Source organism: Chlorocebus sabaeus, chromosome 2 (assembly GCF_047675955.1).
Source record: "Chlorocebus sabaeus isolate Y175 chromosome 2, mChlSab1.0.hap1, whole genome shotgun sequence".
Classification (NCBI taxonomy): domain Eukaryota; kingdom Metazoa; phylum Chordata; class Mammalia; order Primates; family Cercopithecidae; genus Chlorocebus; species Chlorocebus sabaeus.
Window position 1 is genome coordinate 33,278,788 of NC_132905.1, and position 144,179 is coordinate 33,422,966.

A 144,179-nucleotide genomic window follows, 5' to 3' on the forward strand; every position below is an offset into this window, starting at 1 on the left:
TCAGGAGTGCGAGACCAGCCTGGCCAACATGGTGAAACCCTGTCTCTACTAAAAATACAAAATTAGCCGGGCGTGGTGGTGGGCGTCTGTAATCCCAGCTACTCAGGAGGTTGAGGCAGGAGAATCACTTGAATCTGGGAGGTGGAGGTTGCAGTGAGCTGAGATCACGCAACTGCACTCCAGCCTGGGCGGAAAAACTAAAATTTATTTGGAGAGGCAAAAGAACTAGAATAGCTAAAAACAGTTTTGAACAAGAAGCAAGTGGGAGGAATCACACTACCTGATTTTAAAACTTATGTAACTATAGGAATCAAAACTTTGGTACTGGCGGAAGGATAGATATATAGATTAGTGGCCCAGAATAGGAAAATCCACACAAGCACAGTCAACTGCTTTCTGACAAACATGCAAAGGCAATTCAATGAAGGATGGTCTTTTCTTTCAAGAAATTATGCTGGAGCGGCCAGGCCTGGTGGCTCACACCTGTAATCCTAGTACTTTGGGAGGCCAAGGTGGGTGGATCACTTGAGGTCAGGAGTTCGAGACCAGCCTGGCCAGCATAGTGAAATCCCATCTCTACTAAATACAAAAGTTAGCCGAGTGTGGTGGCATGCACCTGTAGTCCTAGCTACTCTGGAGACTGAGGCACAAGAATCGCTTGAACCTGGGAGGTGGAGGTAGTGAGCCAAGATTGTGCCACTGCACTCCAGCCTGGACGACAGAGCGAGACCCAGCCTCAAAAAAAAAAAAAAAAAAAAAAAGTATGCTGGAGCAATGAGACATCCAATGCCACAAGAGCAAACATTGGCCTAAATTTTACACCTTATACAAGAATTAACTCAAAATGAATCATAGATTAAAATATAAAACCCCAAATCTTAGCAGATAACAGGCTGGGTTTGGTGGCTCACACTTCTAATCCCCAGAACTTTGAGATGAAGACCACCCTGAGCAACACAGCAAGATCCCGTAACTACAAAAATTTTAAAAATTAGCCGAATGTGGTGGCATACACCTGTGGTCCCAGCTACTCTGGAGGCTGAGGCAGGAGGATTGCTTGAACCCAGGTGCTCAAGGCTGCAGTGAGCCATGATTGTGCCACTGCACTCCAGCCTGGGTAACAGAGCAAGACCCTGTCCTCAAAAACAAGAGAAGATAACACAAGAGAATATCTTCAGGACCCAGGGCTTGGTAAAGAATTCTCAGACATGACAGCAAAAGTACCATTCATAAAATTAAAAGATCAATAAACTGGACTTTGTAAAAATGTAAAACTTGCTCCATGAAAGACCTGTTAAAAGGACAAAAAGGGCCAGACATAGTGGCTCACGCCTGTAATCCCAGCACTTTGGGAGGCTGAGGTGGGCAGATTGTTTCAGTCCAGGAGTTCAAGACCAGTCTGGGCAACAGGGTGAAATTTCATCTCTACAAAAAAGTACAAAAATTAGCTAGGTGTGACGGCACACGCCTGTAGTCCCAGCTACGCTGGAGGCTGAGATGGGAAGATCATTTGAGCCCTGGAGGCTGAGGCTACAATGAGCTGAGATTGTGCCCATGCACTCCAGTCTGGGCAACAGAGCAACACCCTGTCTCTAAATAAATAAGATAAGTTTACAAAGTGGGATACAATATTTGCAAAACAAATGTCTGACAACTCTGAAAATTTGACATTAATAGCCAGGTGCAGTGATGCCCGTGGTTCCAACTACTGCTGAGGCTGAAGTGGGAGGATCACTTGAGCCCAGGATTTAAGACTGTAGTGAGCTGTGATTGTGTCACTGCACTCCAGCCTGGGTGGCAGAGCAAGACCTTGTCATAAAACAACAACAACAAAAAAAGAAAATTCAGTTTAAAAATGAGCAAAAGGTAGGAGGATACATCACATTGAAGATGATATAAGAATATTGTCTCAAAAAAAAAAAATATATCAATAAACACATAAGATATTCAACATCACTAGCCATTAAGGAAATGCAAATTAAAAGCATGATGTAGGCTGCATACGGTGGCTCACACCTGTAATCCCAGCACTTCGGGAGGCCGAGGTGGGTGGATCACTTGAGGTCAAGAGTTTGAGACTAGCCTGGTCAACATGGTGAAATCCCGTCTCTACTAAAATACAAAATTAGCTGGGTGTAGTGGCACACGCCTGTAATCCCAGTTACTCAGGATGCTAAGGCAGGAGAGTCTCTTGAACCTGGGAGGCAGAGTTTGTAATGAGCCAAGATCATGCCACTGCACTCCGTCCTGAGCAATAGAGTGAGACTCCAGCTCAGGAAAAAAAAAAAAAAAAAAGAAAAGAAAACAAAAAGACCCAATGGGTAAATTGTCTCCACATTTCTAGGAACCAACTTTATAAGTGATCTTCAGAAGCATGGTTTCTTGTGTCAACAAGTGTCTCTAGTTGAGACAGGAGTGAGAGTCTGTCTCCATTGACTTTCAGCAAGGTTGTTCTGAGGAAAGGGCCAAGATTGGAGGAATGAGCGTGATGATGTCCCAGGCTTGATGTTAGAAGGAAGTGGCCATGTGGATAGCGGAGGCAGAGGTGCCCAGACTCCCAGTATGTTTTTGTAATTGCCTGATGGGTTCGTCCTCCCCACTGCACAGACAAAATCAATTCACTGAGACCACGGCATTGCAGTGAAGAGTTTAATTGATGCAAGACCTACCACCACACAGGAGATGTGGTTATTACTCAAACTGATCTCCCTGAAGGCTTTGAGTTTAGGGGTTTTCAAGGATAATTTGGTGGGCAGGGAACTAGGGAATGGGCAAGGGACCAGGGAATGCTACTGATTGGTTGGGGATGCCATCACAGGGGCATGGAAAACGGTTTGCCTCTGGGTGAGGGTGCCAGAGGACTGGTTAGTCATTAGTCATGAGTCTGGGTGGAATTAGCCAATTGTCGGAAATGCAGAAGTCTCAAAAGACCAATCTTAGGTTCTACAATAGCGATGTTATATACAAGAGAAATTGGGGAAGTTGCAAATCTTGTGATCTCCGGAACAATGGTTGTTTATTCTTTACACCTACATCTTAGTAGAATTCAGGCTCTTCTCATTCTCCTAACCTTGCGGACTTTCATTAGTTTTACAAAGGTGATTTAGTTTTGGGAAGGGCTATGGTAGGCTAAGGTTAAACTATAAACTAAATGTTTCCCAAAGTTAGTTTGGCTTATGTCCCCAGAGATGACCAAGAACAGATTGGAGGTTAGAGGAAAGATGAAGTCAGCTATGTCAGATTTCTCTGACTGTCTAATTTTGCAAGGGCAGTTTCATGTGGAGGGCTCTGCCAGAGATACAGAATTTGTGCACCTTGCCTCAGCCTCTGTTCTCTTAGGAAATATCCCAGAGATGCACATGGCACATAAATTCTCAGCTGGTTTCTTCTGGGAATTGGTAGGTGGGTCCTGGAAGATTCTTCAATGTCCATGTGTTGGACAGTCCTCCCACCTCAGCCCCACAAGTATCTGGGACTACAGGCCATGTCACCACGCCTAGCTAGGACTACAGGTGTGTGCCACCCATCTTTCCCTCTGAAAGCATTTCATGGTTGTGACCGAAGTGTGTGGAGTCTGGACTAACAACTCCACTAGCACATTGGTAGAGTCTTAGTGAGATGACTTTGGCTCAAAGAGGAGTCCCCAAAATGTTTATATATTAAAAAAAGTATTTTTTTTTTAAGTTTGGGAAACATTAGGAAATAAGGAAACCAATGACTATTGATGCCAAAAATGCAGAAGCTATGACTCCTTTGCAATGACTCTCACAGTGAATCCTGTCCTGGACGAGGTCAAGTATGGGCAGAGAAGTGCTATAGCTTGTATTGTTGAGTTCCCAGTTTCCCTGTGGGGCACTATTTGGGGTACAGAAATTGCTCATGATTTTACATAATGCAGAGATACCTACTAGACAGAATTTCACCAAGTCATGGCTGGGCTCTGGAGGCTCAGTGGTGAGCACGTGGTTACCCCCTCATGAAGCTCAACGGCTGCAGCATGCAATACATTGGAATCCTGCCTCCACCTGTGTGAATCTATCGGTTTGAGCGTCAGTCTCTCAATCTCCCTCTCTCTCTCTGAGACAGGATCTCACTCTGTCACCCAGGCTGGACTGCAGTGGCATGATCACAGTTCACTGCAGCCTTGACGCCCGGGGCTCAAGCCATCCTCCTGCCTCAGCCTCCCAAGTAGCTGCAACTGTAGGTGCATGCCACCATGCCCAGCTAATTTTAGAAAAATTTTTGTAGTGATGGAGTTTTGCCATGTTACCCAGTCTGGTCTGGAACTCCTGGGCTCAAGTGATCCTCCTGCCTTAGCCTCCCAAAGTGCTGGGATTACTGGCATGAGCCACCATGCCTGGCCTAAGTCTCTTTTTCTGGAAAATGCAGTAATAGTCTCAAATTGGCAGTTATGGTGTGGGTTAGAGATTGGTATATAGCACCTAGCCTGATGCTAGATGGGTGGTTGGTCTTTAGAGGTCATCATTGTGTCACTTAGTGGTTGGAAGTGTATGATACTGATACTTAGGACACTCTCTTGAACCTCTGGTGATACCCTGCCATAGAGAACCCCAGGAGTAAGCATGAGGCCGTATTGCTGCTCAAACCCCAATCACTGTTTCTGCTGGTGCCAGGTCCATACCTGGGGCCGGCACACCCCAAGAGAAAGGGGAGGTCCTCTTCTCTACCTCTAAGAACAATTGTCTTGGGCCGGGCACGGTGGCTCACGCCTGTAATCCTAGCACTTTGGGAGGCTGAGGCGGGTGGATCACTTGAGGTCAGGAGTTCAAGACCAGCCTGGCCAACATGGCGAAACTCCATCTCCACTAAATATATAAAGAAAATTAGCCAGGCGTGGTGGCAGGCTACCCCAGCTACTCGGAAGGCTGAGGCAGGAGAATTGCTTGAACCTGAGAGGCGGAGGTTGCAGTGAGCCAAGATCTCATCACTGCACGGGGCAATAAGAGTGAAACTCCATCCACCCCCCCGCCCCCCGCACCACCACCCCGCCTCCGCCGGCCAAAAAAAAAAACAACAACAAAAAAAACCCAGGAACAATAGCCTTGAATTACAATAGCCTTGAATTACTCTCATCCTTACATTACCCAGACCAGTTTCTTCCTTGAGCCAAACTAACCTATTCGCTCAGCCTGATTCCCTCTATGCAGATGAAAATGTAGCTGGTGCCAAGAATGATCAGTGTTATAGTTTGATCAGACTCTTACAAACAAAAGCTCTCTCCCCTTCCACCCCTGTACCCCACTCAGGATTCTGACCACCTAGTTTCTGAGTGGCCTTCCCTGAACCACAGCCTGTCCTTGCCAAGTCAGTTATGTTCCTGCCCCAGAGCACTGAAGAGACTGCAGGACAGTTGGGGTTTGTCTTTTTTTTTTTTTTTTTTTTTTTTCAGCGACCAGGTCTCACTGTCACCCAGACTGGAGTGCAGTGGCATGATCACAGCTCACTGCAGCCTCGACCTCCTGGACTCTCGCAATCCTACCACCTCAAACCCACGAGTAGCTGGGTCTACAGGCACATGCCACCATGCCTGGCTAATTTTCATATTTTTTGTAGAGATGGGGTTTTGCCACATTGCCCAGGCTGGTCTCAAATTCCTAGACTCAAGCGATACACCTGCCTCAGCCTCCCAAAGTGCTAGAATTACAGGTGTGCGCCACTGTGCTCGGCCAATAAAACCAACTTTTTTTTTTTTTTTTTTTTTTTTTTTAATGGAGTCTTGTTCTTGCTCTTGCTCTTGTTGCCCAGGCTGGAGTGCAGTGGCGCGATCTCGGCTTACTGCAACCTCTGTCTCTAGGGTTCAAGCAGTTCTCCTGCCTCAGCCTCCCGAGTAGCTGGGATTGTAGATGCATGCCACCATGCCCGGCTAATTTTTGTCTTTTTTGGTAGAGACGGGGTTTCATCATGTTGGCCAGGCTGATCTCAAACTCCTGACCTCGTGATCCACCTGCCTCGGCCTCCCAAAGTGCTGGGATTACAGGTGTGAGTCACCGCACCTGGCCACAATATTTTTTTTGAGACAGAATCTTGCTATTTCACCCAGGCTGTAGTGCAGTGGCACAAACTCAGTTCACTGCAACCTCTGCCTCTCAGGTTCAAGGGATTCTCATGCAACATACTCGGTGAGCGTACTCGGTGGTGAATGTACTCCATAAACCTCGTTTTGCCTTTTCTTTTCAATTCTTCTTTTCGTATGATTTTTGTACTTCTCTCCAGGTCATTCTTTCATTCTAGGCAACATACTTGGAGGCTGAGGGAGGAGAATCGCTTGAACCTGGGAGGCGGAGGTTGCAGTGAGCCAAGATCGCGCCATCGCACTCCAGCCTGGGCAACAAGAGTGAAACTCTGTCTCAAAAAAAAAAAAAAAAAAAAGGAAAAGAAAAGGAAAGAAAATGGCATCCTGAGGGGTAGGTACAGGGGACAGCCCAGGGAATGAGGCTGCCATTTCCTGAAATAAAACCTCCTAGAAACTGACTATTCAATTCATGCAAAATCTGAACAAGAAATCAAAATGATAGAAAGTAACCTCTTTCCTGACCATCACCCAACGCCTGTCACACAGGGACTGAGAGACCCTCCTCCCCATTGTCCTGCTCCCTTCTAGGACACCCCACCAGCACAAAGTTTTCCATTGACAGGGCCCACGTGTGTCTTCCTGGAGTTGATCCTAGTGCTAGAATCAAGGATACAGGAATGTTCTCAGCTCCCTTAGCCATGACTCCACCTGCTGTCCTCCCAGTGTCCTATACTCCTCAGGTTCAGAGCCCCAGGCCTCAGCACCTCACCTTTCCTTGTTGAAGTCCCCAAGGCCTGACCATTCACCCGGGGACTCTGCTCTCTCTGTTCCTGCTCATCACATCTGGGCTGTCAACCTGTGGCTGTGTTACCCAATCTGAGCCTCAGGTTTTTTTCTTGTGCAAACTTAGGACAGGGAATAGAATAGGCTCATGATGGACAGGCGGAGGTGAGATGGTGTGAGAGAAATGCAGAAGCTAGAAGGAGGAAAAGACTCAACGAAGGGGTTCCTCTGAGACTGAGAGGTAGGCAAAGGCAGGTTGAGAGTCAGTTTCCGGAATCAAGTACCTGAGAGAAGGGCAGTGATAGCGCTACTGCACTCCAGCCTGGGCGGAAAAAAAAAAGAAAAGCTAAACATGCAACTACCATGTGACCTAGTACTAACTGTTCTCGGAATTAGCCAACAGAAATGAGAACTTAGTTCACACAAAAGCCTGTGCACAAGTGTTTATAGCCGATTTATGCAGAGTAGCCCCAAACTGGACACAACCCCAATGCCCTTCAGTGTGTGAATGTCCAGAGCAGCCTGGGGACTGGCACTGCCACACTCTTACTTGGAATGTGTGTACCTTTCCAGAGAATGAGTAAGGTATGTGTTGAGGGACTGGGGACGAGCAGTGCTGGCACACCAGCAGAACTGAGTTGGGTACATCTTGAGCTGAATCTCTAAGGCCTTCGGTTTCCCAGATCTGCTTCCCTTGGAAGCAGTTAGCAAACAGGGCCTCCCTCCACAGGACAGCCTCCTGGGCCTGCTAAGGGGCATGTGTTTCCTCCTTAGACACGGGTGTGCCTTGTCCTCCCTTCTCCTACACTGAGAGCAACCTGTAAATAATTTGATGGGTGAAATAACCCATTGTCTGGAACACCATTTTTGGTATGGATTTATGGGTGCCTATGTACCATGTGTATGTATGTAACATGTAACATGTAATCCTGCTCAAAAAGGTTAGAAGTCACCCAGTCAGCTAGCGACTCCAGAATAATCAGACACATGTTCCCCCAAGACACCACAAGATGGCAGCACACGCATACAGCATTTCAAGCTCCTGCCCACTGAGATGACAGCAATTAATCTGCTCTCTAGTAGCGCCCCTGCCACCCTGGAAAGCCCTACACTTAAAAGGTTATGATGCCTGTTTCTATGATAGTGTGTTGCAAACACACACAGCATTTCTGAGGTAGATGAAGAGATCCAAAGGGTAACAGGAAATTATGTAGTTCAGAATTCTTCACCTTTTTAAAAAAAACCTTATGTATGTATGTATGTAAGTATGTATGTATGTATGTATGTATTTAGTTATAATAGAGACAGGGTCTCACTATGTTGCCCAGGCTATTCTTGAACTGCTGGGCTCAAACGATCCTCCCGCTTCAGCCTCCCAAAGGTCCGGGATTACAGTCATGAGCCACTGAGCGTGGCCAGAATTCTTCACCTTTTGGTAAAGAGTGTATATGTTACACCTGAAGCCAGAAGTCAATGATACTCGATGAAAGGGTTTGTTCAGCGCAGATGACTGACTTGGGTTCATGGCTTGCATGTGTCATAATTGTTGCTATTTATTTCCTGAAAATTTAGACGACATTGGGCACAATATCAATGCCTTACATGCATGGTCACATTAAACTTTACTGTAGCCATCTGACATAGTGATTATTATCCTCATTTTACAGATGGGGAAAGAAAGGATTAGAACTTCAGGAATCTTGGCAATGGAACGCACAGTGAGTAGAGGCAGAGAGAGCCCGCTTTCCTGGTGGCCCACACTCCTCCGGCACACAAGGCTCCCTCTAGCCCGCGCATGTGTCTCAGCTTTTACTGCTGAAGTCTCGGTTATATGATTATGTATATGCTCAATCCTACATCAATTGAGAATAGCCCTTAGCTTGGAATTAGTGAGAACAGTAATTAGAAATTTATTATCAGAAAAAAGGTCATAAGATTATCGGCCGCAGTCTCTTTGCTGTGCATCTTTCTCATCTAGACAGAACAGCCACAGGGAATCCAGGTCCTCCCCACCACCGCAGGCTCAGCAGTTCACGCTTACCCACCCAGCCCGGGCTCAGCAGTTCACGCTTACCCACCCAGCCCGGGCTCAGCAGTTCACGCTTACCCACCCAACCCGGGCACAGCAGTTCACGCTTACCCACCCAGCCCGGGCTCAGCAGTTCACGCTTACCCACCCAGCCCGGGCACAGCAGTTCACGCTTACCCGCCCAGCCCGGGCTCAGCAGTTCACGCTTACCCGCCCAGCCCGGGCTCAGCAGTTCACGCTTACCCGCCCAGCCCGGGCTCAGCAGTTCACGCTTACCCGCCCAGCCCGGGCACAGCAGTTCACGCTTACCCGCCCAGCCCGGGCACAGCAGTTCACGCTTACCCGCCCAGCCCGGGCACAGCAGTTCACGCTTACCCGCCCAGCTCAGGCACAGCAGTTCACGCTTACCCTCCCAGCTCGGGCACAGCTGTTCACGCTTACCCAGCACCCCAGGCTCAGCAGTTCACGCTTACCCACCCAGCCCGGGCTCAGCAGTTCACGCTTACCCACCCAGCCCAGGCTCAGCAGTTCACGCTTACCCGCCCAGCCCGGGCTCAGCAGTTCACGCTTACCCGCCCAGCCCGGGCACAGCAGTTCACGCTTACCCGCCCAGCTCGGGCACAGCAGTTCACACTTACCCGCCCAGCTCGGGCTCAGCAGTTCACGCTTACCCTCCCAGCTCAGGCACAGCTGTTCACGCTTACCCAGCACCCCAGGCTCAGCAGTTCACGCTTACCCACCCAGCCCAGGCTCAGCAGTTCACGCTTACCCGCCCAGCTCGGGCACAGCAGTTCACGCTTACCCACCCAGCTCGGGCTCAGCAGTTCACGCTTACCCGCCCAGCTCGGGCACAGCAGTTCACACTTACCCACTACCCCAGGCTCAGCAGTTCACGCTTACCCACCCAGCTCAGTCTCGGCAGTTCACGCTTACCCACCCAGCTCAGTCTCGGCAGTTCACGCTTACCCGCCCAGCTCAGGCACAGCAGTTCACACTTACCCGCCCAGCTCAAGCACAGCAGTTCACGCTTACCCGCCCAGCTCGGGCTCAGCAGTTCACGTTTACCCGCCCAGCTCAGGCACAGCTGTTCACGCTTACCCAGCACCCCAGGCTCAGCAGTTCATGCTTACCCAGCACCCCAGGCTCAGCAGTTCACGCTTACCCACCCAGCTCAGGCTCAGCAGTTCATGCTTACCCGCACAGCTCAGGCTCAGCAGTTCAGGCTTACCCAGCACCCCAGGCTCAGCAGTTCACACTTACCCACCCAGCTCAGGCTCAGCAGTTCATGCTTACCCGCACAGCTCAGGCTCAGCAGTTCAGGCTTACCCAGCACCCCAGGCTCAGCAGTTCATGCTTACCCGCCCAGCTCAGGCTCAGCAGTTCACGCTTACCCACCACCCCAGGCTCAGCAGTTCATGCTTACCCACCCCGCTCAGGCTCAGTAGTTCATGCTTACCCACCGAGCTCAGGCACAACAGTTCACGCTTACCCATCACCCCAGGCTCAGCAGTTCACGCTTACCCACCCAGCTCAGGCACAGATGCAACACTCAGCTTAGCAACATTCAGCTTAGGATCGGGTAAACAGGCAGAGCTTTCTCTCTCTCTCTTTTTTTTTTTTTTTTTTTTTTTTTGAGACAGAGTCTCTCTCTTGTTGCCCAGGCTGGAGTGCAATGGTGCAATCTCGGCTCACCACAACCTCTACCTCCCGTGTTCAAGCAATTCTCCTGTCTCAGCCTCCCAAGTAGCTGTGATTACAGGTATGCACCACCACGCCTGGCTAATTTTGTATTTTTAGTAGAGATGGGGTTTCTCCATGGTCAGGCTGGTCTCAAACTCCAGACCTCAGGGGATCCGCCCTCCTTGGCCTCCCCAAGTGCTGGGATTACAAGCGTGAGCAACTGTGCCTGACCTTTTATTTTTTTTTCTTTTTCTTTTTGGTGGAAAAACCCAACTCCTATCAGAGCATATTTGGCATGTGATTTTTTTGTTGTTGTTGTTGTTGCCCAGGCAGAAATATAGTGGTGCAATCACGGATCACTGCAGTGTCAAACTTCTGGGCTCAAGCGATCCTTCCACCTCAGCCTCCTGGGTACCTAAGTCTATAGGCAAGCACCTATAGTTTTAAATTTTTTTTTTTTTTTTTGTAGAGACAGAGTCTCGCTTTGTTGCCCAAACTGGTCTTGAACTTCTGGCCTCAGGTGACCCTCTGGGCCTCCCAAAGCACTGGGTTTACAAGCATGAGCCACCACGCCAGGCCTAACATCTGTAATTTTTTAAATTGTTTTTAAATTAATGAGACCAGGTTTCACCATGTTGCCCAGACTATTCTCAAACTCCTGGGCTCAAATGATCCACCCACGTTGGCCTCCCAAAGTGCTAGGGTTACAGGTGTGAGCCACCGTGCTCAGCCAGCATCTCTAATTTTTGACAAGCAGACTTTTGGTACGTGATTTACCTAAGTTATGTAAAGTTATATTCAACATTATCTCTCTCTTACAAATCAAGAAAACAGGGTATCGTTAACTTTCCTAAGTGATGTATTTAGGGGAAAAATGAATTTAGCAAAGTGGAGGTCTTTTGTGTCCTTTTACGGATAGTAAAATAGCATCTAGGAGAATGGGAGGTTGAAGGGAACTGTCAAAGATTTGGGGCCAACTGAGACCAGTTAGTGGCCATGACCATGAGGGGACCTTAGGTGCTGCTTGCTCTCCCCAGCCAGGCTCAACTGTGTGGATGCAGACTCAGACTTGAAGGTGAGATGAAAATAATAAGAGAGAAGTGATGGAGCCAAGACAGGGCAAGGGCCTTGAGCACACACAAGGAAGAGATTCCAGCAGCTGACAGTCTCATTACAGCTGGCAGGGTAGTCAGTGAGAGCATGAGATGTGGTGGACCATGGGCAGAGAAGCTGGGAAGGATGCACTGGTGGTCTCAGCGCAGGGAGGGTGCCAGAGGGAGTGAACAGTGGAGTGGAACGTGATGCATGCCATTTCTGTTATGGAAAGGGTGTCGCTATTTGACAGGACAGCTCTGGGATATGACCGTGGGAATGAAAGACTGGGGAGATGACAGGATCACTGGCAGGAAACTGAGAGGTCAGTATTTTGGAAATGTTATTTACAAAGATACTGATATCACCAAGGACAGGAAAGTGTTAGAGAAAGTGGCAATGATTCAGAAAGTGAAATCTCTAAGGAAGAATGTTTGTACCCAGGCTTTGGTAGATGAAGGTAACCACAGGGTGGTGGGAGAAACCATTTTTCATGGGAAGGAGGGAGAATGTTCCAGGAAAGCATCAACAACCGGCAGAAAAGACACTCACCCCACCCACCCCTCCTCAAGCCCATGGATATTCAAAAAGCACAGGGAAGAAAACATTCCCATTTTGAGAGAGCCGTAGGGGAAAGTGTGGTTTCACGCAGAGCTACAAAGTCCCATGTGCCACCATGCCTGGCTAATTTTGTATTTTTAGTAGAGACGAGGTTTCTCCACGTTGGTCAGGCTGGTCTCCAATTCCCGACCTCAGGTGATGTGCCCACCTTGGCCTCCCAAAGTGCTAGGATTACAGGCGTGAGCCACTGCGCCCAGCCACGATTTCTTAAATATGACACCAAAAGTAAAAGTGGCCGAGCATGGTGGGTCACACCTGTAATCCCAGCAATTTGGGAGGCAAAAGCGGGAGGATCCCAGGAGTTTGGACCAGTCTGGGCAACATAAGGGGACCCTGTGTCTACAAAACAAAATAAAAAAATTAGGCGTGGTGACGTGTGCCTTCAGTCCCTGCTACTCCAGCTACTTTGGAGGCTGAGGAGGGAGGATCACTTAAGCTGAGGAGTTCTAGGCTACAGTAAGCCATGATTGCACCACTGCACTCCAGCCTATGTGACAGAATGAGGCCCTATCTCAAAAAAAAAAAAAAAAGAAAAAAAAGTACAAGTGACAAAAACAAAATTGGATTTCACCAAAATTTTAAAAATTTGACTTCAAAGAACACCACCCAGAAAGTAAAATGACAAGCCATAGGATGGGAGAAAAACCTGGCAACTTGTTTATCTCATAAGGGACTTGTATCTTACAACTCAACCAAAGAAAAATAACCCAAGTGAAAAATGAGTGAAAAATTTGCATGGACATTTCTCCAAAGATAATATACAAATTGCCAATAATCACATGACATGATGCTCAACACCATTAGTCATTAGGGAAAGGCAAATCAAACGCACAATGAGATGCCACCTTATACCCTTAAGTGATAAAATCTACAGATAAGAACAAGTGTTGGCAAGGATGGAGGAAAAAACCCTCATCACTGGTGGTGGGAATGTGAAATGGTGCAGCCACTTTAGAAAACAGGTTGGCGGCCAGGTGCGGTGTCTCGTGCCTGGAATCCCAGCAATTGGGAGGCCAAGATGGGCAGATTGCCTGAGGTCAGGAGTTCGAGAGCAGCCTGGGCAACATGATGAAACCCTGTCTCTACAAAAACAAAACAAATAAAAAACAAACAAAAAGTTCTGCAGGCATGGTGGCGTGTTCCTGTAGTCTCAGCTACTTAGGGAGCTGAGACTGGAGGGTCACTTGAGTCCAGGAGGTCGATGCTACAGTGAGTGGTGTTTGTGCCACTGCACTCCAGCCTCGTTGACAGAGTGAGACCCCGTCTCTGAAAAAAAAAAAAAAAAGGGAAAACAGGTTGGCAATTCCTCTCAAAAATTAAACAGAGTTATACTTTGACGGAGAAATTATACTCCTACATGTATAAGCAGAAATGAAAACATAAATCTACACAATCTTGTACAAAAATGCTCATAGCAGCTTTATTCATAATAAACAAAAGTGGAAACAGTTCAAAAGTCCATCAGCTGATGACTGGATAAATACCGTATATGCATACAAGGGAATATTTTTCAGTAAAAAACTAAGTTCTGGGCCAGGTGAGGCATCTCATGCCTGTAATACGGATACTTGCACCTATGCATAGGTATTGCACAGGCTGAAGGAGGAGGATAGTTTCACCTCAAGAGTTCAAGACCAGACTGGACAACATGGCAAGACCCCTTTCTCTACATATATATATAGAAAATGTTCTCATATTAGACGGTGCCGATGATCGCACAATTCTGTGAATATACTAAGAACCAGTGTATATTCTCTTTATTTTATTTCATTTTATTTTAGAGACAAGGTCTCACTCTGTCACCCAGGCTAGAGTAAAGTGGTCCACTTTCGGCTCACGGCAACTTCTATCTCCTAGGCTCAAGCGATTCTCCTGCCTCAGCCTCCCGCGTACCTGGGATTACAAGCACGCACCACTATGCCTGGATAGTTTTTGTATCTTTAATAGAGACGGAGTTTCGCCATGTTGGCCAGGCTGGTCTTGAACTCATGACCTCAGGTGACCCGCACCCCCCACCCCACCCCCTCGGCCTCCCAAAGTGCTGGGATTACAGGCGTGAGCCACCGCGCCGGGCCCAGTGCACATTTTAAATGGGCGAATTACATAGTGTGTTAATTATAACTTAGTGAAGCTGCTGGACAAAAAAAAGATTAAAAAGTGAGGTGGAGGCCGGGCGCGGTGGCTCACGCCTGTAATCCCAGCACTTTGGGAGGCCGAGACGGGCGGATCACAAGCTCAGGAGATCGAGACCATCCTGGCGAACACGGTGAAACCCCGTCTCTACTAAAAAAAAAATACAAAAAACTAGCCGGGCGAGGTGGCGGGCGCCTGTAGTCCCAGCTACTCGGGAGGCTGAGGCAGGAGAATGGCGTACACCCGGGAGGCGGAGCTTGTAGTGAGCCGAGTTCGTGCCACTGCACTCCAGCCGGGGCGACAGAGCAAAGACTCTGTCTCAAAAAAAAAAAAAAAAAAAAAAAAAAAAAAAGTGAGGCGGATTAAAGTGTCCATGGAGGAAGCCGCCTAGCCCCCGGCCCGGCCTCCTCCTCGGCTCTTCCTCTCTGGGGACCCCACAGGGCTGTGCATTTGACAGGCAGTTGGGAGACCCTGGTGGCCGGTTTTGGTCGGTCACGTGGACACGTGGCTCAGCCAATCAGAATCTCCCGGCAGTTGGTTCCTGGAGGAACTGACGACGAAGCCCTTGTCTCAGGGTCCCTGTCTTGGGGAGTCGGGACTATTGGGTCACCCTGGGTAGTCGGGAATTTAGACTGAGCTGTCTTGGTCACTCAGGGGGCAGTTGGCAGAGTATTGGTGGTCAGGGAGGTGACCCCGTGGTCAGCAGGGTCAGGCCACCCAGGGGCAAAGGGTGCTCCTGCACCGGGCCCTGGAGGACAGACCGGTGGGGACTCGGCGTTGGCGGGGGAGCCTCCGCAGATAGGGAGTCACCACCTGCCGGGTAAGAGGGGACTCGACACAGGGGCCAGAGCAGGACAAGCGCTCCCTCCCGGCTCAGGTCGGGTCTCAGGCTGGACCCCTTCCTGTCCCACAGGGCTGGCCTCCTTCAGAGCTGGCTGGGGATAGACCAGGATGGAAAGGGGAAGTAGGAAGAACTCAGAACACGGGGATTGGGGCCGATCCTGGGGTCTGAGCTGTAGGGTGAGGAGGGGATCGCCTGTCCCCTGGGGAATGAGGATGTCACCCAGCTGTGGCCGGTGCTGGGGGTCATGATCTGAACCTTGACAGGTTACCCCAGGGCTGCCTTCCTGTTCTCCTGGGCTGTCAGGGAGACTCCCTGCTGTTTTGTTTTTAAGTGACCAGAGACAGACATAGAAAACGTTATCACTTTGATCATTTGTTTCAAATGAAAGATAAACCGGCCGGGCGCGGTGGCTCAAGCCTGTAATCCCAGCGCTTTGGGAGGCCGAGGCGGGTGGATCACGAGGTCAGGAGATCGAGACCATCCTGGCGAACACGGTGAAACCCCGTCTCTACTAAAAAATACAAAAAACTAGCCGGGCGAGGTGGTGGGCGCCTGTAGTCCCAGCTACTGGGAGGCTGAGGCCGGAGAATGGCGTAAACCCGGGAGGCGGAGCTTGCAGTGAGCTGAGATCCGTCCACTGCACTCCAGCCTGGGTGACACAGGGAGACTCCGTCTCAAAAAAAAAAAAAAAAAAAAAAAAAGATAAACCGACACAATTAGGTTTCTGGTGAGAAGCGCTTCCCTCCAATTCCAGGAACTCCATTAAGGAGTTAAGAGAGGGGCCGGGCGCGGTGGCTCAAGCCTGTAATCCCAGCACTTTGGGAGGCCGAGACGGGTGGATCACGAGGTCAGGAGATCGAGACCATCCTGGCTACCACGGTGAAACCCCGTCTCTACTAAGAAATACAAAAAAACTAGCCCGGCGAGGTGGCGGGCGCCTGTAGCCCCAGCTACTCGGGAGGCTGAGGCCGGAGAATGGCGTGAACCCGGGAGGCGGAGCTTGCAGTGAGCTGAGATCCGGCCACAGCACTCCAGCCTGGGAGACAGAGCCAGACTCCGTCTCAAAAAAAAAAAAAAAAAAAAAAGGAGTTAAGAGAGCACAGAGTCCTATCAGCAGACAGACATGCTGGGCAGTGATGACCTGGGAGCCACCCTGGGACATGGAGATCTCCAGCTCTACCCTCTGTGCAGGGAGATCTCAGGGCAGAGTGGGAGAGTGTAGGGGCCAGTCACAAACAGGCTTGCTGCTAGGACCCCTAAGCCATGGGCAGGGTGGGTACACTGACCAGGAAACTTACAGGCCTATGAAAGAGTGTCAATTTCTTTCAAAGTCGGGAGAAAACAAAATTAAACTATATGAAATTAATATAGTTACCATTATACCAGTAACTCATAAAATCAAGCTTCAAACTTTTTTTTTTTTTTTTTTTTGAGACGGAGTCTCGCTCTGTCGCCCAGGCTGGAGTGCAGTGGCCGGATCTCAGCTCACTGCAAGCTCCGCCTCCCGGGTTCATGCCATTCTCCTGCCTCAGCCTCCCCTGTAGCTGGGATGACAGCCGCCACCACCACGCCTGGCTACTTTTTTGTATTTTAGTAGAAACGGGGTTTTACCATGTTGGTCAAGATGGTCTCGATCTCCTGACCTCGTAATCTGCCCACCTTGGCCTCCCCAAAGTGCTGGGATTACAGGCGTGAGCCACCGCACCCAGAAAACTTCAAACTTTTTAATGGAACAAGGACACACAGGCATTAATCCCCAGTGTCCATCAAGGTGGCAATGCAGCCCTAATGGCCTGGCATCCTTGAAAGGGACGTGCGTCTGGTAATGAGATATGCTCAGCAGCGTAGTCAGCTGTGTGGTGCGTTCTCAGCGGTGCCTCAGCAGCCCCGATGCAGACACCCAGAAGGAGCACAGCCGCTTTATCCAGAGGTGAAGTTTTGCAGCAAGACAGCATTCATAGAGACAGTTCTCAGCAAAGGTCAGTCCCCAAAAAGGGAACTGATTTTATTGTGGTCATTAGGATATTCACTCATAGAGAACAGGACCTGACAGACAAAGAATAAATACTAAGATTAGAAGTATTTGGCACATTTGGGATGAGAGGGAGGCACAATGGGAAAGTGTTGAGTTGAAATCCAACTTGGGTTAAATGTGCTGTTTTGCCCAGGATCATTCTTGGCCACAGGACAAAGTGATCCTGGGGAATTGGACCCCGCAAGGCAAAAAGAGAAGGCCATCTCCTGCACTTCCTCCAGGGCTGTACGTGATCAGAAGAATCACTTGGGCACTCAGTTAACCGCAGGTGTTTGCTGAGCAGATACACAACACACAAGGATACAAGCAGCCATTGCACACAGACACACCCACATCGGACACGACCTGCTCTCTTCCCCTCCCTGCACCAAGAGGCACATGTGGCAGGGGTCCTGGTGGAGCACTTCCAGGAGGAGTGTTCTGGGCCCCTCATGTGAAGGGAACTCCATGTCAAGGCACCCCCTTTCCTCAGCCACAGTGAGCTCTTGGGAGCTGGGCAATGGTGTGGGAGAGGTTGTGGGGGATAGCAAAGCAGGGGAACCAGCTTGGAATTGTCTGAGAGAAAGACCAGGCCACTAAGAGTGCGATGGAGCCATGAGACATCCGAGGAGGGAGGAGAGAAGACCCCCTGGTAAAACTGGGGCTCACGTAAACCTGCATCAAGCGCTGTGGCTCTGTTCAATCAGAAATGCTGCCCATTCCCAAGTGAGGCACGTGCATGCTCAACACCTGAAAATATCTGTTCTGATTTGGGCCTCAGGAGAAGAGTTAATGTCTCCTTCATCTTTCCCTCTAGCAATCAGCCATGACTGCCTTTGCATTGTCCGTGCTCTCAGCCTACCACCTCCTCCCCCTGCCATTGCAGTGGCTAACACTGGGGAAGAAGACCAAGACGCCGCAGCCTTCCTCCAATCCCTCTCAAATCAGCACGGACAAAGACACAGGTCTCAATCCACAACTGCTGCAGATGGACCCTGGCCACATGGGATGGTCAGACACACCCGCCCAGCTGTCTGCAGGCAAAGAGGCTCAGAAGAGGTTTGGGGGCCTGAAGGACATCTTGCTCCCATGTCCATATGGGCGGACTATTTCTGCTCCATGAGTCAATTTTGCCACATAAAAGACTTAATTTCAGCCATTCCAGGGTGCTACAGGATGCACAGCTTCCCATCAGCCCACCTGAACTCCAGCCATGCCATTTTGATACCAGGAATAAGGTCACTTGCTTTCCTGCCCCTTAGGGGGTCGGAGCCATGAAAGCAAAATGGCACTTCTGTTTACCTGTTAGGTTATTTTTTTGTAATCCTCATATGTTTGAAAAATGCAATTATATGAAAAAAGTTTAGTAATTACAGACATGACAGCAGAAAGACCTCGGAACCAAGCTTATTCTCATGGCCGATTCTGCTCCACCTGGGACTCTGGGCGCTGCCGGCATCCTGTGGTCAGAATCACAGAGGGACCATCAGGGACGGCCTTCCCAGAGGATGGACCTCACGTGACTGCTGCCTGAACGAGTGGCACTGGCCACTCTGCCTGGAGAGAGGAGTAAATACAGAGCTGGCCAGGAGACCTGCACACTCTGCTACCAGCCTTGTCCATGTTTAGCCTCTAATTTGAAAATGAGGAACACACAGACCAAAGTATCTTTGATGTTTAGTAGGGACCACAGAAATGCCCTGGGCCTTTCACTCTCTCCTTTTGCAAATTCCCAGGTATGGAAATGTCGTTTGGATAGAGGGAGCCTGCAGGAGGTGGACGCATGAGCAGCACGACAGGGCTGACTCCATCCTCTGAAAATGGGGACCCGTGCCCGGCGTGTGGCCTTACTGGTTCAGTCTTCTTCACAGTGGGAGGTTTTGAGTGCCCAGATGCCCAGTGCCTCCTAACCGGAACAGGACAGGACCGGGCTGAGCCCTGGAAGAATCCCATGCACACTTGGCTATTCAGGGAGTTTCCGCCCAGCCAAGGTCACCTCTGTGGCTACCCTGGTCTTGCTGCTCATATCTGCCAGGAAAGGCCTGGACTTGGAGAGAAACCTGGGATTTGGATTCAGTCCGTGCCAGCCTGACTGGTTTCGTATCCTTACCTCTATCTGTGGAAGCCTATGTTCCTGAGCAGCGAGTCAGAGGGGGCATCTGAGCGCAGAGCAGGGAGCCTCAGATGGGAAGAAGTCAGAGGAACCAGAATGTGTCAGAGAATGTGGAGTCGAGTGCCTGAGCTCAAAGGCAAGCTGGGCCACAGGCTGGCTGTGTGATCTTGGGCAAGTTCGACAAGCTTCTTTGTGCCTCTTTTCTCTCCTTAGTAAGATCCATGTCTTCACTAATGCACTGAGGGCTGCCATTACGTTCTATATGCAAAGATCCAAGGCAGGCCCTAGGCCTCTTGGTGAGTGCTACTCCTCCTTACAATTTGCTGCCAGGAGTAACATTGGGTGAGAGAACTTCTTAGAGCCTTGGCAGTCCTTGTCCTCCTGGACCCTCTGTTTTGAGGGTGGAATGAGATGAAGGGCAAGTGCTTTCCCAGCTGGTCAGGTGCTCTACCAACTGGGCATATTCTAATCCCCCAAGAGTGTACAGATCAGAGTTTGATATGGCCAATGGGTCCAATGCCCAAGTGAGAATCTCTTGACGAAGTTATTGGTGTGGGGTTTTGCTTTGGTTTTTAATTATAAAGAACAAAAGAAAGTATTACATTTACCCTAACGTTGTAGGCAAGTTATGGTCAAGTGAAGATGAAGACCCATCCTCAAACACAGGTTCCGTTCTTAACTCATCTCATTTAAAGGAGAGAAAAGCCTTGCAGGTGGAACATGGTGTGGGTAGACAGTAGACAGGGGTTCAGCCAATTTCAGTGTTTGGCCTCAAGAAGTGAATTTGGGTTTGAGGACCTCTCTCTGGAAGGATTTTATGACCAGATCTTCCTGGAGATGATATTATAAGCGTTTCTCACCAAATATTTATTTTCCTGGGGTGCAACTTCTGCTTCATTCTCTCTTTAACTCCAGCTGTCTTTTTGGACTCAGGTGCAGGTTGCTCACAGGGTCCTACAAAGTAACTGTCTTCCCAAATCTCACCCACCTCTGAGCTTCTGCTGTGTTCCTCTTTCTTTCTCGCTGTCATTTTTTTTTTTTTTTGAACTGGAATCTACTACTTTGGATGATGCATGCTGGTGTTTTCTAAAGTTTCCTGATTGATTATGTCTTTAACAAATAATCTGATAATATTTTAGCTTCTTCTTGAACTTTGTGGCATATTTTTAGGCTTCGGCTAAACCCATTTTTGAGTGCTATGACATTGTTCATGTATGACATGGTGCCAATAGAAACAAAATGTTGTCATATAGGCTCCCCGAAAACTTCAACCAAATCTGGTCCAGATCTTAGACTCTGACAGGTTCTGCTGTCATTGGATCTCAGTGAGACCTTTGCACGTACTCCTTACTTTGTGATCCTCCGTAAGTACTTCTTTCGGCTCTCCATCTCATTTCCTGCTATTCACTCGGGAATAAAGAAATGTCCTACACTTTAAAGAGTAAAAACAAAAATTGGAGCTCAGAGAGGGTGGACTTGTCAATATCACACAGAGCAGGGAGTGTGGTAAGCCCTTGAAATGGGGCTCAGTGACACCACTACCTCCCAGGGATTCCTAATGTCTGAGGGTTCCAGTGAGCTGAGATGAACCCAGGGCCTAAGAAGCACTGTCTGACCTCGTCACCTCCGAAGCCCCACCCAGTGCACATGGCGTGAGGGGTTTCCATGGTGATGGTAAAGAAACCTCACCTGCCATCTCTCCCATTACTGCCGTGTCCCTTTTCATCCTATTCTGTGCTAAATGTCCAGATGTGATCAATAGAATCAGGAGAAAATTGAGGCCTGAGGGGAAGGGCCAGACTCTGGGCATAAAGAGTGGATTGAAGTCAGACTAGGGGCTGTTCAGCAATGAGTCCAGGGCCTTCAAATGTTGGGCGCTTGGCAGCAATGCCAAGGGGAATGGGGGGGATTTGGGTCCAAGTTTATGTTTGAAGAATGTAAGCATGATTTGGAGGCTCCTGATGTTCATATGTCCCCATCAAGCATAGCTAGGAGTCACCAGAAGAGAGAATGGTGCTAGAAGTTCATGTGAGAACAGGGCAGACCCTGCATAAATGTGGGATCTCCCTGTTTGAATCAAGGCCCAAACACTGTGGCAGGGACACTCCCAAGGAACTCAAACGTATTTTATCAGGGCTTTAACATAAGGAATATTCTTAAGAAAATCGGCAACATATGAGAATCTAATTTAGGCTGTTATGAGATGCTATACACTTGGAAGAATAGGTTAACTGTCAAATTATTACCAAATTGTTGCAAAAAATTGCCAATGAAGCAATCATACAAAGGTCAGGTAACAGAGTGGGTGGCCATCACTCTGGGAGAAGGAGATAGCACCGGCAAATGAGACAGCAAATGGCAAAGAAGGGGGACAGTTGCTGTTTTCTGAAGTAAAGCTTCTTAAGTGTTATTTGACCATTTGTTACCTGTGAATGTATAACTTTGATTTTTAAAATAAGTAGAAAAGAGCCTCTTTCCTAACACCAGCCAATCTCTGAGCCCCACAGATGGTATTCTGCTTTCTTGCAGGAGGTTTTGGTCCCACCCGCCTGCCCCCTTCTAGGACAACCCCACCAGCAAGTAGGTCTTCTAGTTCCTTATGTGTGTTTACCTGCTGGTCCTGGCTTGGGCCCCAGGGAGCCCAGGAACCTCTGGGTTCTCTCAGCTGCACTTCCATCCATGGTGCCCAGCCTCAGTACCTAGGACTCTGTGTGCCTGACCTCCTCCATGTGGGGCTGCTCCTTCCAGGTGTCTACCTGGTATGGGCATCTCCTGGCAGCTCTCCTCTGATGACCGAGTGTGGTGGGGGTGCTAAGGCCAACTTGCTGTTGGCATGCCCGGAACTTATTTGCTGGCTGTTTCAAAGACTCCCTAAAGGCTCCATGGATTTTCCTTAGAATATAGTTCTGAGCAGTCCCACCCATCCTCTTCCCCTCTGTTTCCCACTAGGGCTGATACTTGCTTTAAGGTCTGATGGCTCACCCAGTCCTTCATAATTTTCACAATGTTATGTTCCTTCCTAAAACCCTTGCAGTTTAGTGTGCTCTTGGCATCTGCTGCTCAGAGGAGCTGAATAACAGAGACTCCAACCCTTCTTCTCTCAGTCCCTGCTGCCCCTGTGGTGAGGTTGACAGTTGCAGACCATAGAGCCAGCCTGGCCTTGCCTAGTGCATACATGACCTCTTAGTAAGGCTGGGCCCTGCTAAGGGCTATGTTTTGCACACATTCCTGCTAGTCACATCCAGCACATCTGGGCTACCACTCAGATGGCAACATTACATTGAGGACCACTGTGGCCATGGCAGCAGTGGACCAGGTGTCAGTCTCATCTTCAGTCATCATGGAGACCCCAGCTATGCAGCACTAGCAGGTGTTTTAGAATGGAGGATCAGATGCTTGAGCTTCTGAGCAGGCCTCTTCCCTCTACTGCCTTCTCTCAGGGTCTTGGCAGCAGCTGGCTCTGGAAGGCATCCTGGCTCTGGGTTCAAGAGCTTGCTGGGCTTCTACATGAAGGTGTGAAGTGTGAATGTCACCTCTTCTGATTTACACTTTTGTTTTCTGCTACAAACTTGGGATGTTTTCTGAGGGGCGCTGAATAGATGGGGTAGATGGGGAAGGAGGCAGGGGCTAGAAGGTGTTCTCCTGGGGCCACCCTCCAGCCTGGGGCATCTGATGGGTGAGGAGGGGAGAATCTTTGGGATCCTGTTTATGAGGGCACCGCAAATACCACTTTTTTTTTTTTTTCTTCAAAATTCTAGTGGAGAGGTTTTACCAGGTTGGGAGAGAGGCCTCAGAATTAAGTCCCTGTCTCCTGCCATAATTTACACTGGTGAAGCTCCCTATCTGAGCATAAACTTCCAGGTGGAGTAAAAACAGCATTCAACAATGGCACCATCATTGGTACCAATGGCATTGAAAGAAGGTGGCACTGACGCCCTAAGTGGGTGGCTGCCTTATGGTCTTCTGTTGCCTGGAGAGCTTTGCCTCCATCACTGGTGCCCACCTTGGGAATTCTCAGGAACTACTCTTCAAAGGTATGCTCAGATGCCCACTCTGCAAGGCCATTTTTTTCCCTTACTGTACCTCTGAAATCATTCTGAGACAGGAGAATAGAGAATTAGGGTAACCAACGGTTAAAGCATAAGCAAAAAAACAGCAGGTGCAGCCAGCACTAGACAGCATGGAAGTCACATCCTCCCTCCTGTTACAACAAGACAGAAGTTTCCACTTCAGCCTCTTGTTTCATCCGGAGTAAGTCCTTCATAGGGTGTAACCAGTTGGAGGCCTCTAAAGGGCACCTAGAGGTGTTACTAAATTATTTGATTAATAGCTTAATAAAAACCCTAAAGAACATTGTAATCAGCACCCTTGAGCCCTTTACTTGAGCCTGCTTCTACTCTGTGGAGTGTACTTTTGCTTCAGTAAATCTGTGCTTTCATTGCTTCATTCTTTCATCGCTTTGTTTGTGCACAATAAATCTGTGCTTTTGTTGCTTCTTTCATTGTTTTGTTCTTTTGTTGCTTTGAGTGTTTTATTCATTATTTGTTCAATGCCCCATGAGCCTGGACAACTCAGAGTCAAGACTTTTTACCTCGTAACAGTTTGTTATCCAAGCACTTGCAAATCCATCTGTCTTCTGTGTGTGGCTTTCTATGTGGCATAACTATAGACATTGAAGGTGAAACACAAGGGTAAGACTCTGTTCCTTAATGAGCTCACAGTTCACTGGATGAGACAGAAGGAAGCCACTGACTCTGAAAGGAAACAGAGTGTGGCAAAGATGGGGCAGAGGAGTGAGCACAGACAGGATCAAGAGAGAGGTGAGACAAACTATTGACATCAGTGCAACCTTTCTCGGGAGCAATGTGTGAGCTGAGCTTTGGAGAAGAAATGAGGAAGCTGAGTGTGCTGGCTCACTCCTGTAATTTCAGCACTTTGGGAGGCCAAGGCAGGTGGACAGCTTGAATACAGGAGTTTGACACTAGCCTGGGCAACAAGGTGAAACCCCATCTGTACTGAAAATACAAAAAATTAGCCAAGAGTGGTGGCACGTATGTGTGGTTACAGCTACTCAGGAGGCTGAGGTGGGAGAATCACCTGAGCCTGGGAGGTCAAGGCTGCAGTGAGCTGAGATCACACCAGCGCACTCCAGCCTGGGCAACTGGAGTGAGATCTTGTCTCAAAAAATACATACATACATACATACATACATACGAACGAGAGAAGAGCCTTCCACAGCAGTATGGAATGGCCAATGCCCCTCCTCCCTGCTGCTCCTCCTCCTGTAGCTGTTTCCTTCTCCCCTCCATGCTTGGAACAGCCACGGCAACTCTCCAAATCATGACACTCAAAATGCCACTTATAAAAAGAACATCAGGATTGGTGCCTCTGCTTCTTCTGACTTGACCTCCCTTCTCTTTCGGATGTAGTTCTTTCCACCCATCCAGCCTCCACACTCCCTTGAATTTTTCATCATCATATTCTGATGAAACATTTGCATCTCCGAATCCCATATCTGCTTGTGTATGATCCAAATACTTTTTGAGTCAACAAGGTGAACATATTCCTCATATTTTGTTATGGAATATTTAAAAAGTCTAAAACAGACACTGCTGCTGAGAAAGTAAATTCATGCACCTACAAAGAGAAAGGAAAGGACAGCCATCCAGCATTTGACTACTGAGTTTCCACCTGCACCCTTCGACATGAAAGGTGCATGTTACATGAAACAATGTGACAACTCTTATTCCTATCAAACAAAGTAGAACTTTCTTCCTTGTATGTAAAGAAGTTTGCACCCTCTACACCAAATAAGGAGATGCACAGTTCCAACAGTTATTGTATACATCACTGACCATATTAGTCACTCCTTAAAATCCATCACAGGTCCACCAAATATTCTGTTACCTGAAGACTACATTATAAGATTAAACTCCAACAACATATATATACAACAAATGAATGGAGAGAAAAAAGTGGTGAGCATGTAATATTAATGTATACATATTACAAAGAAAAATATGCAAAGCTACTACCATACTTGTTTCTGTAATTTATCATGAGGCCATGACACCTTTTTATATATATATATATATATATAATTTTTAAATATAAAAATTGATTTTAAAAATTTTATTCTTTTCACTATGCTTCTTTTTATTTTGTGGAATCAGGCCATGATGGTACATTGGTTTTCTTGTTTCACTACCCATTCCACATTTTCCCTGTCCTCACTGAAAACCTCAGTTTGTCTCAGGTCTTTGTCTAACATGAGTGACCTAAATCACCAAAGTCCAATCCTGAAGACAGGCTTTTCTGGGGAATATGCAGGGTTTGAGCAACCGAGGCCCACTGAGTGAGCCCTTTCCAGGCACCAAGGGAAATGCCTTCAGGATAAGGAGGAAGAAAAATCTAACCAAAGATCCAAACCATGGGACCATATGGACATGGCTATAATGCCAGGTGATTCCCAAAGAGGAGATACTGGTGAACTTCCCATGAGGGAAATTCTCTTTTGTTATCAGGCCATGAGAGGGCAAACACACTTAAAGCTCTGAGCAGTATCCGGAGAAGATGCCTGAGCAGCTTTGGTGCTGACTGTGAAGAAACTGGAGGATGACCAGAAAGATCTGAATCTCCATGCTGAGGTCTGTGCTGTGAGGACAGGGGCGTATCTAATGCATCTAACTCCACCTTCTACCCTGACTTCAAACTCTTCAAGAATAAACTGCATCAAGGCAGAGGCTGAGGAACTTCTGTCCATAATAAAACCCGAGGCCTTATGCCCTGCACAGTGTGTTAGGGACTTGATGGCAACGAAGGTTGCCAAGCATGTCAATTCTTCTGGACACAGGGGCACAAGTCATGGAGGTGCCAAGAAATGTCCATGCCCCTTTTGAAAAATTAACTGAATTTGGAAGTAACTCTGAACAATTGGCTGATATATCTTTGTGGGTGGGCCCTTTTGTGCCAATACACACTGGAGTGACTATAATTAATAATGCCGAACATATTGTGGGAATAGATGTAGAGTGTGTATGTAATACTATGTTTAACTGTAAAGGACATTCCCTGTAAGAAAATACGAAGTAGGACAATGGAGAGTCACAAGTACATAAGCGGGAGTAACAGCACATGTTGTTACATGCCGACATCCCTATCCTGGGGTGGGTCAGAAAGGAGAACACTAACAAAGTGGGTATTGCCCAGCAAACATCCATTACTAATGGAAGTGTTACATCCAGGAAAGAAGTAAACTGGACATTAATGGCATCTCACAGTTACATGAAATAGTACCTAGTCACCCTCTAATTGTGGCTGTCTCAGACACAGGATCTGTGCCAGCACCTTGGACTTCTTGGGAACTTCAGGGCACTGGAGTTCTTGAGGATACCTGGGCTTGGTTCACAGATGGGTCAGCTAAGTTCAAGGCCAGTGGGGGATATTGGGCTGCTGCTGCTGTGGGGCCCCAAAGGAAATTGCTCAAAACTGCATGGAAAAGGGAACTCTGCTCAGTGGGTGGAGTTGCAGGCCAACACTTGCCCTAGAAACACCCCCTTGCCCCCAGAATGCACCTTGTTACAGTTCACTGACTTGTGGGCAATCAACAGTGGAATTGGCAGTGTGGTGTGGTGCTGGTGATGAGATGACTGGACGATCAAGTTGTAGCTTCTATGAGGACAAACGTTGTGGTGCACATTGCACAAGATTTCAACCCCCGGTTTGTGACTCATGTGGATGCCAAGAAAACAGACCCTTCAATAATGGACATCACTGAAATCCACAAGTTGATCAGGAGACCTGTACTGCCCTGGTGCCAGGGGCCATTACAAGATGGAATGGGCTGCCCTTAAGGAGAAACGGATAAAGGTAACTAATAATGAAGGCTATGCACCAAGTGGAGCATACTCATCATGAAGGTACGCAGGCCTCCTGGGCTCATCACTGCCTTCTGGCAGGGCCTCAGTGGCAGCCAGCTCTGGAAGGCATCCTCACTCTGGGTTCAGGGGCTTGCTGAGCTTCTGCTTGAAAGTTTGAAGTTAGGATGTCACCTTTTCTGAGTTACATTTTCTCCTGCAGATTTTGGACATTTCCTGAGGCACACTGAATACATGGGGGTCGATGGAGGGGAGGAAGGAGTGGCTAGAAGGAAGGAAAGGGCTATCACTGGGTGGGCCCTCTGGGACAGGGCATTGGGCAGGGACAGCTCTAGGGGACTTCACAGGGAGGAATGAGGAGTGGGATGCACTCCGACTAAAAGACGGCAGGATGACTGAGGACTTAGTCCTTTGGGAATGGAGGTTTAGGTCACTCTAAAACACAACGACCTGAGACGAATTGAAGTTCTTGGTGAGGGCAGGGGAAATATAGAGTGGATAATGAAAGGAAGAAGTCATTGTATCCATGATGGCCTGAATCCACAAAGCAAGAGAAGTGTGGTGAAAAATTAATTAATTAAAAAATTTTAATGGTATTATGGCCTCATGACAAATTACAGAAACAGATATGGTAGTAGCTTTCTATATTTTTCTTTGTAATATGTACATGTTTATATTATATGCTCACCAATTTGATCTTTCCTCTCTGTTCATTTGTTGTATATTCATGTTGTTGGAGTTTAATTTTGTAAGTTAGTCTTCAGATAACAGAATATATGGTGGACCTATGATTGATTTTGTGGAGTCATTAATATGGTCAGTGATGTATAGAATAACTGTTGGAACTGTGCATCTCCTATTCTGTACAGAGGGTGCCAACTTCTTCAGATACAAGGAAGAAAGGTGTATTTTGTTCGATAAAATAAAAAGAAAGGTGTATTTTGTCACAGAGTTTCATGTAAGTCCTAGTAAATGTTGAAGGGTGCAGATGGAAACTCAGTAGTCAAATGGTGGGTGACTGTCCCTTTCCTTTCTCTTTGTAGGTGCATGAATTTACTTTCTTAGGGGCAGAGTCTGTTGCAGACACTTTTAAAAATTTCACAACTGGCCAGGCACGGTGGCTTATGCCTGTAATCCCAACACTTTGGGAGGCCGAGGCGGGTGGATCACGCGGTCAAGAATTTGAGACCAGCGTGGCCAACATTGTGAAACCCTGTATCTACTGAAAATACAATAATTAGCTGGGTGTAGTGACATGCGCCAGTAGTCCCAGCTACTCAGGAGGCTGAGGCAGGAGAATTGCTTGAACCCGGGAGGCGGAGGTTGCAGTGAGCCTAGACTGTGCTGTTGCACTCCAGCCTGGGTGACAGAGCAAGACTGCATCTCAAAAAAAAAAAAAAAAAAAAAAAAAAAAATCACAACCAATTGAGGAATATGTTCACCTTGTTGACTCACAGAGGATACAAATCATACACAAGCAGACAGGGATTTGGAAATGCAAATTTTTTCGTCTGCTGTCGAGGGACTGTGGAGGTTGGATGAGGGAAAATAACTGCATGAGACCCAAAGAGGGCAGGGAAGGGAGGCCAAGTCAGAAGAAGCAGAGGCACCTACTGGGATGTTCTTTTTAGATGTGGCATTTTGAGTGTCATGATTTGGAGAGTTGTTGTGACTGTGCTGAGCAAGGACAGAGGGAAGAACGGAACAGCGGGAAGAGGGGACATTGGTCTCCCCATACATCTTGGAAGGTTCTTCTCCCACACTCTTTAGAACCTCATTTCTTCTCCAAAGCTCAGCTCACACATTGCTCCCCAGAAAGGCTGCACTCATGACAATGGTCTTTCTCCCCCTTCTCTTGATCCCCTCTGTGCTCACCCCTCTGCCCCACCTTTGCCACATCCTGCTCCCTTTCAGAGTCAGTGGCTTCCTTCTGTCTCATCCAGTGAACTGTGAGCTCCCTAAGAAAAGGAACAGAGTCTTACCCTTGCTTTTCATCCTCAATGTCTATAGATATGCCACATAGGAAGCCACATACAGAAGACAGGTGGACTTGCAAATACTTGGATAACAAATTATTTCAGAGGTACAGCAAGGGAACAAAATGGCTTTGCAGAGGGGGCATCTGAGTGTACCTTTGAGATGTACACTGAGGAATTCCCCTGAGTACACTGAGGAATTCCCCAGGTGGTCACCAGTGATGGAGACAAAGCTCTTCAGGGAGCAGAAGACGATAGAGCAGCCACCCACCTAGAGTGTTAGTGCCACCTCCTCTCTGAGGGCTATTTGTGCTTGACCTGGGAGTTTGTGCTAGGCCAGTGAGCATCTCCAGGGTAAACTGTGTCAAGAAACAGGATCTTGCTCTTTAGGACTTTCTCCCAATCTAGTACAACCTCTCTGCTAGAATTTGCAAAGGATATGGTCTTTCTGGTGTCCTCATAGACTGGATTTAAGGGACATCTGGTGTCTAAGTTCCATCTTTAAAATGACCCTGTGATGACACTGTGCCTTTTCACTCTGTAGGGTACACTTCTCACCTGCACTGTGGTCTGGGAAACTCAAGTCACCATCCCCACCATGTTCTTCCTGACTTTGAAGCAGCCTGGTGACCCCAGGCAGGAACTGACTAGCAGGGGAATCTTGATGCAGGAGAATTTTTAAAGAAATTCAGGAGCAGAACTGAAAGAAGGAGAGAAGGTGGAGGTGGGAAAGCTGACAGCTGGAGACCGGGGAGGGCCCTCTGAGGCCTGGGAGAGAGTATGTGGATCGTGGGGAGACCTTTCCCAGTATTTTGGTAAAGGCTCCATCAGTGCCCTGTCCCTGTGTTGGGGTCCCCCTTTCACGAAGTATCCTCTACACCATTAGCCACCTCCACTCTGTCCACTAACTTGCAGTGGGAACAGTAGATGCAACTGGCCGGGCTGAAGGTCAGTGGGAACTCCAGGGCCCCAGAGAAGGCCGGCGCCACACTGAGCAGGATCCAGGAGAGTGGAGAAGGGAGGTCAAGGTCCTTGTTAGAGGAGGGTGTGAAGGGGTCAGGATGAAGGAGCAGCAGGACCTGAGGCCCTCCCTCTGCACACAGCCTTTTTCTGGTGGGCTCAGGCTCTGGCAACAGCCCCTTATTTACTCCCCTCCCCCTCTGTTCAGGCTCAGCCAATCCCCCCTTAGCTGATAGTGGAGGGGTCACAATGGGACCCTTGTGATGTCACTGCATCCCACTCCTCATTCCTCCCTGTGAAGTCCCCTAGAGCGGTCCCTGCCCGATGCCCTGTCCCAGAGGGCCCACCCAGTGATAGCCCTTTCCTTCCTTCTAGCCCCTCCTTCCTCCCCTCCATCAACCCCCATGTATTCAGTGTCCCGCAGGAAATGTCCAAAATCTGCAGCAGAAAAATGTAACTCAGAAAAGGTGGCATTCTAACTTCAAACTTTCAAGTAGATGCTCGGCAAGCTCCTGAACCCAGAGTGAGGATGCCTTCCAGAGCTGGCTGCCACTGAGGCCCTGCCAGAAGGCAGTGATGAGCCCAGGAGGCCTGCCCAGCAGCTGCAGGGAGGGGCGGAGGATTGGGGCTGCATCCATGAGCATCTGAGCCTCTATTCTAAAACACCTGCTAGCACTGGATGCTGGGGTTACCATGGTGACTGAAGACTCTGCCACCTGGTCCACCCCTGTCATGACCACAGTGACCCCCAATCTAATGTTGCCATCAAGGATGATAGCCCAGATGTGCTGGATGTGACTAGCAGGAACAAGGAGAAACGCAACCCTTAGTGGGGGGCTCCACTTTGCTAAGGGCTAGCTTATGGTTTGGACAAGGGAAGCTGGCTCTGTAGTCCCCACCTTGCAACAGGGGCAGCAGGGACTGGGAGAAGAGAGTGTGGAGTCTGTTACCGAGCTCCTCTGAGAAACAGACACCAAGACTAAATTGCAAGGGTTTTAGGAGGAAACAGACATACATGAAAAGAAAGAGAAAAAACTGGGTAAGCCGCTAGACCATGAAGCAAGTGTGACCCCCAGTGTGGGGGAGAGAGGGGAAGAGGATGGGTGGGACTGCTCAGGACTGTGTTCTAAGGAAAATCCGTGGAGCCTTTAGGGAGTCTTTGAAACAGCCAGCAAAGAAGGTTTGGCTGTGCCAGCAACAAGTCAGCCTTAGCATCCCCAGCACACTTGGTCATCAGAGGAGGGCTGCCATGGGAGCCCTGTACCAGGTAGACACCTGGGGGCAGCAGCCCTGCCTGGAGGAGGTCAGGCACAGAGTCCTAGGCACTGAGGGTGGATGGAAGTGCAGCTGAGAGAACCCAGAGGTCCCTGGGGCCAAAGCCAGGACCAGAAGGAGAGCACACACAGGAAGAGCTAGAAGACCTCCTTGCTGGTGGGTTTGTCCTAAAAGGGAGCAGGCAGGTGGGATGAGAAACTCCTGCAAGAAACCAGAACGCCATCTGTGGGGCTCAGGGACTGGGTGTTGTCAGGAAAGATGCCCTTTTCTATTTATTTTTTACAATCAAAGGTATGCATTCACATGGAGAAACAAATGGTCAAATAATCCCTAAGAGGTTTTACTTCAGGATACAGCTACTCTGTCCCCCTTTCCTCGTTGCCTGCCCACAAAACCATTTTCCTCTCTATGACCTGAGTCACAAAGACCTTTCCCTGTGCTGTCTCCCTCTGCCAGGGTGCTGGCCACCCGCTCCGTTACTTGACCCCTCACAGCTATGCATGATTGCTGAATTGGTAATCTGTTGCAACAATTTGGTGATAATGATTTCACACTTAACCCAGATTTCCACCTGCACAACATCTCATAGCCAATTAAATGAGATTTTCACTCATATGTTGCCGATTTTCTTAAGAACTGATACTTTATGTTAAAGCCCTAGTAAAATAAATGATTGAGTTCCCTGGGAGTACTCCTGCCACAGTGTTTGGGCCTTGATTCAAACACCTGCAGTGCCTGGGAGACCCCCCCCCCCCGCCCCACCGCCCAACACCACACGCATTTATGCAGGTGTCCGCCCTGTTCTCACATGAACTTCTACCACCAACCTTCCCTCCAGTGGCTCCTAGCTCTGCTTGCTGGGGACACAAGAACATAGCAGTCTCCAAGTCATGCTTATATTCTTCCAAACATAAACTCAAACCCCAATGTCCCCCATTCTTCTTGGCACTGCTGTTCAGTTCCCCAGGTTTGAAGGCTCTGAGTTCACAGCTCAAAGCCCGTCATCTGACTCTAACCCCTTTCCTCTCAGAACATTTCCCCTTGATTCTATTGATCACATCTGGACACTCAGCACAGAATGGGATGAGAGGGGACTCAGCAGTAATGTGGCACGGCAGTAATGGGAGAGATGGCAGGTGAGGTTTCATTACCATCACCATGGAAACCCCTCACGCCATGTGCACTGGGTGTGGTTTTGAAGGTGGGAGGGTCAGACAGCCCTTCTTGGGCCCTGAGTTCATCCCAGCTCACTGGGACTCTCAGATATTAGGGATCCCTGGGAGGCAGCGGTATCATTGAGCCCCCGTTTTAAGGGCTTACCACACTCCCAGCTCTGTGTCTTCTTGACAAGTCCACCCTCTCTAAGCTCTAATTTTTGTTTTTACTCTCTAAAGTGTGGGGCATTTCTTTATTTCACAGGAAACAGCAGGCAGTGAGATGGAGTGAGGACTAGAATAAGGCCAGGAATATTGCTGAGATGGTTCTCAAATCAATGGAGGGAGATATCTGTGGATGAATCACAAAGGGAGGGAATGGGTGCAAAGGCCTCACTGAGATCCAATGACAGCAGAAGCTGCCAGGGTCTGACATAAACCAATTTAGTTGAAGCGTTGGGAGAGGCTGTATGACCATTTCGTTTCTATTGGCACAATTCCATACATGTAAAATGTCATGAGACTCAAAAATGAGTTTAGCAGAAGCTCAAAAATGTGCTACAAAATTCAGGAAGAAGCTAAAATATTATCGGATTATTTTATAAAGGACACAACTAGTAAGGAACTTTTGAAAACACCAGCAGGCATCATCCAAAGAAGTAGATTCCAATAATAATAATAATAATAATAATAATAATAAAAAGACTGGGAGGAATACATCACAAAGGAGGGTGAGATTTGGGAAGACAATTACTCTAAGACCCGGTTAGCAACCTGCACCTGATTCCAGAAAGACAGCTGGAATCAAGGAGAGAATGAAGCAACTTTACTGGCTGGGTTGAAGCCAACCCTACCAGAACGGAGAAGGCTAATAAGGTTATCAAGATTCTCTTGAAGGAAATAATCCTCTGGTTTGGGTTGCCCCAAAGCCTCCAAAGTAATAATCGCTCGTCTTCCACCTCGCAAATAACTCAAAGCATTGCTAAGGCTCTCAGAATCAAATACTATTTACACTCAGCATGGAGGCCTTAATCCTCAGGGAAAGTAGAAAGGGCTAATCAAACTTCAAAATGGGCATTAGCTAAGCTATGTCAGGAAACATCAGAAACTTGGATCAACTTACTGCCCATAGCCCTCTTAAGAAACCATTATTCTCCAGGAACAAAAATTAATATGAGCCCATATAAAATGTTATATGTGAGGTCATTTTAACTAATGATCTAATTACTGATCCAGAAACGGCTGGGTTAATAAAATACCTAGTTAACCTAGGACGATTTCAGCAGGTTTTGCGAGAGTTTGGAACTCAAAGGCTCCCTGCACCAGGAACTAACCAGCAAACCAAGATCAGGCCAGGAGATAAGGTACTTGTTAAAACATGGAATGAGGAGTCACCCACTCAACAACTACAACCCTAATGGAAGGGACCGTTTTCACTGGTGTTGGCCATGCCTTCCATGGTCAAAGTAATAGCATTAGATAGTTGGATACCTCTTCCAGGTTTAAGCCTGCAATATCTGAAGTCCTGAACCTGCAACCAGAGGCTCCCACCAGCTACTATACCTGTGAACCCATAGAAGACCTGAACTACCTATTTAAAAGATAGAAGATGAGTAAATACCTAACGATTTTCCCTGGTGTAAAATGTTAACTGATTTTTGCTCCCTCACTTACAGATGCTTGTATAAGGGTTTCAGCCAATGTTGGAACAAAATCCAAAATCAGGGCAAAATACCCACCTGTCATGACTGGATCAAGCCAGCTCCACCTTTTACAACCAGGTACAAGGCTCGCCACAACCTATGGATACCCGCCTAACTACCTAGGGACAGACAGCCATAATCCTCAATAGGCAGGAACAATGCCCATGGCCAGCAGAAAGTAGCTACAGAAAGCTGATCTTCAGCCCTTCTGCCTCCCATAAAGATTTATGGGGATCATATCTGTCAGGGGGAAATGAGGCAGGAGAATAGGGAATTAGGGTAACCAGGGTTTCCGCTGGCACAGCCAGTGCCGCAGGGGTGGAAGAACAGCAGGTGCAGCCAGTTCAAACGAGCAGAAGAACAGCAGGTGCAGCATCTAGGCCACATCCTTGCTCCCATGACAACACGCCACTTCAGCCTCTGATTGGTCTCGGGCCAATCCTTTATGAGGTGTGGTCAGTTAGTTGGAGGCCTCTGAAGGGCAGCGAGGGGTGTTGCCGGGTTTTTTCTTTAATAAAAACTATAATTGAGGGGGCTCTTGAGCAGCCGCTTGCTCAAGCCTAATCCCACTCTGAATTTTCTTCAATAAATCTGTGCCCACTCTGGCATTTTGTTCAATCCCTTGCTCAATATGCCAAGAATAGCGGGGGGAGCATACAGGCCACATCCTGGCTGGGCAACTCACATTTAGGACACTCTCTCCAGCAACGGGGTGACATCATCCTCTTTCCTCAGCCTGTTAAAATGTTGGTATTATGGGCTTGAGCTGCCCTGCCTGGCCTGGAACTTCATTCTTTTTTGCTGAAAATTATTCCCTTGTATGCATCTATTACATTTAGCCATTCATCAGCTGGTGGACATTTGAACTGTTTCCACTTTTGTTTATTATGAATAAAGCTGCTATGAACACTTGTGTAAAGGTTTACATAGACGTATGTTTTCATTTCTGTGTACATATGTAAGAGTATAATTTTTCTTTTTTCTTTTTTGAGACAGAGTTTCACTCTTGTTGCCCAGGTTGGAGTGCAATGGCGTGATCTCAGCTCACCGCAACCTCCGCCTCCTGTGTTCAAGTGATTCTCCTGCTCAGCCTCCCAAGTAGCTGGGATTACAGGCGCACACCACTGCACCTGGCTAATTTTTTGTATTTTTAGTAGAGATGGGGTTTCACCATGTTGGCCAGGCTGGTCTCGAACTCCTGACCTTAGGTGATCCACCTGCCTCAGTCTCCCAAAGTGCTGGGATTACAGGCATGAGCCACCGCACACAGCCTCTAATTTTTGGGTCAAAGTGTAACTCTATGTTTAATTGTTTAGGGGAATTTCCAACCTGTTTTATGGTTTTGTTGTTGTTCTAAGACAAGGTCTTGCTCTGTCACCCAGGCTGGAGTGCAGTGGCACGAACACGACTCACTGCAGCCTTGACCTCCTGGGCTCAAGCAGTCCTTCAGTCTCAGCCCCTCAAGTAGCTAGGACTACAGGCGCATGCCACCGCACCCAGGTAATTTTTTATTTTTTGTTTGTAGAGATGGGGTGTCACTATATTGCCCAGGCTGGTCTCAAACTCCTGAGCTCAGGCAATCTGTCCACCTTGGCTTTCCAAAGTGCTGGGATTACAGGCGTGAGCCACCACACGTGGTCACCAATGTGTTTTCTAAAATGACTGTACCATTTCCCATTCCCAATAGCAGTGTATGAGGGTTTCATTTCTCCCCCACCCTCGCCAACACTTGTTCTTGTCTGTAGATTTTATCATAGCCATTCTAGGGGGTATAAAGTGGCATCTCATTCTGCTTTTGATTGCCTTTCCCTAGTGACTAATGGTGTTGAGCATCTAATTATGTGATTATTGGCAATTTGTGTATCATCTTGGAGAAATGTGCAAATCCTTTACTCATTTTTTCACCTGGGTTACTTGCCTTTTGTTGAGTTGTTAAGAGTTCCCTATGTATTCTGGTACAAGTCCCTTAACACATAAACAAGTTGCCAAGTTTTTCTCCCATCTTATGGGTTGTCTTTTTAGTTTCTTGGTGGTGGACTTTGAAGTCATAAGTTTTTAATTTGATGAACTCCAATTTTGTTTTTGTCACTTGTACTTTTTTTTTTGAGACAGGGTCTCACTCTGCCACCCAGGCTGGAGCATGGTGGTACAATCATGGCTTATTTCAGCCTCAAACTCCTCGGCTTAAGTGACCTTCCTGCCTTGGCCTCCTGAGTAGCTAGAGTAGAACTACAAGCACATGCCACCATACCCAAGTAATTTTTTTTATTTTGTTTTGTAGAGATGGGGTCTCTTTATGTTGCCCAGACTCATTTCAAATTCCTGGGATCAAGAGATCCTCCCGCTTTGGCCTCCCAAAGTGCTGGGATTACAGGTGTGAGCCACCATGCTTGGCCACTTTTACTTTTGGTGTCATATTTTAAAAATTATTTTTCTGATCCAAAGTTACAAACGTTTACCCTTATGTGCTTTTTTTCAAAATGTTTTATAGTTTAGTTGTTATATTTAGGTCTTTGATCCATTTTGAAATTAATTTTTATGTATGCTGTGAGTCCCAGATTCTCTGGAGACTAAGGTGGGAGGATCAGTTGAGCCCAGGAAGCCCAGGCTGGAGTGAGCCATGATGGGGCCACTGCACTCTAGTCTGGATGACAGAGTGAAACCTTGTCTAAAAAAAATAAATAAACCTCATGAGAGATTAGAGAAACAAGTATGACAGTGGCTTTCCATATTTTTTCTTTGTTACATGTACACATTTATATGCTCACCACTATGATCTTTTCTCTGGGTTCATTAATTATATATGCATATCATTGAAATTTAATTTTATAATTTAATCTTCAAGAAACAGAACATTTGGTGGACCTGCGAGGAATTTTAAGGAGTAGTAAGAACGGTCAGTGATGTATACAATAACTATTGGAACTGTGCTCTCCTATTCTGTGTAGAGGGTGCCAACTTCTTCAGACACAAGGAAGAAGGCTGTAGTTTGATAGAAATAGAAAGTTGTCACATAGTTTCATGTAAGTCCTAATAAGTGTTGAAGGGTGCTGATGGAAACTCAGGAGTCAAATGGTGGATGGCTGTCCCTTTCCTTTCTCTTTGTCGGTGAATGAATTTACTTTCTCATGGAGCAAAGCCTGTTAAAGACGTTTTTTTAAAAAAATCCCACAACCAAATGAGGAATATGTTCACCTTGTTGACTCACAGAGGATACAAATCACATACAAGCAGATGGGGATTCAGAGCTGCAAATTTTTTCATCTGCTGTCGAGGGAGTGTGGAGGTTGAGTGGAAAGAACTATATGAGAGAGACACAAAGAGGGCAGGGAAGGGAGGTCAAGTCAGAAGAAGCAGAGGCACCTACCTGGAACTCGGACTCTTTTTTTTTTTTTTTTTTGACGGAGCCTTGCTCTGTCACCCAGGCTGGAGTGCACTGGTGTGATCTCGGCTCACTGCAAGCTCCTCTCCCCAGGTTCAAGTAATTCTCCTGCCTCAGCCTCCCAAGTAGCTGGGATTACAGGTATGCACCACCATGCCCAGCTAATTTTTTTTTTAAATCTATTAGAGACAGGGTTTCACTATGTTGGTCAAGCTGGTCTCGAACTCCTGACCTCAGGTGATCCACCCTCCTTGGCCTCCTAAAGTACTGGGATTACAGGTTTGAGCCACTGCGCCCAGCCATGATGTTCTTTTCAGAAGTGGCATTTTGAGTGTCCTGATTTGGAGAGTTGTTGTGACTGCTGAGCTAGGACAGAGGGAAGAAGGGAACAGCTGCAGGAGGGTGAGCGGCAGGGAGAAAGGGGCATTGGTCTCCCCATACATCTTGGAAGGTTCTTCTCCCACACTCTTTAAAACCTAATTTCTTCTCCAAAGCTCAGCTCACACATTGCTCCCCAGAAAGGCTGCACTCATGACAATGGCCTTTCTCTCCCTTCTCTTGATCCCCTCTGTGCTTAACCCTCTGCCCCATCTTTGCCACATCCTGTTCCCTTTCAGAGTCAGTGGCTTCCTTCTGTCTCATCCAGTGAACTGTGAGCTCCCTAGGAAAAGCAATAGTCTTACCCTTGTTTTTCACCCTCAATATCTATAGATATGCCACATAGAAAGCCACACACAGAAGACAGGTGGATTTGCAAATGCTTGGATAACAAATTATTTCAGAGGTACAGTAAGGGAACAAAATGGCTTTGCAGAGGGGGCATCTGGAGTGCATCTTTGAAGAGTAGTTCCTGGGAATTCCCCAGGTGGTCACCAGTGATTGAGGCAAAGTTCTCCAGGCAGCAGACCATAGAGAAGCTGCCCACTTACAGTGTTAGTGTCACCTCCTCTTTGAGGGCCGATGGTGCCATTGGTGAAGGCTGTTTGTGCTCAACCTGGGAGTTTGCGCTTGGCCAGGGAGCTTCACCAGGATAAGCTGTGTCAAGAAACAGGATCTTGGTTTTGAGGTCTCTCTCCAAAGTTAGTACAACCTCTCTGCTAGAATTTGCAAAGGATAAGGACTTTGTGGTTCCCTCATAGACTGGATTTAAGGGACATGTGTTGCCTAAGCCTCATCTTCTTCTTTTTATTATTATTATTATACTTGAAGTTCTAGGGTACATGTGCACAACGTGCAGGTTTGTTACATATGTATACATGCGCCATGCTGGTGTGCTGCACCTGTTAACTCGTCATTTACATTAGGCATATCTCCTAATGCTATCCCTCCCCCCTCCCCCCACCCCACAACAGGCCCTGGTGTGTGACTTCCTGTGTCCAAGTATTCTCATTGTTCAATTCCCACCTATGAGTGAGAATATGCAGTGTTTGGTTTTGTGCCCTTGCGATAGTTTGCTGAGAATGATGGTTTCCAGCTTCATCCATGTCCCTACAAAGAACATGAACTTACCCTTTTTTATGGCTGCATAGTATTTCATGGTGTATATGTGCCACATTTTCTTAATCCAGTCTATCATTGATGGACATTTGGGTTGGTTCCAAGTCTTGGCTATTGTGAATAGAGACACAATAAACATACGTGTGCATGTGTCTTTATAGCAGCATGATTTATAATCCTTTGGGTATATACCCAGTAACGGGATCGCTGGGTGAAATGGTATTTCTAGTTCTAGATCCTTGAGGAATTGCCACACTGTCTTCTACAATGGTTGAACTAGTTTACAGTCCCACCAACACTGTAAAAGGGTTCCTATTTCTCCACATCCTTTCCAGCACCGGTTGTTTCCTGACTTTTTAATGATCTCCATTCTTACTGGCGTAAGATGGTATCTCATTGTGGTTTTGATTTGCATTTCTCTGATGGCCAGTGATGATGAACATTTTTTTCATGTGTCTGTAGTCTGCATAAATGTCTTCTTTTGAGAATTGTCTGTTCATATTTTTTGCCCACTTTTTGATATGGTTTTTTCTTGTACATTTGTTTGAGTTCTTTGTAGATTCGGATATTAGCCCTTTGTCTGGTGGGTACATTGTAAAAATTTTCTCCCATTCTGCAGGTTGCCTGTTCACTCTGATGGTAGTTTCTTTTGCTGTGCAGAAGCTCTTTAGTTTAATTAGATCTCATTTGTCAATTTTGGCTTTTGTTGCCATTGCTTTTGGTGTTTTAGACATGAAGTCCTTGCCCATGCCTATGGCCTGAATGGTATTGCCTAGGTTTTCTTCTAGGGTTTTTATGGTTTTAGATCTAATATTTAAGCCTTTAATCCATCGCCTAAGCCTCATCTTCAAAATGACCAAGCAGTGACATTGTTCCTTTTCACTCTGTAAGTTGCATATCTTACCTGCACTGTGGTCCAGGAGTCTCAGGTCATCATCCCCACCATGGCCAGTTGCCTGGTGTCCCCAGGCAGAAACTGATCATCAGGAGACCTTGGAGGTAGGAAAATTATTAAAGAAATCCAAGAGCAGGACTGTAACAAGAAAGTGTGGAGGAGGGAGAGAGGACAACTGGAGACCCACGAGGGCCTCTGAGACCAGGGACAGAATGCAGGGATGGGAGGGACAGAGGGCCAGAGTCTTCATCCACTGAGATGGGTGGAAGCCCCATCTGTGCCCTGCCCGTGTTGGGGTCCCCCTCTCAGGAGGTTTCTTCTGCACCACCAGTCACCCCTACCCTGTCTACTGACCCATAGCAGAAACAGCAGATGTGACTGGGGTACACTGAGGCAGGTGGGGACCAAAGGACCAGGGACAGCAGGCGCCACACTGAGCAGGATCAAGGAGAGCTGAAGAAGGAGGTGGGAGTTGTTGTTAGAGGAGGGTGTGAAGTGGTTGGGATGAAAGAGACCAGGAGGAGCAGCAGGACCTGAGACCCTCCCTCTGCACACAGCCTTTCTCTGTTGGGCTCAGGGACTGGCAACAGCCCATTATTTACTTCCCCTAACCCTTGCTCAGGCTCAGCCAATCCCTGCTGCACTGAAGTTCTCTCGCCCAGTGTTGTTCCTGGCAGTAAATTGTAAGGAGGAGTAGTGCTCACCGAGGGGCCTAACCTGCCCTGGGTCTTTGTACATAGAACTTATTAGCAGCCCTCAGTGTATTAGTGAAGTGGCTTCTCTTATCATCTTGACGCAAGAAAAGAGGTACAAAGAAGCGGGTTGAACTTGCCCAAGATCACACAGCCAGCTTGTGGCCCAGCTGGCCTTTGAGCTCAGGCACCTGACTCCACATTCTCTGACACATTCTGGTCCCTCTGACTTCTTCCCATCTGAGGCTCCCTGCTCTGCGCTCACATGCTCCCTCTTACTTAATGTTCAGGAGCACAGACTTCCAGCAGAGAGCCAAGGAAATGGAACCAGCCAGGTGGGGAAGCACTGAGTGTAAATCCCAGGCTTCTTTCCAAGTCCAGGCCTTTTCTGGCAGATATGAGCAGCAAGACCAGGGTAGCCAGAGGCAAGCTTGGCTGGGCGGGAACTCCCTGAATAGCCAAGAACCCCTGGGATTCTTCCAGGGGTCAGCCCAGTCCTGTCCTGTGCCAGGTAGGAGGCACTGGGCATCTGGGCACTCACAGCCTCCCTTAGCACAGAAGACTGAACCAGTAAGGCCATATGCTGGGCACAGGTCCCCATTTTCAGAGGATGGAGTCAGCCCTGTTGGGGCTGCTCATGTGTCCACCTCATTCAGGCTCCCTCATTATCCAAAAAGCAATTCCACACCTGGGAATTTGCAAAAGGAGAGAATGAAAGGCCCAGGGCATTTCTGTGGTCCCTACTAACCATCCTTTGGTTCTCTTGGTCTGTGTGTTCCTCATCTTCAAATTAGAAGCTAAAGATGGACAAGGCTGGTAGCATAGTGTGCAGGTCTCCTGGTCAGCTCTGTATTTACTCCTCTCTCCAGGCAGAGTGGCCAGTGCCACTCGCTCAGGCAGCAGTCACGTGAGGTCCATCCTCTGGGAAGGCCGTCCCTGATGGTCCCTCTGTGATTCTGACCACAGGATGCCGGCAGCGCCCAGAGTCCCAGGTGGAGCAGAATCGGCCATGAGAATAAGCTTGGTTCCGAGGTCTTTCTGCTGTCATGTCTGTAATTACTAAACTTTTTTCATATAATTGCATTTTTCAAACATATGAAGATTACAAAAAAATAACCTAACAGGTAAACAGAAGTGCCATTTTGCTTCCATGGCTCTGACCCCCTAAGGGGCAGGAAAGCAAGTGACCTTATTCCTGGTATCAAAATGGCATGGCTGGAGTTCAGGTGGGCTGATGGGAAGCTGTGCATCCTGTAGCACCCTGGAATGGCTGAAATTAAGTCTTTTATGTGGCAAAATTGACTCATGGAGCAGAAATAGCCCACCCACATGGACATGGGAGCAAGATGTCCTTCAGGCCCCCAAACCTCTTCTGAGCCTCTTTGCCTGCAGACAGCTGGGCGGGTGTGTCTGACCATCCCATGTGGCCAGGGTCCATCTGCAGCAGTTGTGGATTGAGACCTGTGTCTTTGTCCGTGCTGATTTGAGAGGGATTGGAGGAAGGCTGCGGCGTCTTGGTCTTCTTCCCCAGTGTTAGCCACTGCAATGGCAGGGGGAGGAGGTGGTAGGCTGAGAGCACGGACAATGCAAAGGCAGTCATGGCTGATTGCTAGAGGGAAAGATGAAGGAGACATTAACTCTTCTCCTGAGGCCCAAATCAGAAGAGATATTTTTCAGGTGTTGAGCATGCATGTGCCTCACTTGGGTACGGGCAGCATTTCTGATTGAACAGAGCCACAGCGCTTGATGCAGGTTTACGTGAGCCCCAGTTTCAGCAGGGGGTCTCCTCTCCTCCCTCCTCGGATGTCTCATGGCTCCATCGCACTCTTAGTGGCCTGGTCTTTCTCTCAGACAATTCCAGGCTGGTTCCCCTGCTTTACTATCTCCCACAACCTCTCCCACACCATTGCCCAGCTCCCAAGAGCTCACTGTGGCTGAGGAAAGGGGGTGCCTTGACATGGAGTTCCCTTCACATGAGGGGCCCAGAACACTCCTCCTGGAAGTGCTCCACCAGGACCCCTGCCACATGTGCCTCTTGGTGCAGGGAGGGGAAGAGAGCAGGTCGTGTCCGATGTGGGTGTGTCTGTGTGCAATGGCTGCTTGTATCCTTGTGTGTTGTGTATCTGCTCAGCAAACACCTGCGGTTAACTGAGTGCCCAAGTGATTCTTCTGATCACGTACGGCCCTGGAGGAAGTGCAGGAGATGGCCTTCTCTTTTTGCCTTGGGGGGTCCAGTTTCCCAGGATCACTTTGTCCTGTGGCCAAGAATGATCCTGGGCAAAACAGCACATTTAACCCAAGTTGGATTTCAACTCAACACTCCCATTGTGCCTCCCTCTCATCCCAAATGTGCCAAATACATCTAGTCTAATCTTAGTATTTACTCTTAGCCTTGTCTGTCAGGTCCTGTTCTCTATGAGTGAATATCCTAATGACCATAATAAAATCAGTTCCCTTTTTGGGGACTGACCTTTGCTGAGAACTGTCTCTATGAATGCTGTCTTGCTGCAAAACTTCACCTCTGGATAAAGCGGCTGTGCTCCTTCTGGGTGTCTGCATCGGGGCTGCTGAGGCACCGCTGAGAACGCACCACACAGCTGACTACGCTGCTGAGCATATCTCATTACCAAACGCACGTCCCTTTCAAGGATGCCAGGCCATTAGGGCTGCATTGCCACCTTGATGGACACTGGGGATTAATGCCTGTGTGTCCTTGTTCCATTAAAATGTTTGATTTTATTGAATTACTGGTATAATGATAAATACATTAATATTATATAGTTCAACTTTTTTTCTCTTGACTTTGAAAGAAATTGACACTCTTTCGTAGGCCTGTAAGTTTCCTGGTCACTGTGCCCATCCTGCCCATGGCTAAGGGGTCCTAGCAGCAAGCCTGTTTGTGACTGGTCCCTACACTCTCCCACTCTGCCCTGAGATTTGTTTCTGAAAGGAATCTCTCTGCACGGAGGGTAGATCTGGAGATCTCCATGTCCTGGGGTGGCTCCCAGGTCACCACTGCCCAGCATGTCTGTCTGCTGACAGGACTCTGCTTTCTTAACTCCTTAATGCAGTTCCTGGAGTTGGAGGGAAGCGCTTCCCACCAGAAACCCAATTGTATCGGTTTTTCTTCCATTTGAAACAAATGATCAAAGTGATAGCATTTTCTATGTTACACGTCTGTCTCTGGTCACTTAAAAACAAAACAGCAGGGAGTCTCCCTGACAGCCCAGGAGAACAGGAAGGCAGTCCTGGGGTAACCTGTCAAGGTTCAGATCATGACCTCCAGCATCGGCCACGGCTGGGTGACATCCTCATTCCCTAGGGGACATCCTCACCCACAGCTCAGACCCCAGGATGGCCCCCAATCCCTGTGCCCAGAGCTCCTCCTCCTTCCCCTTTCCATCCCAGACTTGCCCCTAGCCAGCTCCGAAATAGGCCGGCCCTGGAGGACAGGGAGGGGTCCAGCCTGGGACCCGGCCTGAGCTGGGAGGAGGCACTCGTCCTGCCCCGGTCCCTGTGATGAGTCCCCTCTTATCCGACAGGTGGTGACTCCCCTTCCGCGGCTGACCCCGAGTCCCCACTGGTCTGTCCTCCAGGGCCCAGCACAGGAGCACCCTTTATCCCTTGGTGGCCTGATCCTGCGGACCATGGGTCACCTCCCTGACCATGAATACTCTACCAACTGCCCCCGAGTGACCAAGACAGCTCAGTCTAGAGTCCTGAGTACCCAGGGCGACCTAAAAGTCCCGACTCCCCGAGACAGGGGACCCTGGGACTGGGGCTTTGTCAGTTAATGGATTCTGTCTCTAGGAATCAACTGCCACGAGATTCTGATTGGCTGAGCCACGTGTCCCCGTGACCAATTGAACCGCCCACCTGGGTCTTCCAGCTGCCTGTCAAACACACAGCCCTGTGGGGTCCCCGAGGAGGAATAGCCAAGAGGGAGGCTGCATTCCCCTGAGGGAACTAGGTCCAGATTGCAGAAGGGTCTTGAAGTCTCAAACATTCTGAGCAGAGCAGGTCCCAGAACCCAGAGCTTCTGATGGCAGGCTTCTGTGCCAACCACATTAACTCTCCATTCCCTTCTTCCCTCAGTCTCTAACAACCAGCATTCTATTTTTTGTCTTTTTTTTGACTAAGTACATAGATTCCATATAAGTGGAATCATATGGTATTTTTCTTTTTGTGACTGGCTTATTTCACTTAGCATAATATCTTCAAGTTTTAGCATAGCATATTACAGAATTTCTAAGGGTGAGTAATATCCCATTGTATGGATACACCACATTTTGCTTATCCATTCATCCACTGATGGATAATTGGATTTTTCCATGTTTTAGCTACTGCTATGAACAAAAGTGTACAAATATCTCTTTGAAACCCTGCTTTCAATTCTTTTGAGTATATACCCAGAAGTATAATTACTAGATTATATGGTAATTCTATTTTTAATGTTTTAAGGAACCACTATACTGCTTTTCTCCACAGCGATGCCATTTCACATTCCCACAAACAGTGCACAAAGGTTCCCATTTCTCCAAATCCTCACAAGATTTGTTATTTTCTGTGTGTGTGTGTGTGTTTTTAAATAGTAGCCATCCTAATGAGTGCGAAGTGGCATCTTGCTACAGTTTTGATTTGCATTTCCCTAATGATTAGTGATGCAGAGTATCTTTTCAAATGCTTATGGACCATTTGTATATCTTCTTTGGAGAAATGTCTACAAAAGTCCTTTGCTCATTTTCAAATCAGGTTTTTTGTTGTTGAGTTTGGAATGCTGGCTTTTTTTGTATATTTCTTGATTTGGTGCTGGTTACACAGGTGAGTTGAGGTTGTGAAAAATTTTCAAGGGCCAGGAGCAGTGGCTCATGCCTGTAATTCCAGCACTTTGGGAGGCCAAAGTGGGTGGATTACCTGAGGTCAGGAGTTTGAGACCAGCCTGGCCAACATGGAGAAACCACATCTCTACTAAAAATACAAAAAATTAGCCAGGCATGGTGGCAGGCACCTGTAATCCCAGTTACTCGGGAGGCTGAGGCAAGAGAATCGCTTGAACGCAGGGTTGCAATGAGCCAAGAATGCACCAGTGCACTCCAGCCTGGGTAACAAGAGCAAAACTCTGTCTCAAAAGAAAAAAAAAAAAGAAAACAAAAGAAAAATTATCAAGATGGATGCTTATGACATTTGCATTTTTCTGTGTGTGTGTATAATACTTTTACATATAACACACATATATAATACTTCAATAAAAGTTAAAATAATACATTAAAAAATAAGAAATGGGAGGGAGGGAGGGAGGGAGAAATTGAGGGAAAGAGGGAGGAAACACCAGGCAGAAGCTGTATCCTCTTGAGCTAACCTTAGAAGTCACCTAGAATCACTTCCACTGCACTTCACTGCCTGGAGAAGCCACAAGTTTTCATCCAGATTGATGGGGAGGGAAACTAGACGCCACCTTTCAGGAAGAGGAATGTTAATCACATTGCAAGAAGAGCAGGTGGCATGGAATAAATGTAGAGATGTGTCCACCTTGGGAAAATACGATCTGTCCTGGCAGTGTAGGGGGGGTGGAAAGTGGTGGTAAGGTAGCTAAAAGTTCAGGCTGTCTCTGGCCCCAGCCCTAGACAACCCAATTCAGTCTGTCTGCAGGGAAACTGAGGGAATCTGTACTTTCATAGGATGGGGCTGACATGCAAATGCAGTGGGTGACGCTTTAGAATGACTGTCACAGGAATTGAGGGTTTGAATTCTAGAGTTTGAGGAACTCTCTTGGACAAGTCCATTAACTTTGATTACTCTCAGCTTCCTCAGCCACGAAACTGGGATCATGGTTCCTATACCATAGGTGTATCATAAGGATTGAAATAGCGTACTTAAAGGGCTTAGTGGAGTGCCTTGCATGGAGAAGGTGCTCCACAGATGGTATTATTATTGTTAGCATTGTTTTTAAATTATGGGAATAGACCTACCTGAAAAATTAGAGCGCTAATAGCCCATTCTGGAGTTCTCAGGACACCAAGTCTCCATCAGATTCTGCCTTCGCATCTGGAGGCCAGCTGGAAGGCCAAATTGCTTTGGTGACAGGGAGAGGGTTGCATGGCTGTCAGTGACTCTTGAGGCTAAGAAGATGCAACAGGCTTGCTTATGGACCCCACAGTCGGAAAGTGGAAGTGTCAGGTAAAGCCCAGGGGTCCTGGGACCCCCACTTGTGTTCCACTGCTGGTCTCCTTCCCTCAAGTGCCCAGCTGGCCTCAGGTTTCCTCTTGTTGAGTGAGGCTTGTTGCCAGCTTCCTCACTCACCCTGGGGAAGCAGAACGTCTCAAAATGCAGGCAGGCAGTGTGGGCAGGAAGGGCATCTCCTGTCACAGTGGCTCGTGCCTACATAGGCATAGGGGACTCTTGCAGGAACACAGTATCAGGAGAGCTGGTGCCTTGTCCCAGAAACCAGTGGAAAGAAACATTTACTTATAGAAGCTATGCAAACATACCTTTCATCACACCACTCTCCAGCTCCCTAATCCTCAACGGCTCCCCTGTGCCTTAAGAAAATCTAACTGTGGACCTTATAAGAGAAAAACATACCTAAGCCCTCCAACCCAGGAAAAATAAACCAAGTACTCTCCTTTAAGCACACCCCCAGCCCTCCTGTCTTTGTTCCCAGCTTCTCCCTACTGTCCTTCTTACTCAGATCTTATTGCCATTGCCATTGCAATGACAGTAAGTTCCATTCTCTCTTCTTTCCACCCTCTACTGGCCACTGTGGCTCCAGAGTGAACTCCTCACATCTTCCTCTGAATTATTGTAGAGTAACTCTGTAGCAGTCATCCACAGTAGGTCCCATTGCATCAGTAGGAAAAGCTGGTTTTTGTCTCCCTTTGAAGACTTTTCTGTCAGTCTGTCTGAGATTTTTCTAATTCCCTGCAGCTCCTGTTTAAAAACTGTTTTCCCCAATTGACTCATACAGTGCTCAAGTTGTACACGAGCCAATGCAGATTTCAGAAATCCTATTGTCACGGGATCCTTTGGGTGTTGCATCACCAGCTGGAAACCTTGTGGCCGGCAGTGCCTCTACTTGAATATTGCTCATACCCACTAGGTTCATTCCACCCATTCCACCCATTCAGCCTGGAAGGCTGTGCTCAGCTTGCACTACCAGCCCAGATCCCATGCCTGCCAGGGGCAAGCCAGATGCAGAAAGGTGAAGGCTGTGTGAGTGAGCAAGTGCGGGGTGTGGCCACTTCGCACAGCCAGGCATGCCAGCTGCCACAGCAGGGCAGGCAGCTCCAGGTGCCGGCACAGGTGCTGGCTCCATGCAAGGCTGCGGCTGGACCAGGCATACTGCAAGCGGCTTCTCCTGCAATTGCCAGCATCTGGATGAAGGGAATGTGGTGGCTCCTGAAAACCTGGAGATGCCAGCAACTGCAGATCCTCTACGGGTTTGGGGTGCATGTTACAGCTGTCTCATTCCCACTGCCTGCAGCATGGCAGCATGGCAACTGGCAGGGGGAGGCGATGTGTTTCAGCCCGTTTGTGTTACAGCTTGTTTAGTCCCATCACCCCCACTCCAGCCCACAGCTCCTGGGCTGGCCTGCGCAACCACTGCTTCCTGTCACATGGGGCAGTCGCCCAACCCTGGTGGAGGGCGAGAGGGATATAGGGTTACAGCTCTGGCTTGGGAATCCTGAGGTCTGGGTCCCCAGAAGGGTCTCCACTCTTCACTCCCAGTTTGGTGAACAGGGAAGCATATCACAATCTGCAGCTCAGTGAGCCGGCCAGGAAAGTGTTACAGCTCTTTTTGTACCCCCTGTTCACAGGTCCTGAGTTCTTGTCCCATGTCCAGGAAGAATGAGGTTACTCAGGTAACTGGAGGGTGAGGATGGAGAAGAGCTTTATTGAGCAACAGAACAGCTCTCAACAGAGAGGAGAGCCAAAGTAGGTAGCTCCTACCTGCAGGAAGGTAGTCCCAATGTGTGTCTGAGTCCGGCTGAGTCTAGGGGTTTTTATAGGCACAGAATGGAGGAAGTGCATGCTGATTGGTCCATGAGTGGGAGGAAGTGCATGCTGATTGCTCCATGGGTGGGTCCAAAAAACCAGTCACCATCAACTGGCTGAAAGGCATCAAGGAAGTTCTTACTCCTGGTCATGGACTCCACCTGGAACTGGCAGCCTGGCCTCCAGGCTTCAGGCCATCCCTGGTTTGAAGGTTGGGCCTCACTGGGGACCCACCCCTTCCCACCTAGGAACCTGTCTGCCTCCTGCCACCAACACTATTGTTAGATCTCAGGGTGAAAGGCATGACGGGTGGGCAATGGGAAGTGTAAATTTGTGAATTATCACTTTGGCTAAGTGAATGACTTAGTTTACACTGTGATCCTATTTTATGATATCAAGTGTTTTAAACCTTTGATATTCGACAAACTTTTCAAAATCAAAGCTTCAAATTCTAAATTTAGTCTTTTTGACCTTAAACTAACCTTTTAGATATTAATGTCCCTGGAAGTGCAAGAGAGACACATTGGGTTTTTTTGGTATGTTAAAATCCTAGAGAAAGCCTTGTCAACTATGAAACAGTGTTTACCTTTCCTTGGATTATATTTTATGGGTGTTGTTAATATGTCTTACAAAATTGTATGAGATACATATAATTCTGATGTCTTAATGCATGTTATCAGTAATAATTATAATTATTATGTCAAATTTTTGTGTGTTACAGAAATAATCAAATTTTCTTTAACCATGGCTGATCTAAGACTTTTGCCATCCACAGACAATTATTGTTTTACTTTTTTTATTCTTCTCAAAAAGAGGTTCATAATCAGCTATAGACCAAAATTTGCTTCTATATGGAAATTAACGGAAAAGACTGACAAGTATTCTTAAATACAGGTTTCTGAAGGGGGCCGAGATGGCCCAATAGGAATAGCTCTAGTCTGCAGCTCCCAGAAAGACCAATGCAGAAGGCAGGTGATTTCTGCATTTCCAACTGAGGTACCGAGTTCATCTCACTGGGACTGGTTAGGCAGTGGGTCCAACCCACAGAGGGCGAGCAGAAGCAGAGTGGGGTGTCACTTCACCCAGGAAGTGCAAGGAACTGGGGGACCTCCCTCCCCTAGCCAAGGGAAGCCATGAGGGACTGTGCTACCCGGCCAAGTTACTATGCTTTTCCCATGGTTTTTATAATCTGCATATCAGGAGATTCCTTCATATGCCTACACCACCAGGGTGTTGGGTTTCAAGCAGAAAACCCAAGTGGCTGTTTGGGCAGACACTGAGCTAGCTGCAGGAGTTATTTTTTTTCCTATCCCAGTGGCACCTGGAACCCCAGCAAGACAGAACTGTTCACTGCCCTAAAAAGGGGGCTGAAGCCAGGGAGCCCCTGGTCTCGCTCAGTGGGTCCTACTCCCACGGAGCCTAGCAAGCTAAGAACCACTGGCTTGAAATTCTCACTCCAGCACAGCAGTCTGAAGTCGACCTGGGACGATTGAGCTTGCTGGGGGGAGGGGCATCTGCCGTTACTGAGGCTTTAGTGGCGGTTTTCCCCTGACAGTGCTAAGGAGGCTGGGAGGTCTGGGCTGGGTGCAGCAAAGCAGCTGTGGCCAGACTGCTTCTCTAGATTCCTCCTCACTAGGTAGGGCATCTCAGGAGGAAAGGTAACAGCCCCAGCCAGGAGTTACAGACAAAACCCCCATCTCCCTGGGACAGAGCACCTGAGGGAACGGGTGACTGTGGGTGCAGCTTCAGCAGATTTAATCATTCCTGCCTGCTGGCTCTGAGGAGAGCAGCTGAACCCGATGAGAGGGATTTTCCCAGTACAGCACACCAGCTGTGCTAGGGGACAGACTGCCTCCTCAAGTGGGTCCCTGACCCCCGTGCTTACTGACTGGGAGAGACCTCCCAACAGAGGTTGACAGACACCTCATACAGAAGAGCTACGGCTGGTATCAGGCTGGTTCCCCTCTGGGAAAAAGCCTCCAGAGGAAGAAGCAGGCAGCTGTCTTTGCTGTTCTGCAGCCTCCACTGGTGATACCCAGGCAAACAGGGTCTGGAGTGGACCTCTAGCAAACTCCAGCAGACCTGCAGCAGAGGGGCCTGACTATTAGAAGAGAAACTAACAAACAGAAAGCTACAAGATCAACATCAACATCAACATATAGGACCCCCACACAAAAACCCCATCAAAAGGTCATCAGTCTCAAAGATCAAAGGTAAATAAATCTATGAAGACGAGGAAAAACCAGCAGAAAAATGCTGAAAATTCCAAAAACCAGAATGCCTCTTATCCTTCCAATGATTGCAACTCTTCTCCAGCAAAGGCACAAAACTGGATGGAGAATGAGATTGATGAATTGACAGAAGCAGGCTTCAGAAGGTGGGTAATAACAAACTCCTCAGAGCTAAAGGAGCATGTTCTAACCCAATGCAAGGAAGCTAAGAACCTTGGTAAAAGGAACTGCTAACTATAATAACTACTTTAGAGATAAACATTAATGACTGATGGAGCTGAAAAACACTGCACAAGAACTTTGTGAAGCATACACAAGTATCAATAGCCGAATCAATCAAGCAGAAGAAAGGATATCAGAGATTAAAGATCAACTTACTGAAATAAGGCATGAAGACAAGATTAGAGAAAAAGGAACTAAAATGAACAAACAAAGCCTCCAAGAAATATGGGACTATGTGAAAAGACCAAACCTACGCTTGATTGGAGTTCCTGAAAGTGACAGGGAGAATGGAACCAAATTGGAAAACACACTTCAGGATATTATCCAGGAGAACTTCCCCAACTTAGCAAGACAGGCCAGCATTCAAATTCAGGATATACAAAGAATACCACTAAGACACTCCTCAAGAAGAGCAACCCCAAGACACATAATAGTCAGATTCTCCAAGGTTAAAATGAAGGAAAAAAATATTAAGGGCAGCCAGAGAGAAAGGTCAGGTTACCTACAAAGGGAAGCCCATCAGACTAACAGTGGTTCTCTCTGCAGAAACCCTACAAGCCAGAAGAAAGTGGGCGGGAGGCAATATTCAACATTCTTAAAGAAAGGAAATTTCAACCCAGAATTTCATATCCAGCCAAACTAAGCTTTATAAGTAAAGGGAGAACTAAAACCCTTTCCAGACAAGCAAATGCTGAGGGATTTTGTCACCACCAAGCCTGCCTTACAAGAGCTCCTGAATGAAGCACTAAATATGGAAAGAAAAAACCGGTGCCAGCCACTGCAAAAACATACCAAAATATAAAGACCAATGACACTATGAAGAAACTGCATCAACGAATGTGCAAAATAACCAACTAGTGTCATGATGACAGGATCAAATTCACACATAACAATATTAACCTTAAATGTAAATGGGCTAAATGCCCCAATTAAAAGACACAGACTGTCAGAATGGATAAAGCGTCAAGACTCATTGGTGGGCTATATTTAGGAGACCCATCTCACATACAAAGACACACATAAGCTCAAAATAAAGGGATGGAGAATATTTACCAAGCAAATGGAAAGAAAAAGAAAAAAAGCAGGAGTTGCAATCCTAGTCTCTGATAAAACAGACTTTAAACCAACAAAGTTCAAAAAAGACAAAGAAGGGCATTACATAATGGTAAAGGGATCAAGGCAACAAGAGCTAACTATCCTAAATATGTATGCATCCAGATTCATAAAACAAGTTTTCAGAGACCTACTAAGAAACTTAGGCTTCCGCACAATAATAGTGGGAGACTTTAACACTGCCAATATGTTAGACAGATCAACAAGACAGAAAAGTGACAAGGATATTCAGGACTTGAACTCAACTCTGGACCAAGTGGACCTAATAGACATCTACAGAACTCTCTACCCCAAATCAACAGAGTATACATTCTTCTCAGCACCACATAGCATTTATTCTAAAATCGACCACATAATTGGAAGTAAAACACTCCTTGGCAAATGCAAAAGAACAGAAATTATAACGGTCTCTCAGACCACAGTACAATCAAATTAGAACTCGGGATTAAGAAATACATTCAAAACTGCACAACTACATGGAAATTGAACAACTGCTCCTAAATGATTACTGGGTAAATAATAAAATGAAGGCAGAAATAAAGAAGTTCTTTGAAACCAATGAGAACGAACAGACAACATACCAGAATCTCTGGGACATAGCTAAAGCAGTGTTAAGAGGGAAAATTATAGCCCTAAATGCCCACATCAGAAAGCTGGAAAGATCTAGAATTGACACCCTAACATCACAATTAAAAGAACTAGAGAAGCAAGAGCAATCAAATTCAAAAGCTGGCAGAAGACAAGAAATAACTCAGATCAGAGCAGAACTGAAGGAGATAGAGACACGAAAAACCCTTCAAAAATCAATGAATCCAGGAGCTGTTTTTTCTTTCAGATTAACAAAATAGATGAACCACTAGCTAGACTAATAAAGAAGAAAAGAGAAAATCAAATAGACACAATAAAAAATGATAAAGGGGATATCACCACCGACCCCACAGAAATACAAACTACCATCAGAGAATCCTATAAACACCTCTAAGCCAGTAAACTAGAAAATCTAGAAGACATGGATAAATTCCTGGACACATACACCCTCCCAATACTAAACTAGCAAGAATTCGAATCCCTGAATAGACCAATAACAAGTTCTGAAATTGAAGCAGTAATTAATAGCCTACCAACCAAAAAAAAAACCAGGACCAGATGGATTCACAGCTGAATTCTACCAGAAGTATAAAGAGGAGCTGGTACCATTCCTTCTGAAACTATTCCAAACAATAGAAAAAGAGGGACTCCTCCCTAGCTCACTTTATGAGGCCAGCATCATCCTTATATGAAAACCTGGCAGAGACACAACAAAAAAAGAAAATTTTAGACCAATATTCCTGATGAACATCGATGCAAAAATCCTCAATAAAATACTGGCAAACCGAATCCAGCAGCACATCAAAAAGCTTATCCACCATGATCAAGTCAGCTTCACCCCTGGGATGCAAGACTGGTTCAACATACACAAATCAATAAACGTAATTCATCGTATAAACAGAACCAATGACAAAAAAACCACGTGATTATCTAAATAGATGCAGGAAAGACCTTCAATAAAATTCATCATCCCTTCATGCTAAAAACTCTCAATAAACTAGGATTTTGATGGAATATATCTCAAAATAATAAGAGCTATTTATGGCAAACCCATAGTCAATATCATCCTGAAAGGGCAAAAGCTGGAAGCATTCTGTTTGAAAACCGGCACAAGATAAGGATGCCCTCTCTCACCACTCCTATTCAACATAGTATTGGAAGTTCTGGCAAGGGCAATCAGGCAAGAGAAAGAAATAATGGGTATTCAAATAGGAAGAGAGGAGTTAAATTGTCTCTGTTTGCAGACGGCATGATTGTATATTTAGAAAACCCCATCGTCTTAGCTCAAAAACTCCTTAAGTTGATAACCAACTTCAGCGAAGTCTCAGGATACAAAATCAGTGTGCAAAAATCACAAGCATTCCTATACACCAATAATAGACAAGCAGAGAGCCAAATCATGAGTGAATTCCCATTCACAATTGCTACAAAGAAAATAAAATACCTAGGAATACAACTTACAAAGGATATGAAGGACCTCTTCAAGGAGAACTACAAACAACTGCTTGAGGAAATAAGAGAGGACACAAACAAATAGAAAAACATTCCATGCTCATGGATAGGAAGAATAAATATAGTGAAAATGGCCATATTGCCCCAAATAATTTATAGATTCAATGCTATTCCTATCAAGCTATCATTGACTTTCTTTGCAGAGCTAGAAAAAACTACTTTAAACTTCATATGCAACCAAAAAGGAGCCCGCATAGCCAAGATAATGCTAAGCAAAAAGAACAAAGCTGGAGGCATCACGCTACCTGACTTCAAACTATACTACAAGCCTACAGTAACCAAAACAGCATGGTACTGGTACTAAAACAGATAAACAGACCAACAGAACAGAACAGAGACCTCAGAAATAACGCCACACATCTACAACCATCTGATCTTTGACAAACCTGACAAAAACAAGCAATGGGGAAAGGATTCCCTATTTAATAAATAGTGCTGGGGAAACTGGCTAGCCATATGCAGACAACAGAAACTGGACCCCTTCCTTATACCTTATACAAAAATTAACTCAAGATGGATTAAAGACGTAAATGTAAAACCCCAAACCATAAAATCCCTAGAAGATGCCAGGTGCAGTGGTTCATGCCTGTAATCCTAGCACTTTGGGATGCTGAGGTGGCTGGATTACCTGAAATCAAGAGTTCAAGACCAGCCTGGCCAACATGGTGAAACCCCATCTCTATTAAAAATACAAAAATTAGCTGGGCGTGGTGGCATGTGCCTGTAGTCCCAGCTACTTGGAGGCTGAGGCATGAGAATTGCTTGAACCCTGGAGGCAGAGGTTGCAGTGAGCTGAGATTGCACTATTGCGCTCCAGCCTGGGCAACAAGACCATCTCAAAAACAAAACAAAACAAAAAAACCCTAGAAGATAACCTAGGCGATACCATTCAGGACATAGACATGGGCAACGACTGCAAGACTAAAACACCAAAAGTAATTGCAACAAAAGCCAAAATTGACAAATGGGATCTAATCAAACTAAAGAGCTTCTGCACAGCAAAATAAACTATCATCAGAGTGAACAGGCGACCTACAGAATGGCAAAAAATTTTTGTAAGCTACCCATTTGATAAAGGTCTAATATCCAGAATCTACAAAGAACTTAAACAAATTTGCAAGGAAAAAAAAAAAAACCCTATCAAAAGGTGGGCAAAGGATATGAACAGACACTTATCAAAATAAGACATTTATGTGGCCAAGAAACATATGAAAAAACTTTATCATCACTAGTCATTACAGAAATGCAAATCAAAACCACAATGAGATACCATCTCATACCAGTCAGAATGGCAATTAATAAAAAGTCAGGAAACAACAGATGCCAGTGAGGCTGTGGAGAAATAGGAATGCTTTTACACTGTTGGTGGAAGCGTAAATTAGTTCAACCATTGTAGAAGACAATCTGGCAATTCCTCAAGGATCTAGGACCAAAAATACCATTTGATCCAGCAATTCCGTTACTGGGTAGTTTTATACCCAAAGGATTATAAATCATTCTACTATAAAGACACATGCACACGTATGTTTATTGCAGCAGTACTTACAATAGCAAAGACTTGGAACCAACCCAAATGCCCATCAATGATAGATTGGATAAAGAAAATGTGGCACATATATACCATGGAGTACTATGCAGTCATAAAAAAGAATGAGTTCATGTCCTTTGCAGGGACATGGATGAAGCTGGAAGCCATCATTCTCAGCAAACTATCACAAGGACAGAAAACCAAACACCACATATTGTCACTCATAGGTGGGAACTGAACAGTGAGAACACATGGACACAGGGAGGGGAACATCACACCAGGTGGGGCCTGTCGGGGGGTGGGGGACAAGGGGAGGGAGAGCTTTAGAACAAATATGTAATGCATGTGAGGCTTAAAACCTAGATGACAGGTTCATAAGTGCAGCAAATCACCATGGCACATGTATACCTATGTAACAAACCTGCAGATTCTGTACATGTATCCTAGAACTTAAAGTAAAATTAAAAAAAAAAATACAGGTTTCCAATAACTTTAGAGAGCATACCACTGGATTAGAAAAAACTTCCAAGGCTATAATTAAAAAGCCAAGGCTGGGAGCAGTGGCTAACATTTATAATTCCAACACATTGGGAGACCAAGATTGGTGGATTGCTTGAGTCACAGGAGTTCGAGACCAGCCTGGGCAACATGGTGAAATCCTGTCTCTAATAAAAAATACAAAAATTAGTCAGGCACGGTGGCATATGTCTGTGGTCCCAGCTACTTGGGAGACTGAGGTGAAAGGATCTATTGAGCCCGAGAGTTCAAGGCTGCAGTGAGCTGTGTTTGTGCCACTGCACTGCAGCCAGGGCAACAGCAAGACCCTGTATCAAAACAAACAAACAAAAAAAGCTGATGCATTCATGAAGATTGCTAACTCAATATCAAGCAGAACAAGAGTTAATTACATGGGATTACATGGGACTGGACTAATAGAGGACTGAAATAATTTTTTTTACTTTTGTGTTTGAAACATTGCTGATTCTTTTGTTTTCCCGTCAAGGAAACTTTTTTTTTTTTTTTTTTTTTTTTTGAGACAGTGTCTTACTGTGTTGCCCAGGCTGGAGTGTGGTGGTGCAATCTCAGTTCACTGCAACCTCCACCTCCCAGGTTCAAATGATTCTCTAGCCTCAGCTGCCAAAGTAGCTGGGATTACAGGATCGTGCCACCACTCCCAGCTAATTTTTGTATTTTTTAGTAGAGATGGGGTTTCACCATGTTGGCCATGCTGGTCTTGAACTCCTGAACTCAGGTGATCCACGTGCCTCGGCCTCCCAAAGTGCTAGGATTACAGACGTGAACCACTGCACCCAGTAAACTTTTTTCATTTGAACTATTTATAGCACACAACAAATTAAGTAAAGTATACTCTTTTGAGCAATATTTAAAGCATATTTCTTTCCCTCTAGCTGATTTCTTCAGAATTTGGAAACTATTTGTGAGTATTATTAATTTATGGCAATGTGGTTATTTGCATAAGTTCAATAAGAATCTATTTTCTTGTGTAACACGACACAATTAGAGACACTGGTTATTTTTCCAAGGCTTTAATTGGAATGGTATATATTCAGATATGACCAGAAAGCTTTGAGGAATGGAGGTTGACTCTACAGAACTGATAAAAATCCACTGGAAAGACTGGCCTATTACCTTGTCTATGCAATTCCTTTACAAAGTTCCTGACCCATGGTATGTAAAGAATGTCACTTTCTAACAAGCCTGGGAAATTTGAGTTATTTTGAGACCTCGAGAAGAGAGAAATTTTTTTCTTTTTTGAGTTGTGGTCTCACTCTTTCTCCAAGACTGGAGTGCAGTGCAGTGGCATGATCACAGTTCTTCTAGCCTCCACCTCCAGGACTCAAGAGGTCCTCCTACCTTAGCTCCCCAAGTAGCTAGGACCACAGGCGTGTGCCACCACACCTGGCTAATTTTTTTTTTTTTTTTTGTAGATAGGATGTCTCCTTATGTTGCCTATGCTGGTCTTGAACTCCTGGGTTCAAGCGATCCTCCCACCTCGGGCTTCCAAAATGCTGAGATTATAGGTGTGAGCCACTGTACCTGGCCTGAGAAGAGAGGAATGTACCCAATTCGTACAGGTATCTGCGGGCACAGATAAAACCTTGGATTGGCTAACGTCAAGAGGCTTTTAAAAGTCTAATCTGAGATTCCTTAGGAGAAGTTCCAGCAAAGCCAGTTGAAAAGAGGCTTTGTCTCGTCTCGGTGACTCACACCTGCAATCCCAGTGCTTTGGACGGCTGAGATGGGAGGACTGCCTGAGACCAGGAGTTCAAGTCAGCCTGGGTAACATGGTTAGACCCCATCTGCACAAAAAATAAATTAACTGGGCCTGGTGACACATGTCTGTAGCTCTAGCTACTCGAGGCTGAGGTGGGAGGATTGCTTGAGCCCAGGATGTTGAGGCTGCAGTGAGCCATGGTTGTGCCACTTCACTCTAGCCTAGGTGACTGATCATTAAAAATTTTAAAAATAAAATAAAAGAAACCTATATGGCCCAATCATTATTCTTGCTGTGCCTTATGCAAATAATCAGGCCAAGGATAAGGAGACTAAAACATATTTTGCAAATTAATTGGTCCTAATATGATTTGTCTTTTGTAGAAATGGGGGACTGGAGATAAAAAAACACATACACACACATGTTTCAAAAGAAACTACAGTACACTTGTTATTAGATTCTAGCTTTGATGATGATTATGATTATTATTGTTGAGATGGAGTCTTGCTCTGTCGCCCAGGCTGGAGTGCAATGGCACGATCTTGGCTCATGCAACCTTCACCTCCTGGGTTCAAGTGATTCTCCTGCCGCAGCCTCCCAAGTAGCTGGGATTACAGGTGCATGCCACCACACCCAGCTAATTTTTGTAGCTTTAGTAGAGACAGGATTTCACCATGTTGGCCAGGCTGGTCTCGAACTCCTGACTTCAGATGATCCACCCGCCTCGGCCTCCCAAAGTGCTGGGATTATAGGCATGAGCCACCGTGCCCAGCCTTTGTTCATTATTTTTAAGATTTTATTATTTGTCCACAGTTTAGACTGGATCCTGAATTTTTCCCAGCTATACGCCTCTAAACTGACATAAAAATTTTTTTTTCTTTTTCTCCCATCTTTTTTTCCCTGACTTGAAATTATTAGAAATTAAAACTGTGCTTTTCTTAAAGCTCTTCAAACTAACGCTATATACCTTAAGCTTTGGGAGAAATAACAGCAACTTACATATAAGCAACTGTTTTGCCTGCGGATGTATGCACTTTTCAGAAAGTTCATTTAAATGCTTGATTCAAACTACAGTTCAGAAAAACCTTTCAGATTGCCACTGTAATGAAAGTACTTCAGAGACTCATAAAAAACTAACCTAGGGTTAGAATAACGATTGCCCAAAGAATGCTTTAATTGAAGACACAGTCACATAGCTTAAATCAGCTTCCAGGATTACTTTCCCTTTGTTGCTGTAATTTGGCATTTGTCCTTTTCTGATGTAATTTCCCCCTCTCTAGGATGTGACCACCTAAGAGGGAGCCTTCATGGTGACATAGGATTGGATAAAACAATAAACCACAATCTCGTGTTTTCCTCAATGCTTTCTCCAAAAGCTTTGAAGAATGGGGGAAATGTAAAGGAAATTAAAAAAATGTCAGGACCCCCAAACTTAAGGCCAGATGCTGAGTCATGCAACACCCACTTTCAAATGAGTAGCTGTAATTAGCATAATGCATTAGCCAGATCCCCATGGAAAGGTAAAAGGCCTCAAGCATCTACAAAGGCCTGGCCCCACAGATCATTCATAAGTAAATTCTTCGCTGACCTCCCATAAGCAAGGGAAACAGGAACATAGGAGAACCAGGGTGACACCATTTAAAAATCAACTCCATTTGAAAACCAGGAAGGCACATTTTTTTGCCAGTCACAAACTATGGTCATAAGATATTTACAATTGAGGAAACAGCCCAACAATACCCACGAGGACACACTCCTACAACAGAAAGTCCAGATGTCTCAATACTCATAACAGTATATGCTTTCAAGATAATTATAGTTATGCTTTGATGCACTCGCACACTAAAGTGTCAAGGATAGATTCCTTTCCTTCTTTCTCTTTCTCTCCTTCCTTCCTTCCTTCCTTCCTTCCTTCCTTCCTTCCTTCCTCCCCTTCCTCCCCTTCCTTCCCTCCTTCTCTTTCTTTTCTTTCTTTCTTTCTCTCTCTCTCTTTCTTTCTTTTTCTTTCCGACGGAGTCTCACTCTGTTGCCCGCGATTGAGTGCAAATGCTGTGATCTCGGCTCACTGCAAACTCGGCCTCCCCACAAACCCCGCCTCCCCGGCTCAAGAGATCCTTCCACCTCCGCCTCCTGAGTAGTTGGGGCCACAGGCGTGTGCCACCATGCAGGCTAATTTTTTATATTTTTAGTAGAGATAGGGTTTTGCCTTGCTGCTCAGGCTGGTCTCGAACTCCTGAGCTCAAGCAATTTGCTGGCCAGCCTCCCAAAGTGCTGAGATTACAGGAATGAGTCATTGCGCCCAGCCAATAGTTTTCTTTTTCTTTTTAATTTTTTTATAGAACAAATTTTATTTTAAAAATAGAGTCAAGGTCTTGCTATGTTGCCCAGGCTGATGTTGAATTCCTGGGCTCAAGCAATCCTCCCATCTTGGCCTCCCAATGCTGGATTACAGACATGAGCCACCAGTAGTTTTCTCTAAATCAACAGAATAATAAATTTGGTCATGCTTCCAGCCCACCCACAAGTAGACACAGCTTAGCTTAGTCTCTTCATAGACTAGACTCCTAATAAGAAAAATGCAAAGATGAGGCATTCCTCCGCTTGCTTTCTGAGGACACCCTATCCTGAATTTGAGTAGCCTTCAATAAATCTTCCCTCCCCACTGAACCCTGCGACTCGCCTGGAATTCCCTCCTGCGTAAGAGAGATCTAAGAACTCTCTCTTAGGGTCTGGATTGGGACCCCTTTTTTTTGGCAACACAAGGACATGCCAATTGTAACTTGAGGTCTGCAAACTAAGTCTAGCTCCTAAATGGTTGTTGTTGTTGTTTTGTTTTTGGTTTTTTGTTTTTTTCTTTGAGACTAACTCTCACTCTGTCGCCCAGGCTGGAGTGCAGTGATGCGATCTGGGCTCACTGCAACCTCTGCCCCCCGGGTTCATGCGATTCTCCTGACTCAGCCTTCCAAGTAGCTGGGATTACAGGTGTATGCCACCATGCCTGGCTAATTTTTTCTTTTTTTTTTTAAGAAGGAATTTCATTCTTGTTACCCAGGCTGGAGTGCAATGGCGAGATCTCAGCTCACTGCAACCTCCACCTCCCAGGTTCAAGCGATTATCCTGTCTGAGCCTCTTGAGTAGCTGGGACAAGCATGCGCCACCACACCTGGCTAATTTTTGTATTTTTGGTAGAAACAGGGTTTCACCATATTGGTCAGGCTGGTCTCGAACTGCTGACCTTAGGTCATCCACCTGCCTTGACCTCCCAAAGTGCTGGAATTACAGGCATAAGTCATCACACCTGGCCTTAATTTTTGTATTTTTAGTAGAGATGGAGTTTCACCATGCTGTCCAGGCTGGTCTCGAATTCCTGACCTCAAGTGATCTGCCCGCCTTGGCCTCCCAAAGTGCTGGGATGACAGGCATGAGCCACCGCGCCCAGCCTAGTTCCTAAAATTAAAGTCTGTTTGATTCCATGCTGACCTAATGTTGATCGCAAGCTTAGATCGGAGTGCAGGTGTAGAATAAAGACAAGACTCATTCCTCTACCTACCCAGAGACATCTGCATACTTGACTCTTCCTTTACTCTCTTTTTCTTTTCAAACATCCAATTTGTCTTATGTAAAATGTAGATGTACCAGGCAGTAGCTAGAGCTCGCAGGAATGTAGCCATTTGCCTTACCACCTATCTGCCCTTTTTCCTAAATGCCTTTCCCCATTTAAGGAAATGTGTAAATACTAAATCCCCTGAAACTCTCTTGAGAAAAACAGCCACAGACGTACCTGTGGCTTGTATTTTTCCTGAAGCACCCTAAAGCTGACTTAATAAACCTCGATGATTGGGATTTATGCCTCAGTCATTCTATTCAGATGTCAGAGGGACCCATGGGAAGAAGCAGAGAGAAAGGTCTGTAGGAAGAGGCTAAGGAGCCCAATCTTCTCCCAGAAAATCAACACTTCGGGTGGTCATGAATTGCAGGGCTACTGGGACTGGGGTGAGTAAAGAGGAAGAGAGAGAGAGAGCAAAGCCCCAAGTAGAAGGGGAAACAGGGAGGGAGGAAGGGGCTATGCCCTGTCCTCCCCTCCTCCAGTGTCCCTGCCCTTCCCTGACCTCAGAATTCCCATTGCTCCTTGAGAACTCAGACACTAGCTTCCCCACCAAGGCCTCTGGGGTTTCTGTGACTGACATTCATTTCCTCCTCCCTCTGTATTCCCCCAGCCTGTCCATTCTCGGCTACACTGACTCTGAGTCTGGTCAACTGCTTGTATGCCTATCTCACCCAGTTAACTTAAATTCCTTGGGGTCAGGAACAATGCGTTCTTATTTTCTATGCCACAGCTCCAGTTACTGTGACTGACACACAGAAATATTGGTTTGGAGTCGATTATCTCAGGGATGCAGCTCAAAGTAAATGTGTCTTTTATAGAGTGGGCACAGGAATGCTTTAATGGGGAACGAGCAAGTCCCAAGAGGAGCAAGGAAAACTTGAGCTGCAACCACTTTGCATTTCCGATGATGAATTAGAGCGGTTGTTATCAAATCTGCCACCAGAGGGCGATCCAGGTAAAAAGATCTTCGGGGTACTCTTCAGTCCGGTGACCTGATCTTCCCCCAAAATCAGATCCTTGCTGCCTCCCAGAAACAGCAGACACCTAAATCCAATGTAGCTTGCCAGGATCTCAGGGAATAAACTTTTATAGTTTGCCAGCGTTTTCCCCAGAGGAGCAGAGGCAAGAAAACAATCAAATCGATGGTCTGCTGTTTGCTGGATGAAGAATAAAACTGCCTAAAGGCAATGTGTTTAGTACAAAGGTGTCATAAGCTCTGCTTTACCAATTTCTGGAAGTGTGACATTAAGGCAACCATTCTCTTCTCTGGGCCTGGTTTTCCTCTATAAAATGTCAGTTCAAGTTCCAGCCTGTCTTGGGATGTCATCAGCCTTTACAAGCTACCTGGGCCGTGGCCCTGCGATTAACTGCACAGTGAAGCTTACTTAGTTCCCCCGCTTTTCTGCCTGTCTTAGGGAACAGTCATGGAAACCAGCACTTGCTGCCGTGGGAACTGGACATTCCCCGTATTCTTTCCCAGACCAAACAGGCATAGCTAGAAGAGTGAGACATGCGGAAAAATGATAGAAGCCCAGGGCATTGTTCATCAGTGAGCCTAAAATCTGTACATACAATAGCATAATATTCATGCAAATTCTTGCAAAATGCAAAGCTGATGGCATATGACTTATGACTCATTCTTGTATATAACAGTAGAACAACATGCAGCTGAAGAAAGCACTACTCAGGATGGGAGTAGCCTTGGGAGGGAGGCAAGGAGTAGTGAGGAGGGAGAGAATGAGCTGTTTCTGTAACATTTCATTTCATAAGAGAGATGGATGGACTTCAAGCCTCTATGGCAAAATGTCACCTCAGATAAATCTGATTGGTTCCATATTATTTTCTGTAACCCTCTCTATGTTTGACTCATTCTTTCAATTAAAAAGAAAAAAAAAATATTTAAAGTAATTTTTTAAAAAATCAGAGCTCACCAGCCCCTTAGAGCACAGCTTGGTCTAGGGTAGTTTCTTTAACTAGCAGAGCTTTCTGTAAATACAGACAAGTGTTCACAAAGCATCTTTAGGTTTCCCAGGTCCAGGATGGGTGGGATAATACTAAGGGAGGGAGATCTGCTCTTGGAGGAGGGACCTGCTCTAACCAACCCTGTAGCTCTGCAAATCTTTGGCATTTTGTCCTTATCTGTAAATAGGGATGAAGTTTGTCCCATTTATATCACTCAGTTATAATGTGCATCAGATGAGATGATATTTGTGAAAACAACTTGAAAATACAAAATGATGTAAACAGGTATTATTTAGTTGTCAAGCTCTAAGTCCTGAGGCCTCATTTATATTAACGGTAGTAATAACAATAACAATACAGGCTGGGCGCGGTGGCTCACACCTGTAATCCCAGCACTTTGTGCGGATCACGAGGTCAGGAGTTTGAGACCAGCCTGGACAATATGGTGAAACCCTGTCTCTTCTAAAAATACAAAAATTAGCTGGACGTGGTGGTGTGCACCTGTAGTCCCAGCTACTCGGGATGCTGAGGCAGAAGAATCACTTGAACTCGGGAGGTGGAGATTGCAGTGAGCTGAGATCTCACCACTGCACTGCAGTCTGGGTGATAGAGCGAGCCTCTGTCTCAAAAACAAATAAACAAACAAAAACAAACAAGCAAAAAACCAATACAATGACAAAGGAAGAAATAAAAGGAGGATGTGTAACATGGTAAGGAGGGAAGGAAAAATGAAGAAAGAAGAAAAACCTATTGAAGATAGCCAAGAAAACAGCTGCCCTTCTAAGACACTGACTTGAGGGTTTTCAAAATCATGGAAATTATGCTTCACAAAAAATAATCCCAATGGTCATGGTCATTCGAATTTAGAACAGTATTTATATGGCTCCCTGTGGTGAATCAACAATTATTTTCTATGGCTTCAATTTTCAGAGTTTAAATAATGCACATAGCAATACCACCAAAGAAACAGTCATTAAATATCAATATAAAATAAAGTGGAAGAAAAAGAGAAAAACAGCAAGCTGCTCATTGCAGTGTTTCCAACTGAGACTCTGTCCTGCAGACTCCAGGGGATTGGCACGGATTAAGCTGTTACTAGAGGCTGGGGTTACGCACGGTAGGCCGTAGACTTTCTGGGGCAGAAACAAGTCAATTTCTATTCCGAAAACCTGGCACTGCCTAAGAAAATCCAAACCTATCAAACAGAAGCTTTGCAGGAGTGTAGTTAATAGCATCAAAGAGTGCTCCGAGACTTACCCACAGAGACTTTCTGATAGCTGATGCCAGGGACAGCAAAAAAAGAGAATGTCCAGTTGGGGGAAGTTAACCAAGCTCCTCTGAATTCTTCTTCTTGAGCCCATTCTCTGCTCACTGGTCCCCATTTTATAACCATGCTTAAGGAGCCTAGGCTTCTCTGCCTCTCTTACAACATGCTTAATATCACTACTTTATCCATTCTGTACTGTTGCAGGCTGAAGGTGACATTACACTTAGAGGGATCCACAGATTCAAGAGGCTGCTTGGCGAGGGCAGCACAGTGAGGTACAAGGACTTTGACATCAGAGAGGCCTGGATTCAAGTCCCAATGTCTGTATGTGGTAACCAGTATGCAAGAGAGCCTGTGATGATTCCTGCCTCCTCGTATTCATGTCCTTGTTAGTTCCCTTGCACATTGAATCAGGGCTGGCTCTGGGTGACCAATAGAATGTGGAGGAAGTGATGGGGTATGAATTCCGAGGCTAGGTCACAAACGGCATTGTATCTTCCACCTCTTAGGTCTCTCTCTCTGGGGAAGCCTGCCACCACTCTGCAAGGACTCTCGAGCAGTTCCATCTACAGATTCACATGGAGAAGAATTAAAGGCTCTTGCCAATCACCAGCACAATTTTGCCAGCCTTGTAAGTGAGCTACCTTTGAATTGGAGCCTCCAGCTCCTACTGACATCTGACTGCAACATCATGAGAGACCCTGAATTTAGACCACCCAGCTAAGCTGCTTCTGAGCTAACCCACTGAAACCATGAGAAATAATCATTATTGTTTTAAATCCTAAATTTGGGAGTGATATGTTATATAGCCATATTAACAAGAACTTAACCTTTCTAAGTATTGGGGGCATTTAGGGCTGATATTCATCTGGGAGGCACCTGTACAGCTGTATCAATTGTTCAGTTCTTTAAATATTCCTGAGTTGCTTGGTAAAAAGCCCTGTGTTTGAATTAACCTGATCTTGAATTGCAAGCTCCCTGAGGTGCCTTGCAAAGACAAATCAAATCCTCCTCAGAGGAAGGTATCATTATCCTTGCCTTCAAATTATTTCAGCAAGCATTTTACAAATACCATGTTCAGCACACAACCAAAGATAAACTTACATATGGTTAAAAACAGAATTTTTCAGACACCCAGAAGACATCCTTCACTGAGGGCTTATGTGATAGAAAAATTAAGCATATGATGACAATGGATTCAGTGTATGGCATGCAGGAATAAATCAAAAGTTGGGAAAGGTGTAAATGGCCCTAATGAGAGAGGAAAGAGGCTCCCATTGCTTCTCAAGACTGGGACCCATCTCTACGAATCACAGAGAACAAATCTGTCTCCTTGCTGTTCTCCAGAGGGGAGCTGGACCTCAGATGGGTTAACCAGAGAACCAGGACCCCGAGAGCCCAAACTCTCATTTTTCTGAAAATTCCCATGTCCAAGTTTGGCTGGAGAACATCCAAATTGCCTCTTCAAGATAGCTGGTGCCATGGACCTATAAAAGGGACCAACGTGTTCAGAGGACCACGAATCCTTACCTGAAGGTTCCAGACTGCATGACACCTAGAGGTTCCTAGAAAACATGACTGAGGGAAAATGCTCCTCTAACCAGAAGGATGGAGACTTAGACTAGCTAGTATCAGATTAAGGAGGAAAATGTTTTGTTTTGTTTTGTTTTGCACCAAGTATGTAAAAAAAATTAAAACCCACTGTAGAATATTAGCAAGATCTTCAACAAGTCTCTCATTATACAAATGAGGAAATTAAGAACCAGGAGGTTAGAAATTCAATCCCAGCATGCTGACTCACAGACCACGTGTAGCCTTTTCTTACATCCCACTGCTCTGACGGATATTGTTAAACACTATTTCTTCCTTACTCTTAGGATATCAGTGCCTTGAATGTCACAGACTACCTGGCACTTGTTTCCCAACAAGCTAATATTGACCCACACAAACCGAAAGCCTCAACTTGACATTACTTGTATCATCCGTTTCTAAACCCAAATTCCAGTATCCACTGCAACCTTCTAGGTAGGCATCCAGAAAGGTCTTTCTTCTGATCCTGCCAACTCATCATGGCACATGGTTTTGAGTAGCGCCATAGAGAATATCTTATTTCTCTGAGCTTTAGTTAAGAGTGATATATGCTGGAAACAAGGAGCTTCCTGTTTCCTCTTTGTAAATTTTGATAAGTGATTCCCTAGTGGTTGGAATTTGCCAAGGACCCCCAGCCCCATTCATGGATGAGCTCTTTACCCCTGAAGATGACCAAAGAGAGCCTCAGTGCCTCTCTGCCAGTCTTGGGAGGCAAGAATGATCCATATAATATCAAAGATTTCTCCCAACCCTAAGAACTCTGGTCATATAGGGGAAGGAATGTATTAATTACTAAAAATAATTTTAAAAATGATTTGGCATAATTTCTGGGGTGCCTACTCTGTTTTACCAACGTCCCCTTCCACCTTCATCAACCACCATGAGTTTCATTATCTTCTCTGCACCTCCATGGCAACCTCTGTCATGGTCTGGAGAAGCTTAGCTTTCAATTCCAACTATCTGTCAAGACCTGAGCAAGTCCACTAACTCCTCTGAAACTCAGGCTCTTCAGTAAATGGGCCTAATGAAGAAGAAAGAGGCTTCCATTGTGTCCCAAGACTGGGACCCAGCTCTAGGAATCACTGAGAACAAATTCCTCCACTTGCTGTTCTCCAGAGGTAGCTGGACTTCAGATGGGATAACCAGAGAACCAGAATCTCCAGAGCCCAGAGTCTTATTTCTCAAAATTCCCATGTCCAAGTTTGGATGGAGAACACCCAAGTTGCCTCTTTAAGGTGGCCTGAACCATGGACCTATGAAAAGGACCAGCATGTTCAAAGGACCAGGCATCCTTTCCTGAACATAAGGCTCTCTTTCTGCATCATAGCATTGCTCTCAGGAGGGACTGTATTAGTTTGTTTTCACATTGCTATAAAGAAATACCTGAGCCTAGGTAATTTATAAAGAAAAGACATTTAATGGGTTCATGAATCCACAGGCTGTACAGGAAACATGGCTTGGGAGGCCTCAGGAAACTTACAGTCATGGTATAAGGGGAAGCACGGAGAAGGGGAAGCAGGCTTGTCTTACATGGCTGGAGCAGGAGGAAGAGAGAGTGGGAAGGTGCTAGACACTTGTAAACAACCCAGTCTTGTGAGAAGTCTATCATGAGAACAGCACTAGAAGGATGGTGCTAAACCATTAGAAAATGCCCCTATGTCCAATCACCTCCCACCAGGCCCCACCACCAACATTGGGGATTACAATTGAACATGAGATGTGGGTGGACATACAGATCCAAACCATATCAGATAGTAATGAATATGGAGGAGCAGCCCAGTATCCAGCACAAAGGCCCTCAGTAAACAGAAGACTCAGAAGCGGGGCCACTCTGTCTCAGGAGCACTGATTGGCCCACCCTTCTTTCCTTCAACCTCCTGGAGGGCAGGGTCTGTGTCTTCTTTATCTGTACCCCCAAGCCCCTAGTCCTCGTGGCTGGTAGGCACTTCACGAACTCATTACTCCAACATTAGAGGTAGAGAACCAGGTGCTGTGGATAGAGAGTGGCTAAAAATAAGATTTAGACTCTTTAGGCAGGTAATATAGAAACACAGCCAAATGTTCTTAGAGAAGAGTTGTACTTTTCAGCTTTCCTTGGCCTTTCAATATGACTGCTACTGTTTTAGCATATGTCAAAATAATTGACCAAGATGGGCAAAAAGTCACTAAGAATGAAAGCACTTCCATTAAGGAATATTTTATTTTCCATGGGGTCTTTGAGAACTTAGAGAGAAATTGAAGCAATAGTGAAATAATAGAGAGTAGACTGCTGCAATTAAATGTGATTTACCACAACTTAAGTATCACTTTCAGATAGTGTCAAATTAAAGCATTTAAGAAGATTGCTGAAAATAGGAGACTTTTTTCTTATCTAAGTGAAATGCTGGCACACGAGGCCTCCGAAGGGAAACTGCCAGATGCCGCTTTATGTGCTTGGCATGTTTGCGCCTAACATCTCCTCAGTGTTTTTGAATTTTACATTATCTGCAGAATTCCCACTTCATTAGAACTGCCTCAGAAACTCCCTTTTAAATGATGGAGGTAGCTGTCAATGTGCGTCTGTGCTGCCCCGTTCACGTTTTAGAAATGTGGGAGTTATTTTCAAAAATACATTTTTATTTAATTTTGAATTTTGTATGCCTTCAGGAAAAATATTGGGTGGTCCAGGAAGTCAGAGGGATGACTTTAAAATCAGTACATTTAATATACCTCTTTGTTCAAACTGTCAGGAGTTAACAGGTCGTAAAGTTTGACCTCATTGCAGTGATATATGGCATAAATCCCCAACATCATTTTGTTTTAGCTTTGACAATAGTCTCTTACAATTTGGGGTTTAATAGAATTTGAGTAAGAGTGGATATAGAATACCCTTTATTTCTTTCTCTTGCCTTATTGCCCTGGCCAGAACTTCCAATACTATGTTGGATAGGAGTGGTGAGAGAGAGCATCCTTGTCTTGTGCCAGTTTTCAAGGGGAATGCTTCCAGCTTTGGCCCATTTAGTAGGATATTAGCTGTCAGTTTGTCATAAATGGCTCTTATTATTTTGAGGTCATTCCTTCAGTACCTACTTTATTGAGAGTTTTTAACATGAAGGGATTTTGAATTTTATTGAAGAACTTTTCTGTGTCTATTGAGATAATAATTTGGTTTTTGTTTTTAGATATCTTTATGTGATGAATTACGTTAATTGATTTGCGTATGTTGAACCAGCCTTATATCCCAGGGATGACGCCAACTTGATCGTGGTGGATAAGTTTTTTGATGTTCTGCTGTATTTGGTTTGCCAGTATTTTAGTGATAATTTCTGCATCAATGTTCATCAGGGATATTGGCCTGAAGTTTTCTTTTTTCGTTTTATTTCTGCCATGTTTTTGTATCAGGATGAATCTGGCCTCATAGAATGAGTTAGAGAGAAGTCTCTCCTTTTCAATTATTTGGAATAGTTTCAGAAGAAAGTATATCAGCTCCTCTTTGTATTTCTGGTAGAATTTAGCTGTAAATCCATCTGGTCCTGACGTTTTTTTTGGTTGGTAGGCTATTTATTACTGCCTCAATTTCAGAACTTATTTGTCTATTCAGGGATTCAGCTTCTGTTTCAGTCTTGGAAGGGTGTGGGTGTCCAGGAATTTATCCATTTCTTCTATGTTTTCTAGTTTATTTGGGTAGAGATGTTTATAGCATTCTCTGACGGTTGTTTGTATTTCTGTGGGGTCAGTGGTGATATCCCCTTTATCATTTTTTTAATTGAGTCTATTTGATTCTTTTGTCTTAGAAGAAGTAAAATTGTCTTTGTTTGCAGATGACATGATCCTATATCTAGAAAATCCCTTCATCTCAGCCCCAAAACTTCTTAAACTGATAAGCAACTTTAGCAAAGTCTCAGGATACAAAATCAATGTGCAAAAGTCACAAGAATTCCTATATACCACCAAGAGGCAAGTAGAGAGCCAAATCATGAATGAACTCCCATTTGCAATTGCTACAAGAAGAATACAGCACCCAGGAATACAGCTAACAAAGGAAGTGAAGGACCTCTTCAAGGAGAACTACGAACCACTACTCAAGGAAATCAGAGAGAACACAAACAAATGCAGAAACATTCCATGCTCATGGATAGGAAGAATCAATGTTACAAAATTGGCCATACTGCCCAAAGTAATTTATAGATTAAATACTATTCCCATCAAACTACCATTGACCTTCTTCACAGAATTAGAGGAAACTATTTTAAAATTCCCATGGAACCAAAAAATATCTCATATAGCCAAGATAATCCTAAGGAAAAAGAACAGAGCTGCGAGCATCATGCTACCAGACTTCCAACTATACTACAAGGGGACAATAACCAAAATAGTAATACTGGTACAAAAACAAACATGTAGACCGATGGAACAAAATAGAGAACTCAGAAATAAGGCCACACATCTACAACCATCTGATCTTTGACAAACCTGACAAAAACAAGCAATGGGGAAAGGATTCCCTATTTAATAAGTGATGCTGGGAGAACTGGCTAGCCATATGCAGAAAATTGAAGCTGGACCCCTTCCTTATACCTTATACAAAAATTAACTCAAGAGGGATTAAAAACCTAAATCTAAACCCCAAAACTATAAAAACCCTAGAAGAAAATCTAGGTAATGCCATTCAGGGAATAGGCATGGGCAAATATTTCATGATGAAATCACCAAAAGTAATTGCCACAAAAGCAAAAATTGACAAATAGGACTTAATTAAACTAAAGAGCTTCTGCAGAGCAAAAGAAACTATCATCAGAGGATGGGCACAGTGGCTCATGTCTGTAATCCCCGCACTCTGGGAGGCCGAGGTGGGTGGATCATGAGGTCAGGAGTTTGAGACCAGCCTGGCCAATGTGGTGAAACTCCGTCTCTACTAAAGATACAAAAAATTAGCCAGGCATGGTAGGGCACACCTGTAATCCCAGCTACTTGGGAGGCTGAAGCAGGAGAATCGCTTGAACCTGGGAGGCAGAGGTTGCAGAACCGAGATTCCGCAATTGTACTCCAGCTTAGGTGACAGGGCAAGACCCCATCTCAAAAAAAAAAAAAAAAAGGAAACTATTATCAGAGCGAACAGGCAACCTACGGAGTGGGAGAAAATTTTTGTAATCTATTTATCTGACAAAGGTCTAATATCCAGAGTCTACAAGGAACTTAAACACATTTACAATAATAAAAAAAAAACAACCCTCCATTAAAAAGTGGGCAAAGTATATGAAAAAGACACTTCTCAAAAGAAGGCATTTATGCAACCAACAAACATGAAAAAAAGCTCAACATCACTGATCATTAGAGAAATGCAGATGAAAACCACAATGAGATATCATCTCATGCCAGTCAGAATGGTGATTATTAAAAAGTCAAGAAACAACAGATGCTGGCGAGGCTATGGAGAAATAGGAATGCTTTTACACTATTCGTGGGAATGTAAATTAGTTCAACCATTGTGGAAGACAGTGCGGTGATTCTTCAAAGATCTAGAAACAGAAATACCATTTGACCCAGCAATCCCATTACTGGGTATATAACCAAAGGAATATAAATAATTCTGTTACAAAGATACATGCACACGTATGTTCATTGCAGCACTATTCACAATAGCAAAGACATGGAATCAACCCAAATACCCATCGATGATAGACTGGATAAAGAAAATGTGGTATGTGTATACCATGGAATACTATGAAGCCATAAAAAGGAATGAAATCATGTCCTTTGCAGGGATATGGATGGAGCTGGAAGCCATTATCCTCAACAAACTAAAGTAGGAACAGAAAAATCAAACACCATATATTCTCACTTATAAGTGGGAACTGAACAATGAGAACACATGGACACAGAGAGGGGAAGAATACACATAGGGGCCTGTCGGGGGGTGGGGTGGGAGAAGGGAGAGCATTGGGAAAAATAGCTAATGCAGCTGGGCTTAATACCTAGGTGATGTGTTGATTGGTGCAGCAAACCACCATGGCACACGTTTACCTATGTAACAAACCTGCACATCCTGCATATGTACCCCGGAACTTAAAATTTAAAAACTGTGGCTATAGATATAAATATGTAAGTATAGATGATATAAACATATTGATATGGGTACAATATTTCATTTGTAATATTTTACAAATGAAAATATTAGTTTCATTTGTAAATTTAAAAAAGCAATACACATACACAGAGAGAGGATTCAGCCTGGGGTTCAACAAATTAGTGTGGTTTATTCCAGGCTGAGTTCAAGGCTTGCTGTGGCTCAAGTGCCTAAAGTTTATTTCCCAGGAAAAATAAAGTGGAGATTTAAAAGCAGTGGTCAGAAAGGATAACTTTTTTTTTCCTTTCTTTTGAGACAGAGTCTCACTCTGTCACCCAGGCTAGAGTGCAATGGCGTAATCTCAGCTCACTGCAACCTCTGCCTCCTGGGTTCAAGCAATTCTCCTGCCTCAGCCTCCTGAGAAGCTGGGATTACAGGCGTCTGCCACCACACCCAGTTAATTTTTGTATTTGTAGTATGGGGTTCCACCATATTGACCAGGTTGGTCTTGAACTCCTGACCTCAGGTCATCCACCCACCTTGGCCTCCCAAAGTGCTGGGATTACAGGCATGAGCCACCAAGCCCGGCCAGAACATTTTTGTAATTAGCAAAAGCGAAAGTGAATTGCAGTTGATAGACTGCCTGAACAATATTTGGCAAGCTTGATAAAACTGTGGAATATGAACCCTTTATTGATGACAATTTACATCAGATCTTATATATATTTAAAATGTTGATATCTTTTATTCTATAACTTACTTTTTTTCTAAACAAGTGAAATGTTTGTTTGTATAGATGTGTGAACATGAAGTTCCTTTTGTATTGCTATAGCATCCAATTGTTTGTTTATTGGTTAAAAATGATCATGTTCAACCCCATTGAAGTGAAGGGGGCAGAAGGATGCTGACCTCAGTAACTTTGGAAATGTTTTAGTGTGCAATACTAAAGGTGAAAAGAACTGAATTTAAGCACTGTACTGTAGTTGATAATATTGTTTCCCATGGGTCAATAATTATGATACCCTTATAGATATATATTGGAATTAAATAATTGAGTAAATGAATGACAAATGTTGGGAACAAGATTTCTCTCTTTTGGGGTGAAACTCTATAGACAAGCAAGGGAATTAGAAGAATAGAATGATCCATGTGGTAAAGAATTACAGTTGGAGAAATCAGTAGGAACTCATGTCTAGCTTAATATAGATATAAATGGTTACACATAGAAATATTTATAGATATATTTTATATACAGATATGTTTCATATATTTCCTTGCTTCTTGAGGTGAAAGTACCTGAATGAAACAACACCCAGTAGCAACTAGCACACCTAGCTCCCAGATCTCAGTTTTTGATATCATTCTTCAGTAAAAGGAAACAAGGCTCCTTGGAGAAATGGCTATCGAGGACTGGCGCAGAAAATATACATGATGAAGCTGGAGCATCTTGTAGTGCTTGAAGGTAAGGAAGTGTTGTTTTTGTTGTTGTTTTAAAAAGCATTGATAGCAATATGTCAAAAGGACCACAGAAGAGCTCTCTGTGTGTGAAAGAGCTCCCAGTGACAAAACTGGAATGATTATTTAATTGATACATATTAGATATACATATTTTGGGGGTACATGTGATAATTTGATACATCCATATAATCAAATCGGGATAATCAGATACCATCACCTTAAATATTTATCTTTTCTTTACACTAGGAACACAGTTTGAACAATAAAATAAATAAAATGATGGTGGATTATAAAACAAAATGTATTTGTATAAATAAATTACTGAATGACTAAATAAATAGGGAAGATGAGGCAAATATCCCATGTTGAAGAATTCCAAATAATTGATGTAGATACTGTGCTCTCAAGGAGAGGGGCATACATTTTCACTCCTAAGTGTGGGCTGCTCACAGTGACTTCCTTACAAAGACACCGTGTGGTAAAGGGACGGGGTGAAGGGTAACCTTACAGTGGAGAAATCTGACAAACACGCCTTCAGTCATCAAGGTCAGCATCAACAGTGAAGAGTCATGTTGATAGTATGTTCCCTTGATACGTGATGAAAATGGCACGTTACCTTCAGGGTCCTCCTCCTCAAAACCCGTAACCCCAGTCTAATCATGAAAAAAGTGTAGAATTCCAATAGAGGGGCATCCTACAAACTACTTAACCAATGTGCCTCAAAATTATTAATGTCATAAAAAAAAAAAAAAGTCTGAGAAACTGTCACATCCAAGAGGAGCCTAAGGGAACATGGTGACTAAGTGTAATGTGATATTCTGGACAGGATTCTAACACCTAAATAAGACATTAGGTAAAAATGAGGAAATCTGAGTAAAGCATGGACATGAGCTAATAATAATAATGTATCAATATTGGTTCATTAATTGTAACAAATGTGCCACAGTAATTTAAGATGATATCCATGGGGGAAACTCAGTACAGACATATGGAAATTCTGTCTTCTCAACTGTTCTGAAACTCTAAAACTGTTCTTAAAAAATTAAGTCTATTGTTAAAAAGTCAAACAAAATGATACAGGCTATAAGCTGGATAAAAATTCAAGGCTATGGACATACACAGAAGAAATATTAACATTGATCTGACTTATTAATAGCAAAGGAATTTAATTTTCAGAAAAGATTTTCAGTTGACCAACTTAAACACTTCATTCTCCAAGCATGATCTACACAGTTTGAGAAATATAATAAGAGAAATTCATAAGGTTTTTTCAGCATTGCAATAATCACCTTAGGTCTTACTTGCCTGTTTAATCCTTACAATAACTCTAGGAGGAATATGCTATCTCCATTTTAAAGATGAAGAAATTGCAGTTTAGTCGATTGCCCAGGTTTGGACAGTTAGTAAACAGTAAACAAAGATTTGCACTTGGGAACTATGAATCCTGTACCCACGGTCTTAACCTCATGCTGCACACGTACCAACATTAACAGCTGAAAATATTCCCAATAACTGAGTTGACTGACTTGCTATATGCTGTTATCAGCAACATAATAGTTAGAAATTGGTGGCAGCTGTTATGAATAATGACTTTTGTTTTAGACAAGTTGATCTGTAGATTATTTTTCTGGCAGAAATTTGAAACCAGAGAACTATTGATTATTGGATATCCTATGAGTTTGGTTTTTTTTTAAATAGAGACGGGGTCTCACTTTGTTGCCCAGGCTGGTCTTAAACCCCTGGGCTGAAGCAATGCACACACTTCAGCCTCCCAAAGTACTAGGATTACAGGTGTGAGTCACCACACCTGACTATTTTTTTAAAATCATAAAATGTGTGAAAAAATTACCATGTCAGTATAAATTCTCTTCATACCAGAATTTGGCATAGTGTAGAAACAGGTTATTATTGAACTTAGAACATCAGGTTTTTGCCTGAAAAATTATTTCTACTTATCAAGAGATGTTCTTGAATGGAGGTGAACATTATGTCCAAGGCACTGATCTTTCATAAAAATAAACTGGAGAAAAGTGCTGTTTTGAAAATAAGGACATTGACCTCACCATTAGCTACTCTTAATGTGCCGTGTGTGAAATTCTGATTAAAGTATGACAACATTTCAAAAATGTTGCTTAACCTAGTATATACTTTCAAGATACAACTTTGACTGAGGAAGACTCAGTCTAGCAAATGTCTTTTCTATAATGTGAACACCACTTTCAGACCAAGATGGTGATGGTACCATCAATATTTTGCCTTAAGAAACTTAAGAACGTAATACAGAAATTTAAATGTACTCCTTTTAAGGGAAAGCCACCAGCAATTTCTAAACTTAAAGCACGAAGATGAAAGGATAAAATAAATTGTGCCTTATATTCTACAATTCTAGAAGAAACACGAGCTCAACTCCAGGGTTACACACAGTCATGCCAGTGTGATCTGGGGAGGAATCCCGAGGCTCCAGCCCTGGGCTCCAAGTTTTGATCCCTCGGCATTGGGTACAGGAGGGGGATTGATGCTGCTGATGTGGGATTTCCCGGACTCTGACTTCACCAACTTATCACATATCATCATTATCTTCCAGTCTCTCCTCTCTGAGTCCTTTCCTTCAGCTGTTGCACCATTTCTACTTTGTTCAGAGGGATAATGCTGGGAAGTATAGGATGTCAAGTTCACTCTGCTTTTATTTTTTATTCCTTTTGTCAGACAGTTGGCAGCTGTGTGAAGATGGGAATGGAGGAGGCAGGGTAGGCAGTGGGTGACGCAGCCACAGCTTGGGTTCTCTGCAGCCCTGGCACAGAAGATAGGAACACCCATGGGGGATGCGGCCACCATGATGTCTTCCCACACAAGGAGTGCCAAGTGCTTTTCTCACGCTTTTCTGGATTGTTCCATGGTGGATGAGTCGGCAGGAGTGAAATGGAGCCGCAGAGTGGAGGGGTATCTGGCAAGGCCTGAGGGAGGATCCCCTGTCCCCAACATTTCAATGATATCAGGTGACAGCAGTGATTCTCTTAGCACCTGGTCTGCTTTGTCCCAGGCCAGGATATCATTGTACATATTCTCAGCTGGGTGAGCACCAATAGAGGACAGGGAGAGTCTTGTGGAAGTTCTCTCTAAGTCAGTGGCTCTTTTCATCTTCAACAAGATGTGCCACTTCTTTGTTCCAGCAAGTAGGAAGAATAGTCTGGGCCTCTTTGCACACAAGACTGTGATACGAATGCACCATCACAGGCCCCACAGAGGAGCTGTCCGTTTCCCCACACAGCTGCTAGGAGCTCTTTCCCATGTTCCCAACCTTTCCTGCCTTTATCTGATATTTGTGAGTACAATTGTAGAAAAGGGAAGTGCTTTGATAGTCAGCAAGTGTCAGCAGGTTGAGGATTCTGTAAAGGCATCTTGGAAAATCAAGGAAGGAGACACATGCTTAATTCCCAAGCTCTGTTACCCTGGCCTCCAGCAAAGCCTACCCTCGTATCAGAGAGGCCCATTGTAGATAAATATGGGCTGCCAAAAGCAAGACAAGCCTCGGGCAAACTGCCCAACAGATGGTTCAACTCTGTGTGTACCAGCCAAGGGCCAATGTGTCAGACAGTAGCTTCTGTTTGTGCCTTAAGTCAGAGTGTGAATATAAGATAATTCTGGGATGGCAGGGATCCCACATTTATGGATGTGGGATGGTTTAGTTCCAGCCAAGAGAAACTTAGGACATCCTCTTTCAGGAGTTTGAATGCATGGCTTTCTCTGCTGCCTCCTCAAAGCCTTGGCCACTGGAGCTGAGTGGTGAGAAGGGTGAAGGGCTTTAGATAGGAGGGAAGGAATGTCCTTGCATGGCTCAGAGGATGGGGACCCTAGCCAAGATCTTGGTGCTTTGGCCTGCAGGCAGCATTAGAAGCCAGCCCAGGAAGTAGGGCAGTGGCCTTGTACAGAGGGCTTGAGGTGGCTAAATTTATGTGTCAACCTGACTAGGCTAAGGGATACTCACACAGCGGGTAGAACATGTTTCCTAGGTATGTCTGTGAGGCTGTCCCCTAGAGGTTGGCATTGGACTCAGTGGATTGGGTGAAGATCTGCTCTCACCCGTGTGGGTGAGCACCGTCCAATGAGGGCCCGAACAGAACAAAAAGGCGGAGGAAGGGTGAATTCGCTCCCTCTACTTCAGCTGGGACATCCATCTTCTCCTTGGACATCTGTGCCCTGGTTCTCAAGCCTTCAAATCCTGGGACTTACACCCGAACCCTGCAAGTCCCCTGGGACTTACACAGACACCCCCACCCCCCACCCCCCCAAGGCTACCCCGATTCTCACCCTGTTGGACTTGAACCAAATTACACCACTGGCTTTCCTGGTTCTCCGGCTTGCAGCCAGCAGATGGGAGTACTTCTCGGTCTCCATAACCACATGCGCCAATTCCTATAATAAATCTCCTCATAGCTATTGATCTATAACTATTTATTCTCTGGGAAACCTTTACTAATACAGGGCTCTTTTTTCCCTCAGGTTCCTTAGATCCTGGGATGAGGAGGTTGACCAGAAGGTGGGCTTGGGAAGGTAGCCTGGGGTCCAAATCCTCTTGGCTCTTCAGCTTGGCAGGTTAGTTAACATTCAGAAGCCTTCATCCCCCATCCACAAAATGGGCATGTCCAACTCAGAAGCTGCCTTGAAGAAAGGGTCTACTCAGCATGGTGCGTGGAGCCTAAGCAATCAGTACTTCAGGACTTCACCCTGCCCCTTTCCAATAACTGCTGCTGTCTCCCTCACAGGATGTCGCCCTCACAGGATGTCTCCCTCAGTGTCTGAAAGCTGGGTTTGATGCGTCTGGAAAAGCGTCCCTCACAGGCGTCGTTGCTGGGAGCCCCTGGTGCCGCCAGCAGCTAGCAGGGAGCATGTCCTCTGCCCGCTCACTTCTGACCCTTCTCTCGCTGCAGGGATGGGGACCTTAGGACAGAATGGCTCTAAACCCGCTCCTGTCCATGGTGTGAGCATTTCCTGATGTGAAAGCTTCAACCGCAGTCTCAACATTGAGCTCTTCCAAGGCATAAAATAATCAGTTAAAATTATTACGTGTTATAAAGATGCTGGCCCCAGAGAAGAGTGAGACCCGGAACACAGTGCAGCTGGGAGCAGCCTGGGCTGCGCAGAAGGCTCAGATCTGGCGACGGCCCTTGCCGGTGACTGTGACCTGGGGTGTTTTGGAGACTCCGAGTCTCAGCTTCTCCATATATAAGATGAGAAGAACCAGCCTCAGAACAATATTCTATAGCTTCAAACTTGCCTGAGAACCAGCCTCAGGCAAGGTTGTTTGTGCATTAGTGAAATCAGATGTATTAAATAAAGTACCACATTGATCATGGAGTTGTTGAATAACTGAGAACACACCTATCTGTCTCCAAAAAATAAATGTTGAAAATGATGAGGGTGTGGCTGTACACTGGGAAGGGAAATAGGGTGCTTGGATGAGAGTCTTGAGGCATGGGATAGAGGAGGAATCCGGGATAGTTCCGTAAGAAAATGTGCTTGCACTATGGTTTCTTTGTGGAGGCTCTTGTGTGCTGGGAGGCTGGCTGGGATGGGGAGTTGGTGGCAGAGAATAGTGTCTGTTTTCTTTCTCCTAAGTGGATAATTCTGCAACAGAGGACTGGGGTCATTAGGAGCCAGTGGGCAGGTAGGGACAGGCATTGGAGTGGACTAGCACTGGTTCCCCTGAAGCTCTCTGGGGTAGAGGTGAAGGAGCTTCTAGGGCAAAGTTTGCCAGTTAAAGAGGAGCCATCGTTTGGGCTGCTCTCCGAAATGGAGAATTTTTGTGTGTGCCTGGAGTGTTTCTATTTGAGAGGTGGGAAGGTGAATTATTTACCAGTAAGTTTATCCTTCTCAGATTCTGCAGAACTTTCAGACCCATAAACAAATTAGAAATTTTCTCCTCTTGCTTAACCTAAATTTCTTTGTGGAAGCCAAAGGAAAACATGAGTAATTTTCTAATATATTCAGTTACAGAGACAGCAAAGAGAAATATTCAAGAAAAAAAAAACCCCTGAGATGCTACTGACTTCGTGTATGTCTTAGCTGTAGACAGAATTGGGATTTCCTAATATGGGTTTGTTCCAGTACAGCCCCTCAGAAAGATTTTCATCAGCAAAACACACATTGGAGGAGCAGCTGCTGTGCAGTTGTCTCCTTTAAACCATTTTCTCACTTCATTGCTAATTTTCACAGCACCTTTCTTCTAACAGTTCTACATTTTTGATCTGCAAACAACCTGGGATTATTTATTTCCCTCTTGGTAAATAAAAGAAATTTAAAGTCGATTCTAGAGTGGGTTAGATTGGTTTATTCCGGGTCCCTTTAAAAGAAGTCTCTGTTAAAGGGTAAGCCATAAATACAATAAATGGAGAACCGCCTGGTTAACCGAGGGCTGATTCCCAGAGATGATGCAACCAGAGGGAGCTTCCTGAGCAACGTAGCTTAACTCCCTGCGAAGGTAACCACAGCTTTCTAACAATAAGTGAAATGTTTGTACTCATATCATAGGCACCCTGCAACAACACAGCCCTTTTCTCTCTGCCATGCAAAAAAGCAATCAAGAAAGTAAGAAGGGGCATTTTTGAGAACAAACTAGGAATCTTAGCATGATGCCTTCTCTCTAATTATGCTGGAAACAGGCTTTGAAAAAGAAAAAAATACTGAGGAGAAGATCATTAAATAGAATTCAACTAAAAATGGCTTTTGATATTCTGTAGCTTCAAAGCATTTGTATTGGGTATATGTTCTCATGGTTTTTGTTTGAAAGAGTTTAAGGTAAATTTTAATGTCCCATTCCTCTGAGAACTCAGAGAAAGCCAGGTTGTTTAAGAAGTAATTAAGAAGCTGGGTGCAGTGGCTCACACCTGCAATTCCAGCACTTTGGGAGGCCGAGGTGGGCCAATCAGCTAAGGTCAGGAGTTCGAGACCAGCCTGGCCAATGTGGTGAAACCAAGCCTCTACTAAAAATACAAAAATTAGCCAGGCGTGGTAGTGCATGCCTGTAATCCCAGCTACTTGGGAGGCTGAGGCAGGAGAATCGCTTGAACCTGGGAGGCAGAGGTTGCAGTGAGCTGAGATTGTGCCATTGCACTCCAGCTTGGGTGACAGAGCAAGACTCTATCTCACGAAAAAAAAAAAAAGTAATTAAGGCCAGATTCAAGCTTACTTCTTAGGGAAAAAAAAGAGGTAATTAAGAACAAGTAGACATTTTAGATAAACTAGCTAATTAGCATTCATGGTCCCTTAAGTTTTGCTCTAATAGTCTGTTATTTTTTGCAAGTACATGATGTGCATGTGTAGATATAGTAGTTTATCATTAAGCCTCGCCTTATGATTATTAAATATGATACTTTGCTCTTTTAATACTTGCAGTTCCCATTTTTAATGTGCAACAAAGTGCACAATTTTCCTTTGGTACCTGGGAATCTGTTTAACGGAAACTCTGCTATTTTTCCCTAAGTCCCTTTTAGTCACACAAAGGTAATTCACCTGAATTTTCAGTAAATCTCATGGGAGAAAAGAATCAACTTTGGTGGTTCTCAACCTAATTTTTTTTTTTACCCCAACCCAGTTTTTGTTCAGCCTCCACTGCATTTACTAAGTAGAGTAGCAGCTATGGAACTATTGCATTCTTTGTACTGAAAATATACTATTGAAAGGAGACAGAATTTGATCTGTAGAAAAAGGGAAATCATTCTTTGGGTATGGAGGCCAAAGGAATTTCAAGGGCTACAACCTGCTGCTATTAAACTGCTATGTAGAAGAGAAGAAAAAGTATTAAACAGAACCCAGAGACACTCAAATTTAGGAACCAGCACTGACCTTACCCTACAATTACTCCCCAATGAGGAGTGATGAGTGGCAAATGACAGCCCCCGGACTAGGAGAAAGAGGCAGGTTCAAAACATAGGCTCCCTTATCCTGGGCAGATCACATAAAGCTTTGGTATCCTCATCTCTAAAACATTTACTTTTTTTTTTTTTTTTTTTTTTTTGAGACAAGATCTTACTCTGTCACCCAGGCTAGAGTGCAGTGGTGAGATCTCTGTTCACTGCAACCTTCACCTCCCAGGCTCAAGCTGTTCTCCTGCCTCAGCCTCATGAGTAGCTGGGAGTACACGCACCTGCCACCATGCCTGGCTAATTTTTGGTTTTTTTTTTTTAGTATAGACAGGTTTTCACCATGTTGGCCAGGCTGGTCTCAAACTCCTGACCTCTGCCCACCTCAGCCTCCCAAAGTGCTGAGATTATAGGCATGAGCCACCGTGCCTGGCCTAATACTCACTATTCTGTCTCCCTCACTTTACGGGATTGCTATGAGGTTTAGTGAGTTTGGGTATGTGACTCTAGAGGGGGCTGAGTATGTATAAGGTAAGGACCATGTTCTCTAGGACTTTTGCATCCTCCCATCACAGGTTTTGTGGAACTGTACTCCAGCTCTGTGATGGCACACGTGGAATGAAATAAATATACACAATATAGAAAAACACAAATGAATGTAAGACACATTTGCCGGTTCAGATTAATGGGAAGAGGCTTAGTTCTCATCTCCTTCCCCCAAATGACGTTACAGGGTTGCTTAGACTCAGTGGTGTGCTGGAGCGGGCTCCTACCAGCTGGAAAGAACCAGTTCAATACATCTCTTCTTAACTCCATGTTCAGAGTCGTCAAGTTGGTAACTTGAAATTGGCCATGCTGGAAGTATTTACAGCATGAAAATTGGCAGGTGCTACATATCATAGCTTTTTGTTTGTTTCAGAGAACGAATTGTTAAATATTTACTGGCAATGCACTGCTTAGATTTTTCCATTGCTTGTAAGTAATTTTGGTTTGATTTTATAGACTACGGTATCCATGAGTATTATGGTTTTAGGTGATATGGCGTGAGCTGAAAACCAAAAGAAAAGCTCCATTCATTTACTACTCACAAATGCATCTTTGCCACTTTTCACAGGCAGCATGGAGATAGACATGGTCTTAGGTCCATTCGCATTAGTCACCCAGCACAGAGACTGTGGACTGTAGTGCGTGCCTTGAGTCTGGTGAAGGCCTCCTAAAATCACAACTCTGAGAGAGATTTGAAGCTAAGAGACCTAGGTTCAGGTTCCTTCTCAGTCATTACTAACTGTGTGATCTTTGTCAAATGACCTGATTTCTGTCATTTGAGCTGATTTCTTTGGATTGTTCATTTGTAACTTAGGATAAATACCTACTTCATAGACTTGTTGGAATAAATGGGATATTGCATGTAAAACACTTAGCATGTGGCCTGGCCTATAGTGACCTCTAAATAAAAGAAGGGCAGCTGTCCATCAAATCACCATTGTCATCACCATGCTTGTCATCAGGAAGGGATCATGGGTAGTCACTATGCTTCATAACTATCCGTGAAAAGGCCTTCTAAGGTCACAGGTGACTGAACTATGGTTTACTTCATCTTTTTTTTCTTTTTTGAGACAGAGTCTCACTCTCACCTAGGCTGAAATACAGTGGCATGATCTCGGCTCACTGCAACATCTGCCTCCCGGGTTCAAGCAATTTTCCTGCCTCAGTCTCCTGAGTAGCTGGAATTATAGGCGCCCACCACCACGCCCAGCTAATTTTTGTATTTTTAGTAGAGACAGGGTTTTACTCTGTTGCCCAGGCTGGTCTTGAACTCCTGACCTCAGGTGATCCTCCCCACTTGGCCTCCCAAAGTGCTGGGATTACAGGTGTGAGCCACCACACCTGGCCTACTCCATCTTTATAAAACCCTGATAATCTTAGATTCTCTACTGGAGCCAAGAAATCTCTTTAGGCTCTCTTTTCCCATGATAAAGCCCTATAAAATAACCAGGTCAAACAACAGGCCAAGTATTAACATTTTATAGGTTTAAAAATATCATTCAATTAATTTTAAAACCATCACATCTCACTGTTGCTTGAGAAATAGGAAACAGGAACAGAAGGAAGAGACCAAAATATTACCTCATTACTAAGATGAAGGGTATAGTTTAGTGCAAGAACCACATGGGCCTGCTTAATAGGACCTCAGAATTGGACAGACTTGATCCCCTGTCTCAGGCAATGCTAACCAGGAGCTCATTCATGGAGGAGAGGCAGAGAATGTGTACTCCCAGAAGCAGCAGCTTCCAGAAAAAGAAGGAGGAGCCAAGCAGAGCATGCCCACATCAATCTTCCAGCGTTTAATAGCTATAGAAGTTACTCAACCTCCCTTGGATGGATAGAAGCTGGCATTATCTTTCTTAAATATGATACCTCTTATCTTTTTGTTCCCTTGACACTTGAGGAGGGAAGCCAAGGGTTGATTATGCAACCAAGTTTGTGCATTTTGCACATTTATTAAGTTATGCTTTTGAGGAAATTAAAAGATCCCAAGTGCTTCAATTTTCTGTGACCCTTTTAGTTACTTATTTCAAAAAGTGCTCAGTGGGAAATGCCTATGTGTTCTCCACAGCACTCCCATGTTGCGGGGATATGTCCTCAGTCCAAAGATATTCCTCAGTCCTAGGAGTTCACAGTTGCATGGTATAAACAAGTGTATTAACTCATCATTACAAGACCAAGGCCGGGCGCGGTGGCTCACGCCTGTAATCCCAGCACTTTGGGAGGCCGAGGCGGGCGGATCACAAGGTCAGGAGATAGAGACCATGGTGAAACCCCGTCTCTACTAAAAAATAGAAAAAAATTAGCCGGGCGCAGTGGCGGGCGCCTGTAGTCCCAGCTACTGGGGAGGCTGAGGTAGGAGAATGGCGTGAACCCGGGAGGTGGAGCTTGCAGTGAGCCGAGATTGCGCCACTGCACTCCAGCCTGGGCGACAGAGCGAGACTCCGTCTCAAAAAATAAAAAATAAAAAAATAAAAAAATAAAAAATAAAAAATAAAAAAAAAAACAAGACCAAGTGAAAAATGCTGTTCTGAAATATGACAAAGGGGCTATGGGAGGATACTTTATCTAGGAACATCTGAAAAGACTTTTCAAGGGAAGTCTTTAAGGATTAGCAGGCCTTTGCCCATGAGAGCTTTTTGTAGCTTCTAAATGGATGGTGATACAGATACACCCCAACATTTCTCTCCATAGGTGTGTTTCACTGGAAGTTGTAGGGGAGAGCTCCTTTTAATGTCGCTTTACCTTACATCGCAGCCCCGTGTCCTACTCAATTTGTCTTCTCATAGCCAGTTATAGATAAACTGTTAACACTCCACACTCTGTGGCTGCCAAAGCATTTGAATGAAAAACCATTTTTTCATTCAAAAATGGGAACCTACAATGGGTCATGGAGGCTTCTATTTTGCCTACGCTGTGCCTATCAAAGTGGTTTCCAATCCTTTAGTTCAAGGTTCCCCAACCCCCATGCTGTGGACCAGTACTGGTCTGTAGCTTGTTAGGAACTAGGCCACACAGCAGGAGGTGAGTGGTAGGCAAGCGAGCATTACCACCTGAGCTCCTCCTCCTGTCAGATCAGCAGCAGCATTAGATTCTCATAGGAGCACGAACCCTATGGTGAACTGAGCATGCGAGGGATCTAGGTTGCACGCTCCTTATAACCTAACTAATGCCTGATGATCTGAGGTGGAACAATTTCATCCCCAAACCATCCTTCCTAACCCCGATCCCCGCCCCCATCCCAGTCCATGGAAAAACTGCCTTCCACGAAATCAGTCCCTGGGGCCAAAAAGACTGGGGACCACTGCTTTAGTTCATTTGACTCTTCATTTCCCCAGTAACACAGGCAAGACTGACATCCATCTGCAACCCCCAATGCCATGCTGCACAGCTCCAGGGTGCCATTTACATCATAGTCTGTGTTGTGTTGGGCAGTGCCACCATGGATTCCCGACCAAGGAAAACACTTTCCTTTGTCTTTGCCACCCAAACCATCCCCCAGAGCCCCATGCTGCCCTTCCATCCCCATCCACGATGATTCATGACCCCTACCCCTACTCTTTCACCAGTTCCCATACTCCAGACCCTCTCTAGGAAAACCCATCTTTCTACTGTCCCATTGTTTAGGACCCAACTCTCTGTGAGAGATGAATGAATGCATGTCAAGGGATTAGTGAGTTATTAGCAAGTTGGTCCCTTTCAGATTAATCTGGTATTTTACTTGAGCCTTCCTGGAGGCTGGACTTCAACCCGGAGAAATGAGTGAAGAGGAAATTCCAGTTTGGGAACTGACAGCCTAGGCAGGGGTGATGGTGGAGATATTTTGGCATAGGAGGGTATTTAGGGCAACTGTAGCCTCTGATTTTACATAGTCATAGAGAGGCTGCTGCCTTGTTTCAGGTAATAACCCCACATTCCCACCAAAGGCAGGACTCTGGTCTCAGCTCCGCCTGGACAGGAGACTTGGACATTTAGCAGGATTATAGTTTAGGTCTCCTTATCAGGAGATGAAGGTGTATTTGCAAACATATTGAATACACGCACACAGAGACACTGACAAAAAGATTAACCTGACTTTTTCTAATTAATTATGTCCACATGGAGGTGGTTCAAATGCTGGTAGAAGCGTAAAAGAGTGATATGATTTTTGCCTTTGAAGGTGGGTTTAATTGGTTATTTGTGCTGAGTTTGGATTGCAGGGGAAATAAAACTTGGATTTTCATCTGCATATGATTTTAGTCTCTACATATTACAATAAAATGTTGGGCTTTGTCTTTTTTTTTTTTTCCTTTCCCATCTTTTGCAAACAAGTTGAAAATGATGCGAAGAAAGCTCTTAAATGATCTTTCCAATTTTCAGTCATCATATTTCCACAATTCTATATCAAGAATAGATCTGGATCTTACTTTTCTTAAGGTCTGGCTTTAAATTAAAATATCCTGAAAGACTTATAATAAAAAACCACAGTCTCCTGCCTCCAAGTTCTGCTCCCCAGAAACATTTGCTTTTAACTTTTTAAAATTTCTTCTGGTTGTTTCCCACATTAAAAAAAAAAAAATAATAACATAATTGAGTCATAATTTTATGATTTGTCCACGTTAAACTCTATTAGCTCCCTGTTATGCCACGTGAGGAGTTAGCTTTATAAATCCCCCAAACCCTTCTCCTCAAGGTAGTTACATTAATATCCTCTTTTAAATTATTTGTCAATATTTATGTTATTATGATTTTAAAAATATTGTTTATGGCAAAGTTCTCAGTGTACTATGAAAGCATTACCTTTCTTAGGTAGCTTCAGAAAAGTAGTTGTAATCATCGTTTTGAGTGGGATGTCAAGACCCTTGCTGATACAGACAGCTTCTCCAGAGAGAAAACCCCTCAACTGTTAAGGACACGCAGAGGCCTCAGGGCTGCTACACCAAGGGCTGATCTATCACTGTTGCTACGCTATGATCACTAGTTTGCAAGCATAGCTCAAAGGAGGCTTGGTATGTCAGTTGTACCTAAGGAATGTTTTCTGTGTACATGTGGCCCATGCTTTAAATGTAGGCTGCAGGAGCAGGGTGTATGCCCTTGGATGGGCATGGCTTTTAGAGTCAAGAAGACCAGAGTTTAAATTATCATGGTAGGCAGAATCCTTACCCCCCACAAGAGGTCCATGCCCCAGTCCCTGGAACCTGTGAGTATGTTATCTTACTTAGCAAAAGGGATTTTGCAAATGTCATTAAATTAAGAATCTGGAGATAGGGAGATTATCTTGGATTATTTGGGTGGGTCCCATGTAATCAAAGGGTCCTTGTGGGATCTTTATGGGGCCAAGGAAAAGGGGGAGGCAGGAGAGTCAGAGAAGGAGATGTGATGACAGAATCAGAGACTGGAGTAACACACTTTGAAAACAGAGCCAAGAGCCAAGGAACGCAGGCAGCATCCAGAGGCTGGAAAAGGTGAGAAAATGGATTATCTTTTAGAGCCCCCAGAAAGAGTACAGCCCTTCTGACCCCTTGGTCTCCCACTGCCCTAAGCCTCCACCTTCCATGACGAGGGGCCCAATCTGAGAAACTGAAGCTCATTGCCAAAGAGCTGCACATGCAGCTGGTCTGGGAGTCAGAGACGCTGAGGGGTGACCCAGCAGGAGCTGCAGCAGCCACAATCAGGAGGCTGCACTTACGGACAGGTGAGCCAGCAGCTGAGTGATGCCATGCACAGGCAGCAACAGCACACTGATCCCCTAAGAGTACTGGGAATATGGCTGCCATTTCACTTCCATCTTCCAAATCTCTCAGGACATCTCCTGTGGCCATGCTCACTTGCACCTGTGCAAGGAAGGGAATTCTGGAAAACCTACTTCCAGCTAGGTTAGGTTGACACAATCCAGATCTACCCTTCTTGTGTGCAGGATTCTTCTCAGCACAATGCAATGTGGTACTCAGCAACAGTTCTTCCACGTTCTGGATAGCATGAAAGAAGTTAAAACAGGAGCTCTGTTTTCAAATTCTCACATGCTGTCTGTATTAGTCTCCTTGGCTACCATGACAAAATGTCAAAGACTGGGTGGCTTAAACAACAGAATCTGTTTCCTCACAGTTCTGGAGGCTGGAAGTCCATGACCAAGGTGTCAGCAGGTTTGGTTTCTCTGGGGCGTCTCTCCTTGGCTTGCAGATGGCTGCCTTCTTGCTGTGTCTTCATATGGTTATCCCTCTATGTGTGTTTCTGGTGTCTCTCTATGTGTCTAAATGCCCTCTTCTTTTATTTATTTACTTATTGTTTGAAACAGGGTCTAGCTCTGTCACCCAGGCTGTAGTGCAGAGGTGTGATCATGGCTCCCTTGCAGCTTTGACCTCCCAGGCACAAGCAATCCTCCCACTTCAGCCTCCCAAGTAGCTGGGACCACAGGTGTGGGCCAGTATGCCCAGCTATTTTTTGTATTTTTTATAGAGATAGGGTTTTGCCACTTTGCCCAGGCTGAGCTCAAGCAATTCACCCGCCTTGGCCTCCCAAAGTGCTGGGATTACAGGCATGAGCCACCATGCCCAGTCTTGAATGGCCTCATCTTATAAAGGTGGCAGTCAGATTTGATTCGGGTCTGCCCTAACACCCTTGTTTTAACTTCATTACCTCCTTAAAGGTCCTGTCTCTAAATACAGTCATATTCTGAGGTACTGAGATTAGGGTTTCAACATACATAAGGATTTTGGGGAGACACACTTCAGCCCATAACACTGTCCAATAAGCCAAGACTTACAAATAGGGTAATCACACATTCCAATTTGCCCACAACAGCCCTAGTTTTCACCTGTTGTTCCGGTAGAATTTTTTTAAAAATGTTTTATTTCAATAGCTTTTGGGGTACAAATGGTTATTTTGTTACATGAATGAACTATGTAGTGGTGAATTCTGAGATTTTTAGTGCCCCCATCACCCAAGTAGTGTACATTGTAGCTAATGTGTAGTTTTTTTATCCCTAGCCCCTCGTTCCACCCTCCAGCTTCTGAGTCTCTAAAGTCCGTTATATCACTCTGTATGCCTTTGTGTACTCATAGCTTAGCTCCCACTTATAAATGAGAACATAGGTTTTTCAGTTTCCCACTCCTGTGTTACCTTACTTAGAATAATGGTATCTAGCTCCATTCAAGTTGCTGCAAAAGACATTATTTCATTCCTTTCGATGACCAAGTAGTATTCCAGAGTGCATATATGCCACATTTTCTTTACCCATTCATTAATTGATGGATACTTAGGTTGATTCCACAGCTTTGCAACTGTGAATTGCACTGCTACAAACATACGTGTACAAGTGTCTTCCTCTATAATAACTTCTTTTCCTTTGGGTAGATATCCAGTAGTGGGATTGCTGGATTGAATGGTAGATCTACTTTTTAGCTCTTTAAGGAATTTCTACACTGTTTTCCACAGAGGTTGTACTAATTTACATTCCTGCTAGCAGTGTATAAGCATTCCTTTTTCCCCATATCCACTCCAACATCTATTGTTTTTTGACTTTTTAATAATGGCCATTCTTGCAGGAGTAAGATGATATCTCATTGTGGGTTTAATGTGCATTTCTTTGATGATTAGTGATGCTGAGCATTTTTTCATGTTTGTTGACCATTTGTGTATCTTCTTTTGAGAAATGTCTATTCATGTCCTTTGTCCACTTTTTAATGGGGCTTTTTTTTTCTTGCTGATTTGTTTGAGTTACTTGTAGATTCTGGATGCTAGTCCTTTGTCAGATGCATAGTTTGTAAATATTTTCTCCCATTCTATGGGTTGTCTGTTTACTCTGCTGATTATTTCTTTTGCTGTGCAGACACTTTTTAGTTGAATTAGGTTCCATCTATTTATTTTTCTTCTTGTTGCATTTGCTTTTGGGGTCTTAGTCATGAATTCTTTCGCCTAGGTCAATGTCTGGACGAGTTTTCCCAATGTTCTCTTCTAGAATTTTTAATGTCAGGTCTTGTATTTAAGTCTTTGATCCATCTTGAGTTGATTTTTGTATAAGGCAAGAGATAAGGATTCAGTTTTATTCTTCTACATGTGGCTTGCCACTTTTTCCACACCATTTATTAAATAGGATGTCCAGGCTGGGCGCGGTGGCTCATGCCTGTAATCCCAGCACTTTGGGAGGCCGAGGTGGGTGGATCACCTGAGGTCAGGAGTTTGAGACCAGCCTGACCGACATGGAGAAACCTCATCTCTACTAAAAATACAAAATTAGCTGGCTGTGGTGGCACGTGCCTGTAATCCCAGCTAGTTGGGAGGCTGAGGCAGGAGGTTCGCTTGAACCCGGGAGGTAGAGGTTGCGGTGAGCCGAGATCACCACATTGCACTCCAGCCTGGGCAACAAGAGCAAAACTCCGTCCCAGAAAAAGTAAAATTTAAAATAAAAATAAAAATAAATAGTATGTCCATTCCTCTCAATTTATGTTTTTGCATGCTTTGTTGAAGACTGGTTAGTTGTACATATTTTGGCTTTATTTCTGGGTTCTCTATTCTGTTCCATTGGTCTATGTCTGACACAATTATTAATAGCATTCCCTTTCCCTCTTAAAAGCACCCAGGTCTGAAAGATAAATTGCGTGTTCACCCTGCATCAATGGGAAACAGTTCTTAACAGCTCAGAGTGAACCATGGTGGAAAGATCCTGTATCAGGAGACAGGGTTGCTGTTCTAACTTGGCCGGCAACTTGGGAAGACTTTGAACGAGTCCCTTTGCTTCTCTGGGCCTCATCCAGAAATGAAGGGTTGGAACCAGAGCCATTCCCTGATTCACTAGATCATTTATTCATTCAACAGATCCTTGTTGAGCTTCCTACTATGTTCTGGATGTTATAATTTTGGCAGATTTCAATATTAATGAGAGAATGTTCCAGCTTCTCCCTGCTTTTGTCTGCTAAATGGAATTGTGGCTTGGTCCACTAGGTCTATTCCTCCACCTGTGGAAAACTAGAATATGTCACTCTAAAATATACCTATTTTGCATAAGAATTGTTGAGCTGCAGGCAATTAAGAAGAAGCAGAGAAGGCCAGGCACTGTGGCTCATGCCCGTAATCCCAGCACTTTGGGAGACCAACGCGGGCAGATCACCTGATGTCAGGAATTCGAGATCAGCCTAACCAACATGGTGACACCCATCTCTACTAAAAACACACACAAACATTAGCCAGGCATGGTGGCACACACCTGTATTCCTAGTTACTCAGGAGACTGAGGCAGGAGAATCATCTGAGCCCAGGAGGCAAAGGTTGTAGTGAGCCGAGATGGCACCACTGCACTCCAGCCTGCGTGATAGAGCGAGACTCCATCTCAAAAAAAGAAAAAAAAGCAACAGCAGCAGATAAATGAAAGCTCTCTGGCCTTCCTCTAGTTTCCTAAAGCCAGATATAGATTTACAAAGACAAAAGATATTTCACCACTCACCCCCTCTTTACCAGGGAAAACAAGGTTAACCACCGAAGACAACTTTAGACTGTTATTGGTCTGAAGACGGTACCATAGGAATCTACACTAACAAGCTTTACCAGCTTGCCTTTATCTGCTATTTATTTGCCTTTCTACAATTTGCAGCTCCTAGAGACTTAGAGTCTTTCTTTTGTCTTGTCTCTTCCCTAAAACTTTACTATTCCTTGTTGAAGATGCTATATAAGCTAGAATTCGAAGTCACTTTTTTGAGTATTACTTATTCCTTGGGTATCTCCCATGTGTATATGTAATATACATGATGATGAACTTCTGTTTTTCTCTTGCTAATCTGTCTTTTTTTACAGGGTCTGCTCCAAATAACAATTTATTTATTTATTTTTATTCATCAAATAAACACTCAGCTCTGTTGCCCAAGCTGGAGCGCAATGATGTGATCATGGCTCACTGCAGCCTCCACCTCCTGGGCTCAAGTGATCCTCCCATCTCAGCACACCCCCACCCCTGCTCCCACCACCAGTAGCTGGAACTATAATAGCTGCTTGCCACCACACCTGGCTAATTCCTTTTTATTTTTTTGTAGAGTGGGGTATCACTGTATTTCCCAGTCTGGTCTCAAACTCCTGGACTCAAGCAATCTTCCAGCCTTGGCCTCCCAGCATGCTGGAATTACAAGTGTGAACCACTGTGCCCAGCCCCAAATAAGAATTTATGGGGATTGAAAAAAAGATTATTTTTCTTCTCCTTCACTCTCATCCTCCAAGAGTTGGCACACTGGTTTTGAAGGTGGGGGTAGGCAGGGAGAGGAGGAAGTAGGAGGACTATGGGAGTGAAACCAGGACAACCTATTTGGGAGAGGGTTGTTAAATAGAGTATCAGCAGCTGCCATATGCAGAGGGGCAGCCCACAGTAGAGGGAAAAAAGATTGGAAGAAGAATTGCTGAATACTTCAATCTCTTTTATGTGTTTGGAAAACACCAGGGACCACTTAAATATCTGAATATTTGTTTTGTTTGCTTTGACTATGTTCTTTTAGCTGAGAGTCAAGACTGAATCATATAGTTGCTGGAGATCCAAAGACAGGTAATGGTACATTTGGTCCTTCAGGAGCTTTGGGCCTAGTAAAAGCAGTGTTTTCTCAAATCCTTCCAGCTTGAGGAGCCAATGACCAGTGAACCAAAGAGTTTGTGGAATTCAGAGATGGGAAAGATAAATATGGCTGAAGGAATTTATTGGGAACCCAACTTGGTCATGAAAGACAGGCCAGATTTGGAGAGACCAATTTCTTCTTCTCAGGTAGACTGAAATGGAGCACTTTGTACACATAAACGATCTGTTTCTGATCCCCTAAGTGCTCATGAAGTTAATTATGATGCTTTTCACGCCCCTACCTACCCCATAATTTCTGGGAACAATAAATCTCACCACACATAGTCTTATTTCCTTGGCAGCATCAGAGACAAGTGGCTCAACTTGGCAATTTACGAAGTATTGCTCTTGTAACATTTTCCACTTGGGCACATATGGCAGATAAACAGACATTACTTCTACTATTACTTTAAAATTATTTGGTCATGAAGGATGGAAACTTACAGACCATGACAGTACCTTTGTTACCTCACTGCGTTTTAGGGGAAATAAAATTTTTCTGGGGATAAGTTAAGAAAAATAAACTAAAAATCTCCAGTAGTTAATGCATCTTTAAAGACGGAAGGTGTCTATTTTGGCAAGGTGAATTTTTAACTTTATATGTGAAATTACTTGCCTCCAGAGAAAGAGATTTTATGTTTGTGTCCTTATGAGGAATGAAAAATCAAAGTGGGAAAATGTTTTTGAAATAGTAAAAGTTAAAAACACTATTTCCCATTGCAAGAAGTAACCTCACCACTAGGTCTTTAAATGCGTCAGAAGAAAATCAGCAAAATCAACAAAATGGGATTGGTAATGGATGCTAATAAGTTGTGCGTTCTTAAATTTCTGGACAGTTCATTTTCCTTTTCATTAAAATGAGCTTACATGGAGGACATGGGATGGGACTACTACAAGGAGAATAATATATTTAAATCATGAGTGTCCATGAGCTTCAGAGGGTCTTTTTCTCCGAGGTGAGAATTACAGAAGAAAGGAGATGAGACAGGTGCACTGTAACCAAACTGTCACCTTTTCCAAAATTGTGCAGTATTAATCCTGCTTCAGGCACCTTGCTGGGCTCTTTTAGGCAAGCAGTTGAATTCTTTTTCAAACTATTCAGCTAATTCCTCAGTTTCTCTCTTTTTTTTTTAAGTTTGCATCAGTTTCTCATGCTGCCTCCCTTTAGTTTGGCTGCTGAAATCTTTAATTCAAAAATCACCTTCAAGTTGAGGCAGCTGTCATCTGGAACTCTAACAGTGACTGTGACATTTTAAATAAATGAGAAGTGCTGTGTTGGGGGAAGGGTATAGTTTGCTAAGCAGAGACTTTATCCTGGTAGACATGTGAGGATAGTCCTAGGAGCATCCTCTCAGTGTTTCTTGGAAATGGCTTTTTAGGTCTGATTGTGAACATTTTGTGAAATTTTTCTATTTCATCAACACTTTGGTCCATCCGGGCAGAATATGTTTATGAAAATCAATTTGAACTACTTTCTTCCTTTTTTTTTTTTTTTTTTTTTTTTTTTTTTTTTTGAGACAGAGTCTTGCCCAGGCTGGAGTGCAGTGGCCGGATCTCAGCTCACTGCAAGCTCCGCCTCCCGGGTTTACGCCATTCTCCTGCCTCAGCCTCCCGAGTAGCTGGGACTACGGGCGCCCGCCACCTCGCCCGGCTAGTTTTTTGTATTTTTTGTAGAGACGGTGTTTCACCAGGTTAGCCAGGATGGTCTCGATCTCCTGACCTCGTGATCCGCCCGTCTCGGCCTCCCAAAGTGGTGTCCAGAGTTTTTATTGAAGCTTCATTAGGTAGGCAGAATTGATTGAGTTACTGTCCACATAGTTGAATTCAATTTCTAGCCTCCCACCTCCCCAGAAATCCAAATCATTTCCAACGGGCCAAAGGCCCAACTCTCTGATCACCTCGTTGGTCTTTCTGGCTGGTCAGCCCCCACGCTGAATCCTCACTTTAGCATAAACTCAGGAGTGGTCCAACAGCCCATCCTGAATAACAAATATGCTCCTGTCACTTGGGGAATTCCACAGGTTTAGAGGGTCCCTCTCAGGAGCCAGTATCAACACCAGAGCTCTCTTTAGATGAGGCCAAATGACTTAATACGTAATGCTACTGGATTCTTCAAGGGCTTCTTTCTCCAGATGTTACATTTCCTGCTTTGAGGATGACTGGATGAATAGTATGTTTTTCACATTGCTTGAGAATCCACATCACCAGCGACAGACTTCAAGTTCTCTAGTCTGTGGCAGTTATTTGCAAATGTCTTCTCTCCTCTCTTTACTTACTTAGGAGAATTGAATCTAGATATTTAAATATATGTGTTTACATATATAATATATGTATTTGTGTGGGGGGTGTGTGTGTGTGTTTGTGTGCATGTGACAGTCTGGCTCTGTTGTCCATGCTGGAGTACAGTGACACAATCTCAGCTCATTGCAACCTCTGCCTTCTGGTCTCAAGTCATCCTCCCACTTCAGTCTTCCACGTAGCTGGCACGTGCTACCACGCCTGGCTAATTTTTGTATTTTTTGTAGAGATGGGGTTTTGCCATGTTTCCCAGGCTGGTCTTGAACTCCTGAGCTCAAACCATCCACTTGCCTTGACCTTAGATCATATTTTCTAATTGTGGAGCAATGTTTCATTGTGGCCAGACAAGAGTTATCATATTTTATCCAGATGGGGAATTATAGGGAGCACTGGCCAGCATCCCAGTATGCTTGACTTTGTTAACCTCATGATCATATTCAGGGTTTGTTACTTTCTGTTTTTAAAACACTTGCTTCTCACTGATTGGTTGACAGGAGTTTTGTTCCTCATCAGTAATTATTCTGGCAGGTGCTATGGGAGGTGGTATGGGTGGGTGGCCAGAGTCTGGAATACGGCTTTGTGAGATTTCTCTTTGATAGTTCTGTGGGAAACAAAACACCTGGGCTTCCACCTCTTCACTGCAACTAACCCACCGCATGACCTTTATTGGGTCACTCTACTGCTCTGCACTTTGGTTTTCCAAAGTGTACAATGGGCATTTGACCAAATTGGCCATATAACCACTCAGGTTTCTAAATAGCGAGTGAACCAGTTACGGGTTTTTGGTTGCAAGCAATAGAAACAGACTCTAGCTAATTCCAAGAAACTTATTAGGAGGCCACAGAGCAGTTAACTGGGGAGAGCAAGCTCCAGGGAAGCTATGTAAAAAGAACTAGTCAGTAGTCTTGCTGGGGCGTTGGTAGAAAGATGTATCCCAATAATTTTCATTCTTTAAAGATTAACATTTCATGGAAGGAGCATCTCAGGATCCTAATTTAGGTCAGGTTGCTGCCCCTGCCCCATGGAAGAGTGAGGTCCCTTGATTATTGGTCTCACCAGACTCCAGGGTTATTACCAAAATAAGGTGGAATATGGATGTAAAGCAGCCACAGAACAGTCCACCCCAGCTGATTAGGTCAGAGCCAAGGCTAACACCTAATCTCTTGGCTGCCAGAGCAGTCCACTGACCCTAACACACGGTGGCATTTCAGAAATAGTATAGCAGGAGCCATTTAGCTCCAGGAAAAGCTGATCACCATCAAGCACTGTAATGGCAGAGAGATGGTTATTCGCACTTTTAAAAGGCCCCACTTAATCCACCGAGTAGAAATCAGAAGATTCAGAGAATGATGGAGTTCTGATGTGTGAAATCAGCCAAAATGAACCTGAAAGAAAGTAGAAGAGGCTCCATAATGAGGGCCTACTTAACCTGGGGAAGACTTCCCATGCTTACTAGTTTTGAAGACTGTGTCAAGAAAAAAAAAATTTTTTAGATGTTTTCTGTATCATCTGAACGTTGAATAAAATATGTTTGGGGGAATCTTTTCTAGAATAAACTTGATTTATGCAATGAAATAAAAATCCAGGTCAGGATACTGCCAATGAGGGGCTATCCAAAATATCTGATTAATGATGTGATCCTTTGTTTATGATTATGGGAGTGAATAACAAAAATTTTAACTTTACACACCATTCTTGTATAGGGAGAAGATGTATATAGAATACCAATACTGTAAAAAAAAAAAAATCCCTAGTATTTATCTGATATTACTTTGTAAATACAGCAAGTTCTGGCTTCCTGGTTCCCATATTGGGCAGTGTATCAGCTCTACTCAGAGGAGTTTAAAAATACATCCATGTCCTGCCCCTATTCCTGTATCAGTTAGCTACTGTTGTAATAATGCTGCATAACAATCTCAAAATCTTGGTGGCTTACAACAAATACTTATTTTTCTCACAAGTCCAGGGTTCTGTTGGGGTTTGCTGATCTCAGTAGGGTTCAGATGGGCATGGTTATAGGCTGCAGGTCACTTTTATTCTGGGGCCTAGGCTTGGGGAGCAGCACGTATGTAGGGCAGGGTTTTCTCATGGTGATGGCAGAAACACCATCTAGGGTGTGAGGCCAACCCTACAGGCACATTGCAAGCTCTGTCTGTGACGTGTTTGCTCACTTCCTATTGGCCAAAGCAAGTCTCATGGCTGAGCCACATTAAGCCAACAAGGATGTGACTGTAAAATTCTACCATAGGGCAGGGGAGAACTGGGACACAATCTTCCACAATTCCCAAACTTTCTGATTCAGTAGGTCTATGATGGACCTCGAAATACCTACTTTAACATCTTCAACTCCCCAGAGCTTTCTGATATTCAGCTAACACTAATCTTGTCTATGAAAGTCCAGTATCTGCCTTGCTAACCCATTCCACTGTTTAGACATTTTATTGCTACTGGGGTCAAAGTATGTATTAGGCATAGTAGGCACAATATCTACGGCTCATGAGAGTTTTCAGGGCCATGAAAATGTTTTCAATTTAATTTAGAAGATAAAGCAAATCCAGCCTGGAGTATATTTGTCTTTATACCAGTATGGTCATAAAATCAATCAATCAATCAATCAATCAATCAATCTATCTATCTATCTATCTATCTGTGTGTCTTTTTATTAAGGGAAGGACCTATGAAGGCAAAAGTGCCTAGGGCCCACAAAAGTCATAATCGGTGATCCTGATTATCACTGTCAAGCTGAGCAGTTATTCTGATGAAAAACATTCTGAAATAAAACTTAGGAGGTGGCCGGGCGCGGTGGCTCCAGCCTGTAATCCCAGCACTTTGGGAGGCCGAGACAGGCAGATCACGAGGTCAGGAGATCAAGACCATCCTGGCTAACACGGTGAAACCCCATCTCTACTAAAAAATACAAAAAACTAGCCAGGCGAGGTGGCAGGCGCCTGTAGTCCCAGCTACTCGGGAGGCTGAGGCAGGAGAATGGCGAGAACCCGGGAGGCAGAGCTTGCAGTGAGCTGAGATCCGGCCACTGCACTCCAGCCTGGGCTACAGAGCGAGACTCCGTCTCAAAAAAAAAAAAAAAAAAAAAAAAAAAAAAAAAAAAAAAACTTAGGAGGTAAGCTATGGAGTTAAGTATGTTTGATTGGGAGAATGGCCTATTATCTAAGGCAGTTCTCTCTTGGGTGGCAGGGTTGAGTGGGGAGACTCCATAAGAACAGAGGGCACCACTGCCTGGGTTTTAGAGTTTGTTTGGTCAGATTTAGAGATTCCACTGCTTTGATTTTCTACACCAAGAATCCCAGAGTTGGGGAATGCTTGTGTCCCACCAGAGGCTAGGAGTGGCCAGAGAGGCTAAAACGATGGCTGGGATGGGACTGGCCTTGCCAAAAATTTGAACCACACCCAGAGCAATGAGGACACTTGACTCTCAATGCTGGAGCGAAGATCCTTTAACTCTTGCCAAGCCTTCTATGCCCTGTAAAAAGATGCTCATACGGGAGGAAAGGATGTGGACAGAGGATGGCTTGACTTTGCTCCTATTCTAAGACCTACAAGCCTCTGACCTCTGTGTATTCGGTAAGATAAATGTAAGTTGGTAGGGTTCTAATTGACGGAGGAATGTTTCTCTTTTCAAACAAAACCAATAGCAAGCAAGCCTCTCCTCCCTTGCCTCCTGTGCTGCAGATAGGCCTTGGGGTTGCATTATCCCTGCTGCTTTGGCCTGGTGCAAGGAGAAAGGGACATGCTTGAGTATCTAGTCAATCTCAGAAGGCAGAGACTCCAGGATGGTTCAAACCAATGCTTTTGGCTCAATTTCTTTCCCATAGAGATATATAACTAATGAGCCTTCATATGTCCAAGTAATTTTTTTTTAATATCAAAAGTTTTATAAAGTGGTTGTTTTATAAGCAGTAACTGAGCTACAGGGTTGCTGTGAGGCTGAACTAAGATAGTCTATGTGCAGATAATTGGAAAACACCAAATCTCTATGGAAATATGGAAGTCTAGAGTACAAGTTGTTCCAATTTCATGCCGGCTGATAAGTCAGCTCTCTGGTTTTGTTATACTCTTATTGCTCCAGTGAGCCATTTGTTCCCTGTTTGTACTTCTTTGAAATCAGCCAGCATGTCAAAATGCTTACAGTCTCTTGTTCCATGTGACCGCCAAAAGCCTTGTGCTACAGTTGAAAAAGTTTTGAGACAGAGGCTTATAGCTAGCTACAGGGACTGATGAGAAGTATACAGTAGTCCTCCTTTGTCGGCCAGGGGCACGTTTCAAACCCCCTGTGGATGCCTGAAACCACAAATTGTATCGAACCCTATATATACCATGCATGAGGTTCTTTTTCTTTTCTCGCAGTTTCACAGATAGAAGATTCCTTCTTACCATGGATCTTAGCAAACTCAGCATACATTTTTTCTTTCTTTATTAAGTGGAGAACTTTCACTTTTTCACTTAAAGGAAGCACTTTACTGCTTCTCTTTGGCATATTCAAATTGCCATCATCACTACTCTTCTGCTTTTGGGCCAAGCACAGCAATACCTCGACAGTCTAAAAATTGAGATGGCTGGTAAGTGACTAATGGGTGGGGAGCATCTACAGAGTGGATACACTAGACAAAGAGAGGATTCACTTCCTGGGTAGGACAGGGTGGGACAATGTGAGATTTCACCATGCTACTCAGAACGGCATGCAATTAAAAACTTTACAAATTGTTTATTTCTGGAATTTCTCATTTAGTATCTTCAGACTACAGTTGACCACAGGTAAATGAAACCACATAAAGTGAAACTAAATAAGGGGGTACTACTGTATTACTGAAGAAGTTGACTTTTATTTGATGAGGTTGATTTGTGAGCTTTCCATGGGCACCTGGTTTTCTTTCACTGTGTGAATTGCACTAGGAATATTTTCAGCTGTAAGTAGAGTACACAATTAACTGTGGCTTTAGTAACTTGCATATCAAGAGATCTGGAGGTGGGAAGCCCAGGATTGATCAGAGACTTGGGCTTTTTGTCCTTAGGCTTGTTGCCTCATGGTCACAGATGGCTGTCACAGCTCCACGCTTCACTTCATCATTCAAGGCAGGAGTAAAGGAGGAGAGGTGATCAACAGAAGAGCAAAAAGTTACCCAGAATCTCCTAACAAAGAGACATATGCTTCTGCTTTATTGGGGAAAATGTCCCAAGAGAAAAACCAGAGAAAGAAGAAATACAGAAGCTAAGGGAGCAAAAAGGTACAAAAAGAATTCCAGCATGAAGAATGTACAACATTAAATATAATATATCCTGGGCTAAATTTTGTGGTTCAAAACACATTATGGCAATTTGGAGAAAAGGAAGGATGGAGTTACCAGGAAGGGTGTAAGAGAGAAAATGGAAGTTGAGCTAGAATTTGAAGGTCAGCTTGATTTTAAGAGGCTAATAGAAGAGGATGGAGTAAAACAACTTATGGGGATAGAATGAGATGTGTTCACCAATGGAATCGTAATATAAAACAAAAGGAATATGGTAATGCTGGAAAATGTATGAGATATAATGGGATCTTCTCAGTTCTTCTCTCTTTCTGGTCTTCGTGATTATCAAAGACATCTCTGGTACTGCTCTGAACCAGGTATTAGTGTCCAGCATGGAAGAGTGTGTTAACCAGTTCATTACTTTAATAATGCTGTGTAACAAACAACCCTAAAATCTCAGCAGCTTATAGCAATACATATTTAATTCTCTCTCACAGATCAGAAGGTTGACTATAACCCTGTGTGTTGGTTTTATTTTTTTATTTTGAGACAATGTCTCACTCTGTCACCCAGGCTGGAGAGCAGTGGTATAGCCTCAACCTCCTGGGCTCAAGCAACCCTCCCACCTCAGCTTGCTGAGTGGCTGGGATCACAGCCATGCACCCCACACCCACGTAATTGTGTGATTTTTATCTTTTTTTTTTTTTAACAGAGATGAGGTCTCACTATGTTGCCCAGGCTATTCTCAAACTCCTGGGCTCAAGCAATCTGTCTGCCTTGGCTTTCCAAAATGTTGGGATTACAGGTGTGACCCACTGCACCCAGCTGACTCTGTTGGATTTGACAGAGTGTGGCTGGGTTCAGCTGGGCTTAGCTCCAGGCTGTGTGTGGGATTCAAGTCTGCTCCATAAGTCTCCTTCTTCTGGAGACAGCAGCTATCTGAGACACGTTCTTTTCATGACAGAGGAGAGGGCCGAGGAGGCCAAGCAAGACACCAGGCACACTTAAAGCCTCTGCTTGCATCTTTTCTGTTCATGTCCTATTGGCCAAAGTAAGTCACAAGCCCAAGCCCAACATAAGGGGGAAAGGCAAGTTCACTCCACCATGGATGGGAAGGGCAGAAGGAGTAATTGCTGACCAATTACACAACCCAGCAAAGAGGGGAATGTGAGGAGAAGGTGTCAACTGTGTGGACTGGGAATGTCATGCAGCCATTCACAAAGAGCCAGCCCAGAGCTAGGGTGACCTTTGTAGACACTGTTAAGACCCTGACCTATGCCAGGCAATGCACTGTATACCGGGCACACAGTATCTGAATAATTAAGGAACAGTTTCTGTTGACTAAAATGTCATCAGACGACATGGCCCTTAACAATGAAGTGATTTAAATGGGAGTAAGAGAACGGTGATTCCAACTCTTTCACTGTTGGGTGTCAGCCACCAGCCCTTTGGCTTCCTCCCCTCCCTCCAGGTGTCAGCTGCTTCCCAGTGCCAGGGAGTCAAGCATAGAGACACCAAGTAAATACTCCCCACAAGATGCACGTCGCAATTAAGCCATCAGCCACTGCAGAAGCCTGCACTCAGTTGTGCTTCCCTCCAACAGAAAATGCATCAAATTACAGGGAAGGCTCCTGCCCCCTTCGCACTGTTATCCATGACACAGAAACTCGGCAGTGATTACTCTGAGGAGCTAATTGCCAATGTTAGCACTGTAAATCAAAAAGCCACGTATGGATTTTGCCCAACAGACTAGACATAGCTCACAGTGCAGATCCTACCACACAGAGCAAGGTCTGTGGGATGTCCCAGGAGAATTGATGTTGCAGCCCCGATCCTTGGAGGTGTCTTACTTCATAGTGACTCATTCCAATGATGATATGGTTTGGATTTGTCCCCACCAAATCTCATGTTGAATTGTAATCCCCAGTGTTGAATGTGGGGACTGGTTGGAGGTGATTGGATCACGGGGACAGAGTTTTCATGAATGGTTTAGCACCATCGCCCCTTGGTACTGTACAGTGAGTGAGTTCTCAACAAGATCTGATTGTTTAAAAGTGTGTAGCGCCTCCCCCAACCTTTTTTTCAGGCTCTGGCCATGTAAGACGTCCCTGCTTCCCCTTTGCCTTCCACCATGATTGGAAGCTTCCTGAGGCCTCCCCAGAAGCATAAGCTGCTATGCTTCCTGTACAGCCTGCAGAACTGTGAGCCAATTCACACTGTTGTCTTTATAAATTACCCAGTCTCAGTTATTTCTGTATAGCAGTGCAAGAATAAACTAATACAGACAATATAGACGTTCCCTTCCTTGTTGCTCAACTTGATCCTGTCAAATATTTGAAGTTATAAATCAAGGTAAAAACGGTAAATGTTCTATCTTCTGTCATGACACATATATCTTTATGATCACCTACGAGACCAGGTTCAATGTCAGAATTCTTGAACTCTGGATTTTGCCCAACCGACCATAGCCAGAACTCTGCTCTGGGCCAGAACTTGGTGGTACCAGGATAGTTACCCATTGCCTGTGGCTCATGCCTACTCGCCTTCTCTTCTACTTCCACCCCTAGCTACATTCTGCACCAAGAGGGAACTTTTTCCCATGGATCTGGAGCAGGTCAAAGAGCAAAGAATGAAGATGAACAGATTGAGACTTCTGGGTATAAAAGAATGGTGAAAAGGTCTGGAGAAAGGGCATCTTACAGAAGCTTCAGAATTTTAGTAGAGCCCTTTTTTAAAAGCCTTATTCTATTTTGATTCGTAAAAGTATTAAAATATTGAATTGACTCATTAGTATGACCAAATATAAAATTACTAAGACTAAAAGTACTGATGACCTAAGATTAAATAATTTCTAGATGGAGTGGGTTTTGGGGGCCTCATGTCTGGGGCCATCCTCCCAAGGGGCAGACCATACCCTAGGTGTACACTCCCCTAGACTAGAGGAGTAGCCAAGGGATGCTGCTTGAAGGGCTTTGGAGGGAGCATGAGCCACAGGTTGGGATAGCCAGACCCACGGGAAAAAGGTCCCTCTTGGTGCAGAATGTAGCTAGGGGTGGAAGTAGAAGAGAAAGGCATGAGCCACCAGCAATGGGTAACTATCCTGGTACCACCAAGTTCTGACCCAGAAATCCAAGGAATTCAAGAATTCTGACATTGAACCTGGTCTTGTAGGTGACCATAGAGATATATGTGTCATGACAGAAGATAGAACATTTTATTTACCTTTTTTACCTTGATTTATAACTTCAAATATTTAGACAAATGTTCAAGGGCCTCCATTTGTGTCCTTTCCCTAATCCCTACAAATGTCAGGGTTGGGAGTATATCCAGGACTGGGGAAGGGGCAGGTCAGTTCCTGCTTATGGCTGTTCCCTCAGGTTTCTGTGATGAGAAATCAGAGCAGCGAGCATCTTATGTCTGGCTTGTTAACTGGGGTCCCATCTCAGTCAGCTGTGAGCTCGTGATTGATCTTCCACCACCATATCCAGCCCAAATCATATTTATTCATTTATTTTTCATAAGCATGTTTTTTCAACCTAAGAATTTTATCTGAACTACACTGTGTACCCTATTCATTTATTTCTAATTTCCTGTACATTAGAAATGACACAAAATCGCTAGCATGGATCACTTTTTTTAAAAAATGAGAGAAGAGGCAAATTGACACCAAGATTTTTATCAGTCACAAAAAACCATATAGTCACAGAGCAAAAAATGAAAATGATCAGTGTGACATTTCTAGGCATTGGGGAATTGAAGAAAAGTCTAGAAACAGGGCACCTTGCACAAGCCTGAGATTTTAGTAGAGCTCTTTTTAAACATTGTATTCTATTTTGATTCATAGAAGTCTTAAAATTTGAATTGATGAATTAATATAATCAAATATAAAATTACCAATACCAAAAGTACTGATGACTCAAGATTAAGTGTTTCTGGATAGGAGTCCAAAGGAGGCAACATCTGGGACAGAGGCTACACAAAGTAGAGTAAACTTGTCCATGACTACTGATCTGTAAGCCCTTGTTACTCAAGGGGTGATCCACTGGCCAGCACCATTGGCATCACCTTGAAGCTGGTTAGAAATGCAGATTCTCAGGCCCCACCTCAGACCTGTCGAATCAGGACCTGCACTTAGCAAGATCACCAGGTAATTCCTATGAGAAGGGCAGCCATCAATTCTTTAAAATGATGATTTTTCAGTTCTGATTACTTAAAGCAGTGTATTAGGGTTCTCCAGAAGCACAGAACTAATAGGCTGTATACATATGTAGAAAAAGACTTAGTATAAGGAACTGACTTATGCAATTATTGATGCTAACAAATTCCAAGATCTGCATTCAGCAAGTTGGAGACCCAGAAGAGCTGATGGTGTTGTTCCAGTTGGAGACTGAAGGCCGGCAGGCTCGAGACCCAGGAAAAGCTGATTATTTTGTTCAAGTTTGAAGGCAGGGAAAAAACCAATGTCCCAACTCAAAGGCAGTCAGGCAGGAGGAGTTCCTTTTTACTCAAGAGAGGGTCAGCATTTTGAGTCTACTCAGGCCATCAACTGATTGAATGAGGCCCACCCACATTAGGGAGTGTGTATTAGTCCATGTTCATGCTGCTATAAAGAACTGCCCAAGACTGTGTAATTTATAGAGGAAAGAGGTTTAATTGATGCACAGTTCAGCATGGCTGAGGAGGCCTCAGGAAATTTACAATCATGGTGGAAGGTGAAGGGGAAGCAAAGCTTCCCTTCTTCACAAGGTGGCAGGAAGGAGAATAAATGCAGGAGGAACTACCGAACACTTAATAAAATCATCAGATCTCATGAGAACTCACTATCACAAGAACAGCATGGGGGAAACTGCCCCCATTATTCCATTACCTCCACCTAGTCTGTCCTTTGACACCTGGGGATTATGGGATTACAATTCAAGATGAGATTTTGGGTGGGGACACAGCCAAGCCATATCAGAGGGCAATCTGCTTTACTCAGTCTATCCATTTAAATGTGAAGTTCATCCTAAAATACCCTCACAGAAAAACCAAGAATATTGTTTGACTAAATATCTGGGCATCCCATGACCCAGTTGAGCTGACACATAAAATTAACCTTCACAGTCAGACCATAAAAAACGAGATAGCCATTGGTTCAGAATTGCTCCTTCAATTTCCTTTCATTATTCTGCCCTCAACCCTGTATATATTCCTATCTCACCTCTAGCCCTAATGCCTGAGAGCCTTCTCCATGCCATGCCCGCCCCCCAACCAACCAGCTGGCCAGGTGGAGGCCCTGTAGGGCATGAAGATAGAGGGGCTTTGCCCATAGAGGCTTTGTGAGTGTGTCCATGGAACTAATGAGTCAGGCGAATCCCTGACTTTCCACCACAGGAACTATCCCCTCCATCATGACAGTCTTTCTCATCATAAGACCCCAGCTGTAATGACCAAACTCACACTTAGAGTCATTTGGCAACTTTTAACAGAGCAGAAGACATGATCAAAGCAGCAGTACACTACCCAGAGATTCAGGTGCCTTCATGCCACGAAAATTTTTTAGAACAGTACCCCTGATTTCAGCTTACTTCAAAAGTCCCTGGTACAATGAAAATTGCCTATTTTTGCTCCTTAGAAATTTTACTCAAAAATGTGGAAGGCATTTTCAATCTAAATCTCATTTAACTCATGTTTTAAGACATTCTAGTCATCAAGCCCTTGCAGAAAAGTCCACCCAGTTTAACATTTATAACATTTGGTTTTCATATGACTTGTTTCTTTCCACTTAATAAATCTTTATGTGTTTATGTGTGTGTGTTGTGTATCTTGTTTTATTTTCATGATCAACTTTTATGTTTTTACGAAATAAAATGAATTTCCAGGAACACAATTCCAATTCATAACTTTGTGCCTCTAGGAAATGAGGGTTTAATTTATGAAGTATTGATCTGCTGCCATGGTTCAGAAATTTAATTAAATCATAAGTCGAGTGAATTGTGTTTCTTTTCCCAGCCCAGAGGCCAGAGACACTGTGAGTGTCAGGGTGCTGAGTGTACATGGGATCCCCAGAAGCTCTGTCTGGGAAGTGGGGGTGGGGGGTAGTATGGGGAAGCTCAGAGGCCCTGGAACAGGATTGCCAGGGTCTGGAGTCTGAGGACGTCTTTTACTAACTGTGTCTTTCCCTCTGTTTCATTATTTCTAAAATGGAGAAAATGGTCAATGCAAGTTACAGATCAATGAGACTATTGATGTGAAGTGTTCATCATAGTACCCAGCACTTAATAAATGTACAGCAAGTATGAGCTACCAGCTATCCCTCCCCTGGGGGTTAAAAGCTATGTGCAAAAGGAAAACTGGGGCTTCCACCCTGGCCAGGCACAGACCTGAATAGATGCTCATTGCTGGTACTGGCCTTGACAAAGTAGGCCCTCTGGGGAGCCTCAACCTCATCCTTCTTCAGAAATAACCAATAGCAGATGACCTCCAGGTGTCCCTTGGCCAAATCAAACGTTTAGGCTGTTGCTTGTCCTATGTGGTCATGCAAGTACCTTCCAGGGATTATAGAACCTTTGAGGGAGCTCACAGATAGAGCTGCTGTCGCTCCCCTGGATGGGGACACAGAAGAAGGGGCTCTGTAAACCTCCACTCTTTTGGCAGAAAGTGAACAAGCCCTTTCCTATTGCAGGCCCACACAGATCTCACTCGCAAGCACCCTCTGTCGCATTTGAGTTTTCAAATGGTCTGCTCAGAATTGCTGAGATGTTGCTCTCACTTGTTCAGTGTCTCCTTGCAGCAGACAGCACATGATTCCTACAGCAGCCAAGCCTCAAGGGCTTTGCTTCATCCTCCGGGTGTCTCCTCCAAGAGACACACATCCTGGGAAGGAACAGAGGGGCCTTTTGGGGGATCTGGAATGTTCTATATCTCAGTCTGGGTGGTGGCTACATAAAAAAACCCATCTGCAGAACATTCATTGAGCTCTGTACTTAAGATGTGTGCACTTCATCCACTGTACTATATATATGCTATTATACTTCAACTAAAACATTAAAAGTAAGATGTGGAGAAGCTGTGAAAATTAACAGGCAGCATACAAACACCTAAAACAATTAGTGCAGACTCTCAGACAGTAGAAATTACCTCCAGTTTCTCATGAAGAAATTAGAGAAATCCTACTGCTAATCACAGGGCCTCTGGAAGCTTTGCTCCCACTTTTACTTCTGATTTTCATGACTTTGGCTCTTGACCTTAAATGAAAGCCAGTGGCAAAGTTAGCAGCAAAGGGAGGTGAGCTCATTACTTCTCTGACAGTCTGTTTCAACTAGAAACTGAAGACAATTTCTCCCCATACTTGAGTAATCCCCACCAAATTACTTCAAGAAGGGCTGTTGGAATCACAGCCTAGAGGAGTTCTGATGAGTTCAGAATTGGAAATCATTAGGTCCCTCTAACCACTACTCAAGCATTTACTGTTAGAAACCCTTTGCCCCAGACACAAATGGTGGGTTATAAATTATTTATGGACCCAATTAGGGACATAATTGGAGTGATCTGGCTGTTTGCCATTACACTAATGCATCTAAAGTTTTTCATCTTTCAGTTAAACTTTTTCTGCTTTCTGTTACACTTTGATATCCTAATCTGCTCTCCGGAGGTCTGCAAAAAAATAAAAATAAAATAAGGAAAAGTGTTCACGACTCTTTCATAAATGCATATAAACTTGAGCTTCAGTGAAGAGTCATTGAATATCAGCAAGTTAATCATGCTTTTGCTTCATTATGCTCCCACAAGTATTAGCAAAAAGCACTGACCTCAAATCACTTGTAAAGAAATGACTTTGGTGTGTTTATGCAACCTCCTTCCTCTTTCAGTGCCATTTCATGGCATTTCATATTCCTTCTCTCTGTACTCATGGGTGTGTGGGTGTGTGTGGTGTCTTCTTGTTGCTAAGCTTTGTATGATACCCCAGACATCTTACAATGCCTTTTTTTTTTTTTTTTTTTTTTTTTTTTTTGAGACAGAGTCTCACTCTATCACACAGGTTGGAGTGCAATGGCATGATCTCGGTTCACTGCAACCTCCACCTCTCGGGTTCAAGAGATTCTCGTGCCTCAGCCTCCTGAGTAGCTGGGATTATAGGTGCACATTACCACGCCCGGCTAATTTTGTACTTTGTAGTAGAGATGGGGTTACACCATGTTGGCCAGGCTGGTCTCAAACTCCTGACCTAGGTAATCTGCCCACCTCGGGCTCCCAAAGTGTTGGGATTACAGGCATGAGCCAATGCGCCCAGCCTGACATTTCTTAATTTAAATAAGTTCGGTTGGGTTTTGGTTTCTTGCATTAGACTGTTTCTAAAACACAGAGTGAGATTAGTTAGTCCCTTCAAAATGACTGTGCCTACTTTTCCTTATTTGGTGCTGCCCCTTTAAAAACTCAAGTTCCTTCATCTTTTAATGCTCAGTTCCACACTGACACACCGTGATATTGTAAAATACATATTTGGTCTTCAGCCTCCTTTTCTGGCATACAACTCCTAAAATCCTTTGAATCTCCCAAAAGTGATGGATTTTGTATGCTAATGATTGACTGGGGGCTGGCAGTCCCTACATAGATTCAGGGTGGGGGTTGGTCACTGGTCACTGGGAAAACCAAAGCAGTATTAGAGAGTTTGGATTTTCAGCTGTATGGGAATCCCAAACCTCTGGGGAGGGAAGAGGAACTGAAGGTTAAATTGATCACCAATGGCCAATGGTTTAATCAATCATGCCTATGTAATGAAGCTTCCATTAAAATTCTAAAGGACTGGGTTCAGGGAGCTTCCAGATAGCTGAACACATGGAATTTCCTGGTGGGGTCCCAGGAGCTCTATCTGGAGGGCAAGGAAGCCCTGCACCTCTCCTATTACCCTCCCTATGCATCTCTTCATCTGTAACTTAATAAGCTGGTATTTCCCTGAGTTCTGTGACCTGCTCTAGCAAATGAATTGAAGCCAAGGAGAGGGTAGGGATGGTGAGAACCATGATTTATAGCCAATCAGTCAGAAGCACAGGTAAAACAACCTGGACTTGCTATTGGCATTGGAAGCAGAAGGTAGTTTTGTAGAACTGAGCCCTCAACTTGTGGGATCTGATGCTATCTCCGGGTAGATAGTGTCAGAATTGAATCAGAGGAAACTCAGCCAGTGTCCACTGCAGAATTGATTGCTTACTTAATGAATGGTGAAAAAATCCACACATCTGGTCACAGAAGTCTTCTGTGTTGATTGTTGTTGAGTGAGAGAATGGAAAAACACTTTGGGTTTATTTTTCCACTTAGACACCCTCAAAGGCTACCATGCTGACCTCAACCACTGAGACACCTGCCCACTCAGTGACATGGCAGTCCATATGGATTTTCATGGTCATTTCTTGGCTACATCTTTGTCTGGACCCCTTTTTTCCCAGGAATTCCCTATAATCCCTGTTACCTGCCTGGTTGGCTCCACTACAGGGTCTGAATTCACTAAGAAGGACTATGACTATGGTATTGGTCTGGGAAAAGTCTGTTGGGCTCTCAGACAGCTCTCCACAAAGGGGCCATTTCCTTGCTGTGGTCCTAATGCTGCCAGCTCAGAAATTTGATCTTCTCATTGTCCCAGAGATGACGGGACTTGGGAATGGGACTCATGCTTACTAAGACTACGGGGGCTGACCTCTCAGGGCAGAATGCCACTGCATTCATTTGTTCTCTGTAGCCAAGAGGTATGGGAAATCCAAATACCTCCTGAGGAGCTTGGGCCAAGAGCAAGAAGTTTGATCTGGATAACAGGAAGGCTTCCTGGCACCAGGCTGGGATGGCCCCTGCAGCCATCCCTAGAAGAGGATCTGGGTGATGGGCTGCACAGATGTTCCATGGATACCTTTGTCTCTGGGGTTCTGCTTTCTCCACCATCCCTCTTTATTTGACTGAGTCTACCCAGGATGGCTAACACACTCTTTAGAAACATTAATAACATGGTAGATGCTGTGCTTTGCTGCCCAGATCCACCTCCAGAATGGAGGCAGTCAATCATCCAGGTGCTGAGTTCCTCCCAGGGAAGCTGCCTCCCTAGGACACCCAACATCCAATGACTAATGGATGCAGAGGTATAAAAGCCCACCCCTCCACCCCAACTCACAATGAAGAACTGTCTATTGGAACTGTCATTCCCTCCATTTCATACTCTTGGGGGCACCTTTTGTCTGTATTCCAAGCTCTATAAGTTACTACTTGTGTGAACTTTGAAAGGTTACTTAACTTCTCGGTGCTTCTGATTTCCCATCTGTAGTATGAAATTCAAAAGAACTTCTTTACACAGACACTGTGAGTTTTGGATGCGACAGTAATTAGGAACACATACTACCAGATACGTGGTAGGCTGTGAATCTGTTTGTCAAATTAAGTGAACCATTAATGAGTAATATTAACAAGTGTTAACCTGATCAGACAGTCAACTCTCATTGTGAGCCTGAGATCAAAATTCCTGAGGCTTATGCTGCATTTAGGCATTTATTGATTTTTATACTTGTCCATTCACTCACTCACTTCTCATTCATTCATTAATTTATGCATTCATTTGACAAATATTTTTGATCACCTTGCCTAATGAAGCATACAAGGAACACTCAATTACTATTCTCAGTTATCACTGGAAGATAGTAGACCTTATGTTCTCAAAACATTTTAAACCTTATCAAATGTTTTTATATCTATTATCTCATTAATCCTTACAACAACTGGTTGAGGTCGGGACAGTTATTTACGTTTTCAGGTGCAGTTAAACGACCTGCTCAAGACCTTACAGGAAGTAAGTTGCGTCTGAATTCCAATGTTTTGAATGCAGACCCAAAGAGCTTTCCATGACCACATTCTAGGCTCCAGACAGACAGATGTGAAAAATTAAAGAATACCTGATTAAGTGCTAAGCGACTGAGCCAAACAGCATTGCAGACAGATGATAAGTGGTGAGGGAAATATGTGAGGGATGGATTCCAGTACTTCTCCTGCTTTCCTTCCATGGCTATGGTAGAAACCACCTATTGATGCCCATTTCTCTGCAGAGCCCACACTCACATTTCCCAACCACCAAGATGAATTCTGGAACCTACATTTTTTTTTAAAATAATACATATCCACATCTTGGTAGCCTCCCCCAACAAATTAACCCGGCATCCTAATTCCAAAGGCTATTACTTGAATAAATATACAGTAGCTCTAGACAGTGATAAAGGATGAAGACTAAAAGTTGAAAGGTTTCAACAAAGTCAAAAGATAGTTTCAGTGGAGTACTTGACAGGAAGTGGTGACTGGAAAGTGGGATGTTTGAAGTTGCCTTTTCAGAACTTTTGATGCAGGTTTTGACTGTAGGAATGGATGTCTGAGTTGAAATAGAGAAGTCTTTGGAGACGAGTAAGTCAAGAAAATGAGGATCCAGAGTGGACGATGATTCCTCCATATGGACATGAAAATCATTCAGAATGAAGCTAATGTTGACAGAAGACTGAAAACGGGAGCTCCCTTCTTGACAGAAAGTGTTGAGGATGTTGGTGAATTACAACAATGAGGAAGACGGGAGGGGAGACAGATGGAACAATCCTCAGAGACACTGCGGCTTACAGGAGAAATGTCTGGAATGTGGAAATGGTAATTAGAAACACAGACCCCACTTCCTGGCCCCAAAGGACTTGTGCTGGGTACAGGAAAAATAAATAAATTAAAACCAGCCTCCACTTGAGAGAGCTATAAGAGAAAGAGAGCCCTACAGGAGGGCCCATCTAAGTCCAGAGGGAAAAGGCATGTTTTGAGAAGGTGTTGATGACACAAGAAATTTTGCTGGCATTCCAGAGTACACAGAGCAAGGCTTTGGGATGAAGGAGCGGTCCATCTTACAGAGTAAACTCAGCACCACAGGATGAATCTGAGTGATGATGGATGCTGCCAAGATGTGACTTAGGACTCACCCTGAAGTTCTGATGCATGGAGCCAACTGTCCACTGGTTTCTCCACATGGATGTCCTGTGCATCCCTCAAACATGTCTTCTTCCTCTTCCTCCTCTCTTCCCTGCCCCAATTTGCTCTTCTACATCAACCTAAGGCATCCCATTCATCCCATGCCAAAATCTGAAAAACAGGAATCATTCATCACAGATTTGTGCATCTTTCTGTCAACCCCAAAGCAACGTCACCAACTCTCATTGCTTTTATTTCTTAAGTATTCATTGAATATGTCCCCTCCTCTCCATTCCATCTATTCTCTCCTTACTTCCTCTCCACTTGTTGCTTGCTCATCTCAAACTCCTTCTACTTTGTTGCCAAAGTGACCCAATGAATATGCTAAATCCAACCCATTTCTACTGCCTTTAAAACCTCACTGTTTTCCTGCAGGATGAAGCCTGGGACTCTCAGTGCAATGCACAGACAGACTTTGTGACCTGACCCCACTTACCTCTGCAGTGTCATTTCCACCAAACCTCTAACTGGCATCATCTTTTCCAGAAACATCAAATTGTCTGCAATTCACTCAAACACCACACACTCTCCTACTCAAGACCTCTCATGTTCTTCCTATGGCCTATGTGGCAGCAGGCTCTTTTAGATGCAAAGAATAAAGACACACTAGGACTAACTTAGGAAAGGGGTTATTGTCTATCAGAATGGAATTCACACGGAGTGGCATGTCCTCAAGGTGGGATGGGAACCAAGACACAGCCTCTTGTGGAGACCAGAATGTGGGTCAGGATCTAAAAAGTCATTTGGGAACTCTCTACTATCTTCTTCTTCTTCTCTAGTGATTAAGGGAAAAGACATGATCATAAGAAACAGTAACACAGAAGATTTATTGGTTGGTGCTTGAACAACATTGGGTGAGAGAGGTCCCTCAGAGTATGACACTGTCCAGAAGCTTCTAGAAGAGGAGGAGGTCAAGGGAACTCCCAGGGGAGAAAGGGGTCAGAGTGGGGCTTATGTGTCCAGGTGATGTTGTTCAGCAGCACAGCAAGGAGTCTCTGGGTCAGAGAGCTCCAAAGGGCAGTGGTGGCTTAGGGTCTTAAAACCATAAGACTCTTATCTTATCAATGGCCAGCAGATCCTGGGTGTAGTTTCACAGGGTAGGCAAAGAGAGTGGGCTCTAAATGGTTTTGAGTTTGATGCCTGTAGGCTTTTAGCCAACAAGTCTCAGCCTGCTATGAAGAAATAGCCTAGAAGCCAAAACACAGAGGCCCTCTTTGGTCCATTTATACAACAGTGCTGCACCCGTACCAGGCTGCTCATAGGTCATTGGCCAGCCTGTTGAGTGGCTGCCATCTGATCTGGCACCCAGTCCTGCTCCAATCAGCTTGGGCCACAGTGAGAGGGTCAATGTTCTAGACATGCCCACCCCTGCATAAGGAGCCACTCAAAGGGTGGTTACTAGTTTAATGGACTCCAGACAATTTGCCCTGAAACCCCAGAAGGCCCTTCATTCTTTATGATCTTTGCTGTCCCAGTCAGTCATTCACAGCTGAAGTCACATGACATCTCTAACAAGTCGCCTTCTCCCCTGAAACTTGCCCACCTACTGCCCCCTCCCTCCTGTCTCCATAACACCCTATGCATGCTTCTGTCTTTCCATGTCTGATATCGTTTGGATATTTGTCCCCACTCAAATGTCATGTTGAATTGTAATCCCCAATGCTCCTGGTGAGAGGTGTTTGGGTCATGGGGGTGAATCTCTCGTGGCTTGGTGCTATCTTCATAATAGTGAGTAAGCTCTCACAAGATCTGGTCATTTAAAAGTGTGTGGCACCTCTTCCCCAACACACTCCCTCTCTCTCTCTCTCTCTCTCTCTCTCTCTCTCTCGCTTCTGCTTTTACCATGTGACATGTCTGCTCCTCCTTCACCTTCCACTATGATTGTAAGCATCCTGAGGCTTCCCTAAAAGCTGAGCAGATGCCAGCACCATGTTTCCTATAAAGCCAGCAGAACTATAAGCCAATTAAACCTCTTTTCATTATAAATTTATATTTTAAATATAATTTTATATATTTATATTATAAATTATATAATGATTGTAATTTATAAAGCATAGGAATTATAATATACATTATAAATTATACATTTCTATATAGAAATTCAAGAACAGCCTAATATATAAAATTGGTACTGAGGAGTAGGGCATTGCTATAAAGATGACTGAAGATGTGGAAGTGACTTTGGAACTGGATAATGGGCAGAGGTTGGAAGGGTTTGGAGGGCTCAGAAGAAAACAGGAGAATGAGGGAAAGTTTGGAACTTCTCAGAGACTGATTGGACAGTTGTGACCAAAATGCTAGTAGTGATATGGACAGTGAAGTCCAGGCTGACAAGGTCTCAGATGGAAATGAGGAACTTACTGGAAACTAGAGCAAATGACACCCTTGTTGTGCCTTAAAAAAGAACATGGCCATATTGTGTCCATGCCCTAGGGATCTGTGAAAGTTTGAGCTGAAGAGTGATGATTTAGGGTATCTGGTGGTATAAATGGGCAGCCTGTTAAAGGTAGAAGACATTTCTAAGCAGGAAAGCATTCAAGATTTGACCTGGCTGATTCTATAACAGCCTATGCTCAGATGCAAGAGCAAAGAAATGACCTGAAGTTGGAATTTATATTTTAAAAAGAAGCAGAACTAAAAGTTTGGAAAATTTTTAGTCTGGCCATGTGGCAAAGAAAGAAAAAAGCTTTGTTGGGAGAGGAATTTAAGCTGGCAGCAACCACTCACTAGAGGAGATATTTGCATAACTAAAAGGGAGTTAAGTGCTAATACCCAAGAAAACTAGAAAGACCTCGAAGACATTTCAGAGACCTAAGAGGCAGCCCCTCCTATCACAGGCCCAGAAGCCAAGGAGAGAATTACTGTTTAGTGAGTCAGGCCTGGGGCCCCACTTCCCTGCACAGCCTCAGGACACTGCTCCTTACATTCCAGCCACTCCAGCTCCAGCTCCAGCTGTGGATCAAAGGAGCCCAGGTAGAGCTCAAGTTGCCACTTTGGAGAATACAAACCATAAGCCTTGGCCACTTCCATGTGGTGTTAAGCCTGAGGGTGAGCAAAGTGCAAGAGTGAATGTTTGACAGCCTCCACCTAATTTCAGAGGTTGTGTGAGAAATCCTGGGTGCCCAGGCAGAAGCCTGCTGTGGACCACCCTCCACCCCCCCCCCCCCCACCCAGAGAATCTCTACTAGGGCAGTGTGGAGTGGAAATGTGGGATTGGAGCCCCTACACAGAGTCCTCACTGGGGCACTGCCTAGGGGAGCTGTTAAAACGGGATTCCACTAGGCAGTGCCCCAGTGGGCTCTCTACTCCACTGCCCTCTAATGGGGACTAGCTCTACTGGCCTCCAGACTCTAGAATGGTAGATCCACTGGCAACTTGTACTCTGCACCTAGAAAAGCTGCAGGCACTCAACAACCTGTGAGAACACCTGTGGGGGCTGAAGCCTGCAAAGCTACAGAGGCAGAGCTGCCCAAGACCTTGGGAGCCCATCCTTTGCACCAGTGTGCCTTGGATGTGGGATATGCAGTCAAAGGAGATTATTTTGAAGCTTTAATATTTAATGACTGCCTTGCTGGCTTTGAACTTGCATGGGGGCTGCAGCCCCTCCCTTTTGGAATGAGCATGTTTACCCAATACCTATACCCCCTTTGTATCTTGAGAGTAACTAACTTTTTTATTTTACAGGCTGATGGGTAAAAAGGACTTGCCTTGTCTCAGATGCAACTTTGGAGTTTGGAGTTAATGCTGGAACAAGTTAAGACTCTAGGGGACTGTTGGGAAGGCATGATTGCATTCTTTGATGTGAGAAGGACCTGAAATTTGGAAGGGGCCTGGGGCAGAATGATATAGTTTTGATATTTGTCCCCACCCAAATCTCATGTTGAATTGTGATCTCCAAATGTGGAGTTGGGGCCTGGTGGGAGGTCTTTGGGTCATGGGTCTTGGTGCTGTCTTCATGATAGTGAGGAAGCTCTCATGAGATCTGGTCATTTATAAGTGCATGGTACCTACCAATCAACCACCTCTTTTTCTCTTGCTTGCTCCTGCTCTGGCCATGTGACATGCCTGCTCTCCCTTCACCTTCTGCCAGAATTGTGAGCTTCCTGAGGCCTCCCTAGAAGCCAAGCACATGCTAGCACCATGCTTCTTCTGCAGAGCTATGATCCAATTAAACCTTTTTCCTTTATAAATTACCCAATCTCAGGTATTTCTTTCTAGCAATACAAGAATTGTCTAATACAATGTCATTTATATAGGTTTTGTTTGTTTGTTTTTTATCACTTTGTCTCAAGTATGAAATTAAAAAGCATCAATGTCTGAGCCACCTTGCGTATCTCCAGGACATCTGAGAATTTCTGGTAAAGGGTGCTCAGTGAAGAACCACTAAAGAGAGTTATTTCTGAAAAGATTAAGAAGGTTTCACAGAAGAAATTATGCCTAAACAGTGCTTTGAAAGAGTGAATTTCAGAGAAAGATATAACAGTTTGGATAAAAGCCCAGAGGCATGAAAGTATAACATGGCTGAGAAACTATAGGTACTTTGAGCTATAAGTCCTTGGCCAGAAGTTCCAAGTAGCTTGTGGGGGTGTGGGAATGGACGGTCCCTAGAGGCCTTCATGGGTAATAGCATCTAAGTGAATTAAGCCCAAATCCTCAGTTTTGGCAGCACCTCAGAATTAATCCCAGACAGGCTGATTTGCACTAACAAAGCTAATTTAATATGAAGGGATAAAATCAGAATGCCAGTTTCTTAATTAACAAGGAGAAATAAAAATGTCAGACAGAACAGAATGCTTGTGTCAACACAAACAGTACATTCTCTCTCTATAGATGGATTTACATGTGAAGCCAATTTATGAACAGAATAATGCTGGGAGAGGATGAGATTTGAAACAAGGGAGTTGGGATTTGAATGCTTAATGATAACAAGCCCTGATCAGGGTCCCAGCAGGAAACAGATGGCACACTCAAATTGGATAACTATGGGGACAGTTCAGTACACCATTACTACCCCCAGGTTAGAAGAAATGAGGGAAGGAGTGGCAACCGGAAATCAGAGAAAGAGAGCTGTAGGAGAAACCATAATGCAGAAGCTGTGGCCTTAAATCAGGACAGCCAGCATGGAATGGAGCAGGAGGTATCAATAGTCCAAACTGACTCTCATCTCCCCCTTTTATCTCCTGCTGTATTTTCCATTAACTAAAACCAATGCAAAACCACATGGCAAGGAAACCCATGGATGCAGTTTATTCATGTCAGCCTCCCAAGACCAGAGCAGGATGGAGGGGCCAATTGAGAACAGCTAGCATATTACATTGATCTAACAGAGTTGCATTTCGGGCAAGCCTCCCTTAGCAATGTTCAAATGGACATTGTCAGTTCTTCCTTGTTGCAAACCCACTTTCTTCCCAGCTACTTATGGCTCTCCCCTTTGTGAACAACACATTTTCTTCACAAACTTCTTTAAACAGGAACATGATCTTTTCTCTGTCTGGACTTGGTTTGGCTCACATAGACTTTTTTCACTTTTGCTGTTTCTGGTCCTGGAACTATTTTATCTCTAAGGAGCTTTTCATATATATCATTCTCATCCATTTTGGGTTGCTATTTATAGTTTAACTGGCAGAGTTAAACTCTACCTGTTGCCCACTTTAATGACCTTGAATTAAGTTCTATATGCATTGGGGTGGAAGTTGATAATTGCAGACACTGAGTAGCAAGACATCTGAGAGAAAGTAGTTAGGAAAATTATTGCAGTGACAATGAGAATGGAGAGGAGAAAATGGTTTTAAAAGCTATTTAGGAAGTAGGGATGCCAAGACTTAGGGAATATAAGAAGAAGAAAGGGTGTCTGAAAGAAAATGAATTTCATTTGAGACTGCAAAGTTTGAGGGGCCTGAAGATCACTTAAGAAAAGACCCACCCTCCTCCCAGTAGCCGTTTTTGTTTATTGTTCAGGTTATCCAGTGTTTCCAGAAAGTTAACCTTTCAGCACCACAACTGAGGACAGCTCCAGTCAGGACTCTCACCAAGTAACCCAGTGACATTAAAGGTGCTGGACAACTCTTTGGAGGATCATATCTATACCCTTGGGGTACACTAAGAGGCATAATTGTTCAACTATATTCTTTCCTTGATTTTTTTTCTTTGCTTGCACAAGTTAACTTGTTCCCTCACCTTAGGGTTTACTTGGGGGATTATACATACAGCTCATCACTCTACAAAATTATCTTGGATGTAAATTAGGTAAATATGCAAACTAGCTGTACTATAAACTGGAAGTTTACAATTTCCACATATGTAATTGTGTAATTCTCATTGGGCAGGCTCCAAGAAAGAATAAGAAATGTTTTTCATCCTCGTGGAGCTTACAATCTAGTTGGATGCACAAGACAACCACACACTAAAATGATAATTATATAAAATAGCATCAGCATTCTGAGGAGAGAGAGAGAGAGACCAATGTCAGGGAAGGCTTGAAAGAGGAAGCTTGCAGGACACATAAAATTTGGTTACGCTGGAAAGGGAGGGAAAGGACCTCCAGGTGAGGGGAAGAGTCTGGGCAAAGGCATGGAAATAGGGATGCTCCACGTGTTGGTGACATGGGAAGGTGGGGCATATCAGTGAGTATGCATCTATAATAACGTCATAGGGGAGATGCTGTAGAAACTGTAGTAACAAAAATGTGAGGTTGTCCATGGCCTTTGGCTCATCTCACTCTAAATCGTAATCATGATATCTCCCCCACCAGGTAAGTATCTCACCCTAAATTGGACTCGGAGGAAAAAAAAAAGCAAGCCTAGTACAATACAGGCTGAAGACAAGGGTTCTGAGATCACCTTATTCACTGTTAAAAGCATTGTGAGGGCCTGCTATGAACAAGAATCCATGTATACTAAGATGAATGTCATTGAGTCTTTCATATTTATTTAATCCATTTGATCATTAAAATACCTTTGTAAGGTGGACAGAAGGGAGAAGATTGTGTGTAAGTGTCCAGAGGAGAAAGCTGAGCACAGAGTTCAGATGGCTTCATTAAGGCCAGGTGGTTACTGAGGAACAAAGTCAAGACCATCATCTGAGTCTCTTTATCCCCTCTGGGGTGCAATTGGCCCCAACTTTCACAAGCAACCTTGAGCCTGCCTAGAGAGTGATGGATGACCAAGAGAATGAGAAATGGTGTCTACTGAACATTAATACATCAGATGTTTAGGAAGCACCTCCTGTCCTAGGTGTTGTACTCATTCCACCGTGAATGAGGGGCCATGGTCCTGGTTTTATAGAGTTCACTTTAGACTTTAGTGACTCTGTCCTAACTGTTAATCCATACAGTGATAGATCCTTGCAAAGACTTCCCTACATAGTGGGGGCACTGGAATGTGGGACAGTCACACGAGCTGATGGCCACCACTTTCCTGTTTTGCTCGTTGCAATAAGCCAATTTGAAGAGACCTCTAGGAAAGTCGTCTCATGTCCTACACTCTAATTGACTTGACCCACAATGTAGGTGTCTATATAGACTGGTTCCCAAACTGAACTAATGAAATGTTTAAAGAAGGCTGGACATATGAGATTCCCTCTTTTTAGGTCTACAGTCATTTGGTGAGTATGCACCAAGTATAATTTATCCCTCAATATTCTCCATGGCTTTGTAACTCAGTCTTATATCCCAGACCTTCCTTTTTAGTTACTTAATTAACATATTCACCCAAGAGTATTCAGGGACAGCAAAGGGAAAGAAGACATATTAACCATTCCAACACAATGCACAGGCAGACCTGTTAAACATGTTACTCCTTGAAATGACTTTTAGTTGAGGAAGTATTAAGACAGAAGTCATCCCTAATATTTCCTGTTTAACGCATAACCTATATCTTGCTTCAATAGTACATAAGGCTTTTTTAATAATAGTGAAAGAGTTGTGAGCATACATGGACTTTTCTGAAACTACAGAATTTAAAAATTAGCAATCTGAAATCTAATCCCTCACTTCAAGTTTAAAAGATTCTTTTTATTGACTGTGCCTTTATAATGTGTAGTCGGAGACAACATAAAGATACACCCTCATTTCTCAGCATATTTTTCTACACACATATGCATCCTTGAATATGTTGTATTATATACACACGTGTCTCACTAAATTGAATATGTAAACTTTCTAGGTTTAATGTTTTTCTTAAACATATTTTTTTTCTATGGCTATGATTATAACAAACTGTTGTGTAGAAACATAGAATCCTAGGACTAGAAAAGATCTTAGTCTTTAATTTCCAATAGACATTCTAAGGTAATATTTTTAAAACTCATTTTTAAATAGCCCCTCTGATTTTTAACATACTTTTATCTTCCCTGGATGTGAAGACAGCAAAGTGCATTTACAGTATCTCTAATTCCTGGTCTTTGGACTGCTATTCCTTCACCAATCCATGTGACCCCATACACACGAGGGATTTTTTTTTTCATAAATATTTTCAAGAGTTTCAAGGCCCTTTTATGGAGGTCCAGGTAGGTTGCATTATCTGAGTTTCTCTAGCAACCTAATTATTAGAATTCAATTAAAAATGAAAGTAGAGGAGCAGTGGCTCAGGTAACCCATTGTTCTTATTTGTTATTTATGGTTTATTATGACTCAGAGCAGTGGACTGCAACTCAAAGAGAGGGAGCACTTGTAGAATAAAGTCATAAACTATAGGCTTTCTGTCTAAAAATTCTATATTGCCTGTATACTCAGTGCAGTAAATCATCGTGAAAATGAGTCATATGAATAGATCAACTAGTAATCACTGGAATATTTCCTTTAACCAGCAAAAAGTTTCTTTTATTTGGCCCTCAAGATGGAAAATTTGGAAGAAGAAAACGATTAGAGCACTGGTTTTCAACCTTGGCTGTGCATTTGATTCATTTGGCAAGCTTTGAAAATCCTTACTGTTCGGGCTACACAGCAGACCCATTCATTAATCAGAATCTCTGGGAGCAGGAGCAGGTATCAGTATTTTCTAAAGCTTCCCAAGGTATTCTAAATGTGCAGCCAGATTTTAAAACTACTGTCATCAAAAAACTACTGATGCCTGGGTGCCATCATAAACACTGAGTTACAAAAGGTTTAGGGTACAGCCTGGGCACCAGAATTTCTACAAGCTCCCTAAGTGATTTCAGTTGTGTGACCAGGTTGGGAGCCAATGGTTTAGAGATGAGAGAGCAATGCCATGTCTGCATAAAATGAAAAGACATTCTATATATGGTGAGACCACCTTCTTGCCCATCTTCTTCTCCACCCTCTCTCCCCAGCCAGGAGAAAAATATACATTAGGAAGGAGTGGTTTGTCATAAAACTTTACCATACCAAGGTATTGAGGGAGAACTTTGTAACATAATTGGGGATGTGGGTAAATAAATCCATCATTTAGATCTGCTGAGAGTTTCCAACAAGCAACTACCTCTAGCAATGTGAGCTATATGTGAGTTTTAGGTTCTTGAAAACGGGGGAAAGATATCTATCTAGAGTGGAGATGCCACATATCCATCAGCCTTTCCTTCCCACTTAGAGACTTCGAGTTCATTTACCTGGCAGAGATCAGTTGCCTCTAATTCACATCAGAGGCCCCCAGAAGCTGCAAAATTGGCAAAACCTAAGAAACTTAGTGGTTTTTTTCTGGAAGGGGAAGAATATGAATAAGAGGGAAGGGAAAAAGAGAGAGGAACTCACACACACACACAATTGTCCATTCCTGTTGGACATCTATGGAGAGAGAGGCCATGTGGGTCATCAATTTGGTGGCATATAAATATTCAAGTTGATTCCAAACTGTGTTACTCACAGGAGAATCACAGCCAGAGAAGACCCAAAAAGGTGACATTTGGGGCAAGGCTTCGGACTTTCTTCACCTTTGATCAGAAGCAAAGCTGTAGAGATGTATAGAGCATTTGAAAACTTTTAAGCCAGCTCTGAGATGTCAGAAAGTGTCACAGATTTCACAATGGGGGAAAGAAAACCTGAAAAATAAAACTATCTTCATTACGTTCATCATGCTTCTTCCTCGACCTACACGGTCTCCCAAGCAATTCTAAATGTACAGCCAAATTTAATCTTGTAATACCCCCAAATTCCTATTTTAAAGCATAAAGCAAAAGTCTGATCCTTGTGTGTAAATGCTGCATTCTTATTTGTGTTCTCTTTGAGAGAGCATGTGGCCCAGCAGGAGGCCTCTTCTCCCTGCCTGCTCAGCCAGCTGGTTTGGTCTTGGACCCAGGCGGCGTTCTTGGTGGGCAGATACTTTGTGGTCTCGGTTGCTGGAATGATGAGATGGTCATCGGGGCAAAGAAGATGGATAGAAGAGGCTGGTGTAGGAAAGTTGCACCATTACTGATTTTAAATTACACTCTTATCTGAGGATTTCTCTATTGGCTCTTTGGTTCAAAACGAGTGGTCAGCATGGTAGCTTAAAAGGCACTCAACCTTTTAATAATTGCCATTCTAACTGGTGTGAGATGGTATCTCATTGTGGTTTTGATTTGCATTTCTCTAATGACCAGTGATGATGAGCCTTTTTATATGTTTTTTGGCCGCATAAATGTCTTCTTTTGAGAAGTGTCTGTTCATATCCTTTGCCCACTTTTTGATGGGGTTATTTGCTTTTTTCTTGTAAATTTGTTTAAGTTCCTTATAGATTCTGGATATTAGCCCTCTGATGGATAGATTGCAAAAAATTTTTCACATTCTGTAGGTTGCCAGTTCACTCTGGTGATAGTTTCTTTTGCCATGCAGAAGCTCTTCAGTTTAATTAGATCCCATTTGTCAATTTTGGCTTTTGTTGCCATTGCTTTTGGTGTTTTAGTCATGAAGTCTTTGCCCATGTCTATGTCCTGAATGGTATTGACTAGATTTTCTTCTACGGTTTGTATGGTTTTAGGTCTTATATTTAAGTGTTTAATCCATCTTGAGTTGATTTTTTTATAAGGTGCAAGGAATGGGTCCAGTTTCAGTTTTCTTCATATGGCTAGCCAGTTTTCCCAACACCATTCATTAAATAGGGAATCCTTTCCCCATTGCTTGTTTTTGTCAGGTTTGTCAAAGATCAGATGGTGGTAGATGTGTGGCATTATTTCTGAGGCCTCTGTTCTTTTCCATTGGTCTATATATCTGTTTTGGTACCAGTACCATGTTATTTTGGTTACTGTAGCCTTCTAGTATAGTTTGAAATCAGGTAGTGTGATGCCTCCCGCTTTGTTCTTTTTGCTTAGGATTGTCTTGGCTATATGGGCTCTTTATTGGTTCCATATGAAACTTAAGGTAGTTTTATCCAATTCTGTGAAGAAAGTCAGTGGTAGCTTGATGTGAATAGCATTGAATCTATAAATTACCTTGGGCAGTATGGCCATTTTCACAATATTGATTCCTCCTATCCACGAGCATGGAATGTTCTTCCATTTGTTTGTGTCCTCTTTCATTTTGTTGAGCAGTGGTTTGTAGTTCTCCTTGAAGAGGTCCTTCATATCCTTTGTAAGTTGTATTCCTAGGTATTTTATTCTCTTTGTAGCAACTGTGAATGGGAGTTCACTCATGATTCGGCTCTCTGTTTGTGTATTATTGCTATATAGGAATGCTTGTGATTTTTACCCCTTGATTTTGTATCCTGAGACTTTGCTGAAGTTGCTTATCAGCTTAGGGAGATTTTGGGCTGAGATGATGAGGTTTTCTAAATACATAATCATGTCATCTGCAAAAAGTAAGGAGACAACAGATGCTGGAGAGGATATGGAGAAATAGGAATGCTTTTACACTGTTGATGGGAGTGTAAATTAGTTCAACCATTGTGGAAGACAGTGTGGCAATTCCTCAAGGATCTAGAACCAGCAATACCATTTGACCTAGCAATACCATTACTGGGTATATACCCAAAGGATTATAAATCATTCTACTATAAAGACACATGCACACGTATATTTACCGCAGCACTATTCACAATAGTAAAGACTTGGAACCAACCCAAATGCCCATCAATGATAGACTGGATTAAAAAAAAAGTGGCACATGTACACCATGGAGTACTATGCAGCCATAAAAAAGGATGAGTTCATATCCTTTGTAGGGACATCGAAAAAGCTGGAAACCATCATTCTCAGCAAACTAACACAGGAACAGAAAACCAAACGTCGCATGTTCTCACTCATAAGTGAGAATTGAACAATGAGAACACAAGGACACAGGGAGAGGAACATCACACACTGGGGCCTGTCGGGGAGTGGGGGGTTGGGGGGATAGCATAAGGAGAAATACCTAATGTCAGTGACGGGTTGATGGGTGCAGCAAACCACCATGGCACGTGTCTACCTCTGTAACAAACCTGCACATTCTGCACATGTATCCCAGAACTTAAAGTATTTTAAAAAAAGAAAAAGTATAACAAAAAAAAAGAAAGACACTCCACCTATTCTGACAGGTCTCTCCTCATCTGCTCACTCCAGTATTACTCATTAAACAGCATGAATTGTGGGGCTTCACTTCCCCTTTTGATTACCTTATTATCTGCCTTCAAAGCTAAGCCCTAATTAATGAATTCCCAGATGGGAGACTAAGCCCAGCCATTGCCAGCAAGTCCATCCCTCGGGGAATCCTTCACTTCCCATCAGAAAGGAGCAGACGTTTGGCTGCTGTCCAGCCCAGGGCTTCACAATTCCAGCTTGATAAAACCTTGGAGGGTTTCTTTCTCTCTGGGAATCCACTTCCTTAATCACCAACACTTCAGAGCTAATTACACTGATTTAATGCACCTGGCTTTCTCTTGCACTTAAACCCTCAATGGGAGAGGAAATACTCTGACCAATCAGCATTTATTGGAAAACCATGAAACCAATGAGGCATAATCAGTTCCAGGGCATGTGCTGGGTCCGTCAGAGCAGGAGTCACCTAAAGCCCCAAGGAGAGCTTTCTACCCTCCTGTTGTTAAAGGACTGCAAGCCATACTGAAAGTCTCAGTGCCAAGACATCTGCGAGCTCAGGCGGCTTCATAATGGCTTCATATGTGTGGGCCTGCTTTCCCCAGTTAACAATAAATTGAAATCTAGTGTTGTCAGTGTGGGATACCTTAGAGAGCAGTGGCTGAGAGAATGAACTCTGGAGCGAGACATGCTTGGGTTTAAAATCTGCCCATAAGACTGACTACATGTAGGCATTGGGCGAGGTAATTTCTCTAAACTTCAGTTTTTCAGCCATCAAACGAGGGTACTACTTCCCAGCACATAGAGCAGTGGATCTTAACTTCAGCTTCCCATGAGAACCACCTGGCTCTTACTACCAGGGATACTGACATGATTAGTGTGGGCTGCATCTGAGGATTAGAAGGCTTTAAATCCCCCCAAGCGCAGTCAAGGTTGAGAAACACTGTCGTGTGGGTTTATGTGAGGTAGTGCATATAAACTTGCTACTCAAAGTGAGGTCGGTAGACTTGCATCATCGTCATTAGCCAAGAACTTACTTGTTAGAAATGTAGACTCTCATACCCCATCCAGATATGCTAAATCAGAATATATATTTTAGGCCAGGTGTGGTAGCTCACTCTTGTAATCCCAGCACTTTGGGAGGCCAAGGTGGGAGGATCGCTTTAGCCAAGGAGATCAAGACCAGCCTGGGCAAGGTGGCAAGATCTCGTCTCTACAAAAAAAAAAATTTAAAAATTAGCCAGGTGTGGTGGCACCTACCTGTTGTCCCAGCTACTTGAGAAGCTGAAGTGAGAGTATTGCTTGAGCCCAGGAATTCACGGCAGCAACGAGCTATGGTTGCACCACTGTACTCCAGCCTGGGCAACAAAACAAGATTCCATCTCTAAAAAATAAAAAAGACTGTGCATTTTAACAATGTGCCCAGGCAATGGGTGTGCATCTCACAGTTTGAGAAGCATGAATAGAAAGCACCTAGCACTAGCCTAGCACACAGTAGGAGCTCATCAGGGAGGTGGTGGTTTTGTAACTATCACTGGCGTTAAATGTAGCCAGGCACTGGATAGAGGACCTGCTTGGAAAAAGAAGCTTTGAACAGGAGCCTACTAATTACTGGCTGAATGCACTTAGCCTTTCTGAGATTTGTTTTTCCCCTCAACTCTGCAGGGGGAGGAATAGAAATGGCCAACACTTCTCTGTTTTTGAGAGGATGGATTGTGTTAACAAAAAGGAACTTGTTCATAAATTGTCAAACCCTGTAGTATAGGACCAAAAGCTGAATGGGACAGTTTTGTAGTCTTCCCCACTCCCTGAGCCCACCAAAAAGAACCCTGAAATCACCTGATTTCCCCTCCCTTCTCCTAGCGAAGAGGCTTTCTTGCTAGGAGACAGGCAAGGCTATTCCATGTAGTGAAGAAATGGAAAGAGAAGACAAAAGAGGGAGTTAAAACGGTATCGAGACTCCAGGAAATGCTCCTAAACAGTGACCATGTAAATAAAAGTGAATAGGAAAAGAAAGATTTGTGGCAGTGTGGTGTATTTAAATCTCTTCCACACAGACTGTCTCTCTCTCAGCCTCTCTCTTGTTTTGTTTTTGTTTTGAGACAGGGTCTCACTCTGTCGCCAAAGCTGGAGTGCTCTGGCTCAATCACAGCCCACTACGTCCTGGACTCTCCAGTCTCAAACAGTACTCCCACCTCAGTCTCCTGAGTAACTGGGACTACAGGCAAGCACCTGCATGCCCAGCTAATTTTTGTATATTTTTAGAGATGGGGTTTTGCTATGTTACCCAGACCAGTCTTGAATTCCTGGGCTTGAATGGTCCTCCTGTCTTGGCCTCCCAAAGTGCTGGGATTACAGGAATGAGCCTCTGCACCCAGCCTTGTGTCTCTTTCTTAAAATTACTTTTGTTACTAGATTGAATTTTTGGAATGGGACGTTGTTCAGAGATTTTATTATGAGTTGCATGGTTGCAAGGGATTAGTACATTTATATCTGTCAGTGCTCACCCACCAAAGACTGTCAGACACACTTCTGTAGTCGAAGATAAAGTTAGGTTTACTGATCTTGCTGTGAAAAAGGAGGACGTACACCAGGGAAATAACTGGGCACCGTGGGAGGAGGGACTTGGGAGTGATTTATTACAGCTTTTGGGTATGTGCTGGGAATGTCTATAAGGAGGGTTTGAGAGAGCAGCAGGGTACTGCTCGGGATCCAGTGCCATCAGGGAGGAGGGGCGAGCTCATAATTAGATATCTCAATAATTTTTATCTAGATGGTCAGCAGATTAAAGTGGGACTAGAGTTGTCATTGGTAAAGACACAATAATTACTCAATGTTAGCCAGCAAAAAAGAGATGTTTAGGAAAGTGGGGGGTTGTAGAGGGTTTGTTCTGGACGTGGTGAGAGAGTGGCTTGGTGACTGCCGACATTCTGGGAGCACGGCTTTTCACAGCCTTGCTGCCAGCTGTCAACTGCTGGGCCTGTTTTATCTTTCTGAGGTCGTCGTGGATATTGGTGTTCATCAGAGCATGGATTAATTCTGGTCCTGGTTCATGCTCTTTCCAGGCTGAGTTCATTCATCAAAACAAAATTATTTCCTGGATTACAAATGCAATCTAATCAGCTTTCTTTTTTAACTTGATATGATAGCATTTTCTCAGTCCTGATGGAAAACATTTTAGGGAAAGGTTTTTCTCAAGGTGTGCAGAGACATCATTGCAATTTATTTCAATAACTTTCTCTCTCTATGCAACTATCTATTATAGAAGATTGTATGATAGGCCTTTTGCAGCTCTTCACTGGGGTCAATTTGGTAAACTGTGTTTTTCTAAAAAAGTATTCACTTTAAGATTTTCAAATGTATTTGCTTAGAATTGTACAAAGTAGTCACTAATGATTTCTTAAAATTTCCTCTCTTTTGATGGTTTTTCCCCTTGACATTTCTAATTTTGTGTTTTCTCCAGTTTTTGCGAATTGAGCTATCAATTTGTCTATTTTTTTCAAACAACTAGGTTTTCAAAATGAATAGTTGCTTCCACCTTTATTAATTTCTTCCCTCTACTCTTTGTTTTGTTGTTCTTGGTTTTTAAACTTAGCTATTTATTTTATTTTTCATTTTATTGATATAGCTATATAATTTTTTTCATCTGTTTACTTATTATTTTCAAGAAGTTCTGCAATTTCACTTAGTATTTCTTCTTTGACCCAAGAATTTATTTAATAGTGGGTTTTTTTAAGTTTCCAACTGGGAGATTCTTTATGTTTTCTGATTTTGTGATTAATTTATAGCCTTTTTAATCAGAATGCAATCCTTTAGAATTCATTGAAGTTTTCTTCATGGAATGAGATACAGTCAGTCTTTATAAATGTTCCACTTCCAATGAAAAAATGTTTCCTTTTTTCCCCACTTTTCCATTATTGCAGTTAAGAGTTAGATACTTATAAGATCTACTTAATTATTGTGTTGCATAGATCATATGTATTCTTACTGATTTTTCACCCATATGATCTGTTTGGAATTGAGCAAAGTATGTTACAGTTTTCTACTGTTAGAGTATTTTTTTTCCTTCTCTATATATTTCTTCTAATATTTGCTTTATGAAGGTTAAGGTGTTACTTCATATAAAAATATTAACAATATATATTAATGTTAATATATTAATACGTTAATATATCTTTGTAGACTTTAGCCTTATAAGGTGCCTTTTTTTGTCTTTCTAAAAAACACTTTTTACTCTTAACTTTACTTTGTCAGATATTAACATTGAGACTCCCGCTATCTTTTTATTTGCATATGCCTGATGTATCTTTGTCCATCCCTTTATTTTTAACTTTTTGTATCTTTTTGGTTTTGATTTGTCTTGTATACAACATATTGTCAATTTGCTTTGTTACTCAATCTGAAAATAATTTGTGATTACATGTATTGATATGATCAATGTTTGATCTCAATTCCTTTTTATTGATACATACTATTTGTACATATTTCTGCGGTACATGTGGTATTTTGTTACACAGATAGAATGTGTAATGATCAAGTCAAGGTATTTAGGGTATCTGTCCCCTCAAGTGTTTGTCATTTATCTGTGTTAGGAACATTTCAAGTCCCCTCTTCTAGCTATTTTGAAATATGTAATACAGGGTTGTTAACTATAGTCACCCTTCATTGCTATTGAACATTAGAACTTATTTCCTCTATCTAACTGTATGTTTGTGCTCATTAACCAACATCTCTTCATCCTTCCCCTTCACTTCCCCTCCCCACCAACACACACCCTTCCTAGCCTCTGGTATATATCATTCTACTCTATACCTCCATGAAATCAACTTTTTTTTAGCTCTCAAATGAGTGAGAACATGCAATATCTGTCTTTCTGTGCCGGACTTATTTCACTTAACATAATAACCTCATTTCCATCCATGTTGCTGGAAGCGACAAGATTTCATTCTTTTTTATGGCTGAATATTATTCCATCGTGTATATATACCACATTTTCATTGTCCACTCATCTGTTGATGAACATTTAGGTTGATTTCACATCCTGGCTATTGTAAGTACTACTATGATAAATATGGGGGTGCAGGTATCCCTTGTATAAATACCAAGTAGTGGGATTGGTGAATTGTTTGGTAGTTCTGTGTTTTGGTTTTTTTTTAGAAATCTCCATACTCTTCTCCCATACTCTTCTCTATAGTGGTTGTACTAATTTACATACCTACCAACAGTGTATAAGAGTTTCCATTTCTCCACATCCTCACCAGCACCTGTTATTTTTTGTCTTTTTAATGATAGCCATTCTAACTGGGGTAAGATGACATCTCATTGTGGTTTTGATTTGCATTTCTCTGATAATTAGTGATGTTAAGTATTTTTTCACATACCTTTAGGCCATTTGTGTCTTCTTTTAAGAAATGCCTATCCATGTCCTTCACTTACTTTTTAATGAGATGCTGCTGATCATGGTTGTTGCTGTTGTGTTAGTGTTAAGTTCCTTGTATACTCCGGGTATTAGTCTCTTGTCAGATGAAGAGTTTGCAAATATTTTATTCCATTTGATAGGCTGTCTCTTCACTCTGTTGATTGTTCTTTTGCTGTGTGGAAGCTTTTTAGTTTAATATAGTCTAACTTGTCTATTTTTGAGGTCTTTGTCACAAAATCTTTGCCTACACCAATGTCCTGAGTGTTTCCCCATGTTTTCTTCCAGCAGTTTTGTAGCTTGGGGTCTTATGTTAGTCTTGAATTCATCTTGAGCCAATTTTTGTATATGGTGAGATATAGGGGTACAGTTTCATTCTTCTGCATATGGAAACCTAATTTTGCCAGCACCAACAACTAAAGACAATATCCTTTCCCAATGCATGTTCTTAGCACCTTTGTTGAAAATCAGTTAGCTGTAAATATGTAGGCTTATTTCTGAGTCCTCTTTTCTGTTCCATTGGTCTGTGTCTGTTTTTATACCAATACCATGCTGTTCTGGTTACTATAACCTTTTCATATATTTTGAAGTGAAGTAGTATGATGCCTAGAGCTTTGTTTCTTTTGCTCAGGACTGCTTTGGCTATTTGGGCTCTTTTTTGGTTTGAAACAAATTTTAGGATTGTTTTTTCTATTTCAGTGAAAAATTGGTATTTTGATAGGGATTACATTGAACCTGTGAATTGCTTTGGGCTGTCATTTTTAACAATATTAATTATTTCAATCCATGAGCATGAGACATCTTTCATTTGTGTCCTCTTCAATTTTTTTCATCACTGTTTTATAGTTTTCCCTGTGGGGTCTTTTACTTCCTTTATGTATTCCTAGATATCTTATTTTTGTAGCTATTATAAATAGGATTGTTGCCCTCTTGATTTCTTTCTTGGCTAGTTTGTCATTGGTGGATAGAAACACTACTGATTTTTGTATGTTGATTTTCTATCCTACAACCTTACTAATTTTTTTTTTTCTTTTTTTTAATTTTTTATTTATTTATTTTTTTGAGACGGAGTCTTGCTCTGTCACCAGGCTGGAGTGCAGTGATGTGATCTTGGCTCACCGCAACCTCCACATCCGGGGTTCAAGCAATTCTCCTGCCTCAGCCTCCCGAGTAGCTTGGACTACAGGGTCGTGCCATCACACCGGGCTAATTTTTTGCATTTTTAGTAGAGACAGCGTTTCACCGTCTTAGCCAGAATGGTCTCCATCTCCTGATCTTGTGATCTGCCTTCCTCAGCCTCCCAAAGTGCTGGGATTACCCCAAAGTGCTGGGATTACAGGCGTGAGCCACTGCATCTGGCCATCTTACTAATTTTTAAACTCAGATCTAACAGTTTTTTTGGTGGAATCTTTAGGTTTATTTCTAGATATAAAATCATCTCATGTACAAAGAGGGACAATTTGACTTCCTCTTTTTCAATTTGAATGTCTTTTATTTATTTCTCTTACCTGATTGCTCAGGCTAGGACTTCCAGTACGAAGTTGAATAGGAGTGGTGAAAGTGGGCATCATTGTCTTTTTCCAGTTCTTAGAGGAAAGGCTTTCGGCTTTTTCCCATTCAGTGTGATGTTAGCTGTGGGTGTGTCATTATGACTTTTATTATGTTATGTTCCTTCTATGCCTCATTTGTTGACAGTTTTTATCATGAAGGAATGTTAGATTTTATCATGAAGGAATGTTAGATTTCTGTATCTATTGAGATCATCATATGGTTTTTATCCTTCATTCTGTTGATGTGATATCACATTTATTGACTTGCATATTTTGAATCATCCTCAGATCCCTGAGATAAATCCACTTGATTGTGGTGTATTTTTTTGGTGTGCTGTTGGATTCAGTTTGCCAGTATTTTGTTGAGGATTTTTGCATCTATGTTTATCAGGGATATTGGCCTGTAGTTTTATTGTTGTTGTGTCCTTCCCTGGTTGTAGTATCAGGATAACATTAGCCTCATAGAATGAGTTGGAGATAATTTCTTTCTCTTCAATTTTTTTGAATAGTTTGAGGATAATTGGTATTAGTTCTTTGTAAGTTTGGCAGACTTTGGCAGGGAAGTCATCTGGTCTTGGGCTTTTGTTTGTTGGGAGACTTTTTATTACTGACTCAATCTCATTATTGGTCTGTTTAGGTTTTCTATTTCTTCCTGATTCAATCTTGGTAGGTTGTGTCTGAGAACTTATCAATTTCCCAAAGTTTTCCAGTTTGTATAGCTGTTCATAATAGTCTCTGATGATCTTTTGTAGTTCTGTGGTATCAGTTGTAATGTCTGTTTTTCATTTCTGATTTTGGGTCTTCTCTCTTTTTTTCATGATTGATCTAGCTTGTAGTTTATCGGTTTTGTTCAATCTTTTCAAAAATGAATTTTTTGTTTTGTGGGACCTTTGTATTTTTTTTTTTTTTTTTAGTTTCTATATTTTTGAGTTCTGCTTTGCCCTTCATTGTTTCTTTCCTTCTACTAAATTTGGGTTTGGTTTGTTCTTGCTTTTCTAGTTCCTTGGGGGTGCATCATCAAGTTGTTTACTTGAAAACTTTCTACATATTTGTAGACATTCATTGCTATAAATTTCCCTCTTAGCACTGCTTTTGTTGTATCTTATAGGTTTTGGTATGTTGTATTTCCATTTTTATTTGTTTAAAAAAATTTTTTCTTTCCTCCTTAATTTCTTTCTCGATGCAAGGGTCATTCAGGAACATGTTGTTTAATTTCCATGTATTTGTACAGTTTCCAAAGTTCTTCTTGTAATTCATTTCCAGTTTTATTTCACTATGGTCTGAGAAGATACTTGGTATAATTTCAACTTTTAAAAATTTGTTGAGATATGTTTTGTGTCTAGCATATGGTCTGTATGTACTTATGAGAAGAATGTGTATTCTTCAGATGATGGATGAAGTGTTCTTTAAATGTCTGCTAGGTGTACTTGGTCTAAAGTATAGTTTAAATCCAATGTTTCTTTGTTAATATTCTGTCTACATGATCTGTCTAATGCTAAGGGTGGGTTGTTGAAGTTCCCAACTATTATTGTATTGGCATCTCCTATTTCTTCTCTTTAAAATTTTTTTTTAATTAGAGATGGTGTTTTATTATGTTGACCAGGCTGATCTTGAACTTCTGGCCTCAAGCTATCTTCCCATCTTGACTTCCCAAAGTGCTGGGATTACAGGCATAAGCCACCATACACAGCTATTATTTCTTCCCTTAGATCTAAGAATATTTGCTTTATATATTTGGGTGCTCTAATATTGGGTGCATACATTTTTAGGATTGTTGTAGCCTGTTGCTAAATTGATCTTTTTATCATTATATAACAACCTTTGTCTCTTTTTTACTGTTTTTGACTTAAAGTCTCTTTTATTTGATAAAGTATAGCTACTCCTGCTTGCTTTTGGTTTCTGCTTGCATGGAATTCTTTTTTCATTCCTTCAGTTTTAGTCTATGTATGTCTTTACAGATGTGATGAGTTTCTTGTAAGCAGCATATAGTTGGGTCATTTAAAAAATCCATTCAGCCAGTCTGTATCTTTTAAGTTGAAAGTTTAATCCATTTACATTCATGTTTACTATTGATACATGAGGGCTTATTCCTGTCATTTAATTAATTAATTTCTGGTTGTTTGTACATCTTTTGCTCATTTCTTTCTCTGCATCGTTTATCATTGTGGTTTGGGGTTTTCTGTAGTGGTAACATTTAAGTTCTTTCTTTCCTTGTGTGCTCATTATGCCAATGGGTTTTATACTTTGATGTGTTTTCATGAGGCAGATATTGTCTTTTTGCTTCCTGGTGTAGCACTCCCTTAAGCATTTCTTGTAGGACCAGTCTAGTGGTAGTGAATTCCTTCAGCTTTTGCTTGTTTTTTATTTCTCCTTCATTTATGAAGGATAATTTTCTGGGTATAGTCTCCTTGGCTGACAGATTTTTCTTTTGGCACTTTGAATATATCACCCCATTCTCTCCTAGCCTCTCAGCATAAGGTTTCTGCTGAGAAACACATTATTAGTTTGATTGATTCCCCTACAAAGGACTGGATGCTTTTTTCTTGCTGTTTTTAGAATTCTCTCTTTGTCTTTGACTTGATAGTTTGAATATAATGTGCTATGGAAAAGATCTTTTTGAATTTGGTCTGTTTGGGGCCCTCTGGGATTCCTGTATTTTGATGTCTAAATCTCTTGAAGTTTTCTGCTATTATTTTATGATTAGGTTTTCTAATTCTTTTGTTTTCTCTTCACTTAGTGGGACACTGAAAATGCAAATATTTGGTCACTTTGTTACATTTAATATGTCATGTAGGATTTGCTCATTGCTTTTTATTCATTTTTCTTTAATCTTGACTGATTGGATTATTTTGAAAGATACATCTTCAAGTTCTGAAATCATTTCTTCTGCTTGATCTAGTTTATTATTGAACTTTAAAATGTATTTTATTTCATTCAGTAAAATTTTTAGTTCTAGGTTCTGTTTGATTTCTTTTTTGACATCTGTCTCTGGAAAGTTTCTCATTCATATCCCGTTTTTTTTTTTTTTTCTGATTTCTTTGTATTGTTTGTGTTCTCTTATATCTCACTTAGCTTCTTTAATATTATTTTCAATTCTGGGGGGGATTTCATAAATTTCTTTTTCTTTGGAATGTGTTGCTTGAGAATTATTGTGCTCCTTTGGAGGTGTCATTTTCTTGCTTTTATGTTTCTTGTATGCTTATATTGCTATCTGTCCATCTGGTGTAATAGTCATTTCTTCCAGTTTCGGGGATTTGCTTTCATAGGGGAGGATGTTTTCTTGAAGACGTACCTTTGGTGTTGGTTGGGTAGAGCACTGTGTCTTTGATTCTGGATGTATGCGGTAGTGTAGTCTCCCTGTAATTTTTTTTGCCTGTAAATAGCATTAGTATGTCTGTAATTTCTTCAGTGGCTTATGGTGTGGTTGTTAGTGAAGGCTGTGGTGAAGTTTCACTGGGAATAGGAACACAGGTAGGCCAATCCTTGGGTCCTAGTGGTGGGAGTGGCAAGCCAAGTGTGCCTATAATTGGGCCCCAAGGCAACATATGTTGGCATTGGTGTTAGCATGTCCAGGCAGGTTGACCTTGGGTCTCCTGGTGGTTTTGTCAGGTGCCAGCAGTGATAGCAGTGGGCTGGGCAGGCAGGCAGGTCCTCAGGCCCCTGGGGAACATACAATGGCAGTAGTAGTGGTAGAACCACCCTCTGGCTCCCAAGCAGCCTGCAGTGGTATTGACAGTTGCTATGACAGGCTGGGCAGGCTGTCATTCCCCCAGCCCACAGGTAGTGCATGTGAGTGGTTACCAGCTATGGTGGTAGCACCAGGTCGGGTGGGCCAGTCCTCAGGCCCCCAGGAGGAGTGCTCAGCAGCCAGTGGTGGTGCGATGGCAGTGGGCAAGGCAGGATTATCCCCAGGCCCCCAGAGGCCATGCTTGGGCACTGATGGGGTGGAGCTGGGCCAGGTGGGCCTGTCTTCAGGCTTCCTTGTGGTGCATTCAGGAGCTAGTGTTCTTGGAAGTTGTTTTGATAAAGCCACATTAAATGACCAGCCTGTGATACTGTTTCATTGCTTTCCCTCTTTCTTCTCCTAAACTGAGAATGGCTCAAAAGCCTTCCCTGCTCTATTATTCAGGGCAAAGAGCAGCCACCATGGACAGCTGAGTTATAATGTCTGTTTTCTCGTGGCTATAAGGTTTGGAAGGAATAAAATAAAGCTACATCTACACATGAAAAACCCACATCTGAGTGGAAAGAGTCTGACTGATTTCCCACTATTAGATTGTTTTTCACAACCTTGCTACTTTTGATATTTTACTACACTTAGTAAAGATCAGCAACAACAAATAAAACATGTTAAGATTGGTGACATGTGGAGAAAATTACCCTAATTCCAAATAAACAGAAGGATTAGCACCACATACAGGAACCAAATTGAAAAGTCCAACAAGCTGGGCTTTTAGAAGGAGATCAATGCTTTCAAAATAAGTCACATCCTGGGGCTGCTCTGAAACAAGTTCAGTTACGGGGAGAAGCTAATTTAGGGGCCAGTGAGGGGCTGGCTGGCCATGAAAAGGGAGTTTTATAAAATAGTAGAGGATTCCCAGGCAATGCATTCTTAATGTCCTGATACCTGTTCAGAAGGTTGAACCTCCAAAGCCAAAGAAACTGCTATGTTAATCTGTCACAGTAGAGAAAAAATAAATGAAAAATAAAAAAGAAACTGCTATGTATTAATCTGCCCACCCGTTTGATGCTCTGATTACCCACAATATGACTTAAATGGTTCTGTACTTGTTCCAAGTGTGTCTTACTCAGTAGGGCTATATTTTCTGTTTGTTTCCTCCCACTACCTAGGCACTATTCCAATGCTCTTGTTTATGTAGTTTAACCTGAAAAGTGCCACTTCTCTCAAGGCAGAAGGATTTAAGCAAAGGAAGGCACATCTACCAACCTCCCAAGATAAAGCAAAACAATTTCAGATTATTAGGATGCTTGGCTAAAAAAATGCACATGATGGCAACACACCCACAGTAAGAAGCTCATGGTAACAAATGGGACCCCCTCCTGACTGACACTGCATACTACCTCCATGACTGCACTCATAACTTGTGGTATGGTTTGGATGTTTGTCCCTTCCAAATCTCATGTTGAAATGTGATTCCCAATGTTGGAGGTGGGGTCCGGTGGAAGGCGACTGGGTCATGGAGGCGAATCCCTCATGAAAGGCTTAGCACCATCCCCTTGGTGATGAGTGAGTTCTCACTCAGTTAGTTCACACAAGATCTGGTTGCTTGAAAGAGTCTGGGACTCCCCACCCCCTTGCAGTGACATGCTTGTTCTGCCATGATTGGAAGCTTCCTGAGGCCCTCACCAGGAACAGATGCTGGTGCCATGCTTGCACAGCCTATAGAACCATGAGCCAATTAAACTTCTTTTATTTATAAACTACCCAGCCTCAGGTATTTCTCTATAACAATGCAAGAATGGGCTAACACACCTTCTTTTGAAATGTCCCCAACTAGAGTGTCTCTTTTTAACTGTGTTTTATGGTGGTATAATTCATATATGATGAAGGGTACAATACTTACAATTCTTAAACATACATCTTAATGCCTTTATACCTTTAAGTTATGCTCGTGCAAGCAAGTACCACCCCAATCACAATTTAGAACAGAACATTTCCTTTTTTTTTTTTTTTTTTTTGGAGATAGAGTCTTGTTCTGCCACCCGGGCTGGAGTACAGTGGCACAACCTCCACTCCCTGTAACTTCTGCCTCCCAGGTTCAAGCGACTCTCGTGCCTCAGCTTACCGAGTAGCTGGGATTACAGGTGCGGACCACCATGCCTGACTAATTTTTGTATTTTTAGTAGAGGTGGGGGTTTCACCATGTTGGCCAGACTGGTCTCGAACTCCTGATCTCAAGTGATTCAGCCACCTCAGCCTCCCAAAGTGCTGGGATTACAGGCATTAGCCACCACACCCAGTCACAACTTAAAACATTTCTATCATTTCAGAAAGCTTCGCTCTGCTCTTTCAGGTCAGTTGTTTCTAAGAATTTAGCATTTTCTCTGTTTGATAGGGCATTAGAAAGAAACAGGTTCATGAAAATAATTACCATGGTAACACACCCGCAATTCCCTGGATTGGAATTGTGGTTTATTGTGGTTTTCAAATGTGCTGATAGAGAGGGATTGTTCTTTACAGGTGGTGGAATGAGCATCTAACTGGGAGTCAGGAGACTGAGCTCTTCCAAATGGAGACATCAGTAAGGAAGTCCTTGCATTTCTCCTCATTCAAATCCCTCATCTGTGAAATGAGCATTTGGGGTCAGAGGGCCTAGGGTTTTTTCAGCTTTAGGATTGGAAGCATTTGTAAATACTTACAAGAATAAAGATGCTTTTACTTCTAAAACCCCAACACATGGTAAGTGTGCAAATAATGTTAGCCATCATTACTATCATTATTATCATCAGACTTTCTTAATCGTTAAAGGATCAGAGAGGTAGTTTTACTATTCATATTACTTGTTTTTTTCAAAATCGAACATAGCATTTATTTTCCAACTCTATGAATAACACATGTTCAGTGTTTCTGAAAATTCAAAAAGCAGAGAAAAGAACAAGAAAGAATTTAGGAAAAAATTCTGAGGCCCTCATTACCAATTCCAGTTTGATAACCAGTTTTTCATCTCTCTTTCTCTGTATATTTACATATATACACTTTCAAAGATGTTTTATTATGGACATTTTTATTTGTTTTGTCTTTCTCCCCCTACCTCCAGTTCCCTCTTTTTCACCCTTCCAGGTATCTCATCATTCACAAGCTGGTATGATATCCACACACAATGTTCTCTGTGTTCACCTAACCATACATATGTGTGCGTTCACATATAAAAAGGATTTTTATGTTTGTTTTACAGATATAAGTGATATAAATTCATTTATATAGACATACATGTAGATATATATGTAATATATAACCATATACCTGCATTTTTATTTTTCTCACTTATGACAACTAAAATCATTAGTTATTGTACACATAATACATTTCAGGCACCTTCTAAGCATTTAGATTTGTTGTATCAACTGATCTAGTTCTAATACGTATGTTTAAAGGCAACATGCCACTGCCTGGAAAGAATGACCATATATTAAATCATGATGTTTCAGATATTTTTCTTCTAAAAAATGTGGTAGATAACAAGTAAAAAATATTCTAGAAGTGGAATTTCTAGGATGAAGATATATGTGTTTTTAATTTTAAATATAATGGCTGCCAGGTATGGTGGCTCACGCCTGTAATCCCAGCACTTTGGGAGGTCCAGGTGGAAGGACTGCTGAGCCCATGAGTTTGAGACCAGCCTAGGCAACATGTCGAGACCCTGGCCCTATTAAATATATATATTTATATATAAATATATATTAAATATATATAGCCTCCTCCACTGAGGGAGAGACAGAGTAGCTGTCGTCTCACTGTATCAGGAGTTCCTGTGACCTTCTGCTGGAGTCCCATCACATTATGCAAAAGTACAGTGGATGACACACAGAAAATGGGCAGGAGGGCATAAATGTAGCCTCTTCCACCCCCAGCAATTCCCCAGGCCACCCCAACCAGAGTCCTGCATGGGAGGATTCCTTCCCAAAGCTACATTTCTCTGCACATATGGCCCAAATTTATAAGGTTCCACTCTGCAGAGTGTAGAACTCAAGCCCAGATGGAAAAGAATAAGTCACAACTAAATTAACTGATGATGATGCAATCCTAAAAGAGAATCTTGGGAAGGTAGACATATAGGGTGCAGATACTGCCTTGAAAAATCCAGCGATGTCCAAAGCTTCCAAGATGCACCCTCTAGACTATGTATTCAGTTTCCTCCAGGACTCCAACAAACAAAAGCATACAACAATGAGGGCCTGCCAGCCCCTTTATTCAGTGTGGAAACAGATATCTGATTCTGAAGGGCTGCTAGCAGGCATGAAGATTTGGATGAGTAGCTCACCCTGCCAAGAAAATGAACGCAAGCTGGCAAGAGCAGAGATAGAGCCCTTCAACAACAGCCTTTTCAGAGAAGAAATCCCCTCCCACTCCAGAAAGGGTCTGCTCAATACCTGTGTACTCCCCAGGAAGCCCGAGTGTGCCACAGAAGCAGCACTGTGGTAGGAGCTTGGCCACTATGGACAGCAATGCCAACATCTACCGCTTGATCCAAAAGATGGAGATAATGCTGAACCCACTCTTTCAACACGCCCTAGCTGCTTAACAAGATGAACCTGCTTTCTGTGGAGCAGAACTAAGAAGCAGGTGAGTGAGTCCCATGGAGATAAAGGCTAAATCACAGGTACTCCCTTGCCCCCAAACACAAAATATGACAATTAAGTTCCAATATATTGCGGACCAGAACTTGGATGCTGTTCTAGTTATCTACTGCTATGTAAAACAAAAATAAAAACAAAACCAGCAACAAAACATCTCAGTAGTTAAAACAATGAAAGTCATTTTGCTCATAAATCTGCCATTTTGACAGGGCTTGGAGGGTACAGTTCATTTCTGCTCAATGTGGTATCAACTGAAGCAACTGGGGTTGAGTGTCCACTTTCAAGGATGGGTCACTCTTATGACTGGCAACTTGGTGCAGTCAGCTAGGAGCAAAGCCAGAGCTGGCATCTGGGGCTTTAGTTCCTTTCCGCATGAGCTTCTCCACAGGTCTTCTTGAGCTTCCTCACAATATGGACAACTGGGTTTAAGAGTGAATATGTCGAGAAGCCTGGGCAGAAGCTGAAAGCTTTCCTCTTACCTCATTTCAGGAGTCCTAACCCTAGCATCACTGCATTCTTTTTAACACTAAGTCCAGCTCAAAATCAAGGGCAGGGGAATTAGCAGCCACCTCTCAATGGGAGGAGTGTCAAAGAGTTTCCTGCCCTCTTTAATCTACCACTGGTGGGGCCCTGTGTGTGGCTGAACAGCTCTGCCTAGAAGACTGCTCAGGTGTGTTTGAGCTTGTTTGTCATTGCGCCTCATCAGCAAAATGCCATATTCACTCTGTTAGGAGAGAACACAGACTACATGAATTTAGTCAGACTTTGAAACCCATGTTCGCCAAATCACCATTTGAGTTGAATCCATCCACTGTCCTCATATCCTTACAAATCCTTATGCACGATACTTTCACTGACTTATCTTTTAGAGGCCTAATGCCTAAGAGGAAAAAGCACTCTACCCCAAACTGAATACATCATATCAGAAATCTGGAAAAACTAGTGGACTCATTTAGAGTTCATAATATTATTGTGGAATTTCGCAAGTTCAGTAGCCTAGTGGTTTTACAATTTTGCTAACTTAGAAATGTAGAATGTAGCTACAGTAGAAGCCATCTGGGTATTGTCTTAATTCAGTCAATAAGGACTGCAGCTTCACTAACTATATGACACAGACTTCCCTCCTGCACAGCAGCCACTGTTCATTTGCACAAGGTCTGAAACTAGAATGCCTCATGTGCAGTATAATGCAGACTGTTCTGATTTCCATGAATTATTTTTGAACGTTATTGACGGATTTTTTCTGTTGAACCTGTAGGCCTAAGATATTAAAATTTAGACATGCTCAGGGATTTAATGAAGCACTCTATCTTCTTCTCTCCCATAAACACTCACACATACACGCACACAGACACACACACACACTCCTCATGGGCACCATACATTTCTTCTTGATTTACAAAATAATCCCCATAAATATGTACAACTCTTATGTACCCATCATAATTAAAAATAATTTTTAAACCCTGAAGTGAGGTAAAGGGGACCATGTTCATCTTTTTTGTGGCTGGACAGAAGAAATTGCAGGAGCAGCCATGACATTCCCAGCTGGTTCCCCATTTGCGCTTTCCTCTACTCTGAGTTCTGCCAATAGACACAAGCACAGGCCTTATCCAGCTGTGGTGGTGACACTCTGCACCCTGGAAGCAGTTCTGGCCTCTGAGATGTGTCTACAGAGAACTCTAAGACTCAGAAAAATTGCCTTAAGGGACTGTGGGCCTATAGCTCTGCAAGTGTAATTATTCAATGACTTTTAAAAATCATATCTGCCCTTGTTTAGAGAAACACTCTAAAAATTTTAAAAGTCTCTTTGTAATGCAGAGAATGCTACAAATTTTCTGAAATTGTTTCTTGGTTGTTTTCCTTAATGCCAATACCATGTAAGACTTCTACCTCCAAAATATGGGAGTGGATTCATTCCAGAACAATGTCATGCAGCAGTAACCCCAGAAGTTGCCTCCTGCCCTTAGTCCACTCCATCAGGAAATGTCTTCCCCCTCTTCTGTCTTCTCATTTGTCTTTAGTTTTCTATCCCTGTAGTGGAGAAAACTCTAAGCGATAGTGGAACAGAATACTTATTATTTTTCCATAATTTAATGTGTTCCAGAAAATACATTGGCAACCATTATTTTTCTCCTTCTAAATTCTTTGATCTAATTTTATGATCTGGTGTTATTGTCTTTGTTTCCTTATTTCTTTTCTTTTTTTTCCCCCTTTGGTCTTTGTGTCATAAAAGGCAAGAGAAGGAGCACAGATGTATTCTGAGTTAAAATAAAAGTGTGGTAAGACACCATAAATGGTATAACCATTTCCTCTGTTTATAAGTTTTAGAGGATTGTGTGAAATTAGTTGTGAATGCACTAATTCTTCCAGCCCTGCTTCAGTTCACTCTTGTCATTTCTATAGAAACTTTTCTCAGGCCAGTTTTCCTTGTGCATCTCATGGGATATTCAGGCAGTGAACAAAGCCACATCCAGAAGTCCCCTTCCCCCCTGCCCCTAGACCTCTGATTTCTGGCCCTGTTAACCAGGGTCCAGGCTGTGCTGGCTCCCCATGGGCCACCCTGGCTGCCATGCACGACAGCATCTGGCCCTTTATTAAGTGGTGACAGCCGCCTGATTGCATATTACTTTTCCCATCTAAGCAAAATTATTGGCATTCCACGGGAGCCGTTTGCTGTATAATGCACCACCTGGTCCTTTGGGATAAGAAAATAATTGATTATTTTTGAAGACTCTTAACTCATCCTGCCGGCTGCACCACATGAAGAGAGGGGGCCCTAAACTTGTGCGACAGCCAAGCTTTCACTAAAATGAAGGAACCGGCTGAGCTTCATGAAACCAACAGTTCCCTCCTAATTAACTTGTTTTTTAAAAAACAGATTGTGATAAAATGATTGCTATATGCCAGGCACCATTTTAAGGATTTTATAAATGTTAGCTCATTTATCCTCAAAGCAACCCTGATCTGAGGGGGTGGGAGGTGGGACAGAAATGAGGAATGTTGGGAATGAGGAGTGGTTGGGAATGCTCTGTTTCTTGGTCTGGATGCTGGCTGCATAGATGTGTTCTGTTTGTGAAAGTTTGTCCACTCTACACTTATATGTACTTATGTATGCATCTTTCAAAAGAATTAAAACAAATTCCACTTGATGCTATTATTTTTCCCCTTCTACTGATGGGAAAACTGAGGCATGGAGCTTGTGTACAGTCACATAGCTGAAAATGGTACCCTGGAATCGGAACCCAGACATTCAGATTCTGGACTCCAGACTCTCACTTTCTCTTCACACTGGCCCTCTGAGCATGGTATTCTGGGGAGGAACTCTGGCCAGGGAGGAGGGATGAGAAACACCTGCTGTGAGAAGGGATCCCTGTGAGAAATTAGAAGGGATCCCTACAGTGAAGGAGGCCTCCTTTGGTCATCAGCTTGCTCATTGTTTACAGATCATTCTCTGGAGAAATTAAGTTTCAACCCAGGAACCAGAGAATACAGCGCTGGCTTGGCCAAAGTGAAGCTGCCAACACAATGAGAATAAGAAAATGAGAATGGCATCTACCAAAATACAGGCAGGACAGGGAGTCAGTCAGCAAGGTGGAAGGGGAGTCAAAGATGCACTAGATCACCAGAAAGCTGGTAAGGAATTAGTCAGGAGTGGCCCCCAGGGGGAACAGCAGGAAGATGCTGGATCCAGGACATAGAATAACACAGAGACTCAAAGCAAAGCATGTTCTGCAACCCTCTGGCTCCGTAGGTGGTTGGTAGAAAGTGTGTTCATCAAGAAGTGAAATAAAAACAACTTAGTTTTATACTGCTTTCCATCATTCT

General features: G+C 43.7%; 2 long non-coding RNA genes across 6 annotated transcripts; both read left to right on the top strand.

Moving 5' to 3' along the window:
* The first annotated feature begins 5,715 nt into the window (after positions 1-5,715).
* LOC119621457 (uncharacterized) lies at positions 5,716-10,605 on the top strand. Its single transcript, XR_012089591.1, has 3 exons — positions 5,716-6,425; positions 8,485-8,535; positions 10,508-10,605. It is a non-coding gene; the product is annotated as an uncharacterized lncRNA (long non-coding RNA).
* A 7,762-nt stretch (positions 10,606-18,367) lies between these two features.
* On the top strand, positions 18,368-79,454 carry LOC103246889 (uncharacterized). Of its 5 annotated transcripts, none has more exons than XR_012089587.1 (4): positions 18,368-35,788; positions 62,602-74,110; positions 78,607-78,699; positions 78,870-79,454. It is a non-coding gene; the product is annotated as an uncharacterized lncRNA (long non-coding RNA). The 5 variants fall into 5 exon arrangements; XR_012089586.1 differs by having other exon boundaries at positions 62,602-65,643; positions 73,935-74,110; positions 78,607-79,454; XR_012089588.1 differs by having other exon boundaries at positions 62,602-65,287; positions 65,522-74,110; positions 78,607-79,454.
* The last annotated feature ends 64,725 nt before the right edge of the window (positions 79,455-144,179 follow it).